Below are 141,421 nucleotides of genomic sequence, written 5' to 3'. Positions count from 1 at the left end.
GGATACAAGATAAATATTCAGAAATCAGTTGGATTTTTATGCACCAATAATGAACTATTGGAAAGAGAAACTAAGAAAACAATCCCATCTTCAATTACATAAAAAAAACCTAGAAATAAATTTAATCAAGGAGGTAAAAGACCTGTACTCAAAAAATTACAACACATTGAAGAAAGAAATCAAAGAAGATACTAATAATTGGAAGCATTACTGTGCTCATAGATAGAAAGCATGAACAAATGTCCATACTACCCAAAGCAATCTATAGATTCAACACAATTCCTATCAAAATACCAATGGCATTTTTCGTAGAACTAGACAAATAGTCCAAAAATTTATATGGAAACACAAAAGACCCCAATAGTGACAACAATCTTTAAAAAGAACAAAGCAGGAGGTATCACACATGATAATAAGCTATACTATAAGGCTACAGTAATCAAAACTGGTACTGGCATAAAAACAGACACATAGATCAATAGAACAGAATAGAAAGCCCAGCCTTAGCCGGTTTGGCTCAGTGGATAGAGCATCAGCCTGTGGACTGAAGGGTCCTGGGTTTGATTCCAGGCAAGGGCATATGTCTGGGGTTGCAGGCTTGATCCCCAGTAGGGGGCATGTAGGAGACAGCCGATCAATGATTCTCTCTCACCATTGTTTCTATCTCTCTCTTCCTCTTCCTTCCTATCTGATATCAATACAAATATATTTTTTAAAAAAGAATAGAAAGCTCAGAAGTAAACCCACACCTATATGGTCAATTAAGCTATGACAAAGGAGGCAAGAACATACAATGGGGTTAAGATAGTCTATTCAAGAAATGGTGTTGGGAAAATTGGACAGATACATGCAAAGAAATGAAACTAGACCACCTTCTTACACCTTCTGCAAGAATAAACTCAAAATGGATTAAAGACTTAAATGTAAGAACCAAAACCATAAAACTTCTAGAAGAAAATATAATCAGTAAAATATCAGACATTTCTCATAGCAATATTTTTTCTAACATACCTCCTCAGTTGAGGGAAACAAAAGAAAAAATAAACTAATGGACTACATCAAATGAAAAAGTTTTTGCACAGCAAGGAAAACCATCAACAAAAGGAAAAGACAGCCTACTAAATGGGAGAACATATTCACCTATGATACATTCGATAGGGGATTAATATCTAAAATTGATAAAGAAATCTGAAAACTCAGCACCAGAAAAACAAACAATCCAATTAAAAAGTGGGCAGAAGACCTGAATAGACACTTCTCCAAAGAGGACATACAGCTTGCCAACGGACATAGGAAAAGATGCTCAATATCACTAATCATAAGAGAAATGCAAATCAAAATCACAATGAGATACCACTCACACCTGTCAGAAAAACTATCACTAATAAATTAACACACCACAGGTGTTGGTGAGGATGTGGAGAAAAGGAAATCCTGGTGCATTGTTGGTGGGAATGGGGAATGGCGACTGGTGCAGCCACTATGGAATAAAGTGTGGAGGTTCCTCAAAAAATTAAAAATAGAACTATCATAGAAATTTTGACTTCTGGGTGTTTATCTGAAAAAAAAAAACCTAAAACAGTAATTCAAAATTATATATATATCCCCATGTTCATTTTAACCTTATTTACAATAGCCAAGATGTGGAGAGAGGAAGGGAGAGAGAAACACAATAAGAGAGCAAAATACCAATTGGCTGCTCCAGCATGCCCCCACAGGGAATCAAGCCCCAAACTCAGGCAAGTACCCCAACTGGGATTTGAACCAGCAACCTTTTGATGACCCAACCAAGTGAGCCAAGATATGGAAACAACCCAAGTGCCCATCAATAGAGGAGTGGATAAAGAAGATGTGGTATATACTATATACAATGGAATATTATTCATCATAAAACAAGAATGAAATCTTACCATTTGCAGCAGCATGAATGGCCAAGTGAAATAAGCCAGAGAAAGACAAACACAATATGATTTCACTTACGTCAACATGAATTCTACGCTTAGATGCTGGCTCGCTTATATGTGGAATACGAAGAACAAAATAAATGGACAAACAAAATAGAAACAGACTTATAGAGAACAAACTGATAGAGCCAGAGGGGAGGCGCTTGGGGAAAGGGTAAAAAAACAAAACGGTGGTAAGATTAAGAAGTACTAATTGGTAGTTACAAAGTAGGCAGGGGATTGTAAGTTAAAGCATAGGGAATACAGTTAACAATATGGTAATAACTATGAATGGTGCCAGGTGGGCACTTGAATTATTTGAGGAAACACTTTGTAACCTACACGATTGTCTACCTGCTGTATTGTACACCTCAAACTAATTCAAAAAAGTGTTGAATGCAAACCGTAATCCAAACATAAAATTAAAAAATAATGTCCACCAGGGGTCAGCATTTTCCTTATGATAATCCACTTGCAGGCCTTTCCTCTCCGCTCCATTGAACCTCCTGCCTGGGTGGTTGAAATGTGGAATTACCACACACACACACACACACACACACACACACACACACACACACACACACCTGGGATAATACATGCCTACCTCTCCCGAACTCAGCACAGGAGCCCCGGGACCACTCCTGCATGGGAAACACACACTTTGTCCTGCTGGCTGTTGGTGGATAGAGCTCACAAAAGACAACAGGTTCATTGGTTGATCTCTTCACAGCCACCCTCCCCGCCTTCCCTCTGAGGTTCAACAGTCTGTTCCACGCTTCTATGTCTCTCGATCTATTTTGTTCATCAGTTTGTTTTGTTCATTAGATTCCACATATGAGTTAGATCATGTGATACTTGTCTTTCTCTGACTGGTTATATGCATAACCCATGGATGCAGACAATGGGATGGTGAGGTCCTGGGGTGGGGGGCGGGGGGGACTGGAAGAAGTCAATGGGGGGAAAGGAGGATTTATGTAATACTTTCAACAATAAAGATAAAAAAAAAAAGTCAAACAAAAAGGCCAAGACACTCAACGCAGTGAGGACTGGATCTAAGGGAACAGCCATGCCTGGCTTTTCCCGTGGAGTCGGAGCAGAGGACGACCTGGATGGCAGTGACCTCAAGCTGCAGTCCCTTGTTATTTCACCTCCCCTCTGAGGGTCTCCCTGTCAGGGGACGGGACTATCCATGTCCAATGTCAGGCACCCTTTCCTGAGCCGTGAGGGGGTCACTCTGGTGCCTTCTCTTTCTGCTTGGCAGTGTTCCTGGTTAGTCGTGAACGTTTCTGTTCCACCTGGCCTGTGGCTGGAGCACAGGAACAGGGCAAAGTCAGCAGGAGCAAACCTGCTGGGCCCAGGGGTGATGGTCGGGTTACAGTCTGTGCGTGGAGCGCGGACAGGCCTCGGACACTGAAGCCTGAACCATTACCGCCCCTGCCCCTCTGCGGAGTGCGTGCTCTCCTCGGCACCACCTTTCCCTACCCAACCTTCAAACTCAGGCTCTTGGGAATTCTTTCCCGTGGAGACGCTGAGACGGTCCCATCCCAGCCCTTAGTGACCCAGCCTGGAAATCTCCACCAGGACCGTGGCCCAGACCCTGGTTTGCATGACACAGTGAGGCCTTCCCAGGGCTTCATATTTGAACCCTTAAGGTAGGGACTAAGCCTTTTGCATTTTGCAACCTCCAGAGCAGCTGGCCACTTACATGAACCTGATTAAAACTCATTCCTGCACATTCTGAAGTATGTTAGCTCATTCCTGCACATTCTGAAGTAGTACATATGTCTCCTTTTTTTTTCCCATTGACCTCCCCCCCTGGCCTCCCCTACCCCCCAGTACATGCCTTTACCTGCTCCCCCCCGCCCCAGGGTCTTGTATTCATTGGTTATGCTTATATGCATGTGTAAGGGTAAAAACTTCGGCTGATCTCTTACAGCCACCCCGCCCCCACCCCCCCTGCCTTCCCACTGTAGTTTGATAGTCTGTTCAATGCTTCTTTGCCTCTGTATCTATTTTTTCCCCCATTTCTTTCCTTTAAAAAATCTTGCCTCTGCAGACTAGGGACGTATTTTTCAACCACACCATCTAAGATAGCATCTACCCCCAAAGCCACCTGGGCCTCCTTTACTTGCTGTCTCTGTATCTTGCTTTATTTTTATCCTCGCAATACTACCTCTGATATGTTATGTATTTGCTTGTTTGCTTATTGACATCTATTACGGCAGGAATGCTCCCCCACATCAGTGCCCATCACTAACTCAGCAGCCTTCCTCATGGAGCACCAGCCCTGTGTCAGGTCCAGCAGTGGAGACAATACACAGAGAGCCCCTGCGCAGCTTAGCCAGGAGTGGCACCTGTTCAAATTCACAGCGTACTTTCTGTTTGTTTGTTTGTTTTTGGTCTTCTTTTTTGTGTGTTGTGGGTTGAATTGGGAAAACGATGATTTCTTCTCCAGGGGTGAACATGGGGGCCCAAGGGAACTAAGGGAGTGTTTCTGTCTCCTTGTCCTGAAAGCCACACACATCTCGTGGGGGGAGGGGGGGTTGTGGAGGACTGAGAGAAAAGGAAAGGAAAGGTTGGTCATAGCAAATACATCACAAGCTCCAATTAGGGCGGAGTAGGAGACTCCACTGCCCTAAACATTGGTGGCCTTGCCACCCACAGGCTGGGTCCCAAGGCCTGGCCTAGTGCCTCATTCTCAGCCCCTCTGTTTCCCTGAAGACCAGCCGCTACTATCCAGCTGCCAGCCCTCGAAACCCACATTTCTGATGTGTCTCCAGGAAGGAACTCCCCTCTCTGACTTCCCTCACCGGGCAGGTCCAGGTCCACCTTTGCAAATGCAAAGGGACAAGGGCCTGTGAGCTTCCGGAGGGAAGAGTTCTCAAGTTCATGGTCTTCCTTAACATCATATTCTTGGGCTCCCCCTGCAAACCAGACCAAACCCCCTGGAAAAAGTACTTTTTTACCCCCGTCTGAGGCACACAGTCAGAGGTATGTGCTGCCCGAAGCAGGGATGACAGGAGTGAGCAGCAGGGACAGCTGCTATCCAGATGGGCCACCTTCGGGTAGAGGGGATGGCATAAAAAAACAATCTCTGGCCCTGACCGGTGTTGTTCAGTGGTTAGAGCATCGGCTCACCCACCAAAGGATCTCGGGTTTGACTCCCAGCCAAAGGCAGGTACCTGGATTGCAGGTTCAATCCCTATCCCCACTTGGGGCACATGTGGGAGGCAACCAATCGATGCGTCTTTCTCACATTGATGTTTCTCTCTCTCTCTCTCTCTCTCTCTCTCTCTCTCTCTCTCTCTCTCTCGCTTGTTCCTACCCTCCCTTCCACTCTCTCTAAAATCAAGGGGAAAATATCCTCGGATGAGGATTAACAACAACAACAACAAAAAACCAAGTCTCTGATTTGAAGTCAGAAAGGCCAGAAATAAGGGCCAGCTCCACCATTAGTAGTTGGATAATTTTTTTATTGCTTGAAGTATTACATATAGTAGTACATATATCTCCTTTTTTCCCCCATTGACCTTTCCCCAGCCTCCCCTACCTCCTGTCTCATGCCCTCATCCCACCCCCCACCCCCCACTCCCCAGTGTCTTGTGTCCATTGGTTGTGCTTATATGCATGCATACAAGTCCTTTGGTTGATCTCTTTCCCCCCCTCCCCAACACTCCCCAGCCTTCCCACTGTAATTTGACAGTCTGTTCAGTGCTTTACTTCCTCTGTATCTATCTTTTTGTTCATCAGGTTATAATGTTCTTTATTTTCCATAAATGAGTGAGATCATGTGGTATTTTTCTTTCATTGCCTGGCTTATTTCACTTAACATAATGCTCTCAAGGTCCATCCATGCTGCTGCAAATGGTAAGAATTCCTTCTTTATCATAGCAGCATAGTATTCCATTATGTAGATGTACCATAGTTTTCTAATCCACTCATCTGCTGATGGGCATTTAGGCTGTTTCCAAATCTTAGCTATGGTGAATTGTGCTGCTATGAACATAGGGATGCATATATCCTTTCTGACTGGTGTTTCTAGTTTCTTGGGATATATTCCTATAAGTGGGATTACTGGGTCAAATGGGAGCTCCATTTTCAGTTTTTTGAGGACACTCCATACTGTTCTCCACAGTGGCTGCAACAGTCTGCATTCCGACCAGCAGTGCATGAGGGTTCCTTTTTCTCCACATCCTCGCCAGCACTTGTCGTTTGTTGATTTGTTAATGATAGCCATTCTAACAGGTGTGAGATGGTACCGCATTGTCGTTTTGATTTGCATCTATCAGATAATTAGTGACTTTGAGCATGTTTTCATGTGTCTCTTGACATTCCTTCTGTCTTCTTTAGAAAAGATTCTATTTAGGTCTGTTGCCCATTTTTTTTATTGGATCATTTATCTTCCTTTTATTAAGTTGTATAAGCTGCCTGTAGATGTTGGAGATTAAACCTTTATCAGTGATGCCATTTGCAAATAAGTTCTCCCATACAGTGGGCTTTCTTGTTCTTTGGTTGATGGTTTCTTTTGCTGTGCAAAAGCTTTTTATTTTGATGTAGATGTAGTCCCATTTGTTTATTTTCTCTTTAGTTTCCATTGCCCTAGGAGTGGTATCGGTGAAGAAAATGCTTCTGCATATGTCTGAGATTTCTCTGCCTGTGGATTCCTCTAGTATTTTTATGGTTTCCCATCTTATGTTTAAGTCCTTTATCCATTTTGAGTTTATTTTTGTGTATGGTGTAAGTTGGTGATCTAGTTTCATTTTTTTTCCCTGTATCTGCCCAATTTTTCCAACACCATTTATTGAAGGGACTGTCTTGACTCCATTGTGTTTTCATGCCTCCTTTGTCAAATATTAATTGCGCATATTGGTTTGGGTCGATATCTGGATTCTCTATTCTATTCCATTGGTCGATATGTCTGTTCTTGTGCCAGTACCAGGCTGTTTTGAGAACAGTGGCTTTGTAATACAGCTTGAAATCTGGTATTGAGATCCCACCTACTTTGTTCTTCTTTCTCAGGATTGCTGTGGCTATTCGGGGTCTTGTTTTATTCCAGATGAATTTTTGGAGAGTTCTTTCTAGGTCTGTGAAATATGCCGTTGGTATTTTAATGGGGGATGCATTGAATCTATAGATTGCTTTGGGTAGTATGGACATTTTAATGATGTTGATTCTACCAATCCATGAACATAGTATGTTCTTCCATTTGCTTATGTTTTCCTCTATCTCTTTTTTCAGTGTCCTGTAGTTTTCCGCGTATAGGTCTTTTACCTCCTTAGTTAAGTTTATTCCTAGGTATCTTAATTTTTTTGGTGCAATGGTAAATGGGATTGCTTTTTTAGTCTCTCTTTCTGTAAGTTCACTAATGGTGTATAGAAATGCCATAGATTTCTTGGCGTTAATTTTGTATCCTGCTACATTGTCAAATTCATTTATTAAGTTTAATAGTTTTTTGATGGATTCTTTAGGGTTTTTTATGTACAATATCATGTCATCTGCAAATAAGGACAGCTTTACTTCTTTTCCAATTTGGATGCCTTTTATTTCTTCTTCTTGTCTAATTGCAATGGCTAACACTTCCAGTACTATGTCAAACAGGAGTGGTGAGAGTGGACATCCCTGTCTTGTTCTTGTTCTTAGAGGAAATGGTTTTAGTTTTTGCCCATTGAGTATGATGTTGGCTGTGGGTTTATCATATATGGCTTTTATGATGTTGAGGTATGATCCTTCAACCTCCTTTCCCACCTTTCTGAGACTTTTTATCAAGAAAGTGTGTTGGATTTTGTCAAATGCTTTTCCTGTATCAATTGATATGACTATGTGATTTTTATCTCTCAATTTGTTTATGTGATGTATCACATTTATTGATTTGCGGATATTGTACCATCCATGCATCTCTGGGATAAATCCTACTTGGTCATGGTGTATGATCTTTCTGATGTACTGCTGGATCCGATTTGCTAGAGTTTTGTTGAGGATTTTGGCATCTATGTTCATAAGGAATATTGGCCTGTAATTCTCTTTCATTGTGTTGTCTTTATCTGGTTTTGGTATTAGGGTGATTCTGGCTTCATAGAATGAGCTTGGAAGCGTTCCTTCCTCTTGAATTTTTTGGAATAGTCTGAGGAGGATAGGTTTTAGTTCTTCCTTGAATGTTTGGTAAAACTCCCCTGTGAAGCTGTCTAGCCCCAGGCTTTTGTTTGCTGGAAGCTTTTTGATGACTGCTTCAATTTCTTCCATAGTTATTGGCCTATGGAGATTTTTTTTTTAAATATATTTTATTGATTTTTTACAGAGAGGAAGGAAGAGGGATAGAGAGTTAGAAACATCGATGAGAGAGAAACATCAATCAGCTGCCTCTTGCACACCTCCTACTGGGGATGTGCCCGCAACCAAGTTACGTGCCCTTGACCGGAATCGAACCTGGGACCTTTCAGTCCGCAGGCTGACGCTCTATCCACTGAGCCAAACCGGTTTTGGCGTATGGAGATGTTTAGATTCTTCCTGATTGAGTTTTGGAAGGTTGCATTTTTCTAGGAATATGTTCATTTCCTCCAGGTTGTCCAGTTTGTTGGAATAGAGTTGTTCATAGTATTTTTTAACAATTCTTTGTATTTTGTTGGGTCTTGTTGTTATTTCTCCTCTTTCATTTCTGATTTTGTTTATTTGGGTCCTCTCTCTTTGCTTCTTGGTGAGCCTAGCTAGAGGTTCATCAATCTTGTTTATCCTTTCAAAGAACCAGCTCTTGGTTTTGTTGATCTTTTGTATTTTTTTTTTTTTTTTTTTTTTTTTTTTGGTTTCTATGTCATTTATCTCTGCTCTGATCTTTATTATTTCCTGCCTTCTGTTTACACTGGGCTTTTCTTGTTGGTCTCTTTCTAACTCTTTGAGTTGTAGGGTTGGGTAATTTATTACCATTGTTTCTTGTTTTTTGCTGTAGGCTTGTAGAGCTATGAACTTCTCTCTCAAGACTGCTTTTGCTGTGTCCCATAGATTTTGGATTGTTGTGTTTTCATTGTCATTTGTTGCCATGATGCTTTTTATTTCTTCTTTGATCTCTCTGGTAACCCAGTCGTTGTTTAATAGTATGCTATTTAGTCTCCATGTGTTTGATTTTTTTTGGATTGTTTTTATTGTAGTTTTATGCCACTGTGATCTGAGAAGGTGCTTGATATGATTTCTATCTTCTTGAATTTGAAGAGAATTTTCCTGTGACCCTATATATGGTCTATCTTTGAAAATGACCCATGTGCACTTGAGAAGAATGTATATTCTGTGGCTTTGGGGTGAAATGTTCTGAAGATGTCAATTAATTCCATCTGGTCTAGTGAGTCATTTAGGATTGAGTCATTTAGGATTGATGTTTCTTTGCTGATTTTTTGTTTAGAGGATTTGTCCAATGGTGGTAGTGGGGTATTAAAGTCTCCTACTATGATCGTATTGCTGTCAATCTCTCCCTTGATATCCTCTAGGAGTTTTTTTATGTATTTGGGTGCTCCTGTATTGGGCATATATGTTTATCAGAGTTATTTCTTCTTGTTGGATTGCTCCCTTTAGTATTATGAAGTGGCCTTCTTATCTCTTTTTATATCCTTCACTTTGAGATCTGATTTTTCAGATATAAGTATTGCTATCCCAGCTTTTTTTTTTCATTTCCATTCTCCTGAAAAACCTTTTTCCATCCCTTCACCCTCAGTCTATGTGCATCTTTTTTTCTAAGGTGGGTTTCTTGTAGACAGCAGATATATGCGTCATGTTTTCTTATCCAATCTGTTACCCTATGTCTTTTGATTTGGGCATTTAATCCATTTACATTTAAAGTTATTATTGATAGGTACTTGTTTGTTGCCATTTTTATTCTTTACCCCTGTGTTCCTTCTTCGCTTCCTATTCTTTTCTTTTCTTTCTTTCTTTCTTTCTTTTTTTTTTTTTTAACAGCAAACCCTTTAGCATTTCTTGCATTGCTGGTTTGGTGGTAATAAACTCCCTTAGTCCTTTTCTGTCTGTGAAGCTCCTGATTTCACCTTCAGTTTTGATTGACAGCCTTGCTGGGTACAGTATTCTTGGATTCAGACCCTTCCTTTGCATGACTTTGTATAATTCATTCCATTCCCTTCTTGCCTGTTGAGAAATCAGTTGCTATTCTGATGGGGGATCCTTTGTAGGTAACTTTCTGTCTCTCTCTGGCCGCTTTTAAGATTCTTAATTTGTTGGTGATGTTTGCCAATTTAATTATGTGCCTTGGTGTCGGTCTTTTGGGGTTCATTTTGCTTGGGACTCTGTGAGCTTCTTGGATTTGTGTGGGTTTTTTCTTCCCTATATCAGGGAAGTTTTCTGTCATTATTTCTTCAAACAGGTTTTCTATTCCTTGCTCAGTTTCCTTTCCTGCTGGAACCCCTATTATGTGGATGTTGTTTTGTTTCGTGTTGTCCCAAAGTTCCCTTAGGCTCTCCTACTGCTTTTTAATTTTTTTTTCTAGAAGCTGATCTACTTGGGCATTTTTTCCTACCTTGTCTTCTAGCTCACTGATGCAGTCCTCTGGTTCTTCTAGTCTACTCTTGATGCTTTCTATTGAGTTCTTTACAGCAGTGATGTCATTTTTCATTTCTTCTTGGTTCTTCTTCATTTCCTCTTGGTTCTTGCTCATATTGTCGAATTTGTCTTCCATTCTTTTCATCCACCTTATGACCATTTCTCTGAATTCTTTCTCTGACAGGTTGCTTGCCTCTATTTTGTTTACTTCCTTTTCTGGTGATGCCTGCTTTTCTTTCATGTGTGGGCTGTTCCTTTGTCTCCCCATTGTCTCTTTTCTCCAGGTTTCTGGTTATGTAGTTCTCTCTCCTGCGTTGATTTAAAGGCACAAAATACAACACAACAAGGTCCAACACACAAGGCACTGAACAGAAATGTATTCATGATATTAATAACCCCAAATAAAGGTGATCACCATAGAAAGGTAAATTAGGGGATAGGAGAGAAAGGAGAAGAGAAAAAAAAAAGGAGTGCAAAAATGAAATTGGGAAAAGGAAAAAAATAAGAGAGAAAAGAGAGAGAATAAGAAAGAAGAGGGGAACAAACTATATATATGGGGAGAAAACTTCAATAGAACAGCCACTAATCCCAACACATGCCAGCAACAAGTACCTGGAGATGAATGCAAACTACAAGCAACAACTAATATCAAGTGAGGTGAGAGAAAACAGAAGCAAAAAACAAACAAAAAAACAAAAAGAAAAAGCAAAACAATCTCACAAACAAGCATTAAAAAATCAATATAATCAACAATCAAGCAAACAACAACAAAAGGACAGAGAGAAGAAAAAAATTTTTTGGATAGTGAAGAAAGAGAAGAGAGAGGTGTGTTTGGACTTGGAGCAGGGGATTGGAAATTAGATACATAGTAGGGTGAAATTTTAATAGGGGTTAAAAAGAAGGAATAGGGAAAATCTAAAGCAGGAGTAGGGTAAGAGAAACAGGACAACAAAAGGGGAAAAGTCGCCAAAACCGGTTTGGCTCAGTGGATAGAGCGTCGGCCTGCGGACTCAAGGGTCCCAGGTTCGATTCCGGTCAAGGGCATGTACCTTGGTTGCGGGCACATCCCCAGTAGGGGGTGTGCAAGAGGCAGCTGATCGATGTTTCTCTCTCATCGATGTTTCTAACTCTCTATCCCTCTCCCTTCCTCTCTGTAAAAAATCAATAAAATATATTTTTTAAAAAAAGGGGGAAAAGTGAGGAAGAGAGTGATGGCATAAAGGTAAATTTGAGATAGAGTGAAATTATGCTAAAGGAAAGATGAAAATAGAATGTAGAACACTAATCCCAAAGTAAAATAAAGAGAAAATAAAATGACATTTTTTTTAAAAAAAGGTAAAATAGTAGTAGTAATAATACGGATTGAAAATAAAAATGTAATAATTAAAAAGGTAAAATCAAGTGAGGAAAAAAGAAAAGAAATTTCTTTTCTTAAGTAAAGATGAAAAAAATAAAAACAAAAATGTGCAGTAGTGAAGTTCATTCACTTCCTCGACTGCTTTGCCTGGCACACCTGTTTCCTAGTCAGGACAGTATTGAAGTTCCCTGTGTTCCACTGCTCCTCAGCGTTGTAAGCCAGTCCTGATTTTTAAGTAGGCAGTACGTCTCTATTTCCTATATCCTTTCTTTGTGTTTACACAAGAGTCAATCTGCGACTCAACCCCTGGGTGGCAGTGTTTCTGGGTCTACAAGTCCTCTCTAGCTAGTGTTCAGATCCTGCCTTTATTGTGGCACTCAATACCGGCTTGGGAGAGTGGGTTGCCCCAGAGCTCGCTCTCTGATGGTTACTCCCCACTCTGATCCCCAGGTTCCAGAAAAAAAACTTTCCCTTGCATTCTCTTAGAGTGTCCCCAATTGGGTGATCCTATGTATTGGGCTTAGTAATCAGAAGCAAGGATTTAAAGAGGAAAAAAAAAAAAGAAAGAGCCAGAGTTAAGTGTGCGAACTCCGGGGCTGCGCACAAATCTGTGCAGTCTTTTTTTCCCCTTGGGTCTAAGCAGTTGGCACACTTTTAAAATTTTTAGGCTGTCCTTTTGCGCCCAGATCAAAATGGGTTGCTTTTTAGAGTTCCCTTCTGCTAGCAGCTCTGTGGACCCCCTTCCACATTCACAGATCATGCCAGCCCCAACAGCCAAGGATTTTTCTAGGCACACACTATCCCCGGTCCTCCAGCTCCCTTGTGCGTGTTTCTCTCTTCTGCAGGGACCACAGACCTCACCTTATCCCAGGCGAAATCTGACCTTTCCATAAGAAAGTGTAGAGCTCCTCTGAATCCACGTGCTTTTGCGCCACTTGGGGACCCATGTTCTCGGGTTTGCAGCTGTTCAGTGGGTGCCATAGTTGTAGATTCAGTGTTGGATAATTTTGAATGAGCTGCTCAAACTTCCTGAAGCTCACTGGGAAAATCAAGATCATTGTACTTGTGGGTTGTTTAGACAGCTAACATGTGACGGTGCTCTGTACACAAGCACTCTATAAAACTGTCTCAGCAATGTTACCTCCCGCTGTCTCCAGGTGCCTCCACCTGCAAAGCAAAGCCTATCACACCATCTGAGTGAGTCTCCTGGTCCTGATGCGATGCCATCCCTACCTGGTATTTGGGGTGACCCGGTGATAGGCCCTCACTCATGTCTGTCAGAACCTTCACCCCAGACCTTCCACCACCTCCCTCCTTTCCTTATTGATCAGTATCTATATCAAGGGTGGTCTCTCCAGATAATCCAGAGCCTCCAGTTCTCAAGGTGCCTAAGTGGGTTCCAAGAAAGGGGAAAAATATCTCCCCAGTTCTGTACCACTAGTATCCCCAAATAGCACTCAATGCTGCCCCCAGACCCCGATTTAGAGAAGCTGTGTGTAGAGATCTGGCCCCTTACCTCCTGTCCATACTGTCAAAACTGCCCAGAGAACTACTCTCCAAAGCCTCTTTTTTGGGACGATGGTTTTTGTTTTGCAAATGCATAATCAAAGGTCACCATTCTGTGCCCAGAACAAGGGACCTACCTGCTTCAGATGCCTTTCCACACAGTATATAGCTTGCTGCTTTGAATTTTCCACTCAACCATCCACACAAGTTTACGATGAGATTAGGACCCAGGGTTAGTCCAGGCTCTGACTTCTAGCCTTGAAGCTGGGCCTTGTCCTCCCGGCCGTCTCTGTGAGAGGGAAGTTTCCCAGGCCCTTCCTAGCCGTGCAGGCTGAGGAGCTGTTTCACCTCCTCCATCCCCATCACACTTCTAACCCTCTTTCTCCAGTTAACTCAGGAGCAAGAGAATAAAATTATATTTATGACCTTCCCACTGGATGGTTTCAGATGCAGCCTGCAGCATTAAAATCAGGCAATAGTTCTTTTTTTATTTCTTTTAACATAAACTCATTTAGTTATCACCATCAAGTTATCACCATCAAATCACGAATGGCCTCATCAGTATCAGAGGGAGTTAGGTTCTGAACCATCAAAAGCCTTTAAAGAATTTTAAGCTAAAAGATGAAAGGATTTGATTAGCACTTTCAATCGAGGTATACACTGAGTGACCAGATTATTATGATCTCTGAACACATAATAATCTGGCCACTCAGTGTATATCCTATATAATAAAAGGCTAATATGCAAATTGTCCCCTCGACCAGGAGTTTGACCAGCAGGCAGGCCGGCCACCACCCATGTCCCCTCCCCCTGGCCAGGTTGGCCGGACCCCACCCATGCACGAATTCATTCATGCACCGGGCCTCTAATATATATATATATATATATATATATATATATATATATATATACACATATATATATATATATATATATATATATATATATATATACACACACACACACACACACACACACACACACACACTGAGTGGCCAGATTATTATGCATTCAGAGATCATAATAATCTGGCCACTCAGTGTAATTCACAAAGAATACCATACATGACTTTTAAATATTCAGCCCATGAGTTCTGGCAAATGCAGACATTTGTGTAGCTACTACCTCACCAAAAATTTGGAATGTTTCCATAACTCCTGAAAATCTGTTATGTCTCTAATCACCCCCCTCCCCAGAGGTAACCACTGCTCTGCTTTCTATCCCCACAGCTTGGCTGTGCCCGCTCTACAACTTCCTGTAGGAGGACTCATTGAGCACATACTCCTTTCATTTGGCTTCTTCCTCTCAATATAATATTGGTGGGAGTCACGCATGTTGTTGTGGGAAGTCAGATTGCTTCTTTCTCTTGTTGAGCAGTGTTCCCATTTCTGAATGTATCATAACCGTATCCGTGGACGTGCGGGTTCTTTCCAGTTTTTGTACATGATAAATAAAGCAGCTCTGAATACATATGCCTTAGGGCAGGTCTGCTCAGGGACATTTATTTCCAATTCTCCCGAGTAAATAGCAAGGAAAGGGACGTCTGAGCTAAATGGTTAGATGTATGGTTAACGTTACAAGAAAGTGCCAAATTACTTTCCCAAGTGGTCACACAGCTTTACATCAGCAAAGTGTAAGAGTTATAGTTGTTCCATTTCCTTGTCAATGTTGGGTCTCTGCAATGTTTGAATTTTAGCCTTCCTATGGCATCGCATTGCTATTTTATTTCGCACTGGTGACATTGAGCATCTGTCACATGCTTACCGGCCATTTGTTTGTATGTTTTTGTAAAGGGTTTGTTCAGATCTTGGGGCCATTATTTTCACTGAATGATTTGTTCTTTTATTTTGATTTCTAGTGGTTGCATACAATTCTGCTCTCAGATATGTGTGTTGTGACTATTTTCTCCAGATCTGGGCTTGCCTATTCATTTCCTAATGGGATATTTTGATGGACATAATTAAAAGTTTTAAATAAAACCCAGTTTATCAGTTGTTTTTATCAAGTTGTATGAAAACTTTGCCTCCCTCAAAGCTGTAAAGATTTCGTTCTGTTTTCTTCTAGGTATTTCATAGTTTTTGTTTATATTTAGGTCAATTTTTAAGTGTGACACAAGGCTTATTTTCTTTTGTAACAGCTTTATTGAGATACTAGTGGCCTGGTGTATAAAATTCGTGCACATAAAAAGGGAATTAATTAGAGGAAATATTTTAATATTGCTATTTGCACTTTATAATAGAAGTGTCAGAGATAAAAGAAAATTAGTAAAATGTATATGAAAATCTTCCTCCTGTCAGAGTCTGGGATGTGCCATGGGACTCAAAGTCAAGTCCCTGCCCACCTGAATGCTCCTCGAAATTGCACCAGACCCAGACCTGGCCGGTCCCACCCCCGTCAAGCCCTGCCAGGTGTGTGTGTGTGTGGGGGGGGGGGCGGTGGTGGTGCGCAGCTTCAGGTCCCCTGGTCCGGCACCAGGCAGGGGGCGCAGCCTTAGGTCCCCTGGCCCAGTGTGGGACAGGGGGCACAGCCTCAGGGCCCCTGTCAAGCCCCCCTGCTGGGTGGGGGGGCGCGCAGCCTCAGGTCCCTGCTGATTGCTCATTAAGTCTCATTACGGGAACTCAGCCTCTGCTTGGTGCAGCCATCTTGTGTTATGAAAACCCCGCCTCTGCTGTGGGAGCAGCCATCTTGTTACAGAAACCCTGCCTCTGCTGTGGATGCCGCCATCTTTGTGATGGTCAATTTGTATATTCCCTCTTTATTAAGTAGGATTAGTCTCATGCCACACAGATCACCCATTTAACGTGTACCAGCCCATGACTTTAGTATTGTGATGGTTAATTTCAAGTGTTACTCAACTGGGCTAAGGGATACCCAGAGAGCTGACAAACACTATTCTGGGTGTGTCTATTAGGGTGTTTCTGAAAGAGCTTACACTTGAACCAGTGACTGAATAAAGCAACCCCCCTCCCCCAATGCGGGTGGGCATTATCCAATCCACAGAGGCTGGAATGGAACCAAAGGGGGAAGAAGGGTAAATTTGCTTCTTTGCTGGAGTCATCAAAGCCATGAAAGGATTTGGGATGTCCACATTCTCCTGCCATTGGCCATCAGCTCCTCTGGTTCTCAGGCCTTTGGACACAGTCTGGAACTTACACCACCAGCCCTTCTGGTTCTCCAGCATGCAGACGCATATCGTGAACCTGTGCCTATAATAAATCTCCTTTTGTATATTTCTCCATATATCCTCTTGGTTCTAATCCTCTGGAGAACCCTGACCAACAGAAGCATATTCATAGAGTTGTGCAACACTAACCACAATCAATTTCATCATTTTTATCACCCAAAAAAGAAACCCCATATCTTTTAGCCATCACTCTCTGTTTCCCCTTTGCCCCAGCCCTAGGCAACCATTTACCTACTTTCTGTCTCTATAGATTTGCCTATTCCAGACAGCCTATATAATAAAAGCCTGATATGCAAATTGTCCCCTTGACCAGGAGTTTTATCACTTGCTATGATGTGCGCTGATTACCAGGGGCAGCATGGAACATGGTGGGCATCAGTAAGCAGGTGCTGGCAGCGAGCAGCAGTGTAGGTGCTGCCAGCCCCAATGGGCTTCCAGGTGAGCCGGGCCACAGCCGCCAGAACCGAAGGGGCTGGTTGGGCTCCCCATGGGTTCGCGCAGGAGCCAGTCTACAAGGCCAGCCGGCAGAGAGTGCGCTGCCCGCCCGGCTTCAGTGTGGCGCTGCTGGGTGGCCCAGAGGCCCACCCTGCTCCCCGGCCTATGGCATCTGGGCACACTCACCGCATCTCCACATGGGGACTTGGGTACCATGACTCAGGCGGAGGGGTGTGCACGGGGACCTGGGGGCCCAGGTACTGCCCAGGGCCCAGAGGTCAGCTGGGACCTGCCCTTTCACGCCAGACACTTGAGCTTCGATCACCTGCCAGGCCTAGGAACCGCACTTGTGCACAAATTTTGTGCACTCAGCCTCTAGTTTTATATAAATGGACACATGCAACATGTGATCTTTTGTGACTGAGTCCTTTCACTTAGCATAATGTTTTTGAAGTTAATCCATATTGTAATATCATCTTGGTATGGTGGAGTAACATTCCATTGTATGGATGTACCACATGTTTATTCATTCACCAAGTAATGAACATTTGGGTTGTATCCATTTTGGGCTATTATGAATAATGCGGCTATGAAAATTCATGTACAAATTTTATGTGGATATGTATTTTTTTTAAAAAAAATATTTTATTGATTATTTACAGAGAGGAAGGGAGAGGAATAGAGAGTTAGAAACATCGATGAGAAACATCGATCAGCGGACTCCTGAACACTGCCTACTGGGTATGTGCACGCAACCAAGGTACATGCCCTTGACTGGAATTGAACCTGGGACCCTTGAGTCTGCAGGCCAATGCTCTATCCACTCAGCCAAACTGGTTAGGGCTGGATATGTATTTTTATTTCTCTTAGGTACACATCGAAAAGTGGACTGCTGGGTCATATACTTTTATGCTTAACCCTTGAGGAACTGCCAAACTGTATTCCAAAGCTGCTAGATAATTTTATAATCCCACCGGCAATGTATGAGGGTTTCAATTTCTCCATACTCTTCCCAACACTTGCTATTATCTTTTTTATTATGGCCAGGCTAAGGCATTTCTCTGATGGCTAATGATGTTGAGTATCTTTTCATATGTTTATTGGTCATTTGTGTCTCTTGTTTGCAGAAATATCTATTAAGATCCTTGGCCCATTTTTACTTGGGTTGTCTTTTGTTATTGCATTGAAACATTTCTTTATATAACTAGATAAAAGTCCCAGGTTCATTTTTTTACCATACAACTTTATAGATGTTCCAGAACCATTCATGGAAAAACTTTCCTTTCTCCACTGAATTACCTTGATACCTTTATCAAAAGATACCAATTGACCATAGATGTGTGAATCGACATTTGGACCCTAATTCTGTTACATTGATCTGTTTACCTATCAGATTGAAGTATTTCCTAATTTTCCCTATGATTTTTTTTGACCCATAGGTTATTTAGAAATGTATTGCTTAATTTCCAAATATCTGTCATTTCTAGATAATATTCTATTGTTGACTTCTAATTTAATTTCATTGTGTCAAGAAGATATGATCTACATGATTTCAACACTAACATTTACTGATGGTTTTCAGTCAGTCTGTATGGATGGTCTTGGTTAATGTTCCATGTGCATTTGAAAAGAATATATATTCTGATAATGAAAGAAGAGGGAGTACTTTCAGCTCATTCCATAAGATCAGCATTACCTTACTTGAAACCAGAAAAAAAGTTACAAAATAAAAGTATAGATACCTCATAAATATAGACGCAAAAATTGTAAACAAAATTTAACAACTTGAATCCAAAAATATATTAAAAGTATATTGTGTCATGACCAACTTGGTGCTGTTTATTCCAAAAATGCAGAGTTGGCTTAATATTTGATAGTCAATCAATATAATTATTTATATTAACAAAGTAAATTATCTCAATAGGGGGGAAATCATTTAACAAAAATCTAACATCCATTACTGATAAAAGCTCTCAACAAACTAAGAAAAGAAAGGATATTTTTCAACCTTATAATGGACATCTATGAAAAACCCCACAGGTAACATACTTGATGGTGAATGATACATTTCACTAAAAGCCGGCAACAAGACAAGACAGGGATCTGCTCTCATTTTATTAAACACTAGAGGCCCATTGCATGACATTTGTGCACTGGCGGGGGAGAGGGGTGTCCCTCAGCCTGGCTTGCATCCTCTCGCAGTCTGGGACCCCTAGGGAGTGGGCCTAAGCCAGCAAGCAGACATCCCCCAAGGGGTCCTTAGCGCTGCCTCAGAGGCAGGAGAGGCTCCTGCCACTGCTGCTGTGCTTGCCAGCTGTGAACCCACCAGCTGTGGCGAGCACAGGGATGGTGGCGGGAGCCTCTCCCGCTTCTGAGGCAGTGCTAAGGAGCAGCAAGCCCAGCTTCTGGCTGAGTGGCGCTCCCCCTGTGAGAGTGCACTGACCACCAGGGGACAACTCCTGTGTTGAGCGTCTGACCCAGGGGTGGGCAAACTTTTTGACTCGAGGGCCACAAAAGCATGGATGGAGTGTTTGTGTGAACTAATATAAATTCAAAGTAAAGGAGCGGAGGGGAGAGCAAGAGAACCAGATAGAACAGCTGGATCCGGCCCGCGGGCCGTAGTTTGCCCACGGCTGGCTCTGACCCCTGGTGGTCAGTGCATGTCATAGTGACTGGTCATTCCACCGTTCGGTCGATTTGCACATTACCCTTTTATTATATAGGATAGCACAGTACTTGAAACTCTGGTCATTGCACTTAGGCAAGAAAAAGTATTAGAAGACAATCAGATTGAAAAAGAAGAAGTGATATATAGATGATACAATTGTCTATGTGGAAAATCCAATGGAATTCACTGAAAAGATACTAGAATTAGGGAATTTAGGAAGGTTAAAGTGAAGCATCCATCTTATATAAAAACTGCTATTTGAAATTTTAACCCTGCTATTTTGGCTTCTGTAAATGCTTGCTTGCTTAAATAATAAGGAAAATAAGACTACTCCCATTCCAGAGAGGCCGTAGACTATGCCCCAGACAGAGATGTCAGTGCTGACACCAGGCCAGGCCTTGAGATATGGTCTCATGGCCCCTTCGCAGCATGTAGGCCTTCTTCCCCAGAAGGCCTGGAAGTCTCATTCCAAATTTGGGAGACAAAAGAGCTAGGAAAAGTATAAATAGAAAAGGTTTCCTCCACGTGGGGGGGCCCAGAATTTGAAAAGCACATTTTTCTCTGGCCTGCCCTTGATAAAATGTAACTCCCTTTCTCTAAGCATGGCTTGGTTTTTTTCCAGTCTTCTGTAATGAAAGGACACAATATCAATATGCAAATGTCATTTGTATGTCTATATGCTAGCAACTAAGAATTGAAAATTTAAACTTAAGCCTGGCCTGAGTGGCTCAGTATTTGAGAGTTGATGTATGAACCAGGAGATCATGGTTTGATTCCCAGTCAAGGCAAATGCCTGGGTTGCAGGCTCAGTCCCCAATGTGGGGTGTGCAGAAGGCAGCCGATCAGTGATTCTCTCTCATCATTGATGTTTCTATCTCACTCTCCCTTCCTCTCTGAGATAAATAAAAATATTTTTTTTTAAAAAAAGAAAATTTAAAAATAAACAGTGCCATTGACAATTGCATAAAAAAATAAACAGTGCCATTGACAATTGCATAAAAAAATAAACAGTGCCATTGACAATTGCATAAAAAAAAAAAACAGTGCCATTGACAATTGCATAAAAATTTGACTGTGTGAAATATGTGAAAAACTCAAACATGATAGCAATAAACATTGTAAAGAGAGATTTAAGAATAAATGAGAGATATACCTTGTTTATGTGTTAAAAGACATAATATTGTCAAAATGTTATTTTTCCCTAAATTGATCAACTTAACCCATCTAAGTCTCAGCACACTTTCTATAGAAACTGGAAAGTTGACTTTAAAATTCACATGGAAATTTGAAATACCTAGTATAGTCAAAACAGCTTAGAAAGATTTTAAAATTAATACAAAACTAAACAAATAAATATAGTATGGTGTTGGTAAATATATCAGTAGAACAGAATAAAGACTTAAGAAATAAACCCACACCTATATAAACCACAGATTTTTGACAGAGCTGTATATTTATATATCTCCAATTATTTCAGCATCATTTGTTGAGAAAGTTATTTATATATCTGAACTTTGAGATGTTCTCCTTAATATATAAAAAAGAATAAGTTCTTTTCACTCACTAGGAAAGAAAGGTGTGGCCAGTGAAAGTATAAATTTTAATAAATATACAGATATGCAAATCTACTCTATAAAAGGTATTTATTGTTATTTTTAAAGTGTCTACTAATAAAATGATCAAAAATAAAAAATATATATATATTTTGCTACTGGTGATGTAATATTCTATAAAGTCTTTTTGGTAAAGATGAGTGACAATGTTTAAATCTTCTACACCCTTATTGATTTTGTATGCACTTGTCATTAATTATGGAGAGAGAGGTGTTAAAATATTCAACTAAGATTGTGAATTTTAATTTCTCCCTTTGGTTCTTTCAATTTCTGCTTGATGTATTTGGAAGTTCTGTTGTTAAATTTATACATATTTAGAAATTTTGTGTCTCTTTAAAAATTGATTTGAGAGAGAGAGAGAGAGAGAGAGAGAGAAACATCCACTTGTTGTTCCAGTTATTTATGCATTTATTGGTTGATTCTTGTAAGTGATCCCTGACCAGGGATCAAACCCACAACCTTGGTGTATCAGGATGACTCTAACCAACCGAGCTATTAGGCCAGGGCAGGAATTTTATGGTTTCTTGATGAACTGATATATTTATTTTATAAAATGAAGCTTTTTATTTCTGGGAATACTCCTCATAATAAAGTCTACTTTGTCCAAAAGTAATGTAACCACAATCAGGCTCACTGTTTACATGGTATATTTTTTCATCATTTTCATCCTGTTTGTTTTTTTATGTTTAAAGTGTATCTCACTCTAACCAGTTTGGCTCAGTGGATAGAGTGTCAGCCTGCAGACTGCAGGATCCCAGGTTCGATTCCGGTCAAGGGCATGTATGTTGGTGTAGGGGGTGTGCAGGAAGCAGCTGATTGATGTTTCTAACTCTCTATCCCTCTCCCTTCCTCTCTGTAAAAAAAAAAAATCAGTAAAATATATTTAAAAAAATAAAGTGTATCTCTTCAAAACATATGGCTGAGTCTTCTTTTCTTAGCCATTTTGAAAAGCTCTGCCTTTTAATTGGCATGTTAACTACTTATAATTTTTCAATTTTTCTATTTGTTCTAAATGTCCTCTCTGGTTTTTTCCCCTTACTTTCCTGATGCCCTCCCAAACCCCCAGTAATTATTTTTATATCTCCCATTAGACAGTAATTATTTTTATATCTCCCATTGGACAGTACTCTGAGCCTCAATGTGCATGCATTTCCCTTCCCTTCCTGTGCTGTGTGCTTTTCTTATCATATATCTTCCTTACACATGTTATAAACCCACAGTACATTATTGTTTTTTATTTAAACTGTCAGTTGACTTTTAAATCATTTAACACAAGAATGAAAGTAGTCCTTTTTTTAAAAAAGGATCTTTATTGTTGAAAGTTATACAGATGTAGTCTTTTTTTCCCCATTGACCCTTTCTAGCCCGCCCCCTCCATCTACCCCAGGCCTTTACTACACTATTGTCTGTGTCCATGGGTTATGCATATAAGTTCTTTGGTTAGTCTCTTCCCACCCATTCACCCCTGCCTTCCCTCTGAGATTCGACAGTCTGTTCCATGCTTCTATGCCTCTGGATCTATTTTTTTCATCAGTTTATTTTGTTCTTTAGATTCCACATTTGAGTGAGATCATATGATACTTGTCTTTCTCTGACTGGCTTATTTTGCTTAGCATAATACTCTGTAGGTCCCTCCATGCTGTCTCAAAGGCTAAGAGATTCTTCTTTTTTACTGCTGCATAGTATTCCATGTTGTAAATGTACTACAGCTTTTTTATCCACTCATCTACCGGTAGGCACTTGGGTTGTTTCCAGATCTTAGCTATTGTAAATAACACTGCTATGAACATAGGGGTGCATGCATTCTTTCTGATTGGTGCTCTGGATTTCTTAGGATATATTCCTAGAAGTGGGATCCCTGGGTCAAATGGCAGTTCCATATTTAATTTTTTGAGGAAACTCCCTACTGTTGTCCACAGTGGCTGTACCACTCTGCATTCCCACTAGCAATGCACTAGCATTTCCTTTTCTCCACATCCTCGCCAGCACTTGTCATTTGTTGATTTGTTGATGGTAGCCATTCTGACAGGTGTGAGGTGATTCAAGACAGTCTTTTATATCAACCCCTATAGTTATTATTTCAAGTTTTCTTTGTTCCTTTCTATAGATTCTAATTTTTATCTTGTATTGTCCCTTCACCCCGAGACATTTCTTCACTTTTCTGGTAGTCTGGGTCTGCTGGTGGCAAAACTCAAGTTTTGTTTTAATTGAAAATGTTCACATTTGGCTTTCCATTTAAAATATGTTTAAAACTGGATACAGAACTATAAATTGATAGCTTTTTTTTTTCTTTTCTGTCAGCACTTCACATAGATGTTGCACTGTCCTCTGGCCTGTGTTGTTTGTGATGAGAAGTTAGCCATCATTCTTATCACTGGGTCCCTGTATGCAGTGTGCACTTTCTCCTCTGTTTTCTTGTAAGAGTTTTCTCTTTATCTCTGTTAAGTCAGGAACTGTGAATGGACCTGAGATTTGATTTCCCTCTGCTAGTAAGTCAGCGAGTTAGCATGTCACAGTTTTTAGTTACTGGCAGAAGATGAGATAGTTTATGACTCATGGCAAAGCAGAGTAACCTGCACATAGGTTCCTGACTCCAATCCCCACAGGGTAATATGACTGGGGCCAGATGTTACCTGCACAGATAGTGAGCCATGTTACAACAGAGGAACCCCAATATTGGGAGGCCCTGATCTTACATAGGAAAATTTAAGAAACTCATCCATCTCCTGTCTGGCAGGAAAAGATTGAGGTATCTCTTCATTCCAGGGTAATAAAGACAGGGGTGAGGGGTCGGGGGGAGAAACAGGTGTGGGCTAGAAAGGGTCAATGGGGGGAAAAAGGGGACATATGTAATACTTTCAACAATGAAGATTAAAATATATATAAAAAATGAAAACAGATATTTGCCTCCCTGGAGCAAATTTATCTATATTCCACTTGTTTGTTTATTTTTAAAATAATGGCGATCATATTTCTGCGACATTCCCTATCTCTTCACCCCATTATGTTCATCTTTTGCTGTAGGTTTTTTAACATCCTTATCATACTTTTCATTTTTAGTTCTTTATCCCCTGATTCCAATGTCTTGTCTACAGGTGTGATATTGTGACATAAGAAATATATATATTTGGTATTTGCCCTCAGTCCTGACACAGAGGTCCTAAAAACCCTTGTAAGTTCCTGAGTTATGGGGTGATGGGAACATCTTTTGTCCTAATGTTTGGGTTTGGCCATATAGTGGACGTGGTGAATAAATACACTGTAGATGCGCTGGGTTCTGTTAGTTCCCTCCGGGGAGTGTCAATATGCTCCAGCCGGAAGTTAAATGACTGGGAGCCCAACCTTGGCTTTGCAGAAGTATCGTTTTAGGTTTGGGATAGACGTCTTTTGGTTTTGTCCCTAAGTCTAGGGACAGCCCTTAATCCTGAGATGTAGTCTTTACTCTTTAAGTGTGGCCTTTCTGAAGTTTCAGCGGACAACCCAAAGAGTTTACCAAGCTCCTCTAAAACGGCAGGATTTGAACCCCAATCTCCCCAGCAACGGGCAATTCACTGATCAAATGCCCGCTCAGCTACTGTTTTCCTTTGGGTTGTTTAGACTCTCATCTGCTGTGTATTCACTCAGGAGGGAGGTGAGGATCCGAGGTCAGTGTGGGTGCAGATGGAGGGCTCCCTCCGCCTGTGGCTCCCTCCTTCCCAGGGTTTTCCCTCAGGGAACCCCTTCACCCTTGGCATCCCACTGCTGCTCACCTCCCTGCCAGGATGCAATCTTTTGGAATATTTGACTCACCCTACCCCACAATGTCCTGTCAGTGCCTCACATGCATACAGTGGGTGCACAATCAATGCTTGTAGAGTGAACAGATGAATTACTAATAAGTAATAGGGTTTCTGACCTAGCACCAGGGCCCCATCGAGCAGCAGAGCTTCACGGTGACAGAGCAAGGCCTCTGAGTACTGACTGTCCGACTGCGCGCTTTGGGGGCGCATGGTGGGGCGCAGGAGGTGTTCCGGAGCGCGCAGGGCGGGGACAGGAGCCCGCCAGGACCAGCCCAGCCCAGGCCAGCCCCGCACCGCTGCGGTCAGACCAGTCCGACGGCTACGCCCCTGGCTGCCCTCCCCGCCCCGCGCCCCGCCCTATCTCAAGTCCTGCCTTCCCCTCCTCTCCCCTCCCCGCCCCCGGCCACCCGCGCCGCTGCGCCCGGGAACCGGTCCCTCCCTCGAGTGCACCCTTGGAGCTGGACCGCCCAGCCCACGAGGCCTCCGCCCGCAGCCCTCGCTGCCTCCGTACTTGGACACCTGGGCACCTGGGCACCTGGGCACCTGGCCATGGGACGCCCGGGCCGGCGGGCGGGCGGAGCAGGAGCCCAGCGGGAAATGGGTAAGGGCCTTGGGGAGGCAGGCTGGGGGTCCCGCCGCCTCCCGATGGGGACTGTGTGCGCTGCGCAGAGCTACAGGCGGGGGCATCTGTTGGGCCGGGCAGGACGCTGAGGGAGGGCATGGGGCCGGAGCAGGAAGACCCGGAAGAGGCTGCAGGAGTGTGGAGAGCGAGTGGGCACCTTCAGAATCTAACCTGGTCGAGTGGCCAAGACAGGGACAGCAAGGGGACACGGCAGAGCGCCACTGGGAAACCCTGCGGGCCTGGGTGCGGCCACTGGCTCCTCCAGCTGGGCCGGGTAAATCAGGCTGAGCAGCAGCCGCCCTGGGCTGCTGTTAGAACTAGGAGACCCTAAGGGCTTTCCTCCATCTCCGTTTCCTCTATTGCCTCTATTCTGCTGTCAGGTGCCTCCATGGCCCCTGGCACACATGACCAGGCCAGCCCTCCCCTCTGAGGCCCCTCCTGGTGGGGGCCTGTCCCTGCAGGCAGCCCCCAGGAGAGCGCTGGGTGGAGGATAAGCCAACTCTCCATTAGCCCTTCTGGATGCATCTGGCCAGAGACAGTGGAGAGATTCCTGGGAAGGTAAACAGCATCTGCTTTGCTGATAAACCCACATCCCCTCTAGGGGCCCTTCCTGGCCCTAGAGCTGAGTCTAGCTGGTCCTTGCAGGAGGACCACGTGGCAGCGACTTGAGTTCCCTGCTGTTTCTCCAGGTGCAAGATGGATTTTGCTGCTCTAGTCAGTGAACTCACCCAGACCCCTGTGCCAGGACCTGCATGTCTAGGTCAAGAGGCTAGTGTCAGCTGCCCTTGAACCTCATTAGCCTGGCTCTTCCCCAGGCCCATAGCTGATTGAATGTAATTAGCAACTAATTGGGTGTCTGTTAGCCCCTCTACATAAGAAACACCAAGATCAAGTGTAGGCAGTGGAGGTGTTGATTCATTCTTTTCTTCCAGACATGGCATTTCTTCTGTGTGGACGGTATAAAGAAGAGCCATTCATTCATTCTACAAATATTGACTGCAAAAATGCAGCTGACCCATGATTTCAGAGTGATAAGTGCTGTAAAAACAAAACAGGATGGTGGTGGGCAGAGAACTTGGCTCTCAGCTGGAAAAGGCAGAAGGCAGACCTGAGCGAGGAGGGAAGACAGCACCGTTTCAGGCCCAAAGCTCTGGGCACAGGGTGGGATGTCCTGGTTACTGTGAGCAGGACTTAGGGGCTTCGTAACGGGCCAGTGAGCGGTGGAAGGTGGATGAGTGGTGACTTGTCCCTCTCTGAGTCCTGAGAGTGCATTTCTTGTTGGGAGATTTAGTCTGAGATTTAAGCTTCCCCAGAAAACATGCTCTGTGTCTCCTTGTTCATTCATTCAACAAGTACTCCTGAAGGCGTGTATGTTCTAGGCACTGTTCCAGGTGTTAAGGATGCAGCAGTGAACTGAACAGCACTTTCCCTCACAGAGCTTATTTTCTGGTGGGAAAATGGCAATAAATAAGAACAGCAATTTTAATGTCAACTCAGATGAATCCTATGAAGAAAAGCAGAGCAGCTTAAGAGTGGCGGGGGCTGCTGTGTTTAATAGAGACACCAGGACCGCCTAGGGGATGAAATTTGAATGGAGACCTGAATGTAGACAAGACACAGTCATGTGATTCTCTGGGGGAAGAACATTCCAGGCAGAGAGAATGGCACATGCTAAGGCCCCTGATGTGTGAAGGAGGTGTGCGCTTGCTGGCATGCTGACCGTTCTGAGGAACAGGACCCAGGCCAGCAGGCCTCTCAGAGCCTTTCCTTCAAGGTCGGGGTGCAGAGGGGTCAGCCTGATGACCAGAGGCACCCAAGAAAGCAGATGTTGTTCCCATACAAACCCAGGGTGAGGCTTGGGACAGGAGGTCACCGGCAATGGAGAGTGTGTATCTGGGCAGGAGGCGGATCACTTGCTTTTCCCACCCCCAGCTTTCATCCAAACATCATGGACCACACGGATAACTAAACTGGGGAGCAGACCGAGTTTTTCAAATCAGTAAAGACTCTGGAAACGAAATGGGGGGTGGGGATGGAGAACTGTTGCCTTCTAGGAAAATTCCAATAACCTTTCATTGTTGAACTAACTAGGTGATCTCATTAGTTGGCTTAAAAGGCAAACAGGAGAGTATATAACAATGGATGTTTATTGAGCATGCACTGTGTGCCAGGCTCTCCTCTGAGCGCCTTGTGTGCAGACACGCATCACCCTCACAGCGAGTCTGTGCAGGGTGTACTCCCACTGCCCCTGTTTCACAGATGAGAAAACTGAGGCCCAGAGAGTAAGGCAGTTGCCCGTTTTGACACAGCTGGTGAGTGTGGAAGTCTGGGTTATGGTCGAGTGGTGCAATTTTAGAGCCCTGTGCTTTGAGAGAGATGTTTGGCTGACCAGATGCTTGTCATAGTGGAGATGCTTGTTTTACCAGCAGGGTGGTTAGCATGTCACACTCGTGGCCCAAGGGCCGCATATGGGCCACACGAATACTTTTGTGGCCTAGCCAATATAACGGTGTGAGTCGTTACTTACAATTATGAAAGGAGATAAGTCTCCTGTCAGATCCAGAATTACTGACACTCACCTTGGGTCAGTTTTGAAAGTAATCACTGCGAACAAAGTTCCCCCAAAGAAGGAAAGATAGTAGCAGAGAAGAGATGCTAAGTGTCAGGAAGAAACCATTAATTTTATCATTGCTCTTGTTCTTTCTTTTTTTTATACTATACTTTTCAAAATAAACCTATGTTTCTATGAAAATTGAAGCTTTTGTTTTTTGTGGCCCACATAAACTTCAACCTTGTTTATTTGGGCCGTGTTAGCCTTTGAGTTTGACATGCTTGGGTTAGAGAGAGACAATATGGTCTATGAGCCTGCTCCACCTCTTTCCTTCTTTTTAAGGCAATGTTTGCATGGGTTAAATTTTCTTTAAAAAATATTTTTAAAGGTAATACTTGCATGTGTTGAAAATATTTTTACAAATGTTAATCCAAACAGCCCTTCAGGTAGCAGTGAAAGGCCTCCCTCCCTCCCTCTCCTGCCCTGATGCCGGTTCTCTTCAGTTTCTTGAGGATACGTCTGGAGAGAGATGTTCTGCTCATGAACAAGCATACGCAGGGTGTGCACACCTCTTCTTTGTCTTTTTTTTACACAAATTGTAATAATCTCAGGTCTGTACTTTTTAAAACTTTAATATACTTACTGTTCTGCGGCAGGACATACAAAGATCCTCCATTGTTGTTGACTGTGTCTCGGAGGGGAGGTCCCACGTGTACCTAGTGGTCTTTTCTGGGTTGTTTTACCTGTTTTTGTTTGTTAGTTTGCAGTGACAGTCATGTATGAACATACTTGTGCCTACATATTTACTCACTTCTGTTTCCGTTTCAGTAGAAGAAATTCCTAAACGTGGACTCACTGGTTGAAAGCCCTGTGTGTTTAGATTTCAGCGATGCTGCCAGCCTGTGAGGCTTAGCTCTGAGACTGTTTCTTTGCAGCTCCATCAGTCGGTGTATTAGCAACTTTCTGTTCTTGATAATTTTACAGGAAAAAAAATGGCATCACGTTGTGGTTTAATAGGGGTTTCCTTGTGAGTTGTGTTGTTAGTCTCTCATATGTTTTAAGCTATTTGTCTTTCTCTTTCTGTGGACTGTTCATGTCCTTGGCCTGTGGTCTAACTTGGATTGTTGTCTTTTTTTTGTTATTGAGTTATAATCGCTCATCTCTAGTTCCACTGGCTGACCTCACCACCTTACCCTACCCTCGAGAGCAGCAGCCCCTGTGATGTATTTATGATATGTTTATCCTTAGATCTGGGTGTATTTTAGAGAAAATACCATGTTGATTTATATGTACATGTATTTTAAACTACATATGCTGTGTTGTGCCACAAATCATGATCTTTTTACTTCTTAAACCTGATACTGTATTTTTAGGAAGATCTCTGACCACCATGTGAACTCGGTGGCTACGGAGTTCCATGATTGGAATTATTGTGGAATCATCATAAGCGCTGATTCTTCTTGGCTGCGTGTAGGAAGGTTGTTTGGAGAAATGGCATTTTGGGCATGTGCCTTGGAAGATAAAGAGGAGTTGATAGATGAGCAGGAGGACGGGGAAGGGAACAGAACTGAGCGAGAGGCAGCATAGGACACGCCGACATGTGAAAGTACTGGGAACATTCAGGGAAGCCCCAAAGGCTACTGGGATGGAGTTCAGAGTGCGGGTGTGTGGCCCCAGGAGAGGCTGGGGGTTTCAAATGCCAGGGCTGGGCTTTCCCTAAAGGCCGCAGGGTAAGGTGGTGGGGTGGGAGTCAGTTGGTAAGATTTTCAAGAGCAGAAGTGATCTCTGGAACCAGAGTGGGCTGTGGACATGGATGTGCGAGGCAGGAGGCTGCAGACAGGAGAGGATCGGGCTCTGTGTGAGGGTGGAGCAGCTGCGGAGGGAGAACCAGAGGCCTGGGCACCGGAGGAGGCATGAGGGGCCTAGGCTGGTGTCAAGGCTGCTCACTTGGGAAGCCAGGAGGATGTGGTGTCACAGGCAGGACCCAGGAGGGATAGGCTGGGCCCAGGGTTCACTCCTGGGCACATGACCTTTTTGACAGCTGTCAGCCACACTGTCAAATTTAAAGGCCTGCTCACCCTGCCGGAGCCTCCCGGTTGGCAATGAGAGCTCCTCCAAGCTGGGGAGGGGTTTGTGACAGCTCAGTGAGTAGGTGGGAGGTGAAGGTGTGGGAGTGGGTGAGGTCGCCAGGGAGAGTGAGGAAGGCAGGAGAGAGCCTGGGGCACGCACGCAGGCAGGCAGGCAGGCAGGCAGGGAGAAGTGGACAGACAGGCCCAGCCAGCCAGGGAGCTGGGTGCAATTTCGAACTCTGTCCTTTGCTGGCCAGACAAGCTTGGGACAGCATCCTCTCAGGAGGGAGCGTGGGCAGGGGTTGGGGGTCGGGGACGGTTATAAACAAGGAGCCCAAGAAGGGGTCCCTGCTCTCCTGGCATCTCTCAGTGGGGCTTTGGAAGGTGCATAGGCGTGCGGAGGCAGACAGGAGGGACTGGGCCCCCAAAGCACAGGTAAGTGTAAGAGGCTTTCTTCCCCAGGAGCTGGGCCTCCCCACCTGTTCAGCCTGTGGGTGACTATAGAGTATAGATATGGATGGGCTCCTGTGGCACAGACAAGACCCTGGGCCCAGGGCTTTGCTGCTACAGGCAGGGTACGTGTGGGCACCCCCCCAGAGGAATACGCAACCCTTCAGGTGACCCAGGAAATGCCCTGCTCTGAGCCCTGTCTTCCTCCTTCGCTGTTGCTGTGTCAGGCAGTGTCCCCGCTCTGTTCCCGTAGCACCTGAGCCTCCCTCGCCTGTGTAGTGCGAGCCTGACGTCCCGCTCTGCACCTCCCGGCAGGTCACGGCTCATGAGCATTATTAGGAAGGCTCCGTTCATCCTCCAAAGGAACAAATGCTTGTCACTGTTTTTGAATACTTTCCCACCCATACTACTTTATGTATTTATTTTTAGAAAAGCAAGCAAGAATTTATTGACCACAGCAAAAATATACTTAGGAGAGTGACACAAGGAAGGGCATAGAAGAAGCAGCAGGAGAGCCCAGGCTGGGCTGTTTTGGCTCAGTGGGAAGTCAGAGAAAAGGGGGCCTTGGAGACAGGTTCAGGGGGTGAGCCTGGGGTGAGCTGCCACTGCCCACTGCTCCCTGGCTGTAACTCTCCTGGGGTCCCTTAGAGGTTAGGGGAGGCATGCCAGGGAGTGGGAGAGGGAATGGCACTGGTGTGCTCCCGGGAGGGAGAGCACCTATATTATTTGATTTAATATTTTTCTTTGAAGAGACAATGTAAAGTAGGTATTACCTACTTTAGCGTGATTCTAAGCAATAACATCTGTGAAATCATAGGTTTGCTGTATCAATTATTTTTAATGCAATTCAGGTAAATGCTTAACGATTTAAAACGTTCATTCTGTGTCCCGCTTATCTACTTATGCAAACCTCGTCTCAGATCTAAGGAGGCGGGAGGAGGTACTCTGTATTACATAGGAGAGGGAAAATACTTCCTCTGCCCTGTTTGATCAGTGACGGGGCCTGATCAAGGACAGATGAACAGTAGAAAAGATTTACTGGCATGTGCACAGGACCAATCAAAGACACAGCTGACTTGTTAAAGTGAAAGGCTTCTACAGTAAACCCTCATTTTGCAGATGATGATTTGATGGACTTCAGATTTAACAGACAGAATTCCCCGTCCATATATCATATGTGAAAATTAACACCCTGTTAATTTTAAAATGCTTTTAACCAAGATTTGCTTATAATTCAATTAACAAGTTATTTTTGTTATTCACTATTATTTTAAACAAATTTTAGCGAATAGGCCATATGTTGGAAAAGACACTGCAGTAATTTCACTGACATAAGTAATTATTACATATCCACAACTATAGCTACATATTTAAATCCCAGAATCACTGCTCCTAAATAGTGTTTGGCGAATGATCAGCACGTGATTCCACTGAGTGCGTGTGACCTGCTGCGCAGGATGTTCCCACGTGCACTGAGCCACGCCCCAGCGCTCCAGTCGCCTGTGCGTGTGTATTCAGGTGATCAGTGAATGCACGCATTTACTAGACCTGTTCAGTATAAATTTAAAACGACAGTAATACATATAGAAAACTTCTCTGTGAAATTAAACTTTTCATCCATACTGAATTTTAACCACACAAACGTGTCTACATAAGTAAAACACAGGCAAACTAATTTGATGACTTTTTAGCCTATGCCTTTGGCAAACCTATTTTATTGGGCTTTCGACTTTAAGGGACACCCGTGGGCTGAATTAGCCCATTACAGCGAGGTTTTACTGTTTACTTAGTAAGGGAAATGGAGGGGAGAGAAGGCTCCTATGGGAAGGCAAATAGGTTGCTGTAGGACACACAACTGGGTGTTAGAACAAATGAAAGGTGAGAAAGTCTGTGGTAAAGTTTGGGTTTAGGAGCTGAGTTGTCTGGCTGTCCTGGGGGCCGAGCTCCTGAAGGAGGAATTATGAAGCCACCGTTTCCTCAGTGGTCAGTAAACTCACTAGTCAACAGAGCCAAATATCAATAGTACAACGATTGAAATTTCTTTTGAGAGCCGAATTTTTTAAACTTAAACTTCTTTTAACGCCACTTCTTCAAAATAGACTCGCCCAGGCCGTGGTATTTTATGGAAGAGCCACAGTCAAGGGGCCAAAGAGCTGCATGTGGCTCGCGAGCCGCGGTTTGCTGACCACTGCCATAGATAAGGGAAGCTCTGAGACGGCTGCTTGCTGCATCTGTCAAATCTCAGATGTCTTTACCTTAAACAATAATCTTCATACCAACTGTGGAGGCCCAGCGGGTCCCACAGCAGCATGAAGGAAGCCCCATGGCAGCCACCTGAGAGGTGGTCACTGCAGATGCAGGCCCTCTTCCTCCCCTGCACCATGGAGCTCAGCCGTGTCACAGGCAAGGACAGAGGTCGGCAAAGAACCTTCCAGCTGTTAAAGTGAACAGAAATATTCAATCATTATGTCACTCAACAAATTTAATTTTCTAATACCTTTATTATTTCTGCTGATGATCAACAGGATACATATTTATTTTAAAAAATTAGATACACACCAAAAAGCATAAAGAACTTAACCATGCATACCATACCACACACGGGCAGATAGCCACCATCTACCGATGTGTTGGCATTTTATTGTCTAAATACACAAACACGTTTTTAAATATTGAGATTATACTGAGTATATAAACAGTTTTCTTACTTGATGATATACTGTGAACATCTTTCCACTTCATTAAATACTCTACAGAAACGAGATAGTCACAGGCTGCTGAGGTTCACCATCTGGCCCGATGGCTTTGCCACCATCTACTTACCAGGCCCTGATTGGGGATGTTGACAGGGGAGCGTTCTTGCCGTATAAGTAACTGCATGCACATGTGCTCCAGCAGATGTTTTGCAAGTGTCTTCTGGGTGCCCAGGGGACTTGGGGACAGAGGTGGGTGACTGTAGAGTCCTAGTCACTGCTACCTGAGGGTAGACCCATGACAAGTGGCCTGGGAGTGAGGCCGGGCCAGGGAGCCCTGGCCTGGGCATCTGTCTGCGGCAGAGGAGGGATAGCCTCGGAAGGTTACTGTGCCCACCAGGGATTGGGCAACCAGGTCCAAGAAATTCAAGTGTGCCAGTCACTTCCGCAATCACTCTCTGCCTGCTCCAGGAAACCCAGGCAACACCAGTGCCTGGTGTGTACTGGGAGGCGGGCAATGGTGTTCCCGCTGGGCTAGCGCCCTTGCCTGACATGTCTCCCTCCCACTTTAAGACCACAGGGATCAGGGGTGCCTGTGACCCAGGCTCAGTCACTGACACCCTCACTTGGCCCTGCCTCCTAGCTCTGCTCCATCCCCAGGGAGCCCACAGTCCATCTGGGCAGTGGGACTGTCACCTCTGACCTGGCAGAGGAATGTTGGGAGGCAGGTGTCTGCCTGTCTGTTCTCCCCGAGGCCAGAGAGCTGGAAGGGATGGGCTTTTTCTGGAGGAAGCAGCGTGTGTCTGCCCTACTCCAAGGCCTCCCACACATTCGGGGACACGGGAGGCCATCGAGGTGCTGCTGGCCTGGCTGTCACCCTGCCCGGGAGCAGTACCCTTTGAAGGATCGAAGTAATCGCTGTCAACTTCGAGTGGGGAGAAGGGAGTTCAGGCTCCGCTGTCAGCAGCTCTGTTGGCTTGGCAAGGCCTGCTCCTCCTCACCTGCAGGCTCAGAGGAGAACGGTGTAGCAGAACATGTATCTGCTGGGTTCGGCAGTCCTGGGTTCCAGTCCAGCCTGCGTAACTGCTCTGACCTCATCTGTCTGTGGCATGGGGGTAATGACACCCACCCCCACCTGTACTCACAGGGGTCGGAGATGCTGCCTGTAAAGGGTGTGGTGCGGGCCACTCAGCACCTAGGGCCCTCGGTGAAGGGCAGGTATAAGCCAGGTGCCCGTTCCCTTCCTTTGCTGCCTCTGGGAGGGCAGAGCTGGTACTGAAATCCCCAGAGCTGCTCACCTGGGGTAGGCTCTGCTCCCTGTGCTCTCAGTTCCGAGTGCCACCTCCCCACCTGTGCTGAGTGGCTTCCTCTGTGGGCAAACAGGAAGTCGCTTACCTTGAGGGAGGCAGGAAGGGCTGGCGGGCAGGGCTGCCTGCCCACAGCTGTGGTCATGTCTGGAGACGGTGTGTCCTCTGGGCCCTGGGGGGCGGGGGGATGGGTAGGGAACCCAGGAGTGCGGGGATTGAAGGGGATGGAAGCTCCATGTTGGCAGGGGCTCTGGGACACACGCCAGTTTCCCCTGCCGTGCCCTCACTGGGGCCACACACCCTCCGTCCTTGCACCAGGGGGTCCCCACCCGAGTTGCCCCCTGAAGTCTTGGGAAGGAGGTGGAAGTCCCGGGACATGGAGCAGAGCTGGTAGCCAGGAGTCTAGGAGTCTCTTCTCAAAGTTTGCTGCATGCAGGAGCACCCACCAGCCGTGCCCCAAGGCCCCAAACACACACCCTCACATATGAGACATGCAGCCTGGAGGAGGAGAGGAGAGTGGACTCACCGTGGGCTTGAGGCCCTGCATAGCCGGGGTGAGCCAGTCAGCCCTGGCACCTGGATGTTCACAGTGAAGGGGAGGAGCTGACCACTGGCCCCTCCTGCTCAGCCCCATTCCAGCCACAGGGAGCTGAGGGCCACCGGGTGGGTGGAGAGGCTGGGGCCGGGGTGGGAGAGGCTGGCCCTGTCCTCCCCTTGTGGTCACCTGGCTCCTATCTCATTGCTTGTACCCTCCTTCCCCGCTGGTCTGTACCCTCCCTGTGGCCCAGTCCGGTGGTCACTTGACTGTGTATCTTCCTAGACTTTGCAGCGGCATTCGCTAGAGCCGACCACTTCCTTTCCTAAAGTCCTATCCTCTCTAGTCCTCTGTGACAGCACGCTCATGCTTTCTCACCTCCTTAACAGTGCAGCCTTCCTGCATGGCCCGGGCCCCCAGCACGGACCCACGTCCTGCTGGTCACACACGCTGCTCTCTCAACTCCCGGTATGTTTTTTTCGGTTGCCTGCTTGAGTTTCTCATAGATCCACAAACCTAATATTTAAAAAAGTCAAATTCTTGGTTTTCTCCCCTCAGCCTCACTGTCCTGATTCTGTGCCTTTTCAGCAGATGCTATTACCACCCATCAAGTTGCTCTCACCAGAAATCCGGGTTACCCTCGACTCCCCTGTCCTCTATGCCTCTCATCTGCTTAAGTGGCAGGTCCTGCCAATCATCCAGGACATACCCTCAGGCCTCTGTGTCCTCTCCTCCTCCACAGCCTTGCCTTCCAAGCTAAGGCCCCACTTCCCCTGGACGGCCACAGAGCCCCCACTGGACCCTGGTTCTCATGGAGCCTCTGACTGTCTTTTCCATTTAGCCGCCGCTTATCTTAAACACTGCACTGAAATGCTCCCTGCCCTGTCATTTCCCTGCTGACCGTGTGTCCTGCTTACCACTGGGGACCCTCAGGACCTGGCCCTGCCACTCTAGCCCCATCTCCCCCTCACCCCTGGCCAAACTGGCCTCTCTCTGGTCCCTTAACTCAGGGAGGCCTTTCTGGCTTCAGGTGAGTCAGTCGATGTGCAGTTCCCTCGGCCTAAAACTCCTGCCCCACGCTCTTCACATGCCGGCTGCTCCCGGGATTTCCTGTCTCCCATCCCGGTGAGCCCACCGATGCTCTCTCATTCCTCCCTGATCCTTCCCTCCCTGGTTCTGGCATTGATTTATTCCTCTGCTGTTTTATTTTTTTTAAAATTTAATTTAATTTTTCCCTTTATAGATTAAGGTATTACAAATGTGTCCTTATTTCCCCATTATCCCCCCATCCCCCCACTCATGCCCTCACTACCCACCCCTCCGGTGTCTGTATCCATTGGTTATGCTTATATGCATATATACAAGTCCTTTGGTTGATCTCTCCCCCTTAGCCCCGCCCTCCCCTGCCTTCTTTCTAAGATTTGAGCATCTGATCGATGCTTCTCTGTCTCCAGATCTATTTTTGTTCATCAGTTTATTTTGTCTCTGGCCTGGAAGCTCCCTGAAGGCAGGGATTATGCTTGCTTCCTGGTGGGTCAGCAGCATCCTGGGTGAGCATGTGGAGGAGGTGCTGGCTGAGCAGTGGCCACAGTGCAGAGGCCCTGGAGGCTGCGGGCCGAGGGCGGGCCTGCATTCGGCCTGGGCCACGAGGGTTCTGGCTTCCATGTGGGCAGTGTTGTAAGAGCACAGGTGCAGGAGGGGGAGCAGCTGGGGCGGGACGGTCAGGAGCCAGGTTTGTGCCACTGAAGTTGAGGTGCTCCTAACATTTCCTTCCCAGAAAGAACCGTGGGGGCCCCACCTGACACAGGGATATGTCTGGGTTATAACTACAGCTGACAAACTGTCACCCAGTGCATCATGTCCTACTTCCCACCTTAACCACGGGTTAGGTCCTCAGCCTCCTGGGAATGTGGCTGTGGAAAGAGAGCCCTGCACAGCCTTCGGCCTGCCACAGCCCCCTTCCCTTCCTGGCTCCCTCCTTGCCCATGGGCCCAGGTCCTGTCTGCACCCCTCAGGTGCAGGGCTATGTGGAGCAGCGAGGCAGTCCCCCATGGGAGGAAGAGGCAGGCAGGCCTGGGAGGCAGAGAATCCAGGCTCCTGGTGCCTGGAGTGTGCTGGAGAAGGTCTGGGAGGCTCTCCCTGTGGACCCTCGCCAGGGGGTGCAGAGGAGGAGGGCTGGAGCTGCCGCCCTGCCTCTGGCCCTGTGGGCTGTGCGGCCTGGGCTGTGCGGCCGGCTGGTCTGAGGCAATAGGCAAGTGGAGGAGTCTCCTGTGCAGTGAGATTTACAAGGACTAGATGGGGTGGCTCCGGTCTCAGGACCCTCCGTTGACAAGTCGTTGGTGGTTGAGGCCAGAGAGGTAGACTGTGCAGGGAGAGACAGGAGTCGTACAGCAGTGCCCTCCCCACCCCCACCTGGCTCACTCGTGGACACCTGTGGCCTGTGTTCCACGGAAGGACATCAGGAATCCAGTGTGGGAATGGACAAGAGTTGGTTCATGTGGTCGGAGGCTGTGAGCTCCCAGCCCAGCTGTGTGACTTCCCAGCTGTGTGACTTCCCAGCTGTGTGACTTCCCAGCTGTGAAGCCTGGGCCGAGGCCTCTCTGGGCCTGCCTCCCCATCTGTATAATGGGGATCGTGAGTAGGTGAGAGGGGTGGCTGAGGCACTCATGGGGAACACTGACCATGAGACAATTGTCATCAGGTGACAAAAGTAGAAATGCCAATTGTTACAAGCAGAAAAGAACAGTTGCCGAACCTGGACCTCCTGTGTCCCCCCAGGTGCCCTGCAGGGCACTGAGCTGGGCAAGATGAGAAGCTGTGACAGACCACAGGCAGGAAGGGGTGGGGCCTTTCACAGTGCAGGGCCTGCACCTTCCCCTTTCTCTCTCCAGGCCTGGGGGCGGGTGAAGAGCGTGATTCTCTCTGGACTGAGGGCGGGCAGGGGGCGGGGGCATGTGGGTAAGGGGCCTTGAGGCGCTGGGCCTGTGAGTGAAGGCTCCTGTCTTGTGGGCAGGAAGTGAGAGGTGCAGAGCAGCTGGGGAGCCCTGGGGAGACTGGGCGGGGGCGTGGGGTGGGGGGTGGGGGCAGAGCGGGAGGGGTGAGAGTGTCTGGGGGTGCGGGGAGCGGAAGTCGGAAGCTCCAGCCACCACATTCGCCACTTGCAGGGCAGACACTCGGCAGCGGGAACTGCTCATTTGGAGGTGAGCGAGGTGGCCTGCTTGGGGTAGGCCTGGGCTGGAGCGGGCCATGAGTGCCCTGGGGCAGTGACTGGGGCAGGTGGGCAGAAGGAGGGCGCTGTGGTCTCTACTGGGCACCTGGCCCAGGCTGTACCCCCACCTTTCACTTCCTTCTCTCCGTCCCACTCCTCTCTTACCCTTCCCCGGCCCATTGGGCCCTTTCTCTGCTTCCTGCCCCAGCCCCGCCAGAGCCCTTTGGGGTCTGCAGCAGTGAATGTGGGGTCTGAGAAAGCTGCTGGGGCGTGGTGACTGCTGTGGCTGGGTGCCCAGTGGGTGCTCTTGGGGCCTGAGGCCTCAAGGAAGCCTGACCCTTGATCTTTGAGGGAGAGAGGCCAGATGGGCTGAGGGTAGTTTGGGGTGTGGTCACTGCAGGAGCTCAGACTCCGCTCTAAGGGGGCTCCCAGCCCCACCCGGAGGAGCTGGTTACAGGCAGGGCCCCAACTTGCCAGTTTGCCAGGTCCCCTGATGGGCGGCAGAAGCCATGCCACTCAGTGTCCCTGTGCGGGCGCTCAGGCCTTCCAGGTGTGGCTGTGTCTTCACGGTGAAGCCAGCCACAGAGGGCCCGCCCCTCACAAGGCCTGGTTCTAGAGCAGCCGTGGGCAAACTACGGCCCGCGGGCTGGATCCGGCTGTTCTATCTGGTTCTCTTGCTCTCCCCTCCACTCCTTTACTTTGAATTTATATTAGTTCACACAAACACTCCATCCATGCTTTTGTTCCGGCCCTCCGGTCCAGTTTAAGAACCCATTGTGGCCCTCGAGTCAAAAAGTTTGCCCACCCCTGTCTAGAGCCTGAGATGCTGAAAGCTGGGCAGGGCCACCTGCCATGGGCCAGGATTAGTCCCCTCAGGGCCTTGGCCAGGTTTGAAGGACGGGCCTGTCGCCCCAACCTCCTGGACTTCTATAAATAAGGAACCACCCATCCCAGGGCTCAGAGCCTGCTGAGCTGTTTGTGGAGTTAGGGGGTGAGTCCCAGAAGGGGTGAGGAGACCAGCCTGGCTCGAGCCCTCCTGGTGCGCCTAGCCCTTCCTGGGCAGCAGCTGCTCTGGGACCTGTTGGTGCTCTGCCCCATCCTCTGCCCCATCATCCCTCCTCTCTGCCTGAGACCTGGCTGACCCTGATCCTGACCCCAACACTGGGTCCTCAGAGCTCCCAGAGCCTCCCTCCTCACCGCTCCCTCCCTGCACATTTGCATGAGGGCTCCTGGTGTGGCAGGAAGTAGGGCCTGCCCTGAACTTGGCATGCTCAGTCTCCAGGTTCAGGCAGGGGCATCAGTCCTGCAGCTCTGGACAGAGGGCTCACCCTCGGCTCCCGCCCTGAGGGACGACATTTCTGACCCGGCTCCTGCACAGGGACAGCACCCGGCACTTCCTCAATCCCTGTACAGGCCAGGAGCCTTTGCTTTTTCCATAGGAAGGAACCAATTTCCACATTAAAAAGAAGGCATGTTTGCTGAGTGGAAGCTTAAAAGGAGAGACACACAGAATCCAGGGGGCGATTCGGGGCTGGCTGGCTCTGGAGGCCGCTGAGAGCAAGGTGCCCAGCAGGCTGCTGTGCTGGAAGGGAGGCTGTTTGTTTGTTTCGCTTCTCTGAGCGGACCCTCAAAGCAGCAGAGTTTAAGGGGCAGGCAGGGCATGGCGCTTTTGAGCACCATCAAGGCCCGAGCTCAGCACTGGAGCAGACCTGCTCCCGTCCTATAACAGACCTTGGAGCAGCTTACTCCCTCTCATCTGTGTTCTGTAGACCAGGAAGCAGGTGGAGTTTCTGACTAGAGTCGGTGGCTGGTCAGCTGCAGTTAGGACGTGAGTCCAGTCTGTGGGCCTCAGGTGTGGGCGCGCAAGACGCCCAGGCTGTCACCTGTCTCAGGGCAGGCTGTCCGCAGCCTCTTGCAGGCAGAGCATCGGCTGTGTGCCCAGCCAGGGGGAAAACAGCAAATGCACTCTCAAAAGCACAGTTCAGCTACCAGACTGGGTTCCCTCCTGTCACAAAGGAGCTGCCTTGAAGCCAGGTGGAGTGGAACCGGCAGTGGGGGCACTGTGTCCTGGTCCCCAGCTCAGCCCATCAGCTGGCACAGGCGCAGCCCCTGCGGACTTCTCCTCCAGAGACCCCTTGAGATGAGGATTGCCTGACGAGAATTTAGCTGATGAAGCCGGGGCCGCAGTGGACCCGTGCCCTCCCCCCTGGTTGTCTTCTGGAGCATCAGCATTTTCTGAATACTTCTCCCAGAACTTCTCCTCGAACGTCTGAGCCCTCATGGAGCTTAGGAAATGAGGGGCCACTTTATCTTAGGGGTGGCAAACCCCCCTTGTGAGACGAGTGGCAGACTGTCTCCCTCCTTTGTTCTGAGGATACCTGAGAGGAGCTGTTTCAAGAGATTTCACTAAATGCCAAGAGCGGAGAAAAAAGTAAACCAAGAAGATTCTAGATGCAGGAGACCAGGCCCGCCTCTGCCTGAGAGGTGCCATCCCTGCCCCCAGAACAGGCTGGTCGCCCACTTGACCCTTGATCCTTAACCCTTGCTGGGTCAGGACAGGTGGGACTGACTGCCTTGGTGGCCATAAGTCACCTCTCTCCTCAGGTCCTTCCACCCCTCCAGGGGGGAGAAATTGAAAAAAAAAAAAAAAAAAGGTGGGGCAGGGAGGAAGATAGAGATAGAGACTCAGACAGAAAGATGATAAATAGATAGATGATAGATAATAGAGAGATAGATAATAGAGAGATAGATTTAATAGTAATAGATAATAGGTAGATATTTCTTAACCCTCAATTGCCTGAAAGGGTCCTCCCATCTCCTCTCATCCAGCTGCTCCTGGGAAAAAGGGACACACATGAGCGTTTTGGCTGCTGGCCCCGCAGTGACGCCTAGGGACAGCTCTGCACCTGGGCTCTCTGGGAGGAAGGTGTAGTTGGCTCAAGGGCAGCCTGGCCCTCAGGTCAGAAGGTCACGTGATGCTGAATCTCTTCTCAGCCCAGGCTCCCAAGGCCCCAGTGAGATTGTTGAGCATCTGTCATCCCTCCCTCCCCATTCTCACAAACACCGCCCACAGCCTTGCTCTGGCAGTGGGAGCAGAGCATGAGTGACTGCTCACAGGGCTTTGTGCCTGCAGGGTTTTGAAGAGAGCAATGGCAAGAGAGCCGCAGACCTGGGTTCAGAGCCCAGCCCCCTTCCCCGCTGAGCTCCCTGCATGTTTCTGGAACTCGGCACCTTAGCGTCTCCATTAGTAGAAAGAGACAGATGTGGCCGCTGTCCAGTTCCTGTAGCTGCCAGGAGCTTGTGGTGAAGCAGGTGCGACGGGTCATGTTGTGGGGCCCACACGTTCCTTGCACCTCCCGGGGTCGGGGAGAGGGGTGGGGAGGGTTGCCGGATGAAACCCAGGATGCCCAGTTATGTTTGTGCTTCAGAGAAACAATGAATACTTTTTTGGTACAAGTATGTCCCAAATATTGGGAATCGGGGGGATGGGTGTCCTATATATTTATTTGCTAAATGTGGCAACTCTGCCACACGCAGCTGTGGCCCCTAAGTGGAATTGCTGACTGGAGCCAAGACCCTTCCCACCAGGCTCTGTAACCCCAAGTCTCACAGGGGGTCCTGGACTTCTTAGTACTAAGGTTGCGTTTCTAACCTGCTTGAACTGAAGAACAACACCCCCCACCCCGAGCTTTATATGTGGGAGAGAGCCTAACATCAGCGATCACGGAAGTGATTCGGTTGCCCAGCTCATCCCTAGTGGGACAGCCCTGGACCGGACCTGCCTTCATGGCACTTAGTCTGGGAAAGGGAGGAAACTAGACATTGCACGCTGGGGTAAGCGGGCTGGGAGGGGTGGGGTGCAGCGGGCTGAGTTTCACCGGCTCAGAGTCATGGCCCCACCAAACTGCATACTTGTCCCCGGCCAACTGCTGTCAGTTTGTCTGTCGGTCTGTTTGTCTCTATGTCCCCCTCCCATGGTCATGGGCTCCCCCATCCCCGGGCTCCCTCCACCTCTCCCAGGCCCTTCGGACGCCTCAGGCCCCTGAGTTCTCTCTTCCTTTTGGTCCTGGGGAAAGCTGCCACAGCTTCTCAGACCTTTCCCCTTTGGCTCTCGGGGACACCTGGCTTCCTCGGGGGGCGGGTGGGGGGGGCGAGCCAGCATCTAAGCGTAGAATTCATGTTGACGTATGTGGCTGCTCTGTGTACAAATGCATATTTACTTATAAGTACACAAGCTTTTCCATGTGGACTCCAGAATGGGGTGGCCAGGGTGTAAATCCTGGGGCTAACATAATTAAATTTGTGACCCTGAATAAGTTACTTAACCTCTCTAAGCCTCAAGTCTCCCTCTGCCAACTTTAGATAATAGTAGCATCTACTTCTAAGGATTGCTTTAACAATCAACTGAGATAATGCAAATCCCCTTGCACAGTGCCTGGCATAAAAAACTCAGAAAATGTTAGCTATTATAAATAGTATGTTTGCAAAGGTGGCTGTGGGACTCCTTCTTGTAAAAACTTGCAGGACAGACACGCTTTCCCTCACCCTGCCCGCCATCTCTGTTCCATTGCTGGCATTTGAACTTTTCCTGTCAAGCGGGTTCTCTTGTGACAGCGGAGGTGTGGCGTCATTGGTGCCTCAGGAAGGCCCCTGAGGCTGGTCACGTGCAGATGCAGGTGTGGGGTTTGGAGGAATGAGGATCCACCGGAGAAGGGTCTGAGGCAAAGGAAAAATAAGAGAAGATGCGATGAGGCCAGGGGCGCCTTTCATCCTGGAACGGCGTGTCATGGGGCCTGTGTTTGACCTCGCACTTCCTGAGAGCCAGTACGAGGTGGAGACAGTCCAGTGACGGGTTTCACAGTGGCCAGGGTGTCCCCTGGCCAAGCTGCACGGCTGTAAACCAGGACCCGCTGGCCAGTCTTGCAAAGGACGAGGCTCCAGAGACAGGAGCCTGAGGGAGTGGGAGTAAGGCTGAGGCCTTCTTTCCTAGGTGCCTGCTTCTCCCGCAAGAGGTTCTGTTCCATTTTCGTCGACTCTGGTCTGTATCTCTCTGGCTGCCACCTGCTTTGGCTTACGTGCTGTTTTTGGCTCACGTGCTGTTTTTGGCTCGCCACTGATTTCACGCTGTTCTGAGGCACTTCCATCTCCTGCTGCTGGCTGCCTCTCCATTCTCCAGTCGAGATCCCTGAGAGGAAGATCTGATTCAGCCAGTCCATCTTTTTGCAGCTAAGCCACCCGGGCCACTTTAGCCCACAGATGGGTGTCTTTGGAGCAGGCTGTTGAGATGGTGGGGTCAGAGGGCATGCATGGAGCACTGCTCCCCCACAGGACTGTGGAGGACAGTGTACCCAGCCAGGGCCATGGGCATTTCAAGGACCCCCAAGTACATCAGACACACTAGACAGGAGCTGGCAGCCCTTTGCTGACCTGCTGTGCTTTGGGCATTTCCAGGGCAGAGTGGATCTCCGTTGCCCCCCTGGCCAGCAGTCCCCCTAATCCACACAATGGGACTGTGACAGTGGACACTGCTGGGGACCCCTGCACACTTGCTCCCTGTGGATGATGGATGACAACACACTCTCTGAACACCTGGAAACCGTGGAATTCCTCAACGTTTATTTGAGAGACAACCTGCAGCCCCACCCAGGAGTACAGCTGAGGGAAACGAGCAGCCGTCCTGACCCGCCCGGACCTGTGCAGGAACTGACCTGGGCGTCTGACCCTTCTGAGTCCCCCGGGAGGCAAGATGCTCCTGCCGGGGGCTCTAGGGCTGAGCCCGAGGGCCTGGGGAGCGGGTCTTCCCAGGGGGGCCCACGGCAGAACCCCAGCTCATCCACACAGGTGGTGTTCTGGGCAGGCATCCTGCAGGCCCAGATGTGCGTCCTGGACCTGGAGGAGGAGCTGGAGAAGACTGAGGGACTGCGGGCCGAGCTGAGGTCCTGCATCCCTACGGCTCCTGTGGACCTCCCCCCGTTCCCCTCCATCCCGGCGGGCCCCCTGGGCCCAGTCCCCCCCGCCAGCTCTCCCTCAGGGGAGGACAGCAGCAGGCCTAAGGGAGAGAGCCAGACCCAGGTGTCCCCTGGGGAGGAGACGCCAGATTCCTCCCCAGAGTGGGGTGCCGAGGAGGAGAGCCTGTTCTTTGACAATCCCCTCTTCCTGGAGAGCCCTTGCTCAGAGACCAGCACTCCCAGAGAACGCTTCTCCTGGGGGCACCCCGACTCCTGTGCTGACAAGGACGACGATGGGAGGCCTGAGAGCCCGCAGACCCTGGAGCCTCCTCTCCTGCTGGGCAGGGTGCCATGGGGGCTGGGCGATGAGCCAGACTCGGGGGACAGCATGGCTGATTCCAGCGGGCACACCACCCCTCCGTTCCCTGTGCCCACCTACAAACCACACTCCTTCTCCTGGGCCGAACCGGACACCACCCAACAGGCTCCTGCAGCACCTCCCGGCTGGGCGGGGAGTGAGGTAAGCCGGGCCTTGGGAACCCATCCAGAGCTGGGCCTGGGACACAGAAGGACAGGCCTTGCTCTGTGGTCGCCCAGCCCAGACACTCTTCAAATGCCAGGGCCTTTGGGGACCCTGGAGAAATACGACAGGAAAGCAGGACCAGTGAGGCCTTTAGAATTATGAGAAAATGGACAGATGCTGCAATGTCCACTGAACGTGCGCACATTACATCCACATCTCCGTCTCGCCAGCTCGGGCGTGTCTGGACACATGGGGTGGGTTAGGTGGGGGGGACTGGCGGCCCCTCCAGGTGCAGCCTGTTCCTGCCCATCCTCAGACTGTACCCTCCCGCCTCTAACACACCCCAACCCCAGCCGTAGCTGCAGGGGTCAGCGGCCAAGGCGCCCTCTGCCCCCAGGAGGTTTCTGTCCGCGTCCTTCCTCTCTTTCCTTAGAGACTGCAGCATTTTGTTACTTTTAGCTCATCATCTCTCATTCCTCCTCCCGCCCAGTGTCAGCGGGTCAGGCCCACAGGACGATGGCAGACGAGCTTGCTATCAGCTAGGACAAGTTCTGGGGACAAGTATGTGAGACAATAGGGGCACAGTTTTCCCAGGGTGGCCTCTGCCGAAGAGATAAGAAAGCTTCACATGGTGGAGCAGGGCCAAGACTCTAATCTCAGAACCCAGAGAGCCGCGGAGGCCTGCTACCCAGAGGGGAACCCCCCATTAGGTTGCCCTCCCCGCCCCCCCTCCCCCGTGTGGGCTGGCCTCTTGGCTCTGGGGCCCTGGGGTCACCCGAGGGGAGCCTGGGGCCCTGTCCTCATCCTTGAGCTTGCAGGGTGCTCCCACTGGGATGGCAGACCCTGCCCATGGCCTGGTGGCTGTCGCCCTCCCTATCACACAGCCCCTCCTTGGGCTGGTGCTGCGGGAGGCAGGGCCCCCTGGGGGACCGTGGAGGGGAGAGGACGGGCCAAGAAAACAAGTCAGTGGACATGGCTTGGGGCTCGGAGGGTATGGGAATGCCCTGGGGATTGCTTCCCCAGGTCAAACGCTCTCCTCTCCATTTCTTCCCTAAGGCTTCTCTGGCAGGAGGTTTTGACCCTGCAGCATCCTCTGTGGACAAGGCACTGACCTGGGAAACAGGGCATGCCAGATCTGACCCCAGCCCTGCCACCCATCCTCATCCTGTGCGTCCTCCGGCAAGTACCTTCTCCTCCCTGTGCCTCCCCTCCCCGCTCTGCGAAGGGCTCAGCACCAGCACTCCTAGCACCCCCCCACACTTCCAGGATCCTTCCCTTGGACGCAGGGCCCCACTGGGCGGACAGCAGGGAGGGGTGTGTAACTGTTAGTCATTCTCCTCCTTCTCTCTCCCCTCTCCCTGCCTGGACTCCTGTTCACCCCTCAGGGCCTCCAGGGCTCATGGATACCCTGTGCCTCTCAACAGGCCGAGCCCAGTCCTGAGGGCTGGCAGACAGAGCAGGGTCCTTCCTGGCCCCAGCTGCCTCTTACCTCCCAGGACAGAGGTGAGACCCAGGAGGGTCCAGGGACATTGGGCGGTGGGAGGCTTTGCCATCTGGACTGGGACAAAGGTCATTCTTGGATCCATGGGTGTCATGAAGGGCCCCGTGGTACCCTGTTAGATAGACCGTGGGGTTAAGTGCTCCCCTCACTGAGGAAATGTACGGGTGACCCAGGTTTCGATGCCTGGCTCCCAGTGGTTTACCTGTCCTGAGCCTGGCTGCCTTGGGGCTGGAGTCCCGGGAGCCCTGTGCCCCTGCACGTGGGAGGACGCTGCCCGGAGGAGGGACTGGACGTGCTGCCCAGCTGCAGGGAGGAGCCCAGGGAGGGTGCCCCGGGAGGAGGCCGAGGGCTGTCTGCTCTGCCAGGCTCCTGGGCCCCCAGCCTGCTGCTTGGCCCCTGCCAGTTCATTCCGCTCTCCCTCAGGTGACAGAGATGCCGGGTGTCCCCAGGAGCCTTCTCCCTGCACCCCTGTCCCGGGCCCCTGGTGGGGCCCAGCCTCTTCGCCAGAGCCCAGCAGCCCTGAGTCTGAGAGCAGAGGCCTCGGGCCCAGGCCCAGCCCCGTGTCCTCCTGGGAAGGCAGCCCGCAGCCCCAGGGCTGCCACCCCAGCAGCGCCTTCCCCACGTGGACACTAGACGCTTCCCGCCTGGCCCTCCTGGAGGCAGATGGGGCACAGCCAAGGTCCTCAGAGAGAGAGGAGGCCCGAGAGGCCCCGGACCCAGGGGAGGAGGTGAAGAGTGAGGGCCCTGCGGGCACTGCCGACGCCAGCGCTGACCAGCCCGATCCTCACCTGGCTTCCACAGGAGGGTAAGTGCGGGGCTGGCAGCGGCTCCTCGTCGGGTGCGTGGGGGAGTCCTGGTCTGGGAGCGCGAGCAGCTGGTACTTCTGGGAGTCCTGGTCTGGGAGCGGGAGCAGGGGTTTAACATTCCTGTCAGTTAAGCCAGGATTATGTGCCTGGCACCAACAGGGTTCTGAGAAAGACGGGGCAGGTTTGAAAGCATCAGAAACCAAAGAGCAGACAGTCATAACATGGGGTGGGATTTGAGTCAGAGCCTGTCCAAGGCTGGACAGCAGGAGGGGTGAGTGTCCAGGAAACCTAGCCAGGCCCATGTGCCCAGAGAGATGGGAGTCGTGCCATGTAGCTGTGGGGCGTGGGAGGTCAGAGCACGTGACGTGGGGTTACACAGGCTTTGACTCTGAGGAGGCATCTGGGAGAAGCTCATGTAGGAGCCTGGGCCCGGGAGCTGGCTCAGATCTCAGAGGAGCTGGAGCACCCTGGCAGGCTTTCCTGGGACCAAGGGGAGGGGTCTGGGGGCCCAGAGCAGGCCCGAGTAACCCTAGAAATGAGGCCAGAGGTGGGAACAAGCCAGCTGGGAAGCCAGCCTCATTCTGCACCTCTGGATACTGGGTGAAGACACCAGCTCCTGGGGTCCCACTGGGAAAGGGCGTGTGCTCTGGCTGGCGAAGGAGAGGTCATGCTGAAGAGGCCAGGAGGAAGCAGTGGCGGTGCAGGTCCTGAACTTAAAGCTGCACTGGCTGCAGGGTCAACCCCACTCCCATCCCAGTGCCCCTGGGTGTGGCTCAGAGCCCATCCTATCAGGATCATGGAGCCTATAATATCAGGATCACAGAGTTCATCCTATCAGGATCACAGAGCCCATCCTAACAGATCACAGAGCCCATCCTATCAGATCACAGAGCCCATCCTATCAGATCATGGAGCCCTCCTCTTCAGGCACCTGGCCACTCCGCTGTCTGTGGAGATGCAGAGGCTGGGCCATCAGCGAGGTCTCAGAATCGAGGGACACTCTACCAAAATTAAAATTACTTCAGCCCAAAATAAAACAAGGAAATCCATCTCAAATGAGACTCATACTTCCGTGGTAAATAATAAAAGGTTTAATTGGGGCTTTTCTTGATAAGTGATACTAAAGATTCCATAAATAAGCGTGTTGTCTTATATTTAACACAATATAAGAGGTTTAATTTTCCTGGCACAAGCTTGCTGGCCCAATAGCTATCTTTCATTCACATTTGACTTTCACAGTGAGATCATAGAGATTTATTTTATTTTATTAACAGCTCTGTTAAGATACAAGTCACTCGTTGAAAGTATACAGTCCATGACAATTTATATTTGCAGAGTGGGTTTTCCCTCCAAAGTGTCTCTTGGTCCAGATATCATTTTAGGAAGGACACCAATTGACAAGGTCATTTTGGTAAAGTATTTTAGGGCTTCGTCAGCTGATCATCCATAGAGTTAGTTGTCTTTATTTTATTTATTTATTTTTAATTTCTTTATTGATTAAGGTATTACATATGTGTCCTTATTCCCCCATTAGAGTTAGTTGTCTTTAGATGGGACAAGTGTGTCTGTTTTATTTCCTGCTCTTCACTGTTCGCTGGACTAACTCTCCTGGCTTCTCTGTCAGTGGCTTTCTGTGTGATTCCTGGCATCTTCCCACATCACTTTCCCCGACTTCATGAAAGCCTGGGAGTTTTTGCCAGATTTGTAACTTTACTTTTCAGTTGGTTTGTATTTTGTTTGCCCTGCCCTGTTGGGTGTGTCTGAGTGTCAGGACCTTGTAAGAAGTTACCAGCAGACACGGAGCCCGTTACTTGGAGAGAGGGCCGTTTATCAGTGAAATTCTCATATTATGATGAGTTCTGCTTCCCTGCACAATCCCTAACTGTGGCAACTCGGATAACGAGCATTCAGATAATGAAGATACCAGGACGGGATTGTGCTGTTGGCAGGGAAACCGAAGCGTCGGTAGGAGGTGGGACTGCTGACCTCTGAGGGTCTGAGTGTCAGACTGAGTTGGTGGGGTGGCCGGCCTGCACTCACTCATGCCAGGCCACCGTCCTGTCCCATCTCCATGGGAAGGCCTTTCTGTACCATGGCACTAGGGAGAGACAGAGCAGGCCGACGCCCCAGCCTTCGCCTTCCCAAAGCCAATCTGGCTTCCTATTCTTGCCTCATCCAAGCTCCTTCCTCGGTCACAGGTCTAGCAGTTGAAGCTGGAGCTGGAGGGTGTGGGAGGAGCAGACATTCTGAGGGCTCCTCCACAACCTGACCCAGAACCCATTTGTGCCCATCCACGTGAGAGTGAGGACACTGATGGCCTTTTGCAGGCTTCCTGAGAGCCTCATGCCCCAAGGGAAGTCCCCAGAGGAGGGCCAGGGGCCACAGGCTGCAGACAAGCTGGCCAACGGCGTCAGGACGGACAAGCGGGCCTGGGATCTGGCTTCCCGCCTCTATCGCCTGGAGGGTTTCCGGAAGTCCGAGGTGGCTGTGCACCTGCGGAAGAAGTAAGGGGCTCAGCCTGAGTGAGGGGCCCTTGGGTGAGGCAGGCAGGCTCGCTCCACCGGCCACCCCTCCCAGCCCTCCAGCCCATTGCTGACCTCTCACCCCATCAACCTGTCCTGGTTATAACCCTCCCGTCTAAGCCTTCCTTTTCCTGTCACACTGGTGTCACCCCTTCTCCATACCCTTGACCCAGCTTAGAGCCATTGGATTGGCCACTTTGCCTCCCTGCCCTGATCACATGTGGCCCTGCCATCCAGCATGAGGTGGAGGCCGGTACAGATCACACCCTGGCTGTCCCTTGCCCTCTCAGGACCCAGGGTCCAGCTGGCTGGGCCTTTGCCTTGCTCGGGGCCCCCAGTCCCAATTCCCAGGCCCTGGGATGTGTGCAGACCCGGGGTTTCCTCTGCGCCTGTGCCACCTGCCCCCTCCTCCACCCAGACATGATCTCCACTTCCCTCCACAGCAATGACTTCAGCAGGGCTGTGGCTCAGGAGTACCTGTCCTTCTTCCAGTTCGGTGGCCAGAGCCTGGACCGGGCCCTTCGGTAACGCCTGGGCCCTCCCGGGGGAGGAGGGGTGGCCGGGCAGACCCTGCCCCAGCTCGGGGCCTGCTGTCCAGCCTGGGCCTGTCCTGATCCGGGCCTCCTCCCAGGAGCTTCCTCCAGGCGCTGGTGCTCAGCGGGGAGACCCAGGAGCGGGAGCGAGTCCTGTTCCAGTTCTCCAGGCGCTTCCACCACTGCAACCCCGGGCTCTTCTCCTCAGTAGGTAGGAGGGCAGGGCCCCGGGTGCCGCGGGCGGAGGGAGCCTGCGCGGGAGTTCCCTGGTGGCAGCTGGTGGGGTGTGCTTGGGGGCTGTGGAGAACCAGAAGCGTTTGGGGGTCCCCTGCCCATTGTGGGCAGAGGGAGAGCCGAGTCCGGTCCCAGCACTTTCTCTCCACTCACCTCTCTGGGACAGATTCCGTGCACACCTTGACCTGCGCCATCATGCTCCTGAACACAGACCTGCACGGCCAGGTGAGCATGTGGGAAGAGCGTCTGTGGGACCTGAGGCCTAGGAGGGGCCAGGAAAGACTGTGGGGAACTGGAGAAGGTTCCAGAGTGGCTGGCCGGGCGTTTCCTCCTGGTGGCGCGTGCCAGCTATCCCACATCTCTCCATGCCACAGAACATTGGGAAGAGCATGAGCTGCCAGGAATTCATAAGCAACCTGAACGGCCTGCAGGATGGCGGGAACTTCCCCAAGGAGCTGCTGAAGGTGCGCTGCCAGGGCTACCCACAGAAGGCTCCCACTCAGGGCCTGAGCCTGGCTCCCGTCCCCAGGGGATGCTGCATTCGGGCCTGGCTCCGCCCAGATATCCTCCAAGGACAGGGCTGGTTTACTGACTGCAGTGTCACCACGGGATTTGTTAGCTTGTGCAAATGCCCAGCCCCGCCCTGGGCCTCCTGGACCAGACTTCTGGGGCTGGAGCCCCCAAAATGGTCACAAAGCTTGATTCTGAGGCCTGTGAAATCAGGGAAGCACTGTTGTTTTTTTCTTCTCTAAGTGAAAAAAGGCAAAACTTCTAAGAGAAAGTTTAGAGCCAGTGCTCCAGCGTTTGAGTTCTTGTCTTGGACAATGTAACCAGTGGCCAACTTGGGTTCCTCCTGGGGTTGAACCACTTAAGTGTTGTCATGACGACATCAAGTGAGTCAGGAGCTCACAGGGTGCCTGGCACAGTGTGCTCTTTATTAGCAATTGCATCATTTGTTCCCGCGTCCTTCAGTGAGCATTTATTGAGCACTTACTATGTGCCAGGCCCCTGTAGGCGTGCCCAGGACTACACAAAGCTGGCAGGATGCATCTATGTGAATACTCTGTTACATCATGTAGAAGCTCGGCACCTCACTCATTCACTCACTCATTCATTCATTCATTCATTCACTGTGGTCATTGGCCCCATCAGTCAGCCGGCCCTGCTCTGTTCTGTCAGCCTCCTCCGTGCAGGATGGTATGTAGATGAGTCCTTTCCCTTGGAGAGAAGAAGTTCAGGCCTCGCTGAGCTCAGGTGGAGACTAGGACAGCACAATGTCCGGCACATGGCAAATGCTCCATGAACGGCTGCATGCGTGTGTGTGTGTGCGCGCGCGCCTGCACAGATGAGCTCCTTCCCACTTGCAGAAGGGGGGCAGCTGTTGGGGTGGAAGAGGCAGGCTGTAGCACCCCCCACAACCTACTCTGCCCGATGGAGTTCGGGCCTCGCAGCCTGAGGCTCCCTGACCACCATGTGCCTCTGTTCCAGGCCCTGTACTGGTCTATCCGGAGTGAGAAGCTGGAGTGGGCCGTGTAAGTGACCTTCCCTCCCCACACTCCTCCCTTATCTCCCGCCATCCTTCCCCTCCCCAGCCCACCTGAGGGCGGGCAACACCTGAGGAGCCAGAGGCAGGGGACTTGGGGAAGACGAGAACAGATGGGTTGGCTTTGAAAGATTTCTTCTGGGGTATCCTGAGATGTGGCTCCCCAGTGAGAGAGAAAGGGTGGAGGGTCCTGTCAGCACCTCAGCCTGCTTCTCTATTCAGGGACGAAGAAGACGCAGCCAGACCTGAGAAGGCCCGATCCTCACCACTCGGCAGCAAGATGAGCAGCCCCTTCCTCCAGCTGGCCCCGGACCCCACGGGGCCCACCTACAAGCAGGGCATCCTGGCTCGGAAGATGCATCACGACGTGGACGGCAAGAAGAGTGGGTGTCTCCTTCCGTGTGGGGCCTCTGTCTGTGTGGGGGTGCGGAGGGCTCTGCTCAGGCACGCGTGCTGACGTGTGCACAGGGTGACAGGCAGCCCACGTAATTGCCTCGATGGTGACTGTGTAAGGCACCACCAGGAGGGTGGGGGGCAGACCCAGGAGGGACCGATATTCCTGCCCCTGAGTCCAGTGCTGAGGCAGAAGCCAGACAACCACATCAGTGTGAGAGCAGTGTAGGAAGGGCCTGATCAAGGATGGGCTGTGGAGGGGGTGAGGCTTGAGGTTTTGTTTTGGGTGGATGTGGGAGACAGGCGCGTTAAGACTCCTGGGAAATGATGAATCTGAGCCGAAGCTCGGAAGGTCTGGGTATCTGAAGGTGGGCAGAGGGTGAGTCCCATGAAGAAGGAGCAGATATAGATTGTTCCAAACATGGGGTGTGTGAAAGGGAACGCTGGGAAACGCACTGGGGGCAGCATCACCCGGGTCTGCATTTGGCCCTGTGCCCAGATGGCTGGAGCCTTAGAGCAGGGCAACAGCATGACCAGAGCAGGAATCCCAGCCAGGGCACCAGCATCCCACAGGCCTGTGCACGGCGGTGACCACAGGGAGCAGGCCCTCTACTGCCCATGGGCCCCGCCCCGTGCCTCACTGGAAGGGCTCAGGAAGTCGAGGTCATCTGCAGGGACCTGAAGGATGTCTGAGCTTGGGCTGTGCTTGTGGTGGGTGTGTCTGGAGAGGAGATTGTCTGTCGAGTTTGTTATCAATAGTTCTCATCTGTTTGGGTTTCCACCTGTGACTGCCTGTGTGTAAGATGTGGCATATGCCTGTTTGTGACTGTGTTTTGTGTGTCTGAATGATTCTGTGTGCTTATGTGCACATGGGGGCTGGAGGGCTGGAGCTGGTGTGATGGGTGAAGAGCAGGGGCCTGGGTGTGTCTGAGGGTATCTGGGTGGGGTGCCCCCACTCACCTGTGCATTCTCTCCTGGGCAGCACCATGGGGCAAGCGTGGCTGGAAGATGCTCCACACCTTGCTCCGAGGGATGGTACTCTACTTCCTGAAGGTGGGAAGGGTGTCCACATTACAATGCGCAGGGGGGAAAACAGGGGAAGGCCCAGAACGGTGGGGGTGGGGGGGAGCACTACTGAAAACCTCTTTTCTGAGCCACTGTGCCCTGTGGCAGGGAGAGGACCACGGCCCCGAGGGGGAGAGTTTGGTGGGGCAGATGGTGGACGAGCCCGTGGGGGTGCACCACTCGCTGGCCACGCCGGCCACCCATTACACCAAGAAGCCACATGTCTTCCAGCTGCGGACTGCCGACTGGCGCCTCTACCTCTTCCAGGCACCGTGAGTCTGGGTGGGAGACCAGCAGAAGGGCACCGCTTCCTGTCCCCTGAGCCCTGCTCCTCTGGGGCTGCCGGCCCTGCCCTGATGGGGCTGCCATCTGGACCAGCAGACCTTAGCAGCCCTGCTGAGGGGCTCTGATGCACACTAAGGCAGGGCTCCTGCAGCCAGGGCCTGCCCACCGCCCGCCCACAGCCCACCTGGCCAGTGAGCGACTCTGCCCTGTAAGCCCAGGTCAGCCTCCCAGTTTTGAACAGAGGAGTCCAGGGTAACGATGACATCACCATTTTGGGGGCATTTGATATAAAATCTCTTGCCGTCCGGATTTTCCTCTTTGATGAAGGGGAAATGCACCCGTGGAGGTCAGCCACTGTGCTAGCCACAGGGCTTCTGGCTTCTTGAGGCTCCAGTCCTGAGATGCTGGAGTGAGAACACAGGAGCTGGGGGCGGGGGTAAGTGACAGGACAGACTCTGAGGCCCTGGGGACCTACCGCCTCTCTGCCTCAGCACTGCCAAGGAGATGAGTTCCTGGATCGCACGCATCAACCTGGCCGCTGCCACGCACTCAGCGCCGCCCTTCCCGGCCGCGGTGGGCTCCCAGCGCAGATTCGTGCGGCCCATCCTGCCTGTGGGTCCTGCCCAGAGCTCCCTGGTACGGCCTGGGGAGAGGCGGGTGGGGCAGGGCGGTGTGGGGGTGGTGCACTCACTGGGAGACTAGAGCAGAGATGGGAGCGCGGGGCTGCACACCTGGCCCAGGAAGGAGGAGGGCTGCTGCACACCTGGACCCGGGAAGGGGGAAGAATCTGCACACCTGGCTCTGGGAACTGAGGGGGTGGGGTGGGCTGCACACCTGGGCCCAGAAGGAGGGGGAGCTCGGGATTGCTTCTCTCAACACCTCCTGCAACTAGGAGGAGCAGCATCGGTCCCACGAGAACTGCCTGGACGCTGCTTCAGACGACCTGCTGGATCTGCAGAGGAACTTACCTGAGCGGCGGGGCCGCAGCCGGGAGCTGGAGGAATACCGCCTGCGGAAGGAGTACCTGGAGCACGAGGTGAGCCGCCGGCCCCCGTCCGCCCCCTCGTGGCCGCCTCCGGCCCTGCAGCCTTCGCTCCCTTGTGGCTCAGGGCAGGCGAGGTGCTGTCTGCGCACCAGTGCTTGCGCAGGGTGTGTCCCCGTGTTCTGGGATCGCGGACCAGCCGCTTATCTGAAACGCTATTAGGGGACATTATTTCTATAACTGTTTTCTCCTAAGAGTATATTTGGCTCTTCCTAAGTTGAAGGAAAAAGTATTTTAGATTATTTCCCCTAATACATACCTAATAATAATAGGCTGTATTTGTGGCGCTTGTATTACTTGCTCGGATTATCTTATTAAATTATCTAACAACTCTGGGGTAGGGACTATGAACCTCATTTTATAGATGAGGAAACTGAGGCATGGAGAGAGCAAATAAGTCATCCAAACCTGATTAATGTACATGCTACTCCAGTCCTTCATGGTCTCAACGAAGGAATGACCTTTATTAGCTCTAAGATCAACCCGAAATGTTTTAACCCCCGGCTCCCACCCCCAATTCTGCTTTGGCCTGATGTTGGTGCACATTACCTAAGCAGCAAGTGTACGTGAGGGGCAATGTGACAACAGATGGGTCAGAGGTGATCCAAAGGCAGAGACCAGAGACGCAATAGTCAGTGTCATCTGCTGGCTGTACCACCCTCACCCTCCTGGTCGTCCCCTCTGGCTTTTTGTTGCACTCGTGGCTGTGAGCGCACCATTTCCCAGAGGCCCCGGGTGTGAGCAACAGGACCCAGGTCTGCCTGCAGAACTCCAGCCCCTCCCACCTCAGACCAGAAGGGCCTTTAGCAGCCGCTAGCCCTCTGGAGCCCTCCTGTCCTTTATAAATAGGGTCATGATGGTGCCCCATCCAACCTCCCAGGCTGGGACAAGGAAACGACCTCATGGGGTGCCCCCCCGGCCCCCAGGGCTGGGATAATGGCCTCATGGGATGGAGGGTGAGAAGCACGGACCAAACTGGAAAGCGTATCTGGAGGTGCTAGTTACAGAGTCCTTAGGAGTGTGAGCAGACGAGGGCTGTTAGCATCATGCTCTCCAGATGCCAATTGTTAACATGCTGCTCAGACTCAGCCAGGTTTCAGCGCAGGCGTGAGCTGTTGTGTGCAGTGCTGCATGGGCCTCAGGCCTGCTGGGTCCTGGCCTTTCAGTGTCTGGGAGATGCTAGTTATAGCGCACACGGTGTTGGCCGTTAGAACAGGGCTGGCTGATCCGTGTTACTATAATACTGTCCAAATAGTGGCAGGGCTCTAACACGCTACTGCTTTGTTCTGCAAAGCCTGGTTACAGGTACAACACTGACGCTAGCTGTCAGTCCAGCCCTCTCTCTGCAGCAGTTTTTATTGCCACAGCTTCATACACTTGTTATCTGTCCATCCCTCACGATTCCAGCCTTCTCGCCACCTGGAGCAGGTGGTGTTTAAGGTGGGGGTGCCTGTGTGTTGCAGAAAACCCGCTATGAGATGTATGTGCAGCTGCTGGTGACCCGTCTGCACTGCCCCTCGGATGACCTGGACCTGTGGGAGGAGCAGCTGGGGAGGGAAGCTGCAGGCCCCCAGGAGCCCAAGCCCAGCCTGAAGAAGTCCCACTCCAGCCCCTCCCTGCACCAGGACGAGGCCCCCACCACCGCCAAGGTGAAGCGCAACATCTCAGAGCGCAGAACCTACCGGAAGATTATCCCCAAGCGGAACCGCCATCAGCTGTGAAGTGTCACTCACAGACCTTGGCCCCTGCGCTGGGGTGGACTTGGGATGAAACCCTGTGGGATGGAGGACAGGCCTCTGCTCTGCTGAAGGACAGCTGTCTCTGAGCTTGCCTGAGTACTGCTCTGCCCTGCCCTGCCCCTGTGGCAGGTCCTCAGCCAGGGTCCCTGGCCACTTCCGAGGAAGGTGGGAGGCCAAAGATTTGGCTCCACTCCCAGAGTTTGTCCCATGTCACTCTTCACTCCTCCAAAATCCAGAATGGCCCCTTTTTCTGGGCCTGGGGCAGCTTAGCACTTGTTGGAGAAGCAGAGCAGATGGTCCCTGCGCTTCCAGGAGAGAGCCTGGGGCAGCCGAGGCCTCTGGGCGGTCAGGCCCTGGGGATAGTCTTGCTCTGGGAATCAGGTGACCTGCTGGGAGAGGCCCGGGAAGACCCCAGCCAGCCTCCTGTCGCCAGGCCCTGCTCAGGGTGGGGCTGCTGTCAGGGGCAGGGCCTCACAGGCAAGCAGGCGGCAGGGCCCTGTGAGGCTGGCTCTGGGGACTGCGCCTTTGTCTCCTCATCCCTGCAGTGGGCCCTGCAGGGCCAATGAGAGCGCCCCACCTCCCATGCCCAATTGCTAATCAACAGAGCAGAGCCAATGGCCCCAAAGTGGTGGGGCTCCAGGGCTCTGGGGAGCCCTGAACAAGAGGCCTTTGTGCCCCACCGCCAGGAAAGAGGCTCAGATCCCTGGGGAGGCTGAGGAGGAGGTGGTGACACAGCCCCTGGGGCACTTCTGGCAGGAGCTGCCACTGTGGAAGGGTTGAGAGTCATGGTGGAGGCCTGGACCCCCTCTCCACATCCCAACCCTTACAGCTCCATTCTCCAGGGCCACCAGGCCCCTCTGGGCACCTGCCCTCCCTGTGTGTCCCCTGGAGCTGCCCTCTGGCTACTTTCAGGGTGGGGTGGGGGGTGGTTCTGGACACCCACAGATCTGAGGCTGTGCCAGTGGGAAGGAGGCTGGGCTGGGGGAGCAGCCACCATTGTCTCTGTTCAGCCAAGTGTGCCCATAGGCTGCCCGCCAAGAGGGGCCTCTGCTGCTTGCCTGCCGCCTGCTGGCTGACACACTGCCTCTCCACCTTCCTGCCAGGCCTCCCCCTCCTGTCCATGCTTGTAACCAGCCCTGTAACCTGGAACACCCCCAAGCTTCCACCAGGGCCAGGGGCTGATCCATGCACCCAATGGGTGTGCAATAAATACAGGCCAGTGAAGAAAGGTGTGCACGACTGTGTGAGCAGGGAGGGTTGGGCAGCTGGGCCACCTGTTCTTTGTCAGGCTGTATCCCCTCTGCCCTGTGGGCATATGCACGTCTATGAGTATGTATGTGTGTCTGCATGTGTGTATGTGTTTATGTATGTCTGTGTGTCTCTGTGTGTCTCTGTGTGTATGCATGCCTGTGCATGTGTGTCTATGTGTCTGCATGTGTATGCCTGTCTTCAGGTGTGTTTGTGTGTCTGTGTGGGTGCATGTCTGTGCGTGTGTGTGTGTATCTGTTCATGTGTATAGAGCATTGTGTGTTTGTGTGCAGGAATCACACATTTACTATCAAACTGGAGGGGACCTCAGAATCATTTATTCACGCACTCGTTCACTTATTCATTTCACAAACAATATTGACACTTTTCATGGGCCAGTGCTAAGGAGCTAAAAATGAATGGACCATGTCCCTGACCTCCCGGAGGTGACAGTGCTGCTCTGGTTCCCAGCTGTCGGCATGGAGACATCTCTGGGAAGACACCATCCCACCTGCGCCCAGGGTTTGGGTCCAGTAGGGTTTGTTCCCGGGCATGGAACTAGCAACCCTTAGGCCCTGGGTCACTCTGATGTACAACACAGGTAACAGCACGCAGAGTCCGATCGTCTCGTGTTATGGAGGTGGAAGCCTGGTTTCAGGTGGACGTGACTTGGCCCAGAGCTAACACTTAAGCCTGATGGCCTTGGATGAGGTATTTGACCTCACTGGACGCGTATCCTTATTCTGAAACAAGAATGAAAGGAGAGATTTGTCTGCCTGTGCGCATGTGTATAACACTTGATGCTTCTTTGCTCATGAAGAGCTGGCACCTCCTTTCACTTGGGCACGTGAGGCCTGTAGAGCCAGGGGCTGGTGCCCAGGTCCTGGCCAGTGTTGCCAGGCTACTCATGCCAGAGGCCTGGCGGGGTGGAGACTGGGCTGTTGGGCTGCAGTTATGGTGGGTGGCCACTGGAGGGCGGGCTTGCATCTTCCTGGCTTCTGGGCCTTCTAGGTGCTTGCTGCAGCGCTGGGCTCACTGATGGCAGGAAGCCAGCCTGTCCTGCCATCTACAGAACCAGGAGTGGCTCAGGCCAGGCCTCCCACATCCAAACACTTCTCCACCACACAAAGGGTAGGGACTTTGACATCGTCCTGCAGATGAGAGGGAAAATCTTTCTGGAGCCTTATGGGGACAGCCTAGAGCAGCGGTTGCCCACTGGTGGTCCACAGGACCACTGGTGGTCTGAGAGGTCCGAAAGGCTGGCGACCGCTGGCCTAGAGCTCCCCACAGAATTGTCCCAGGTGACCTAGGAAAGTGAAAACAAGCCCAGTCCCGGGTGTGGGGCTGGTCAGACCCTCCAGCCTACATTTGACCTTCTCGACCCCCTCTCCCCCCGAGATGAGCGGGGTTCTGCAAGCTGGCAGAGTGTGTCTGCGTCCTCCTTCCCCTCCAGGGGAGCTCAGGCTCCAGGGCCCTGAGCTGTCCTGACCAGGTGGGACTGGACTCTTCCTGCCTCAGCATCGGCGAGGTCTGGCTTTCTGCTGATGACATCCTCCGTCTGTGGTTTGCCAGGCACCACGGAAGAATAAAAGGTCACAAGGCCTCAGCCTGGGTTTTCCTTTGGGGGCTCAGAGTCAGAGGGAGACAGGTGGGGTGCATGGGGGTTGGAAGGAGCTGGGCTGGAGGGTGGGGGAGGCAGGTTGAGGAAGGCACAATGTAAGAGGGGCCCCGAGGCCAGATCCCCAAGAACCTCACGTGAAGCCCAGGAGTGTGGCTTTTCAGCGGAAGAGGGACGTGCAGGGCTTGGAAACAGCCTAGGAGCCTTGCTTTCAGGGGACAAAACGACTTGAGTGAGTAAGGCCAACTGGCAGGGTTCGAACATGGCCTGGAGATGGTCTTGCTATTAGTGCAATTCTTCTGTAAGTCAAAAAAAAGGGGGGGGGAGGGGGGGCAGCGGCCTGGAACCTGGGACCAGGTGGCGACCCCACACCTGGCCCTCCTCCCTTGTTCTCCCCGCCCCCAGGTGCTCCCAGGGGCTTACAGGTGTCTAGAACGCCTGCTCTCTCTCATGGCTCCTCCCACCGCCCCTCTGCCAGCACCTGTGCCTTCCACTCTTCTGGATGCCTCATCCCTCACCATCAACTGTGGCTCACACCTTTACCTGTCCCCTCCTCCTCCGTCTCTGGAGGGAGAGGTACTCTCTGCATTCCTGAGTGGACCCCTCCCCTGAGCCCACACACAGCCCACCGGCTCCTCCCATCACCATGAAATGAGGTCCTGGCTGCTCCTTGGGCCTAATCTCCACCCCCTTCACCATCTTGCCTTGCAAACACCTTCACGTCTCCCCTTCATGAAGAAAAAGATGATCTTCCTAGCCGTTTCCCTCCCTCACCTGGCTCCTAGCTCCCTCCCAGCCACAACTCGCTAATAGGCTTCCACCTGCCCCTCCTCAAACACCATCACCCAAGAGAGCACACGGAGGACCCTCAGACATCAAGTCCAGGGTCTTCTCTACTTTCCTCCTCCTTCCCTCTCAGTGACCTTTGGCCCCTCGGCCATATGACGTGTGACCTGGACAAGGCCATCGTGATGTGGACTTGCAGCAGGCCCTGGAGCCGACTGCCTGGGAGCGAGTCCTAGCTGTCCCGCATGTCCGACCAAGGCCCAGTTACTTAACCTCCTGCGCTCCACCTGCTTCCCTATAAAATGGGATAATAACACCACTTACCTCACAGGTTCTTGGAGGATTAAGTGAGGGATGCGTGTCAGCATCTGAGAACAATGCCTGGCACAGAAGGACATGAGGCAGGTTAGCTATTAGTGCCCAGCCTCGCTGCCTCACTCACACACCTGCCCCTCCTCTGGGCTCAGGCTCAGGCTCTGTTCTCGGACATGTGAGTCCTCCTTGAGGCTAGGCCTTTGCTCACGGCTCTTCCTTCCTGGATGCTGCAAATCATGCATCTCAACTCAGAGGCACTTCAATGGGAAAGGACATGGACTGGCTTCAATAACTGGATGACGTGTGCTCAGGGCAGGTGAGGCTGACTCTATCTCCCTGGCTCCAGCTCCCAGGCGGGGGAGGCAGGAGAAGCCTCCTGGCACCGAAATGCTCAGCAGCATCCCTCTTCTGTGCACATCTAGCACAGACAAGAGCTGCTCCTTGGAGAGTTCCTTTGAGCAGCCTACCCTGGGCCATGGCCCATCTCTGAGCCGATCACTAGGGTCAGGAGCTTTGGGTAATAAGAACCCATCTTCTGAGATGGGAGTGGGGTAGGGTGGAGGCAAACTCCCCAAAGGATGGGACTGGGACCAGTTGTGGAGAAACTGAGTTTATTAGCAGTGGGAAGAGGAGAAGCCACTGTCACCAGTGTCACCTCCTGCAGGAAGCCTCGAGCCCTCCTCCCAGCTATTCTCTGTCATACCGCTCTACAACCCTCATTCCCCCGCTCTGCTCCCAGGAGAGCATGAGCTCCTCTGCCAGCACCCGTGTCTCCCGCTCTTCTGGATGCCTCATCCCTCACCATCAACTGTGGGACAGGCAGCCTGGCATCCCCTGGGCCCCACTGAGGGTGGAAAATGTGAGCCTCAAGTCTGTCCTCCCTCAGGTCTGGCACCCCAGTGCTCCTGGTTCTACCTGCCTGTTTGTCTTCTGTCTCTCCTCCTCCTCCTGTTCCTCCCACCCCTGAAGTCAGCCTTTCCACAAGCCTGGTTGGGGAACGTCTGGGACTCTCCTAATCTCAGCCTTCTGCCCCATCTTTGCTCTGAATGTCAGAGCTGGAGTTCTAACGCCTGCAGGACGTGGCCCCTCAACAAATCCTCCCAGTTGGTCCATTTCTGTGCAGACGTTACTTATCAGACCTAAGTCTGAACTTGGCATTGTCTGCTCCTGACCCCTGTGTATATGATGATTCTGTGATGAGTTGCCCGCTGCTTTGAAAGACAGCACACCAGGATGGCGAGGAGACTGGGCCAGACCAGCTGCTCCTCACCTCAGTGTCGGGCAGAAGCTGCTGGTCTCTGATCTCTGTCCTTTTCTGGTGTGATGGGACAGGGTCGGGAGGGACAGGCACAGAGAAGCAATAACTCCCGCGTCCAGCAGACCAACTGGGTAAGTGACCGGCAGCCCCTTCACTCAGCCACCGAGAGGCTGGAGGCCCAGGCCCAGGTCCGCCGGGCCGCCCTGGCCTCCTGACCACTCCCTGCACGGTTCCTGAGGTCCCCATGCTGTGCTTCTCCTTCGTACTTGACTCACGGCATGCATTTCCTGTGAGCTGTCTCACCCTCTCTGGAACAAGGTGGGGAATACATTAATATTTAAAATAAGACAAACAAAATGGCAGTGTGTGTGTGTCTTAGGGTGGAAATTCCTTAAGGGCAAGGACCATGTCTGTTTATATAGCATCTGGCACTGTGTCAAATTGGGGCTTAACAAATGAATTTTGATGAAGACGAGAAAGGAGCTGCCTGCATGAAGATGCAGAGGCCTAGGCACCCCCGTCCAGCTAAGCTCATCCACCCCTTTAGCCAGGAGCACCCTTTTTCCTGCCACCCCAAACCCTCACCTGTTCCTGAGCCTCCAGGCTGCTTTCCATCCTCCCTGGCCTGTCCACACTGCCCACAACCAACCCTGTCCTCACCCACACTCTGCTCTCTCAGAGACGTGCCCCTTCCTCACACAAACACACTCACTGGGGTCCACCCAGCCCACCTCCCACCTGCTGCCCAGCCCCGCAGGCTTGTCCGGGGCTTGGCAGTATGTCCTGGAAGCAGGAGATGCCAGCAGCCGAGCCGTTGGAGGTGCTGTCCCCAAGCGTGCCTTGGCCCCGTGGGGGCCTCCAGCCAGGCGGGGACCTGGCAGAGGGAGGGAGAGGATAAGCTGCTTCAAAACTCCAGATGCAGCAGTTAAAAAGAGGACAGAGGCAATGATCCTTCAAATTGCCACATCTGTATAATCTGCCTTTTATTTTCTGCTTCATGAAGTTTTATTTCCTATTATTTATTCACCTCCCCGCCCTCCCCTCCCCCAGCTCAGCTCCTCCTTAGCAGGCGACATGCTCAGATAGGCCCTGAGCCTTAGCTGGGATCTGGCCCACCCCCAGCTCCCACCCTGGGCCGGCTGCCGGGGAGGCACCTGCTCCCCTCCGTGTTGCAGCCCCAGGCACTCCCTCCATCCTCCATGTAGAGCTGGAGGAAATGTAGATGGAGGACGGGATCTGGGAGGTGAGGCTTGTCCCCAAGGCCTGCGTCCTATCCCCACCCTGAGCCGGAGCTTATGGGGAGGGAGAGACAAGACCTGAAGCTCACAGCCATTGGAGCCTCAGCCTCCATGTAGGTCTCCCCTCCTGGCCTCTCCCCATTGTCCACCCACGACCCTCTTCCTCCTCTCTTCCCTCCAGCTCCTTGCATCTGAGGTCAAATGGCTGGGCTGGTGGGAGAAGGGGCACCAGCCATGATCACACAGGGAAGGGCAGCTACTGGTCGGTGTCAAGGCCCTGGACACCATCCCTCCTCCCCGCCGGCCGTCGGAGCAGAGAAGCTCTGAGCAAAGCCCAGGCCCTCAGTGCAGGGCCCTGTCTGGGTGCTCGGCCGGGCCGGCCTCCGTGGGAGCAGTGGGCGACAGGGTGCTGGGAAAGGTCATGCACATTTTGTGTCTATCCAGCCACCCTCTCGGCAACACAGAAACACAGGGACAGAAGTCTTCCCCAGGGAGAGTGCCTGACTGCAGGCTCAGGTGTAGGTCTGCCTTGGTTCCTGGTGGCTGCTGTTTGGAGGGGACAGGAGGGGCAGAGGGGCTTTGTGAGTATCACCTGAGCCGGCAGCACTTTATGTCGCTCCTCTGATGCCTGCCACTGCCTCCCCACATCGCTCTCTAGGTGACTTTCACGAAAGTCTCATGTCTCAGCTCCGAGGGGGTTTGTGTTGTTTTGGTTTGCTTTTTTGTGGGGAGTGTCATGCAACTGGATTTATCTTGTTTCCTCCCGCGTGCCCATCACAGGGTCTGGCACACAGTGGGTGGCTTACGGAAGAATTCCGAGATGTGAAGGTGACTTCTCGTGCCAGCCCGTGTGGCTGTGGCCCGTGAGCTCGGTGTCTGCCCCAGCCTGGTGTGGCTCAGCCGGCTGAGGCGGGACCCTCCCCCCACCCCAGAGATTGGATTCCAAATGTGGGAATGTAGTTCCCGCCTCCGGTTTAGCGGAAAGTTACCTGGGGAATTTGGGAGAAAGAGGGTTTCATGCCTGAACTAGTCAGATGAGGCTGCACTGCCTCTCGCTGACCCAGGCGACATCCTGGCCTGAGCCTGGCATTTCACAGCTGAGGAATCATCGGCCCCCCCGCCCCGCCCGCCGCCCCGGGGTGTCAGTGGGGAGGGTGACAGGTCCAGGCCCTGGATCTTTAGCAGGGGGACCTGGAACAATGTGATGACGTATGGCCGGGCTAGTTATGATGACAGTAACTAACAGCCCCAATGGTCCCCACAGCCCAGCCCCTGGATTGGCAGGAGGCCCGCTCCCTTCTTCGCCCTTCCCTTCCCTTGGGTGGGGGGACGAGTTCTCATTCAGAGAAATTCATCCCTCCTGGACACTGTCTGCTCTGCACAGGGAGGCCCCTGGGACCAGGTGGGTAGGTTGGGCCTCTCATCCCTCTCAGGGTACGTGTGGGGGAACCAATGTAGCCTGGAGGCAGGGGCAAGGCGTGGAAAGGCTGCTGGAGGGTGGAGGAACGATAAGTATGCCAGAAGGTGAGCTCCTAGTTCAGGCTCTAGCAAGGCCTGTGTTGTCAGTTAAGCTTGCTACCAATGAATCCCCACCCCCCCACCCCCAAAAAAGCTAACAAACAGGAAACTAACAAACATTTATTTGTAAGTGCACAGGTCTCGCCTCCAGGCTGGCTCCTGGGTTTCAGGGCCTGTGTCTGACTATGAAGCGTGGCCGGCTCTCCGACCCGGGAGGTGCTTGGCTGGGGAGGAGGAGGGGCAGTGGGGGTCTTGGGCACCGTGGGGGTGGGGGTGGTGTTGGCTCCATGCTGGTGCTGCTTTGATTTATCCCTAATGAGTTCTCAGCACATGGCTGCTCCCAGCGCACCCCAGGGGCCAGCACGGCTTCCCGCGGCCCAGCTCGCAGACTCCGCCACAGCCGCTCGCTCAGAAAAGAGCCAATTTCCACACTGCACAGTCCGCTTCACTCGGGGAAATCACATTTCCCTGGGAGAGCCGCAGGCGGCACCTCCCTGCCCAGCCTGGCCAGCTGCCACAGGCACAGATGGAGGCACCGCCCCTGCCCCCTCAGCGCCCCACTTCCCACCCCCGGGAGGCCCCAAATCTCCAGGAGGCCTCTCCTCAGCTGCGGCCTGGCATCACTGCCTGGCAAGAGTCGGAGAAAGGGTGCTGTCCTCGGAGCATGCTGGTCCGAGGGACTAGCCTCCAGGGAGAGGCACTGGCTCTGTCCTAGGGGCTTGGAGAAGGAGGGGGGTGGGGGTGGTAGTGTGGGCCTGTTCAAGGGAGGAAGGAGGGGTCTCTGCCACCAGCAGGAAATGCTTGTGGGGTGTCCCAGTCCCCAGGAGCCAGAGGAAGAGAAGAAGGCCAGGAGGAGTGTAAGAAGTCAGCAAGAGGGTGCAGAGGCTTTCCTGACCAGTCTCGGGCCTCTGAGCCCTTCCCACACCCTCCACACAGAGGTCTCTCAACAGGCTGCGAAAGGAGTCATTGCTGGGACCAGGCAGAAGAGGGACCGGAGAAGGAAACTGAGAGGGGAAAGGAAAGAAAAGGGGAGAGGGAGGAGGTCAGTCGCCTCTGTGGGACAGCGGTTCTTGCTTTCGCCAACACCACAGCCGCAGCTGGCTCGGTTGGTCATGCCTGTTGGAGGTGACGCAGGAGCTGGGGCCTGGGAGCATCACACGTCGTCCTTCAGATGGCGGTACACATGGCCCTGAAGGCTGGGGAGGGGAGGGGGCCAAGGATGCAGGGGAAATGGATCCACCTGGCACTTCTCCTCAGCCTGAAGGCTGACCACTGGGAGCCTGCAACTCTGTCCCTCCCCACACAGCAAAGTGCCGGAAGCCACATCCAGACACTGGATCCCTCCGAGGAGGGTGTAGATTCAGCTGTGGTCTCAGCTCTTCCAAATGACCTTGAAAAGGTCATTTTTCTCTCAGTTTCCCCAAGTGCAAAATGGGGCCAATGTCCAGAATCAGAGAGAAATGGATGCGGACAAGTTTTACAAACAGAAAGACACTACAGCTACGTGAAGTGTTGTCATAACCTCTGAGGGTGAGGGAGGGCGGGGTGAGGGGGCAGTGAAGTGGCAGATGAAGGAGGGCCAGGAGGGAGCCCCCAAGCCGCTGGAGGTCAGCCCGCTCCTCCTGTGCCTACCCCAGGACAGGGACACCAAGAATCGCCTCAGGAAGACGGGTGGGTGTGGGGGAAAGGTGCATGTGTGTGTGGGGGGGGGGGGGCGGGGGGAAGCAGGAGGAGAGGGAGCCTTCGGCGGGCCCATCTGGGCTGCGACACCAACTCCCCTGCCTGAGGTTGTCTGAGGGTTGAGTGTGGCCCTGGTAAGGAGGGGCAGGGAATTCGTGTTCTTTAGTAACAACTTTCAGCAGGAATGTTGGAGAAGCGAGGGTTGGACCTGGCCCAGGGCCTGGCCACGGAGGCAGGACTCCCAGCTGCCCCTTCCCCAGCCTGCAGGACAGAGGGTCTCAGCAGCTCCAGCCACCATAGAAAGATGGGTTCTGCCCCTTGTGGGCCCAGGGAGGGTTTGAACTGCTCTGTCTCCCACCGAGCAGGGGCTGCCTTCCCCACCCGGGGCCTCTGTGGGCTCCAGGCCCGGCCTGGCCCAGCTGGTGCAGGGAGGACGGGGCCCTGAGGAGGGAATGGGGACCATGAAGGACCAGGGCGAGTGGCCTCAAAACAGAGGAGCCTGTCCATAGTGGAGAGGGGCTGCTCCAGTGTGCAGGGGCAGGTGAGGTGGGCCCCACTGCCGTGGGCATGCCTCAGGCCCATGCTGTTCCCCAATTCTCCTGCCAACACGCTGCTACGTCAGGCCCTCGGAGAACCAGGGCCTGACCGTGCCACAGTCAGCCAGCCCCTCCCACAGGCTGCTGTGATGCGCCCTGCCCTCCACACACAGGCCCGATCGGGTGGCTTCCAGCTCCGCCCTGCGCCCCCCCCCCCCGCCCTCCTCACCTTCTCCTCGCACCCTTCTCTACTGCCCTCACGTTCCAGCTTCTCCCAGCAGCACCCCAAGTTGTCTTTCTCCCCCAGGACATTGCTGGCCACACAGTTTGACCACGGAGGGAATATCTGGCCTACACACCTGGCCCCGCCACACTCACCGGCACCTCAGAGCAGTGTCCTGGGCGCCCAGGCAGCCCCAGAAAGAGGAAGGGTGGCTCTGAACCTCAGTCACCATGGCACAAGCACAGCTAAGCCCCTTTGCCACTTGGGGTTGGAGAGGGCCGGCCAGGACACCAGTGATTGGATTGCTCTGCAGGCTCCCTGGGTGCCATGCACCCCACAGGGATTCCTGGGTGGGGGTTCACTGTGGCCCCAGAACCAGGTGGGGGCTGTCTTAGGGCCTCAGGAGCCCAGCATTTCAGGATCACGGGGAGTCTCAGGAAAACAGGGCTCGGTGCCCCCACCAGGCTCATGGCCAGAGGGAAGCCCTGATATTGGGGATGAGCCTCATCGCAATCCTCTGGGAAGAGACAGGAACCAGTTATCCCCATGGGAACGGCCCGCGGCCTGTGGCTTCCTGCTGTCCTCGTCCTCAGTGAGCATCCTGGCCTCTCCTGTCTCCCAGCCCTTGGCCTCCCAGCCCCAAGTCCCTGAATGCTGGGTGTGTGTGCAGGGGGTGGGGGTGGGGGCCGGAAAAGAAGAGGGGTTGGAATCCTCTTCCATCTGACTCAGCCTTGAGTGCTGTCTTTGCAGCCGTCAAATTCACCACACAGCCCTGCCTCTCGTTCCAGGGTCAATTGGAGAGGGTCCCTGTGGACAGCAGACAACCCCTGGGGGGCCAAGCACCCTGCTGGGGACAGAGCCCTTGCAGCCACCATGGTATGTGGCTCCTTGTTCTCTAACATATCATAGAAAGAGGTTGTCCCTGCGGGCTCCCTCCCTACTTGTTGGCACTGCCACCCCGTGCTTCTCCATGGTGCCCGGCATCTAGGTCCCTCCAGCACCAGACAGGGCTCTATGGTGTTGGGTGAAAGTGCTGGCTGGACATTCGGTAAGAGAACTTGACTGAACCCACTGCCTCCACGTTTGATTTCATTTTTTCTGAGCCTCAGTTTGCCCACATGTAAAATGGGGCTAACCTCACCTTCACCTTCACTGATGTGAGGCCTCCACTCTGTGGCTGGCACAGCAGAGCCCAGTAGATGTCTGCTCACTCTCCCTCCCCTCCCCGCCCCCCAATACCACAGGTTCACAGGCTGCTTCTGTGAGCAGCCATTCCCAGGGCAGCCACCAGCCTCCGGCAACACTGGATTCTGTTAACAACAGCAACCATTGTGGAGAGCCTGCCACTGGCCTGGGACGGCGTGTGCTTATTTTATTCTCGCAGGTACTCGGAGCTGGGGAAGTCAAAGCATGGGATGGGTGGTGTGCCTGGCATGAAACATGTTAGGGCAGAGGAAGAACCTCAGTCAGGCCTCCTGGGCACCCCAGACCCCAAAGTGAGTGTCCACTGGGCCTGAGGTTCTCTGGACAAAGCCCCCTGACCCATGCCTCCCAGTCAGCCCCGAAGCCTGGAATGGAGCAATGGTTTATTGAGTCGAGTGGCAATAGTGGCGTCTTTAAAAAAGAAAGAAGCATTGGGGAGAGAAGCCCAACATGGGAGGGAGACACTTCAGAGAGGCCACAATCTGGGTGGACAGAGAGAGCGGCGCCCATTCGAGCTGCATTTACAGTATTTACAGTCAGGCTTTGGGCAGGAGTGGCAGGTGCAGAGGGAGCCTGCGTGGCTAGGTGGGGTGGCAGCAGCCTCCTTGGGTGTGGGGGGCATGGGCCGAGGCAGGGCCGATGGGAGGGACACGGGTCCCCAGCAGCTCTGCTTGCCCTGCGCTGGGCCCTTGGGAAAGTCTGTCTGCAGCTGTCAGAGGCTGGTCTCTGGGATAAGCTGCAGGAGGAGAAGCTGGGGCGCTGGTGCATCACAGAGCAGGCAGAGGAGGGCCCCTTGCCTGCCAGTGGAGCTTTTGGTTGACTGGCCCTGGCTCTCAGGCTCTCAGCCTGTGGCCAAGGGGGAGGTGCAGGTGGAGCCAAGCAGGCTGGGTCGGGGAGGTGGATGGCAGGAACCTCAACTCTGGGGCAGCTCAATGAGTGACCCCAGGGTGGCTGGGGGACAGCCTTCCTACAGCTGCGACTCGTGGGCCGGACGGAACTGCTAACAGCCCAGGACCGACCGACCGCTAGCGCGTGTTGATGGCAGAGCCTCAGAGGCGCCCTGGGCCCCTCAGCCCCCTGTGGGCCGCCTGCCATCCCCTCAAGCTCGCAGCTCTTCTGCTCCCCGCATTCCTCCAGTTTTGAGTGTTTCGGGGTGCGGTGTCCCTCCCTGGGACTCCGCCTCACTGAGGAATCCCGGAGGACAGTCTGGCCTTCTGCAAAGTCATCCTGTCTTTCACGGTTCATTAAATCAACCACACAGGAGTGCGACCTGCGCGCTGGACTTGTGATTATTTTCGTGTAATAAATAAAGATTCCTTTCTGTGACTCTCTGCGGGCACACAGACCCGGGTCCTCCTGCTGCTCCGTCACTCCCACTGTCCCCATGGCGACTACAGGTGGTCAAAGGCCGTGGCGGTGGTGGGCGGCGCGCTCGGCCTCGATGTGGAACTGTAATAATATGGGGAACCTGGACACGTCAGAAAAATAACAACACCGCTGGTTAGAGGGGGAAATTGCACCACAGCCGCCCTGGCATCTGCTAACCTTTAAGACAGCACAGGTTAATCATTCACCCCCTGGCCTATCTGATCATCAAAGATTAACTCCTCTCCGGCCTGTTTCCTCCTTCTCTGACCTCACCTTTGAGTTTCTGGCCAGAAGGAGAAGGTGGCTCCTTGTCCCTCCCCCGCATGATTACTGTGACCTTCAATGCCCTTGTTTCAGGGAGAGAGAGCAACAGAGAGCAGGTACACACACGGGGGGATCATCAGGGTCTCCCCAGCTTTGCCCAAACTGTGCGAGGTCATAGAATCTTCCTCTTCCAAATCAGAGGGATTAAACATTTGACTGGTTGTCCTGGCCAATGTTTCTCAGTGGTTAGAGCGTCGGTCCATGCACCAAAAGGCCGTGGGTTCATGTCCTGGGCAAGGGCACGTGCCTGGGTTGCAGGTTCGATTCCCTGCCCCCGTCACATCAAATTGTCTCTCTCACATCAAAAATCAATGGAGAGAAGATCCTCGATGAGGATTAACAACAACACAACTTCTGACAGGTAATGGGGGCTGTACGTTTTTGGGGACCTCCACGGGGATGCTCTGTGGGAAGGTGACTGACCCTTAGCCCCTCTGGCTAAACTGAGCAGCAAGGTGGTGTGGAGTTGAGTCATCTGGTACCCGCCCCCCCCCCCCCAGTCCCTTCTGGAATGCCAGGAGGTAACTGGAGAAGAGGGGGGTTTTGAGAACAGTAGCCCTGCCAGGCCTGTGATGACACCCATGGGGTCAGCCACGCTCGCACCACTCCTCTCTCTGACCCAGGTTGGTCCGAGGCATCACTCAGGGAGACTGAGTGAGTTTCCTCAAGTTCCCACTTATGGGGCATGGTTTCCTGAAAAGCTTCTCCACGCAGCCCAGGCTTGAGGGCAAGAGGGGTGCCGAGCAGCCCCACAGGTCCTCTCTGGACTGAATTCTAAGGCTCCACATCTCCAGCCAACTTCTGGGACCGGGTGGAACAGAGGACTCCTATGCAGGGCCTGCTGAGCACTGTGAGCCTCCTCGATGCCTAATGTGGGCAACAGTATAGCACTCAGTGCCACCGGCGTGCTCCCCGGCAGGGGCAGCGGGCACTCTGTGTCGCAGCCCACCAGGGTTAGTGCTGCTGGACTGTGAGCCCCCGAAGGCAGGGCATCCACTCTGCGGCTTCTTAATCCACCCTGGCCCTCCCTGAGCCCTGGATCCTCCTCAAAGAAAAGATCTCAGAGACATGGCCTTGGGCAGCAGGAGAGAGATGGGCAGGGAAGTCTCCCCCCGCCCCCCCTTCATCCCCCAACGACCTGGCCACAGCCTGGCACACTGCCTTCCTGCTCGAGTTATGAGTAACACCTGTCTCCCCAGGCCCTGGTCTAACCTGGACCTCCCAGGTTTGAGATGACTTTGGCCCAGCCTTGTACCCCATCTGCCCTGCACTAGAGGGCCTGGGCGGCCCCCCGGGGGACTTACTCAGCAAGCTGGAGTTGGGGAAGCGCCAGGCCTCACTGTAGGAGGAGTAGGGGGTGTGGCTGTAGGCATTGCCCGAGTATTCACTTCCTGTTGGAGACACACAGTGAGAGGTGGGGTGGAGCACCCACATGGGGCTGGGGTTGGGGAGAAGGGTGTGCAGGGTTGGCACTGGGTGAGCCCTGGGATGTGGAACCAGGGCAGGACAGTGGCAGCTCAGCAGGCCCCTCCCTTGGGGGCCCTCACTCAGTGTCATTTGGAGCCGTGTCCTTTCCCCAGACACTGGGGCCCCACCCTGACAAGCTCTCCCTCACAGGAACTGCATAGGCGGTTGTTCTTATTTTGCCCATTTTCCAGGTGAAGAATCAAGACCTAGGATTTGCATATGCTCACACAGCCAGAGGGTTTGGGAGCTGTGGGTGGAGTTTGGGAGCTGTGACTCCTCCGTCCAGCTTCCAGCACTTCTACTAATGCCCAGACCTGTGAGGGGCTTCTCCAGGCAGGTCAATGGGGAGAGGGAGGGAGGGAGGGAGGGAGAAAGGGAAGGAGGAAGGGAAGAAAACAGGGAGGGAGGGAAAATGCACACACAAAAAAAAGAAAACTAAAAAAGTATCTAATCCAACCATCATTTCCCCAATGAAAAAACTACTATGCAGAGAGGGAAAGACATTAGCTCTTGGCCACATGTGCAATGAAGGCCTGCACCAGAACCAGCCCCAGCATCTACTCCAGCTCTTTCTAGCACCCCACAATGTGAACTCTCTGTTTACTGCTGCTGTAGCCGAGACCCCCCTGGGTTCACTGCACCCAGCGAGGAGGCCGATTCAACCCTGGCTACACAGCAAGGGCCCTGTGCCTCTACTTCACCCTACCCAGTGCCAACACTGGTGGCGCAAAGGGACAAGGAAGAGAAGTGGAAAATGCAATGTGCTTGCCCTCTCTTCTTGTCACTTACTCATGCATCCACACTCACACACGCATGCACTCACTAAACTCATGTCTGCCGAGTACCCATCTGCTTCAGTTCCTGCTGCAGTAGGGACGGGCCTTGGAAGGTGGTGCAGTGTCCTCCCTCTGCCAGATCTGTCAATGTCCCTGCACCCATGAAAGGCCAGCCATCCTCTTGGCTCTGCATCCCTCCCCACTCATCATTGCAAGGACTTGATCCCTACAATGGATCCCTTTTCCTTTCTGCTTTCATTGTTTCTCCCTTTCTAATTCATCACCCCCTCCAGCCAGCAAACGTGCTCTGTTATCGTTTCTTTAAAAATCCTCTTCCTACTCCACATCCCTCTCCAGCTCCCAGCCTCTCCCCTGCTCCCTGGTCTTTGCCTTCACCGCTGCATTCCCCTCCAATCAGGGTGACCACTCATATCCTCACTGCCTCTACCTGATCATACCAGTGGTCACTTCTGTCTACCACTCCTTAACTCTCAGCCGACTTGGACTCATCCACCAACCCCTCTCTCATGGTGTGTGTCCTGACCCACTGGCCTCTCCACCACAGTCTCCTTCCGGTTCCTTCTCTGTGAGAAGGCTAAATGTTGAAGAGCCCCAGGGCATGACGTGTGAACCTTCTGTGAATTTCCATCCACCTTCTCTTTCTTGTGATCTTGTCTTATCCTTGGCATTAAATTACAGCTCTGAGCAATGGCTGAAATGTATGCCCTTGTCAGGATGGTTTGCTGACTTCAGACATATATTGCACCTACTGATTTACTAAACTGGTACCTAGGTGGTGTCTCAATCCTAATCTGGCCCAACAGAACTCTTGATTTCCACCTGCCACATGCTCTACCTCTTCCTCTCCTAGTCTCCCCCATGCATATGTGCCACCACCATCCATGAAGTTTCCCAAGCCCCAAGCCTAGGGGTATTTGAACCCCTCCAACCAATTCACCAGCAAGTGTTGCTGGCTCTGCCACAGCATATGTCTTGAGTATCTCTATTCTCTTCCTTCACTGCTGTCTCCCCAACCCAAGGCCGCTGCATGAACTACAATTGCCCCTGGTCTCTGTGCTGCCTTTTTTGAATGCTCACACCAGTTTCCCAGCAGCCTTAGTACTTTTAAAATTTCACCCAAGCCACTGCCAGCATCTCATGGTGGAGTCCTTTCCCGCTCACTCACACCCGCTGTCTGTGTGCAACCACAGTTCCTGCCTTGGGGCCTTTGCACTTTGAACACCTCAGAGAGGCTTTCCTGATCTCCCCATCTAAAGTAGTATATACTTTCCTGTGGCTTTGTATCACATCATCCCATTTTGTTCTCTTTACAGCACTTACTGTCTATTCATTTGTTGGCTTGTTTTCCGTGCTTTTTTCTTCACTAGGTTGTAAACTCCATAAATAGAGAGACTGGTCTTATTCACTGCTATATCCCCAGCATCCTATGCCATAGATCCTCAACCAGTATTTGTTCAGTGAAAAAGTAGTGGATGGACGTATGGTTGAAAGGGTGGATGATAGAAGAATAATAGATAATGGAAAGATGGATAGATGAAAGGATGAATGTATGGAAGAATGACTGAAAGAATGGAAGGATGGAGGGATAAAAGCATGGATGAATGGATAGATGGATGGATGGATGGATGGATGGATGAATAAATAAATGGAAAGATGAAAGGGTAGATGGATAGAAGAATGAAAGAATAGATGGATGAATAGATGGATGGATGGAAGGAAGAATGGATAGGAAGACAGAAGAATGAATGAGAAGATGCGTGTATGTATGGGAAAATGTGTGTAAAGGTGAATGAAAGGAAAGATGGATGGATGGATGGATGGATGGATGGATGGACGGATGAATCAAACTATCTCTGGAGCTGTTGGTTCAGCTCCAGAACTGGTGTGAGCATCGTTAACTGTGTTAATGGGGCAGGGTCAACAACAACAATTAGGAGGCAAAATAAGAGAAGGTTGAGTCCTGTCCTGTTCCGATGTTGCTCTCTGACATGGTGTCATGATTTCTAGGATGGTGGGAGGCAGTGTGGTGTGGCTGACAGAGCCCTAGGTTTGAAATAAAAATACGTTTTTGAACAACTCTGCCGCATAGTATGGTTATAACCCTGAGCACACCACTTTGCTTCTCTAAGCTTGTTTCCTTATCTTTATAAAACTAGCACAATACCAGCTTCCCAGGCTTATCGTAAGGATAAATGAGAAATAAAGATATCTATGAATGGCCAGGCACACAGAAGTACAGAATAAGTGATCTCTTCCTTTCTTCCACAACTGACTGAAGACTCTCATTAACATGCTTGAAGCATTTATTGTTTATGAAGCACATAGTAGGTGCTTAATGAAGGTTTATTGATTTTAATGGAAGGAATCCTCATTGAACTTGGGAGATTGTGGCCATTGGTAAGAGATGAACAAGTAATTTTCCTACAAAAGATTTCACCACAGAGTTTCTAGGAACCAGGTGAAACAATTAAATAGCACTGCATTTTCTGAAAATCAGATTTGCACGTAACTTATTGGAAGCCAATCCACCTTTCACTGCACAAGGCAAGGCCCCTCCCTTCCACTTCACTTGCAGTGGATGCTGTGGTTGTGCTATTTTTTTGTCCACAACACCCACGCAGGATGAGGTCTTTCTGGAAACAACCTGGAGCCTTTGATGAGAGGCCCAAGCTTTCCAACTACCTCCCAGGTCAGACTCTGGGCCCCAGGAGCCCCTTGCCCTGGGCATGGCCCCGGGATGATTCATAATTAAGAGAAAAGCCTGGGCTTTATGTTTCTTCCTCTAAGCAGGCGGCCGGAGAAGGTGGAGAGGTTGGATGGGGGTTGGGGGAGCTGACTGGAGCCTGGGATTTTGATTGAGAGGCCCCATTATCCACACTCTTAAAAAAATAACCGAATCTTTTCCTTTTTTATCTTGACCAATCTCATTTCACGCTCCAGAAGAGGAAGGGAGGGAGGGAGGGAGTCCGGGGCCAGGAGGGAGAGAGGAGTGAGTATTCTGTATTTTCAACGCTGCATTAAGCACATCGCCACGGTAACCAGGCAGCAACAAGTGCCAGCTCAGCAGGTTCCCAGGGAGCATAGAGCCTGCTTCCCTCCCTCACTTCTCCCTCTGTTCCCTCTGCCCAGGAGAGCCCAGCCCCCTGCCTCAGGGCACCAGAGTGGGTGCTGGCAAAGACAACTCTGCCAGGGGGCAGGAAAGCAGGCCTGGGTGAAGGCACTGTCTCTGGGGTCAGTCCAGGGCATCTGGCCCAGGGGTGGCATGGGGGTCACAGAGACCTTGATTCAGCCCCTTCCAGAAGCTCCAGGTCCTCAAGCCTCTGGGCAGTGGAAACGTTCTATTCTCTCCTTCCCATCCTTCCTTTATGGTCCCTAAGAGAGATGCCTGCCAAAAGAGACTCCTTGTCCTCCTCACGTGTCCCGGCCTTGACACCCTGGGTCATCGTTGGGTGACCATCGCGCTGGTAGACAAAGAAACCAAATGACTGGCAGGCAGGATTCCAGGACCATTCAAATGACCATGGAAAAATGCTTCCAACTCATCTCACACTCTGCAGTACCTTCCAATATCTAGAACTCGGGTCCCGCCCATACAGCCTTGAGTGGGTCTGATGTATGAAGATGGCTATATTTCAACCATCATCACCTACACCACTCATATTCAGATGTTACAGAATGGTAAACTGAGGTTCACCAGTTAAATCACTGGGAGACCAGGGGTTACTTGAAGGCTAGGCTTATGTTTAGCTGCCAGTGGTTTGCAGCCCCACCTGGGCTTCCTGAATGGAAGAACCAAGTGGTAGAGCTCCGATTGGAACACCTGTCTGCCTCAGCCCCTTCCTTTTCATCACCATGGGTGACATAGGAGCATCTGGGAAGGAGGAGGCAGAGTTGGGGACCCGTAAGAAGCCAGGACTGCACTGAAGTCTCTCCTCCAGACTTTCAAAAGATGCACCCTTCGGTCCCTCCTCCAGTGCCCTTCGAGGAGTCTATGGGACACACCCTTCCTCTTGCTCCATCTTTGGCCAACACTTCCTCTTGGCAATGCTCCCCCTCCTGTGCGGCGTCCCCTTACCTGCCACCATGCCTGCGATGGCAGAGGAAGCATAGCTGCCCTGTCCACTGGTGGGGATATGGGGTGGGTATCCGGGCAGCGTGGGCCCCACCATCTCTCGTCCTGGAAAAACACAGGAAGGAGTCCTCAGTTGGGCCACAGGAGGCCACTGTACTTACCATCTTGCTTCCTAGAGGATCAGTGAGGCTTCCCTCCTGCCATGCCCACTTGTTCTCAGGCCATTCTCCAATCCACTTCCTCCCTCTTCTGTCCTCTGCAGACCCCAGGCTCCACCAGGAAGGTGCACTGCTGTGGCTGTCCTGCATCATTCCCTGCTCTCCAGGGATTTTGTTTCAGTGAATCTCATTCATCGCTAACTGTCATGTATTGGAGGGAGGCTGGGGCTGTCTTCTGGGCCCTGGTTTCCCCTACCGCATCCAGCACAGCTGGCCTAAATGAATGCGTTAAAGGTCACTGGACTCAGAGCTCACACCCTTTCAGCCCCAGTTCTGAGCACAACCAAGAACAAGGCCCTACCTAGGGTGGCATAAGTGTGGCCTGCTGGCTCATTACTATCCTTTTTTGGACCCATGCAGACATTACTAATCAATCACTGCAATCTTTTTCCAGTGGGCCAGAGGGAGGTCCTCCTCCTCTTCCTGCCTGACAGATGGACAAAGCCTATCAGAGTTACAAGGGACAGGAAACCTACTGGCTATCCCCAACCCACAAAGGGGACGTGGGCTGAGATGTATTAAACATTTACACATGACCACCAACCCCACATCTGTCAATCCCATTTCTGAAAAAACATTTTCAGCAAAACAGACACCCATCTCTTTGTTAGTCTATATTTGTGGGTAGTGCCCCTGCCCTGTTGACACTGAGACAGCTCAACCCTGATTTCCCTGGCTCCCGCTGTCCTGTGCATCAGGAAGTCAAACCTCCCCTTTTGGGGGAACCCGCCTGACCTCTGAGTTTCTTTTCATCTGTACCTGTGCCCATAGCCGCATGCCCCTCCACCCATCACCCTTTTTTATGACCTGCAGGCCCAGATCAGACCCCATCAGGGATTCCTGGCAAGGTGACAATACATGCTGGCTTGCCCAGTTAGGACCAATGTCCCAGCATACTTATTAGTAATGCCCATCTCACTTTCAAAATGCTCAGCTTGAAGGATGAATTACTTGGTCATTGGGGCTCTTGCTGATGCTTCGGGGTTCTTCAACCTCAGCATTGCTGACATCTGGGATTGGTTAATTTTTTTGTGGGGCTGTCCTCTGCCTTATAGGATATCCGGGGCCATCCCAGGCCTTTACCCAGTGGATGCCAGTAGCAGTTCCCTCCCAGTGTGACAACCAGAAATGTCTCCAAACATTGTCATATATCCCCTGGTTGCAAAATTGCCTCTGGCTGAGAGTCACTGTGTTAGACTGTGACCATTTTACCCAATGCCTCTGCCTCTTCACACGGAGGCAGATTTTTCCCCTAGGACTTATGTGGCCCCTGTGAGGCCCCGTCAACCAACTTACTAAGTCATACCCTCTACGACACTGCCCATCCAACTTCCCTCCCGTCGGTCCCTGTAGGACCTTCATACCTCAGCCCTTCAGGGGGTGCCTGGTAGTGATGGAAGGAAGATACATCCACGGAACTCTACAAATTGTTAAAACCACAGTGACTAACTCCTCCTCACCTCTCTTTCTGGAGAGTCCCTGAAGGCAAGTTTTTTATTCAACAAATACTTATGGATGAGTCTGATGGGCTAGGCAGCTTTCTGACTACTCGAGGATACAGCAGAAAACAAGAATGCTCAATTAGCAAGGCCAAGATGGGGCATGGACTAGGATGGGCACCAGGAGCCAAACCTAAGGGGTCAACAAACAGTACCAGGCCTACTGGATGTCAGGAGTCCGAGGACCTCGCTTTTTATCCTGCTTCAGTGGCTCATATTCCAAGTGACCTTAGGCCAGCCGCCCATGTGCCCAAGCCTCAGTTCCTTCACATGCTAAACGGGAGGGAAAGAAGAGAAGCTTTATGGACCTCATCACTATCACCATCTTATCACTATTGCTATGATGTTATCCGTGTAATCCAGAGCCAGGGTCTCGTGCAATAGGCAGACACTGGTTAGTGCAATGAACACATTCTACAAATTGTTACATGTCAAAGGAACCTGAGTAGAATAAATCCCATTTGAAATGAGTTATCGGTGAGACCGTCAATGTGTTGTTAAAAATAAGCACTGCCGCCCTAACTGGTTTGGCTCAGTGGATAGAGCATCGGCCTGCGGACTGAAAGGTCCCAGGTTTGATTCCAGTCAAGGGCATGTACCTTGGTTGTGGGCACATCCCCAGTAGGGGGTGTGCAGGAGGCGGCTAATCGATGTTTCTCTCTCATCAATGTTTCTACCTCTCTATCCCTCTCCCTTCCTCTCTGTAAAAAATCAATAAAATATATTAAAAAAATAAGCACTGCCCCTAATTTGTTTGACCTTTAGTACAATGTCCGGCTGTGATTGGTGCTGGGCCAGAGTGGAACCCACTGGGATTCCACAGATGGGTCCAGTGCACTTGACTCAGGGTCTGAACAAATGAGGGGTTGGAAATGTTGGTGAGGAAAAAGGAATTTTAGCACATTTACAGGTAGCAGGAGAAGGATGCAGAAGCTATATGGAGGCATAGTCTTATCTTTCTTCAAAGACTGCAATATGGTCAGACTCAGCCCTCAGCCCTGGGACCAAGCGCCTGGCCAGGAACCCAGGAGAGAGAAGGAGAGATGTGCCATCTGTAAGGGCAGGAGGAGTACAGAGGGTGGCAGGTGGCCTGAGTGAGAGTGATGGAAGAGTGGTGGCTGGTTCAGACCTGATGCCTTCTCTCTTCCTATTTCCCTTACTTCCTCCTGTCAAGGGGGGAGGGAACGGGGTCTAGGTCTAGGCCAGGTGTGGCTGAAGAGCACATTACTTAATTTCTCTGAACTGTATCTTCTCGTCTGTCTCATGAGGAGCTGTGTTGGATGAGAGATGGTGAAGTGGATTCGCCTCACTTCTTGATTGACTGCCTGGGGCTTCCTGGTGCAATGTGTTGAGAAGGATTCTGAGGATTCTCAGTCTTGGCTCTCAGGCCATCTATTTGCAGGGCTGGCCTAGGTACTCTCCAGGGATGCTCCTTCCTCCTGCCCTTGTCCTGTCCCTTCTATCTCTCAGCCCTGCTCCTTCTTGAGCAGCTCTGTGAGCAGAGCACCAGGGCACATACTCCTCTTAAGCCACAACGTAATTCACTCATAATTGCTCCCTGCATCCCATCCATCCCATGAGAACTAGCCCCCAAATTGCTCTTGGAAACTGAATTCATAAGTTTTGAGATTTTAATCTTTGTTGCTCCTTAGTCACCTAATTTCCTCCCAGCGGGGCAGAGATTTCTGCACCAAATGTTGGAGCAAATCCCGATGGCCTCCTCCCATGACCTGGACCTCCTGGACAGACCAGTAAGACTCTCTTTGGAGCGACCCTCTCCAAGACTGTGGTTCCATAAACTTTTCTAGCAGTCCCACAAAACTCTTTGCTTTAATTCCTTAAACTCATGGTTTCTTCCCCCAAAGCCAAGAACCTTGCAACCTTCTTAGAGATGAAACCGGGGAAGCCCTGAGGAGAGGCCCTCCATCACAACCTCACCACACCCTTTCATCCACTATTTACTTTTAAGGCTCTTCACCATAAGTTTATCTTTGGTTTGTAATTTTATCTCCTCTGCACTCACACATCCTTCCAATGTGGTCTTATTTTTAAGAAGTTGGCTTAGGCACGGGCCCACATTGACTTGCTGTGAAGTGGGTGGGGTTCTATAAGAAAACACCAGCACCCCAGATATATTGGTGAATATTGTAAATATGGGTAGGATCAGGATCCCGTCATCCAGGGAAGGACAACGTTGTGGCTTAAGAGGAGTATGTGCCCTGGTGCTCTGCTCACAGAGCTGCTCAGAACCATGGTGTGGAGGAATTCAGAGAGCAGAGGCAGTTTCAGACAATTTTATTTGCCCCTTTGATGTCTGCCCTCTACGTGACCCTTTTAGTTCCTTATCTTGTTCTGATAGCAAGGAGAATTTATGGCGATCCAGAAATCTCTCTGGCAGGACTAAATATAATTTTGTACAAAAGGATGGAGGCGGGTAATGGACTCTTTGATGATAAAACCAAACTCAGACCCTTCTGACCAGCGGAGCTGGAGTGAGCGAGCCCTGGAGCAGGCAGGAGCAGGAGCCTTCACACCAGTCCTGGCGAGTGTGCCGGGACCCCAGCTGGGGCATCTGAGGGCACTGGGGGAGTAAGGGGCAATCCTATGTCCCCCAAACCCTGATGCTGCTTCGTTCTTGGCTGGGTTAGGGAGAAGCTGAGAGCCAGAAGGACAGCGAGAGCCTCTGGGCTGGGTAGGGAGTGACCTGGGGAGACTGTGAAGCAGGCAAAGGCTGCAGGAGGCAGCAGGGGGTCCTCAGGAAGCCTCAGAGGGGGAGGGCCCATGTGGGTGGGAGCTGAGCCTCCCTCCTGGCCCCTTGGTCCTGCCTCCTTTTCTTCCTTTAAAATCCACCTCTTCTTCCCTTGAATAGGTTTCTAGTCTCCCCACCCTCAAGATCCTTCTGCTGACCTCCTACCCTTCCTCTCTCTGTGTGGCCTCCTAGTCTGTTCACCATGATTCAGCCACATGGTAGATGTTTAGGTTCAATCTGGACCAGGGGCCACATGTGGACATTCTCTCAGGAGCTCCAACACCCTGGGTCCAGCATGGACACCAGCCATCAAAGGCCTTGTGCCCAGGCCACAGGGCTGGCCCAGCTCTGTGAGCTCCCTACTCTTGACAGCCTGCCTGGACCCAGTCCTTTGAGCTTGGGCACTACCTGTTCTTCTCCAAGCTCCTGGATGGGTGGGCTGGGCCCTTCAGTCAGCCATCAGCCTTCCCAGGGATCACACCCTGCACCCCAGCAACACCTGGCCCTGGCCCGGGGCCACCAGCCTGAAGGACACATTGAAGCTGTGCATTGGCTGCCTGAATGGACCCAGGTCTCTGCCACTAGCTGCTCCACCCCGGGTGCATGTCCCACAGCTGGTCTGGGAGCGGGCATGTCGCTAAACTAAGAGCTGAAAGAAGTTGGAAGGTCCCTGATTTGATTGTGTGTTGACAGGGGTGCTTGAAGCCCCGACAGGGTGACAGGAAGGGGAGAAAGTGTGGGGCTATGGGGCACGGAGTTTCCCTGGGCTGTCCAGCTACGCTCTGTACCAACACCCGCTGTGCTCTGAGACATCTGTCCTTCCCTCGCTTGCTGGTCCTGCTTTCCATCCTCACAGGCCTTGTCCACACCCTCAATCCTCACCGGCCTCACTGGCTCCTAGCCCTGGCCTGCTGTTCACATGAGACGGGGCAGGCTAGAAAGGGAGCCTCTTCTACTCCCCCTCTCTCCTCCCTCCCACCCCATTTTCTCCGGCTGACATCATTCCACCCAGCTCACGATTTTTCTCCTTTCATCACTTTGGTCAAAACAAATGACCCATCTCCGCTGACTTCACCCTCTTTTGAAATTCTGAAGTCTGAGTCAACATTTTCTCCCTTGCTTCCCACGCACTGGCTTCCTTTATTAACCCTTCACCTCTGTGCCCACCTCCTCTGAGATGACCTCCCACCTCAGAGGTGCTGGGGGAAAACTCCCCATGCCCCACGCAGAGGGGAGAGTCCTTAGAAGGGAGGGTGGAGGCCTGCTCTTCTCCTCCGGAGCAGAGGTTCCCAAGTCCAAGGGCGCTCGGGGCAGAGCTGGGCTGCAAGCAGGGCCACTCTGCAGTGGTCTGGCTGGGAGCTGACTTCCGGAGAAGCTTTCATTTCCAGAGAGAGTTGTGAGGCCCCCAGCATGTTTGGAAACCGCTGGTCAGAAGGGCTGCCCCTGTCTGCTCCCCCATGCGCTCTGGTTCAATGCCTGGGCCCACACCTAGGACAGCCGTTGGCTGTGGTCGCCCTTCGGTGTCTGAGCACTGTTACGGGATCTGCCATCTTCACTCCACCACAGGCCTCCTCTGCCCAAGCCAACTGCCTCGCTCTCCCCGCGCCCTGGCCGGCCGCTGGTGGCCTTCTGCCAGGGAGACCCCGCCCTGCGGGCGTCTGAGCAGGGGCACACGAGGGAGAGCCCTCACCTGCCAGCACCACGCTCCTATTCAGGGCCCCCACCCGCCTTCTCTGGGCCTGCCTCCCTCAGTGTCAGGACCGCTCCAGCCACCCCGGCCCCGGTGCTCTGACTTCGAGGAGAGGAGACTCGGGTGTGAGTCCTCCAATGGCGATACTGTGAGGCACGCATGACAGGAGCTCCACCGCGGAGCCCCGACTGTGACTGGTCCTTTGTCTTTAGAAATTTGAACTGGAAATTGGCTCCAAAATCCAATGACTTTTTTCCTTTGAAGTTTTATCAATTTTTTCCTTCCTTTTTTTTTTTTTTTTTTTAACCCAGACCAAGTGTTCAGCAGAGCACCTGGTTCCTGGCCTCGGGGTCTCTGCTCTTCCTCGGGGCCTCAGGGCGAGGTTCTGGAAAGCTGCCAAGCACCCTCTTCCAGGCACCCGCAGAGTGCCCCCCTCCCATGGCCTGACTGCTGCGTGGAGACCCACATACTGGTACCTCCAGCAGTTGCCAGAGGAATTCGGAAAGAGGTTGATGGCGGACAGGACTGAGGACCAGAGAGGGGACTGGACCCCTTGGAACCAGGGGACTGGCCCTGGGACCCCTCCCGCCCCCACGAAGGCTGCAGGCCCGGCCCTCCCTGTCCTACCTGAGAGGAGGGCCTGGCCCGCGAGCTGCCCGTACACTGAGGCAGCGTGGGGAAAGGCATTGAAGGGCGGGACCGAGGCTCCCGCGGGGACCCCAGAGCCGACTTGTTGCAGGTCCAAAAAGGCGGAGCTAGATAAAGAGGAAGGGGTGGAGCTAGAACTGGACACCTCAGGGCTTTCCTGCTTTATGGCGAAGGGTGAGTGAGGATCTGCCAGGGAGGGAGACAAGGAGAGAGGGTGAGATGATGGTGGGAGCATGCACAACAAGCCATGAAATGGGGGTGCGGGCTCGGGGTGGCTGGGCTGGTGCTCCTGTGGCTGAGAGGCGGGAGCAGCTCTGCTCTGCTGTGCCCCGCCAGTGTGCCGAGGGCTGGAGTGCCCGCCTCTCCACAGTGTGCAGCAGGCAGAGGAGGGGCTGAGCAGAGAGGGTAAGACCCTCTTGACCCACCAGGAGGCCCAGCCAGCAGAGCCCCTCTCCTCTCCACGTCTAGGGCCCTAACACCTTCCTCCTCACACCAGCCTTGCCCTGCTTTCGCCTGCCCTCCAGCCCAACCTGACAGCCAGGGCCACATGGCTCAGGAGATTCTGGGCATCCTACCTGTCACCACGGGGTAGGTCTGGTGAGTCGAGAGGTTGCGCCCCAAGGGTGTGTTGGAAGGGGTCAGGGTGGCCTTCCCTTCGTCCAGGGCGCTGTTGAGCAGGGGCAGCGGGTAGAGGCCCTGGGGAACAAAGAAGAGTCTGCATAGAGGCCCCTGGGGCAAGCCTTACCTGCAGCTGTCTCTGCTCCTTGACTCCACGGAGCACGTTTAATGGCTTCTTATTCCTGACGCACAGCCCTGCTGTTCTCTTACTCCCGGGTTCCCAGCTCCCCCTCAGCAGTGGCTCATGACCTGTGAGCAGGCACAGGATGGAGCGTCTCCTTCCCCAGGACCTCCCCCAGGCCGGCGGGTCCCTCTCCTTGCCGGCTCACAGGATGTGAACCCACCAAGGACAAGATGCGAGGTGGAGCTTCAGCCCACAGGACCGTGTAGGACCATTTATTTCTCCCAGAGAGGAAACGCAGTGCGAAAGGTGAGGAAGCCTGTCACTCTCCCACAGGGGGCAGAGCCAGGATTAAACCCAAGGGGCCGGGCTGCCGTGCCATGCCCCCAGCCACTGCCCTGAACTGGTTAACAGCATCGCCACATCTTACATCTGCCAAGAGCTTTGCCGCTGTTATCCGGATCCATTCCCTTGGCAGCCCTGTGACGTGAGCAAGCAACACTGGGCCTGCTTTCTATGTGCCCGGAGGCCCTTAGGAAACAGGGACCATGGCCCCGACCCAGGTACTCTCTCCTGCAGTCACTGGGCAGCCGTGGTCCCCACCAGAACAGGTGTGTCTCCTTTCTCCTCTCCATATCCAGGCAAATAGAAATGTTCGGGTTCAGCCTGAAGATGATTGTGGGGTTCATTTTGTTTAAAAAACTCTTTATCAGTACCTGGGTTTTCTTTAGTAAGAGCTCAGGTTAGACTCCTCCCAGACTGCACAAGCAGGGCCATCTCCTAAGGCACTCCCTCCAGAAAGAAGTTGTTCAATTCAAGGCTGCACATGCCGCCTCCACTGTGACCCCTCCCACCAGAGGCCGAGGCAGCACACACAATGCACACCTGTTCCCCACACACATCACAAGCACGCTATGCAAAGCTGAGCTCAAGCTCTGGCTGGTGTGGCTGTTGGTTGGGTGTTGCCCCATGCACCAAAGGGTTGCTGGTTCGATTCCAGGTCTGGACACACGCACAGGTTGTGGGCTTGACCCATAATAGGGAGCGTGTGGGAGGCAGCTGATCCATGTTCGGCTCTCACATCTACGTTTCTCTCTCACCCTCTCCTTTTCTCTCTCTCACTTCCTCTCCCTGAAAAAAAAATCCATTTAAAAATCTTTATTAAAAAATGATAATCTTAAAAAGATAGAACTCAAGGATTACTTCTGGTTACATACTAGTCCACTGAGGCAGTCACTTCCAATGACTTCCATGGAGCTGGCTCTCCCAGGAGCTGTAGCACTTTCCGGCTGCGTGTTGGGCTCCTCTGGAGGCCACGAGGGCACCGTCACCGTGCAGAGCAATTACTGACTCAGGGGTGCTCTGGCGCCAACCTCCGAGGGGGGCCCATGCCTCTGAGGGTGGAGATGCTTACTGCACAGCTTAGCAAAACTGAACAAAATACCTAATTTCTAGAGAGGGTGAGGCAAGTTTAAAATGCCTTTGAATGTATTAGTTCCATACCAAAATACCTATTGAAATCTATAGCAGCTCTAAAATCCAGGAAATTTAGTGGGGAAAAAACCCACAAAACCAAGAAACAAAAAACGAAACCCAAACCTATCTAGCCAGCTACTTCGGTGCTGTCGCACAGGATGGCTTACACATCCCAGCGATGACTGGCTTTCTCACGCGGACTGAACTTGGACTGGGGTGCAGAGTGGCACGATGCTTTAGTACGTGGTGAGCCCTGCTTCTGCACCGCCAGGCAGCTGTCGTGTCCTGGCCTTTTGGAGCCTTGATTTGTATCACCTGTGCGGCAGGGGCAGCGGGATCTGAGGCTGGTGTCAGGATCGAGGTGTTACAGACACAGATGGAGCACTTAGCGAAAGTGTCTGGGGACAGTACGTGCTCTGTGCAGACTTGTCACGGGCCGTGTTATTCCAGTTATTTGAGAGTGGGAGCTGCCAAGTTCTTGGTCCCTGTCATCCCACCATTCCCTTCTGTTGATAGGTTCTCAGTGCACTTGGAAAACAGAGGAACAAGGGCCACAGAGACCCCTAACCAGGCCTGGCACCGAAGCACTACGCTTCTGCCCAACACTCTCCCCCATCTTGCTTTTACAGAAAAGACAGCGTGTTTGCCCCACCCTGAGGCCAGGTGTGAGGACCTGGTTGCTATCGGCTGCCCAGACCGTGCCAGGTGAGAGAACAGGGCTGCTCCTCTGGCAGCACCCATCAGTCATCAAGGGCAGGAAAGGCCCCTCACCAGGCTGGGCTCGCCCTGCCCCAGCAGAACCGGGTGAATGAGAACCAGCCGCCAACTGGCTGGGGAAGGGAGGAGTCACTGGTGAACATGCTGGGCCTCAGCCTCCTTGTGTGGAGGATGGGGGTTGGAGCAGCTCCATGGCTTTCCAACTCTATTGTCCAGTCTTCAAATAAGAGCCTCCCTAGAAGCAGGGCCTCTAAGTAGGTTCTTATTTGGGCTAATCTGAGTGGCACTAGGGCCTCAGTCCTGGGCTCCACAGCTGCTTGCTCCCCAGGCCCTTTCTACTGTCCCTGGCCCTGGCTCGTCTCCGCCCAAATGAAGACACTGGGCTCTGTGGTCCCAAGGGCCCTCTGGCTCTGACTCTCCCAGCCCACAATTCCCTATGCAGATGCCAGCCTGGTGCAGAGACTTGGACTCCTGTGACCAAGCAGGGTTCCTTGGGGGGCTCAGGAATGGAGCCTGGGGGTGGGGGCGGTTCTGCAGCCCAGCGACAGGGCTCTTTCCCTCTGCCGGGATGGCTGCTGCACCCCACTCCCTCCAGAGCTGTGTGCTGGCTGGATGAGCACTCAGCCCTGTCCCCAGGTCTGCTGACTGCCAGCTTTCTCTGCACCCCTCGTGGCTACCATGGCCCAGGCTGATAGAATCGCTGACTGAGATTGCCTGCCCAGCTGCAGGTGCTGGCACGGGCTCACCTGCCCAGACTGCCACTGGCAATGGTTCAGCTGATGGGTGGCATCCTCACCATTGTCCTGCTCAGATCTTAAAGGTATAAGCGTTTGCTTCACTTCTAGACAATGATAGCATGAGCAAAGAGGGGGAGCAGACATCACTCTGAAACCCCTCAGCTGGCTAACTACCTGGGTGGCGGGGAGACATGGACTGTTGACAGACAGAAGCAGTCAGAGGCAGCGCCTGGAAGCTGTGTCAGAGTGTGGAACGTTGCTGGCCCTGGGAGACTGGGCTGTGGCTGCCACCCTCACAGAAGCCAGCCCACTATAAACTGCCCCCTTCCTGAGCACTGGGAATGAGATGCCCTTGGTGCTTGCAGTCAGTTGTCTGCATTTCTCAACTCGTTCACTCAACCTGCCTTTACTGAGCATCTGTTATAATAAGGGCACACGCTCGGTGTGGAGATTTTATAAGGTGCTCCAAGATGCTGCCCACTGTGTCCTTACACCTCTGTCCACTGGACAACTCTGACCCTGCATGAGAAGTGATGAGGAGGTGAGGTGCAGAAGCCCAGGAGGGAGAGAGGACACACACCGTGGGGAGGGGAGGACTCATGGGCATACTGATGCTTGAGCTGAGTCTTAATGGCGGGCGGTATTTTTCCAGGCAAAGATGTGGGAGGAAAGGCATTCGCAGGGAGGCACAGGGTGTACCAGAGCAGAGAGGTGTGAATGAGAGTGCATGCTCGGGGGCGTGAGTAATGTAGGGTCATGGGATGTGCAGGCGTGAGTGGCCGGAGGTGGGAATGGAAGCGCTGGTTGAGGTCATAGTGGGAAGGCTTCGGGCTGCAGCCGTAGAGCTGTGGGACCTGACCCTGTGGTCTGGGGGCACTGCGGGCAGGGGGGTGGCTCCCTGGGAGAGGGCTGAGCTCAGTGTGAATCAGAGAAGAAGGCAAGAGGGCTGGGAGGAGGAGGAGAAAGTGCCAGCATTGGTGAAACAGCAGATGTTTGGGGCTTGGAGCTGCATGAAGCTCCTGCCCCAAGCAATCAAAGCAACTTCTGGCTGCTCTGGTGGCAGGACTGCAGGCAGATCACGGGTCTTCAGAGACACACCCTGCTGGGCCCAGCCCACCCCAAGCTCCTCCACATCCCCATCTAACCTGCTCGCCTTTGGTGTGGCCGGGGGAGGCGTAGGCCTCGGGGTAGTGCTGCCGCTCAAAGGGACACTCAAGGGGCTCGAGGTGGTGCTGGCTGAAGGCGTCCGTGCGGAGGTGCTTGCGGGGCCCGCTGCTGCTGCTCTGGGAGTCGATGCTCAGCCGGCAGCTGTCTTGGTCACCTGGGGTCCCCGGGCAGGAAGAAAGCTCTCAGGGGACCCATCTACCCACCCCAGGCCAGAGTGGAGGAGCAGACTGAGCTGCAGTGGGGGGAAGGACCCAGGTCCCTGGCCTCTGGGCCTTAGGGCTGTGGCCACTCAGAGACAGGCCACATGCTACAGGCCAGTAATTGCCAAGACAACACATTCCTGGGCCAAGGGGGCTTCTGGCTCATCAGAGCCTGAGCCCTCCTGCACCCTGACCTGCCCTCCGTGTCCCCCACACTCACTGTCATCCATCTTCCTCTTGCTGTCACTGCCGGGCTGGGCGATCCCCAGCAGCCCATTGATGGAGTAGGTAGAGCCCAGAGAGTCGGACTGGGGTGACTCCGGGGGCGTCACGGCCGAGCTGGGGACTACAGGGCATGAGAAGGACAGGGTCAGGATGGGGGAGGACACCCCTGAGAGCCCCTGCCCCACCGTGGAGTCAGGCCTCATGCTGTGCTTCCTAAATATCTCCTGGTTGGTTCCTGGGAGCCCACAAGGCTTTGTCCCCTGGAAGGGCACATGGAGCATGTGAGCCGTGTGTACACAGATGGACATGTGTGTGCAGGGGAGTATGCCTGCCAGCCCCTCCACACTCACTCAGCGTGTGTCCTGGGCTCAGGGACTTGGTGGCCACGCAGCTGTCCATGGGGAGGTTGAATGGTTGCTGCACTTTGGTCCGGATGATTCTGTAAGGAAGGGAAGAAAGACCGGTAGAGAGAAGAGGAGGAAACTTGACCAGCAGCTGCCCCAGGTCCAGTTGCCTTTCTGAAATCCCACTGGGTGACTTAAAAGCACCTCACATGCAACCTGTCCACATCAAACCCACGACCGTACTACTCCTCACACTTGGTCCTTCCCGGTGTCCCCATTTTATGGATAGTGCTCAGTCACTCAATAAGTACAGATGGGGTGTAGCCCCGCTCCCCCCTCCCTCTGCTATCACGCCGTCCTCAGGTCTGTGGTCTGACCTGGGAACTGCCCTGCCTTGGTCCCTCTCTGTACCTCACAGCCAATGTCTCAGTGTGCACCACACCCATGCGCTCCCACCACCCATTCCCTGGCCACCCCTCCACTCTTGACCTTTCTAGTCTCTTCTCCCTATTGCAGGCAGGCTGAAGTTTCTGAAATGCAAGTCCGCCTGCTGCTTAACACTGCCAAGGGCTCCTCGTTCATTGCTCAAGGGTCAGAGGCAAGAACACGGAGCCTGGCCCCTACCCTCTAAAAGGCAGCCTTTGCTGAACAGCTCCCCCTCAGCCTGCTTCCTGCTCCCCTCCTATCTACTGGCTTTCTTTCAGCTTCTTGTATAAGATTCTGCTAGCCACAGGGCCTTTGCATGTGCTTTTGCAGAGCCCTGCTGGCTCCATTTCTTAGCTAGTTAACTCGTATTCATTGCTTCTTACTCAGGGGCATCTTCTCATAACCTTCCTAAACCAAGTCACCCCCGCGATAGCTCACAGACCCCCATGTTAGAGCTGCACTTATACAATTGTTCCTGTGGGTACTTGAATAGTGGGTGTCTTCCCACTAGACTATAAGCTCTACCAGGACAAGGATTTTGTGCCCCCAGGGCCTAGAACATAACAATGAGTTATGTGTGTATGAATGAATCAATGAGTGAGTGAGCCAATGATTGATTAAGGTAGTGAGTGAATAACTAACTGAATGGCTAAACAAATGAGTGAATATCTGAATGAGGGCCAAGTTAGGGTTCTTGTGGCTTAAGAAAGGATCAATTCAAGAAGATTGTTTTATTCAATAAAAAAATGAGGTGGTATGTAAGGAAGGAAACTGCAGGAAGTACAGCCAGGAAGGGAATGGGATGCCTGTGGCCCTGAGGAGGTGAGGAGGTGAGGTGCCAGCCTGTGCCTGGGGCTTCCTCTCTGGCTCCAGGCTCCCTCCCAGCTCTGCTCCACAAGCCAGGGCCTTCCTCAGGTCTCTCCCATGACCCCCAAGACCCCTGACTGCTGTCTGCCTCTCACCTGTTGATGGAGCTGACACTGGGCACAGTGTCGTTGTCACAGACGCCCTCAGCCAGGAGTCGATCTCGGATCTCCCAGGCAAACATGGTGGGGTTCTGTCGCTTGTAGTCCCCGATCTTCTCCACCACCTTGGGGGTAGCCACCTTGGGCTTGGAGCCACCTATCACCCCAGGCCGGATGCTGCCAGTCTCGTAGTACCTACTCCAATAGACAACCCAAAGATTACCCAGTAGGCAGGTGAGTCTCTGGACTTAACCAGAGACCCTTGTCCCCTCTGAGGCTTCTGGGGAGGGGCCCAGGGTCGCATGTGCCCCAAGGCTGGCTTCAAAGTCTACCTCCCCACCCCCAGTGCTGTTTCCCTTGCATGGGCAGGTTTGTGCTGGCCACTCTGCTGAGGACCCCACCCCTGGACCCCTGGCTCCTCCCTTGCCTTTCCCTCTGGCTGGTATGAGTGCCTGCTGGGCCACCCTGAGGCCTACAGATTCCTTTCTAAGAACAGGAACGCTGGCTCAGTAGGTTCCCTGTGAGTCACAGCTCACAGTGGCGCGTCCTCGTCCGGCTCTGCTGGCAGCAGCATGACTCACTCTTCCCCCTGTCCACCCTGGTTTGGCCCTCCCCAAGAGGCCAGCTGGGTCACTGAGTCCTCTGCCCCATCTGCTGGTACATCTTTGTTCCCATCCCACCCCCCCCACCCCCACCCCTCTTTAGGCACTGTTTTCTACCAGGTTTCAGGGGTCAGGTAGAAGCCACTCCTCACAATCTCTAGAATCCCAGCCTTGCCTGGATGTCTGGCCATGTCCCCTCCTTACACTGAGCCTGCGCCCCTCTCCTCCTCTCCCTTTACCCCCAACCAGCTGCTTTGGCAGGTCAATGGCCTATGTCAGGATACCATCGCCTCCTTGTTCTGGAAACTCTCTGGTCTCCTCTGCCATGAAATAACATCTGCCCTTTAAACTCTGTCTGTTGCCACCATCCAGGCACCACCTCCTCTCTGGGGTGCTTGGCCCATCCTGGGTTCCCCTCTCCTGACCCTGAAGGGGCCACCGTCTTCCCTGACAACATCAGCCGGGAGGCCAGAGCTTCCGCCGTTTGGTGACAGGTCCTTTGCCTCTAAACCAGAGCTCCTCCGGAGTCTACTTGTGGGTCAGGGAAGGGAGGCAGCTCCCCGCTGACTGGAAGCTCCCACCCTCTGCCTCAGGCACTTGGACAGGAGTGGCCCTCCAGGCAGAGTCAGCCTGATTCAGAGCTTTGCTGTCCTGGCTCCACCTGAACCTCTGGGCGGTGATTTCAACTCAGGCTTTAGATCATGTGAGGGCTCGGAATAATTCCAAACCTGGGCCCTACCCCTAAAATTCTGCCCTAACAGGCGTGGGCTGGGCCTAGGCCTTGAATACTTTTTAAATTAAAGGTTCCCCAGGCAGGTCACCTGGTCATCTCATAAAGCTCACAGCATCCAGGCCTGGCTTCCAGAGAGGGTGGAGGCCCAGGGGTTTGACCGTGGAAGGCACCTCTGAGGGCGTGCCCCTTCCCTCGCGGCTCTATCTCCTTGGGTCTCAGTGGGCAAAGCCCTTTGGGAAGAGCCTCCTGCTGTAGGAGTGAGAAGCCTTTGGAAAATGAGACACAGAGCAAGGAGAAAAGGGGAGCGTGTAGCCCTGGTCCCTGGGAGGAAGGTGGCTGCGAGCCTGGCGGGTGCAGAGGCCACCCTGCCGGAGGGTGGTGGGTGGTGAATTTCGTGCTTACCTGCCAAGAATCTTGCTGACACAACCATGGCTGACACGAAGCTGGCGGGAGATGTCACAGGGCCTCACGCCCTGATGGGCCAGGTCTACTATGCGCTGACGCACCACTTCGGGCAGGGGTCTGCCGTTCACAAAGGCCCCTCCCAGCTGGTTCAGCCCTCCGTGGCCTGGGAAGACAATAAATAGTCCCAACGCAGTTGTCAGGACCAAGCGGCAGCCCAGTTCACTCCGAGCCTACCTCCCCCGCCAGCCCACCATTCAAACACATGGACTGCATGCCCATGACGTGGTGGGCACTGTACCAGGACCCAGAATGCCAGGGGGAATGAGGCAGATGTGGCCTCTGCTCTTGCCTCACGAGGCTTATTAAAGTGGGGCCGAGACTGCCCACGGCCCGTCAACATACCTCATGACCACTGCTGGGGCCAGGGACATGCAGAAGGTATGGGGGGATCAACCTCAGGCTCAGGGCACCAAGAAGGGCTCCCAGAGAAGTCTAAGCTGTGCGTGGAGGTGCAAAGAGAGAAAGGAGAAAGCCATTCCGGGCGGTGGGACTCCAGGTGAAGCTGAGAGATGAGAAGGGGCTCGTCCTTGGACTGATCAGCTGCCTAGAGCTGCGCGGGCTAATTTCAGGGCTGAGAGCTCCCTTATTCTGATGAGGACATGGGGGCTTGGGGAGTTCTAGTGGCTTGACTCACAGGACGTTTGTGACTCAGCTTCTATGAGAGGGAGTCAGGACACGACCCAGGGTAAGGTTCCATGCAGCGTCCTGCGTGGGCCCTGCTTCCTTCCACGGCCCAGAACCGACCCCAGGAGTTGGGCATTGGCCCTGAGTCCTGTGCTGAGGGGCCACGGCCTGGGCGTGAGGCATCTTTTCTCACGGGGCAGTGTGTGCTGACCAGCTGTTTTGGTGGAGCCTGGGGCTGGAGGTTGTCGGGGGACTAGGCAGCGAGGAGGAAGAGCAGAGCCAGGCTTCTGCGTGAGCCCATGAAGGACTGCTTATGGCCGAGGTGGGAAGTGCCTCTGCGAGGCACATCGTGCCCATTCCTGCCCACCGACTTAGCACATTCAGAACTGCTATGTCTCCTCGGGGCCCAAGCTGTTTTCAGCACGACCGTCAATTTCTCTTAAAAAAAAAAAAAAAGAAGAAGAAGAAGACCAAAAGCCTCAGGCCAGGGCACTAAGTCAGGAGGAAAAGCCCGCTGGCCAAACACCAGCAGGAGGGACACAGTGACCCATCTTCCCGGTGAGCTTGGGCACAACTTCCCACCTTCCAGTTCTCGGCAGCCTGTCCCTCGAGTGCTTTTCCACCAGGGCTGGGAAGAAGCCTGGAGGGCATCAGGGCCACCAGAAGGCAAGGAGTGGCCTGTGTCCACTTCTGGGCTCATTCCATTGGCTCCTGATGGGCCACAGCCATTGGACCCTCATTCCCTCCTGGCTGCCTTTTGGCTCTTTGAGGTCCAGACACTGAACACCAGGGGGCGCCAGACAGCCACTCAAACCCAGGCAAGCCCTGAGGGGGGGGGGGGGTTGGGGGGGGGGGTCCAGCTTTGTCCCCATTTCCCAGAACTTGGGCTCCAGGTCACCCTCTCCACGCACCGCCCCCACCCCCCCAGGCTTAGGTGTTGTCACCACGACCTCTGTATCTGGCAGCCAGCAGGCTTCCTAAGGGTGGGGTTGTTCATCCCTGGCAGGCAGAAGATTTAAAACACCAAACGCCATTTTTGAGTGGCACGAATTGGGTCCTTTGACTGAAAAAAAAAAAAAATCTACCCTGTTTCCCCATCGAAGCTGTGTGGGTAATTGTCCTCAGTCATCCTGAAAGGCTGACCTTGGAGACCTGAGGCGCCCAGGACCCTCCTGAAGGTTCATACTCCATCAGCCAGTATGGCTGAGAAGGGGAAGATAAGTTCAACCTCCGAATCTGAATTCTCTGGTGCTTAATTTTATTGTACTGGCTTCTGAGTGACTGTGTGTTGCTACGCAGAGCATTGGGTCAGATTCCTGCACTGACTTTGCCTGCTTTAATTTTATCATTTGAGAAAGTTGGGTTTTGTTTCAACCTTAGTGTTTTCATCCATCAAATGGAGTTAAATAGCACCTCGTACTGCATCTGCTGCTGACCTGTAAGAGCTACTGTAAGAAGATGGGAGGGGGAGGTGGGTAGTGAGAGGGGAGAAGTGTTTGGCTAGTTGAAAATCTTGATTTTAAGTGTCAAGTTTTTCTGATTTTTAATATTTACATGTTATGGCCCAGGTGTGGTCCTGAGACTGGGGCAGTGGTTCTCAAACTTGAGGTGCATCAGAATCACTTTGGGGATTTGTTAAAACACAGGCTCCTAAAAAATGAAAAAAATAAAACAGAGAGAAAAGAAACAAAAACCATAAAACAAAACAAAACAAAACAAAAAAACCCAAAACACAGGCTTCTGAGCCCAGGGCCCCGAATTTCTGCATTAGCAGGTCAGGGATGGAACCAAGAACCCAAGTTTCTAAGAAGTTCCCAGGTGGGGGTGCTTGCTGGCCTGGGGCTACATGTTGAGAGCCATTGAGCAATGGCTGGTAAAGAAAATGTAAGAGATTAACTAACTACTTGTGCACCTCCTACCCCTCCCCACCTTATTCTAGAATTGTATTTCCTATTGTTTGTATATTACAGTTTTCATTTATTTTTTTCTCAACATGTATATACTGAGAGCCCACCATGAATCAGGTACAATGCCCTGGTGGTGCTGCCTTGAACAAGATGAGAAACCAGGCCCTTGAAGACCTGAAAATCTTTGGGGGGATGCAATTGTTCAGGAAGAAGTGTTTTGAGAGAGGTAAGCCCAGATGCTAGGGGGCCCATAAGTGGTCGGAAGGAAGTTGTAGGGAGGGATGACCAAGAGGTCACCAGGTGAAGAAGTTTCCATGGGAAAAAAGACCTTGCACAAGGTCATGGTGCTCTCAAGACATGAAAGACTTGTGGCAACTGTGGGACGGCAGGAAGGAGGGCCAGGAGAGGCCTGCTGGCTGCAGAGAGAGATGGCCCCTCTGGTTTGAGGTTTGGAGCTGAGTCCCTGTAATGGAAGGACGTTTGTCCTTCCTGTGTCCGGTGTGGGGGAGTGGACTCCTTTGGATGAGTCACACCAAATGCCCAGAGGTGGGTGCAGCCTTCCTGCACTGAGGGCCGACACCCACTGTGCTGACCACCTTTCCATGTGGCTGTGGACAGGAGGACTTTGAGGCTGGAAGCCAGAAACGAGTGGGAGCCCCTGATTGGACTGGGGGGAAGGTGTGGACCAGGAAGAGGCTTAGAGCTTCCTAAACAAAGGCGCTTTGCATGGTCTGGAGGGTCGTGGGTGCAGAATGGCGGGTGTGGAGGAGGAAGACAAGATGACTGGCCGGACACAGCAGGTTCTGGGTGCTAACTTTCTGGGGCCAGAGAGGATTTACCCTACAAGCGAGAGCATTTGCAAGTCTGCAAAGCCCTAGAGGGAAGCCTGCTGTTCAGAAACGTAAACTTTGGAAAAGTGACCATCTGGGTGGGTCTTAGGACTTTCTTCTTTTTTTCTTTTTCTTTCTTTTTTTATCTTTATTGTTGAAGTATTACAGATGTCCCCTTTTTTCCCATTACCCCTTTTAGTCTCCCCTACCCCCTTAGGCCTTCACCCCACTATTGTCTGTGTCTATGGGTTATGCATACAAGTTCTTTGGTTAATCTCTTCCCACCCACCCCCGCCTTCCCGCTGAGATTTGACAGCCTGTTCCATGATTCTGTCTTTTTAAAAATTTTTCAATGACCGTTTACATTCAATATTATTCTGTATTAGTTTCAGGTGTACAGCATAGTGCCCTACATAGTGGCCCCTGATATTTTAAGTACCCACTTGGCCCCATACATAGTTATTACAATATTACTGACTATATTCTTTATGCTGTAGTTTACATCTCTGTGACTATTCTGTAACCACCAATATGGAGATTAAGAAGTACACCTTGGGACTCTCTTTGATAATTTCCTCACCCCTTATAGGCTCTGAGGTCTAGGGATGGTAGAAGGACCAGAGAGGCTCATTGCCCCAAATTCGCATACAGTCACCAACACCCAAGCTCTGAAGATGTGGGGATGGTTTCTTGGGCCCCACAGTTCTTTGCACACATCCCTGTCATGGCAATGATGGCATGCCTGTTCACATTGCTTTACGTGTCTCCTCTTACATACCTACACCTCTCACAAAAGTTTAGCTAACACTCCAGTAAAATATATGTGATAGACAAATGCTTCGCAGATGCGTGGGGTGCTGGGATGGTTGTCGAGTCGATTCTCCACCCTGGATCCCTGAATCCCAAACTCAGGTACTTTCTTCTTGTACCTGCTGGTTTCTCACACCTCTGCCTAGTCCTGAAACGACAATGGTACAATATCTTGTTCTGTGGCAATTTCCGTTTAACTACCTTGGGATTTTTGCTTTTGGCCCCCAAAGAGTTTTATGGCAAGAGTTTGAGGCTTGGCAGGACTATAATGGGAGGTGGGATGTTCTTTATTTCTTATTTTTTTAAAAAAATATGTTTTTCTTTATTTTAGACAGAAAGGAAGGGAGAGGGAGAGAGATAGAAATATCAATGATGAGAGAGAAACATCGATCGGCTGCCTCCTGCACACCACCCACTGGGGATTGAGCCCACAACCTGGGCATGTGCCCTGACCAAGGAACGAACCAGCACATGGGTTGATGCTCAACCACCAAGCCACACCGGCCGGGTGGGGTTGTTCTTTAAATCAGGCTGTGCTCACACCCCTCCAAAAAGGCGTGGTCCTGTCAGTCTGACCCAACTCTGGAGTCTTAGCCTGGTGGTGGTGGTGGTGGTCTCTCCAGCACACTCACTCGCAGGCTGCGATCTGCCACTGTGGCCTGCCAGCTGCTCCCCTTGGCCTGGTGCCTTTCTGGAACACACCCAGTGTTCCAACCTCTTGTTCCACGTTCCGTCCCGAGTCTGCACCCTGGATCACTCCCACATCCCTGAGGTGTGGGCTACCAGGACACACAGGCCTGGGATGGACCAGTACCCAGGGCTGGGCACCTGCATCAGCTTCATCCCCAGCTGGCCAGGTGGCCCTCGGCGTCTCTGTGCTTGTCCTCCTCCGAAGGGGACAGACAGGAGACAGCAGCCATTTCCCGCTGAGGCTTCTGAACAGATGTTTTTGGAGTGCCCACCACTGTTCTTGAGTGGCATCATTCCCATTCTCATTTTATGTTTATTTGCATGATCGTAGTACGGGTACTTCTTCTCCCACCACACCGAAAGCTCCGTGAGGGCAGGACCACGTCTGCTTTGTTCATCACTAATTAGATTAGGTGTTCAGTAAGTATCTGCCACATGAACTAACTGCCTTTAGCCTCCATCCTCCCCATGCGGTGTACTCACCAAAACATGGCACTTTTACCTCCTAAATAGCTACCTAACCAGCGCTGTCCAGCCATCCCCAGCAGCATGCGTTCGCTTATCCACTCGACACATGGTTACAGAACATCTACCACTTGCCAAGCTCTTTACTAGAACCGATGACATGGAGCTGATGCTGCCTTGTGAAGCTTCCAGGGTAGGAATCGTGAAACACACAAGTAGATGTACAATTACTGCTTGGAGAGGTGCTAAGACGCACATGGCAGAGTGCAATGTTAAAGAATGAGGTGGGGGAGGGCAAGGCATGGAGTTTGTTCCAGGAGACCAAAGAAAATCGAAGTGATGTGGGACAGAGGTGAGCAGGGTTACCCAGTCACCTGGACTCACTGGTCTCTGCGCCCAGCCTTGTACATGCCACCCTTAGCTGAGGAGCGGGACATCTAAAACCCTAGCCTGACTATGTCATGCCCACGTTTAAGAAAACTTGTGGGGCCTGGCTCCAGCACCTGCATGGTGAAGTCTAGGCTATGAATCTGGAGGACTGTGCCCAAGGAGGGACCCTGGCTTACCTCGTTTCCTACCTGTCTGAGAACTGAATCTGATGCCCTAGCCACAGGCTGACTCACTGCTCTTCTTCCGTAGCATCAGAAACCTCCCGGTCCTTGTCTATGCTGTCCTCTGCAGGAGGGCCCCATCCTTACCTTCTGCTGATCAATTCACACTCAAACCTGAAGTAGTTCAGGGAGCTGCCACCTACAGGTAACTACTGCCTGCTTTTTGATCTGGTCCTTTCTTTAATTTTTTAATTTAAAAAATGTTTTTATTGATTTTAGAGAGAGAGGAAGGGAGAGGGAGATAGAGGAACATGGATGTGAGAGAGAAACATCAATCAGTTGCTTCCTGTACGCACCCCAATCGGGGATCAAACCTGCAACCTGGATATGTGTCCTGACCGGGAATCCAACCGGTGACCACACGGTGCATGGGACAACACACAACCAACTGAGCCACACAGTCCAGGGCTCTGGTCCTTTCTTTTAAACATGCCAGGCCATCATCTCTATCACTACATGTACAGAATATACACTGAGTGGCCAGATTATTATAATCTCTGAATGCATAATAATCTGGCCACTCAGTGTATATCCTATATAATAAAAGGCTAATATGCAAATTGTCCCCTCTACCAGGAGTTTGACCAGCAGGCAGGCCGGCCAACCGCCCATGTCCCCTCCCCCTGGCCAGGCTGGCCAGACCCCACCCATGCACGAATTCATGCACTGGGCCTACACACACTGAGTGGCCAGATTATTATGCGTTCAGAGATCATAATAATCTGGCCACTCAGTGTAAGTGTGTATTTATGCTGGCCATGTTCTGCTGTGTACACTGCATGCCCCTTGAGGGGTGACGTGGCTGCTTTATCTGTGAAACCCTAATGTCCAGTATAATGCACAGTAGGTACCCAGGAATGCTGACTAAGTTCATTATTGGAGTGACGGAAGGAGGGAGGGAGAACGGAGGGAAGAAAGCATGGCCACACAAGCTCAGTGAGCCCACACATTACTTGCCCCAAGAGACATGAGTTGTGCAGAGAGCGGGGGCAGATGTCACCCAGGGGCAGAGAGGGTTGCCCTCTGCAGGAGCCTGGGGACGACTTGGAGGCCTTCCTGCTGGCTCCTCCATCAAGCCTCGACGACGTCAACATTAGAGGAGCCAGGCTCAGGCCGTTGTGAGGAGCCTCCCAGTTCATGTTTACCCGGCTGGTTCCTCGGGCAGGGCCTCTGTGCACTTCAGTGCTGCTCAAGAGGTCCCCGGTGGTGAGGCCAGGAGGACCAGCTCTGGCTCACACCCACCCACACTCTGCTGTCCTGGCCTATGGGAGAATCCCCCCACCCCCCCGGCCCTGGGAACAATAAGATAAGAAGTCTGGCTCCTTGGATGCTCTTTCTTAAGCCCACCCAGGGGGTGGGCAGTTAGTACTGTCCTTCCCCAGCAGGAGAGAGAGAGAGCTGGAGCGGGGCAGAGGCAGGCAGACACAGGTGCACAGAGATGCTCCCTGGATTAGCCTCTAGCTGGGAAAGAACCAAACTCTGCCGGCATTTTACCAGCCTTGGGCTTAATAGAAGAGGAAAGAGGGGAAGGAGGAAGGAGCAAGGTGATTGTCGGTATTCAGCCCCCTTCCCCATGAGTCAGTGCTTAGTGTAACACCTGTAGCCAGGTGGCCGGAGGGCCGATTCTGCAGCCCGGTGAGCACCATAAACACATCTTTCCCTCTACTTCTCATAACAGCCCTTAAAGAGGCAGCACGTTATCCCACTTTACAGATGAGGAGATGAGAAGCAGAGACGGTCCACAACCCTCCGAAAGCTGCTTCTCGACCAAGGGGCAGGGCAGACTGCCACTGCAGCCAGGCCGCCCCCTGCAGGCTCCCGGGGCTCTGGCTAGTCCAGGACAGCCGGCCCCTCTAGGAGCACATGTGGCTTCCTGTCACCACCAAGCACGGGGTGCTTTCCAAAAGCCACTGCAAAATCCCCGCCAGGTTTTCATTTCGTGGGGACCTAATTTTCCCTTTTTACAATTTTCTTTAGCTAGAGAACAGACCTAATTCTGTTATATTTCTCCCCCTATTCCATGTCTGTGTATTCCCCTCCACTCTTTATTCCCATCCACGGCCCCCAGCCATCCCCTCCCCTCCACACACAGCTTATGCTCTGGGTTTTATTCCTCTGCCCTCAGTCTCCTCCAGTTGCTTTGCTTTTATTTCCATCCCTGCTGATCCTGCTCCTCCCTCTCCTTATCCCCTCCCAGCCCCTTCCCTGCCCCAGTCCTATCTGGTCAAACAGGGCACCCCCCACCACCATGTCTCCCACCATGTCTCCCACCCTTTCACCCCGAGATTTCCCTTCTCTCTGCCAGGGCTCCTTTGGCCTGGCCCCCTCCCTGCATCGTCTTCATTGCCTGCATGACTGCTCAGGTTCCTTATCCCATCTTCCCCTCAAAGGCATTCACAGCTCGCTGTTATTCTTGTATTAGCATCGAACCCATTAAAGCTAATTTGTTTGCCCTAATCTCCATTTATTTTTCCCTAGTTGATATTAGATTTCCCTTTCTATTGCTCCAGCATGATTTTCTCTTTGTCTTCCTAATGGTCTACCCCCTCTCTCTTCCTCTATTAATCTGGTTGGCTTCACTACATGGTTTCAAGGCCTTTCCTCCCTCCCCCAGCCCTTAGATTAACCCTGTCACCTCCCTCTCAGGATGCCCCATGCCCAGTGGATTTCTGGGGATGGAGCTGCTGCAAATGGCAATAGACCTGTAAGCTCCCTGGAATAAAGCGACTGGGGGAGAGGCCCTGCCTTGTGCGGGGCCTCGGGAACACAGGGCTGGGCAGCTCGACTCAAATGGGGCACACGTGGGCCGCTCTGAGCCCTGAGGTACCGAGGTCAAGGGTCCTTTGAGTAGGTTCCCACTGGAGGCTGTCCCAAGGCTCTGGAGGCCCGGCCAGCTTTTCCAGGTCCTATGCATTTTGTCAGTAGGCCCAGCGGAGATGGGCACTTTCTCCCTATGACCAAGATTAGACACAATTTCTCCTGTTTCCCAAACTGAAGACACACTCCCTCTTCTTCCTGAAGAGGGCAGGTGTCCCCTCTGGATGTGGCTTTGCAGGTGGCTATTCTTCACCCTGCACTCTGGCCTGCATGTTCACAGAACAGAAGCTGGGGCCCTGCATTTGTGAGAACGGAGAGGTTAGCGAGGCAGGTGGGCCAGCCCCGCTACAAACGCACTAGGAGCCAGGAGCCTGCGAACTCCCTGCCTCTGGGGTCAGGGGCCTGTGGCTAGTAACACTGTTTCCTAAAAAAACATTAAAGCAATTTTCAGTTCATTAGATTTCAATTCAGTGAGCACACACTCTGTGTCTACTAATATTCCAGGCTGTGCAGGGAGGTGGCTCTGAGCAGAAGACATAGTCCTTGCCCTTGAGAAACATACATGTTAATAAACCTGATGCACGTGTTGTAGAACCTGAGTGTCTAATCCACTCATGAGCCCTCTCCTGCAGTTTTTCCACAACCTGGGGGTACCTGCCGTGTGCGTGTATGAGTGTGTGACTTTCTGTATGTGCCTATGTGCTCATGTCTGTGAGTGTGTGTCTCTGTGAGTGTCTGTGTGTGTCTGTGAGTGCACGTGTCTGGGTGTCTGTGTGTATCTGTGCATGTCTGTGTGTGTCTAAGTATGTGTCTGTGTGCATGTGGATGTCTGTGTGTGTATGTGTCTGTGTATATCTATTTTTGTGTGTTTGTGTCTATGAGTGTGTGTATCTTTCTGTGTGTGTTTGTGTGTATCTGTGTGTGAGTGTGCATATCTGTGTGCGTGTGAATGTCTCTGAGTGTGTGTGTCCGTGTGTCTGTGTGTGTCTGTGTGGGTGTGTGGGGTGCAGAGCCCTAGGACAGGGGCGGGGCGGGCTGTCTTAGGAGTGGAACCATGAGGGACAAATGAAGAAGAACTGCTGTTTCAAGCCTGACATAATGAGCAAAATCTGTGACAAAACTGCATATCTGTGCTTTCCACACCTGTCGACAGAATCCCTGAGCCGCAACAAAGTGGATTATCCTCTCTACAGCCCCTCGCCACGCCTAAGGAAACCGGAGGGGCAGGGGAACAGACAGCCTCGGGTTGTGGTCCCAGGAGAGGAAACTGGGGTTGAGAACCAGGAGGCAGGTTCCGCCCACGCTGACCTCCCCTGTCTGTGTGTCAGTTTCCACATCTGGCTTACAGGGCATCTGATCGTGACTGTCCTCCAGTCCTAACATCTACAACACCAGGATGGCCTTCGGGCTTGAACAGACGGGGTGCAGAGAGCTCTGTTGGGAGGATCTCAGCAATTCTCCACACAGACACCTGACAGGAGTGGCCGTAGAAGATAAGGGAGAGCAGCACACAGTGGGCCCGTGGGCGGCGTGTGAGATGCTCTGGTTAGCACAATGCGGAGGCAGACACGCACCAGCGTGGTGGGCACATTTGGGGGCGTCTGTGGCCAGGGAGGCAGACGGCCCTTCTAATGTCACAAATCACGTCATGGCAGAGCCAGGACAGCACTCATGCTCTCTGACCTAAGTCCCTGTTCACTCCACGTCCCGGGCACCCTTTGGGTCCCTGGTGCCCTCTCCGCTGGGGCCACCTGGGCAGACAGTGAAAGAGGAAGGTGCTGGGGGTTGGGCAGGATGGGTTTGAGACCACAGCACGCCCTGCATTTTCTGGCCCACTTATCGCCTTGTTTGCTTGCCATTTTTATATTCTTCGGTGGTAAACCCAGACATGAGGCTCCTCTTGTGCATCCTGGGTTCCTCTGTGGAAACCCTGGGGTGGGTGCAGCAGGAAAGGCTCCAGAGAATGGGTCTCAGCTTCTCCTCTCTCTGTCGTTTCCAAACGGGGGCTTCTGTAGCTAGTGTCACTCGGACCCAACCGTGCTCGCTGATTCTGGCTCAGGGCTGGGTGGTAGGCAGAGCCAGACCCAGAACATGCAAAACTCACACTTCTGGAGGTTGTACTGTGCCCCCCAAATCTCTTGTGTTGAAATCCTAGCCCCCAGGACATCAGAACGGGACCTCGTTTGAAAATAGGGTCCTTGCAGATGATCAGGTTAAGCTGAGATTACCGGGGTGGGCCCTAATCCCATGTGACTGTGGCCTTCTAAAAAGGTGACCTTGGGATGAAAGAGAGAGAGAGAGAGGATGTAAAGTGAAGGTTGGAGTTATGCTGCCACGAGTCAAGGGTCACCAGCAATGCCAGCAAACCACCAGATGACACGGGAGCGGGCGAGAGATTCTCCCCGCAGCCCCGGAGGAACCATCCCTGCCTCACCTCCGTCTCAGACTTCCAGCCTCCAGAACCCTGAGATAATACATTTCTGGTGTTTACACCCTCAATGTGTGATATTTTGTCTGGCAGCCCTAGGACACGAATGTGAAGATAAGCAGGGTCTAACTCTGACCTGGGCACAGCAGGTGCGGGGAGCCCTGGGGCCCTCTCCTGGGGTGTCTGGCTGCCCCTCTCAGTGACTTTTCAGCATAAGGCAGGCTCAGGCAGTCAGGCCGAACGCAAATCTTTCTAACCTATGACCCTCTGTAGGTGCCTGCGTCTCTGCCACCACCATCCACCCGCAGAGCCGCCCTCTGGTCTCCGCTCGGGCTCCTCCATCCCTTGCAGGTGCAAGAGCATCAACCTATCAGCACAAATTCGGCCTTCCACCCGCCCCGGCTCCCCCGCCACCAGGCTTCTCCTCCCTCTAGGAGGTTTTCGGAAGCCCAGCCTAAAGTTGTCCCTGAACTCCCCTGGTATCTGCAGAACCCTTTCAAAGGGCTGCCAGGTAAGCGATTCCTAAATTTAAATCAATTCAACAAATATCGACTGGGCCTTGGCTTTCACACTGTGTACGACATGGGGCTGGCACTTTAAGCCCCAATTTATATGTGAAGACGGCAATTTGATGGTTAAACGGCCAGTTTGGAGCAGACCTGAGGCTGGGTCTGCGTCTGATCCACTCCTGGAAATCCCCAAGAGGCGGGCACCCTGCAGGGAGAAGGCTCTCTCCCCAGCGGGTGGCCTGAGAGTGCCACACAGGAAACATCTCTGCTCAGCCTGGAGGGTCCAACTTAGGTCTGAGGTTCTCAAGTGCTGGCCCACAGCAGACTCGCCGGGAGCTTGTGTAGGTGCTGATTCCAGGCCCCCGTTTGCTAACAGAGCCCCAGGAGGGTCTGACGCTGGTCTAGAGACCACCCTGAGAAACACCAGGCTGAACAAATATTTAATAAGCACCTGCTATCTGTCTACTCTGTGCCAGATATTACTTGGGAAGTTTTATTCCCAACCTGCTGGTCCTCACATATGCTCTGCCCTAAATCTGACTGGCCACCCTGTCAAGCCGGGGCCCAATGTCCCCCAGAAAGATCTCATGTTGGGTCAGACCTGCCCAGGACTGCCCATGTCAGAGGTCACTGCTGCCTGGCCTCACCACCCTGCATCTGAGCCCAGCCAGCACGATGTCCATCCCCAGGACCAGGAGGGACTCCGGGGGCAGCTTGGACCTCGATGGTGGCAGCAAGTTCCCCTAAAAGGGAACTTCGCTTCCTCAGTCCCATAGTAGCCATTTAGGGAGAAAACAGAGGAGTCATGACAGCAACATCGTGTGAAAGAACCAGTGCGCCTCATGTTAGGACACTTCATGAGCAAAACTTGAACGTACAAGGTAGGGCAACTAGCGAAACAATCAAATAGCTATTGTAGAATTGTGTGAAAACTACCAGCGCAGACATCTGGGGAGCCCTCACTGCATTAGGATCTGTGTAAAGTGCTAGGGACAGAGCGAGAACCGCCGTTCCTACTCTGCCTGCCTCCCAGGTGGGCTCCATGGTGTGAGAAGGTAAGCCACGCCAGTGGGTCCCTGGACCTGAGTGCCCGGTGAGGGGCAGAGAGGTGCAGAGGGAAGTCGGATGACAGCCATGGCAGGTGAGGGTACCAGAGAGGGCTCTGGTTAAGGAGGTGGTACTTGGCCGAGCATTGCCAGGGTGGGAGTGCCGATGGTATTCCGGGCGGCTGCCATTGAATGGGCAAAGGCCGGAGGTGGGAGCGTACACGGTGTGTTTAGGAAACAAAGACTAGTTGGCTGGATCAGGAGTTTGCATGCAGAAATAGTGGGAAATAGAGTCAGAAAGTAGGAAGGGATCTTCTTGGATTATCCACCAGGGGTTTGCCCGCAAGTGCTAGTTAATGATTGGATTGACAGGAAGTGCAAGCAGGACTCCAAGATAATTTTGGAAAGGCACCAGGCTGAGAGTCTCTGGAATGGGGCTGGAAAAGGAAAGAACCAAGAACATGTTTGTAATGCCAACCCTCCAACTCCCACAGATTGCTCCCCGCTGGCCCACTTAATACAGAAGACAGGGCCCAAGGACAGAGGAGACTGGTGTGTGGCCCTGGCATGAGAGCTGAAAGGGGCATGGAAATGGACGCCTCGAGTGTGCAGCAGGCCCAGGCGAGGACGGCGGTTCAGCACCCAGTGCTCGTGACCCAGGCTTCTCCATGGCAGGTCAGAATTAATCCCTGCACCCTCTCTCATCAAAGCTCATGGTTTGTCTGAACCACACATGTCTTTCCACTGCTGTCCCCTGCACCTGAGCTGACTCAGGTCCCTGAACTGAATACTCTCTCGGGTCTCCACGTCCCTGTTCCTGCTGGTCCCTCCTTAGGGCACCTGGTGGAGACCTGCCCCTGACTCAGGAGGCTCCCTCCCGGACCCCAGCCCAGCGCATGCCCTCTCCTGCTCACTCAGCATCCATGTCCATCTGCACCAAAGCCTCCCTGCTCTCTCTAGAACGTCAGTGCGAAGGCCAAGGCATGCCTAACTTCACGCCTGCCATTCCCAAGGACTTGGTAGATATTTACATACTGAACTCAGTATTACTGTAATAATGCCCTCTGAAGTGATTTGGAGTTAGAACCCAAGGCCTGTGTGGCCAGGGGTGCCTGGCTGGGTGAGAACGTGTCCTAAGACCTGGGCACCTGAAAGCTGGTGCCGGGAGCGATGGCACAGAGCCCTGGGGCAGTGCAGGTGTGCTGGGACTCAGAGGCAGAGACGGGGACACCAGGTGCCTCTTTAGGAACTGCAGTGAAGCCCGAGGTGGTCCAGGCGTAGGTGCACACTGAGCACCCCTCAGGGAGAAACAGGCAGGAGGAGAGGAGAGGGGGTTGCCATACCACATAGAGAGCTGGGAATACAAGTGTCTCTGGATAGTGGGCCAAGAAGAATAAAAATAAGTCATCATTTCTGTGGGTGGTGCTATGGACTGAATGTGCGTGTCTCCCCCAAATTCACATGTTAAAGCCCTTAACCTCCAACATAAATGGTGTTTGAAGGTGGAGCCTTTGGGAGGTAATTAGAGTTAGGTGGGGTCATGAGGGTTAGATGCAGTCACGAGGGTGGGGTCCCGTGATGGGATTAGTGCCCTTACAAGAGAAGGAAGAGTCAGTAATACTCTCTCTCTCTGCCCACATGCACTGAGGAAATACCCAGTGAGGAGGTGACTGTCTGCGAATCAGAGATCCTGATCACACTGGTACCCTGATCTTGGACTTCCAGCTTCCAGAACTGTGAGAAGCAAATGTCTGTGAGTAAGCCACCCAGTATGTGGTGTTCTGTAGTGACATACGGAGCTAAGATAGGTGGCTGGAAAGGGGACATCAGGGTGACAGGATCCCCAGAGTAAATCTTGGAGGTGTCATGCTCCAGGTTTGTACCAGGAAAGCTGAAACTGGGACAGAGGAGTGACTCACATGAGGTGTGATGGGTAAGGGACAATGGATAACAGGATACCCGGGTCCAGCAGCCCACCCTTCCTGTGTGTCCTTTTAATGCCACAAAGCCACTGGGCTCCTTAAGGGACCCACGCACGTGCTATGTACCTGAAAAGGAGGGTTTTTCAGTAAAAAGACAGGTGAGAGGAAGGTCCAGGGACAGGACTCCTCCTTGGATGGTGGCGTGTCAATTCTCCACGATGGAAATGCTCGGCTGCCTCTGGCACAAGCATGTGGACCTAATCATTTCACAGCACTGGGCACTGCGGCCACTACGGCAAAGAGCACCAAGAACACTACGGCGGGCACTACCCCGTGCTGCTCCTTCAGATCTGAGGCCCTGAGGAATATATGAGGCTGCGGCCATTAATTATACAGAATTATACTTTAGCGCGAAAGTGTTTATCCACAAATGTTCTTTTTCCTGCCCCCATTGTTCAGTGTCATTACTTCGGCCAGCACCTGTGCCCCCTCTGCGGGAAGCGCTATTTGATAGTCGCTGACTAGTGCAACGTATACAAAGACTTGTTGATCAAATGTCCAAAGCATCATGAGGACGCCATGGTGTGGAATAATCAGGTCATTTTGGTGCTTCAACCGCATAGCCTGTGCGTCCCTGAGACAGGCCCACACTCGCCCTTCCAGAGGGATTTAGGAACATGTCCGCTGTGGGAGCCTTCTCAGTAGCGCGGACTCAACCTGGACTCATCCACTGCTCCGTGACTTCACGGCCTCGCCTCTCAGGGTCTCTGAGAGCAAGGGCTTGTCTGGCCTTCATTTTCTTCACCCACAGACCTAGGACAGCATCTGCAATTCCTATTTTTGTCAAAGCTTCTTCATCCTGTGTTCCTGAATGAGGGGTGAGTACTGCATGTGTGTGAGTGTGCGTATGTCATACCCAGGGGCCTAGGGGGAGGACAGCAGACACCCAGGGCACAAAATGTAAGGAGGCCTTGCTCTCAGGCCAGCCCTGCCCTTGCTTGAGTTGGTGAGTGAGAGCCTCCTCCATTTTGCAGCCTGGGTTCCTTCGTGCCTCCCTCTAGCCCCAGCCTTGGCTGTGTGTGTGTGTTTGTACAGTTGTGTGTGTGAGAATGTGTTGTGTCTATGTGTACATACATGAGTATGTGTGTGTCTTTGTGTTTTGTGTGCATGTTATTCATACGTATGTGTGCGTGTGCATGTGTATGTGCGTGTGTACAGCTCACCAGTCCACATCATCAGAGGCCCCTTTCCATTCCCCTGGGTGGGTGCCCACTAGGAACAGGTTGCCCTCAGTGCTCAGGCTCGGGTCAGCCCTCACTCCACCCTGTGCGCACTCTGAAAGGCAGTGCTGCTCAGGAGAAGCCCTAGCTCTCAGCGTGGAGGCTCTGCTCTGCCTCGACACTTGTGGGGTCTGGACAGGCACGCCTCTCTAGGCCTCTGTTGCCTTGTCTTGGATCCCCTTCTAGCTTGGACCAACTGTGGGTCCAGGTGGACCATGGGGGTAACCAGAGTCCATGAAACGCCTGGGAGGTGTGAGGTACATCCTCCCAGGCACTCAGGTAGCTCAAGTGCACAAAGTGAGAGCCACAGAGGTAAACATCGCTACACCAGCAGAGGGCAAAAGGGTCATAACAATGAAGGGCTGGGGTCTTGGGGAGTGGGAGGAGGAAAGGGTTTGCAGGGGCCTCAGCTCTGAGGATGTGGGGAGCCCGTGACTCAGTGTTTTATAAACATGAGCTGTTTAGTCCTTGGCAGTCGCAGAGGTCGGAGCCACGAGTCTCCTTTCCTGGCGAGGTCATGCAGTGGAAGTGGTGGAAGGGGAAGCAAAAGCAGGTGTGTCCAACTCCCCAATCCGAAGGCCCAGACAGCAAGGGGGACAGACAGGCTCCCTCCCCTCAAGACAGGCACCATTGGCGTGGGGACATGGTGGACACGCACACACAATAGGAGGCTGTATACAATTGTATCTACACTGAGGTACAGACAGTGACTTCCAGGAGGCGGGACGGACAGCAGTGTGGGCAGGGGCACGGTGTGCTCCTGGCCTCAGGTCTCTCAGCGAGATGGACTCCTTCCAACCAACAGGCCCTGAGGACAGCGAACGAGCTGCTGTCAGCAGGACTCCTGAGAGCCAGGCCCACTGCTAAAGGGTGCGCCTGAGGCCCAGGTAGGGACACCTGTCCAGAAGGCTCTGTGGCAGCAGAGGGGGGCCATGGGATCCTCCTTGTATATATTATTGTATATAATATATATTCTGGATTATTATTACACAGTGTCATGTCATCACAGAATATGAGGACTGGAAGGGCCCAGGCCTTGTCACCCTGTCAAGGAGACGGGAGGCCCAAGGGGCGTCCTGACATCTGCAAACCTCCAAAGGCACCGGGGTTTGGCATCGGAGTGTCCAGCAAGCGTTTGATTTGGCAGAAGTGGGCCTGTCTCCATGGCAAGAGCCAGGGGAGACCGTGGCGGAGCCTGCTGATCCTACAGGCTTGTGCCTGCCTTCCTGCAATGGGGAGCACCAGGATGCAGCAGGCTCCAGGCGGGATGAGGTTTACCTGGTATGGGCAATGGTGTGGTTGTACTGGCTGATCATTCAGACAAATGACTTTGGTGCGCCCACCAACCAGGGTCTTAGTTCCCAGCCCTTGTTCCCCCACTGATATGTTTGGTCTGATTCCTCCCCTCTTGCTGGTGGTCTGTCCACGTGAGGGAACCACAAGCCTCCAGCTCCCGGCCTGAAGGAGCTGCTCACCCTCCTTGGCACCTGCACACAGCAGCGGCCTGTTACACTGAGTTGAGCCCCCGGCCCTCAGATCCCAGCGGCCACCAGCTTGAGTCTGTACCTCTCCTGCTCAGACACTCTCCCTCGCAGCCTCTTTCCTCCTCCTGGTTCCCGCCTCAAAGCCTCCACCTAGGAGCCGTCTGGCGGTTACCCCATTCCTGCCATCTCCATGTTGACAGCGATCTCGGTGCTGGAGAGCAACACGGAGCTGGGGCCAGTGACCTGGTGCTCAGCTAGTCACAGCTTTGAAATGTCACCCAGGGTTTGCTGTTGTGCCAAAGCTGGGTTATTATTACACCAAGTAGAGCAATATTAGACAGCGGCAGGGGAGGTGGAGGGGAGAGAAGAGAGAAGATTAGTAAATGCTCATTTAAAAAGAAACGTATGGCCCTGTGTCAGTGAAGAACCGGTCTTCCTGTGGTGCTGTCTTAGCTGCACAGAGAGCTGCACACACCTCCACCCCCCTCAGCTCATCCTTCCTCCAAGACCAATGCTACTAAAGCCCTAGAATACTCTGGATTCCAACCTAAAGTCCACTGACAGCTCGTTCTATCACCAGCCCGGAGCTTCCCCTACAACTGTGTCTTCTGCTAAAACGAAACAAGAAGTGCTTTTCTAGACTGGGCTGCACAGACGCTGATCACAGCCACAGCTCCGAACCAGTCCTTTCCACATACATAGCCTTTCATTCAGTCCAAAACCCCTGGGCTGGTTTGGAGCGTCGGTCTGTGGACTAGGGGGTCCCAGGTTCGATTCCAGTCAAGAGCACATCCCGGGGTTGTGGGCTCAATCCCCAGTGGGGTGTGTGCAGGAGGCAGCCGATCAATGATTCTCTCTCACTGATGTTTCTATCTCTCTCTCCCTTCTCCCTTCCTCTCTGAAATCAATAAAAATGTATTAAAAAAAAAAGAGAGAGAGAGAGAAGGTCTGTCCTAAAATTGAACTGCAATGAAGTTGCAGTGGGTCGACACTGGGTTTCAAGTTATTCAGGGAGTTTCACAGAAAATATTCAGAAAATGTAGAGTTTGGGCATCTGCCCTGGAGGGTTGTTGGAGACTCCTCCCTGGTGACCGCTGTACAGAGAAGGGAGCGTGTATGAGTAGCTGCTGTGTGCCAGGTGAGGATCTGGTCTACCTTTCACTACTTCCTGGAAGCCCGAACCATCCTCCTAATTTATACAGATGAGAAAATTCAAGGCCAGAGAGACAGTTGACTTGCCTCAGGTCACACAGGGAGAAAGCAGCAAGGGCAGGTCAAGGTCAAAGCTGCCCAGGCCAGCCCCTGCAGAGATGTGGAGGCTGCCACAGGGCCTGCTCTACAGTGACTTCCAAAGTTTACTTGTGACACCTCACACCCCGCATTTACTCTGGAATAATGGTTCTGCTGTCCTCCCAGAGAAGCCAAAAATCAAAACACACAGAAAGTCCTGGGTTTGTGCAAATGCACAGTTCCCATGATGACAGCAGATTAAGCTGCTTCTCTCTGGGACCCGTCACCCAGCCAGCTCCCTGACCTCTCTGCTGTGCTGGTCTGACAGTGACAATATGTCCCAGGGGACTAATCAGCACTAAGCACTCAGGTCGCTCCAAGGCCACTTAGGAGAACCGTGCAAAAGACAACGCTGATGCGCCTGTAGCTGAAGGTGGGAGAAAAAACAGGGTGAAAATAAGGGAGGAAAGGAATTGTTTGAACTACAGAAGGGTTTTCATCTGAGAAATGCTCCCGGCCCACTCCACATAGCAAAAAATTGAACATTAAAATGAAACCTCTTTCCTGTCAGTGTTCCACGAGGCTCCGCAGGAGCTCTGGCCTGGGTTTTGGACCCAAGTGGAGGGACCCTGAGGAAGCAGCAGAGGGGCTGAGCCTGAACTTGGAGAACTGGGATCCAGCACTTCGAGTGCCACCACTCGCTGCCTGGGGGCCTGGTGGTGAGCCGGGACTTCATGGATGGGTCTCTCAGTAACTCTGAAGCTGATTTCATCACACCCACTGGACCATTAATTTGTGAAATGGACCCAAAAGGCAGCCTAAGTGTGGCTTGAAGACGCCCCGGGAGTATGGCCTGTGATTTATTAAGGTGCTTGTAGGTAGTTGTTTTTTTGTTTTGTTTTGTTTTGTTCTGTTTTTGGTGCAGGTGGGAACATAGCACCCTGGGAGGATGTATTCAAAGAAAGCCCCTCTCGCCCTAGTCAGTTTGGCTCAGTGACTAGAGCGTCGACCTATGGACTGAAGGGTCCCGGGATCAATTCTGGTCAAGGGCACATGCTTGGGTTGTGAGCTCGATCCTCAGTAGGGGGCAGGCAGGAGGCAGCCGATCAATGATTCTCATCATTGATGTTTCCATCTCTCTCTCCCTCTCCCTTCCTCTCTGAAATCAATAAAAATATATTTTAAAAGAAAGAAAGTCCCTCTCTCTGCCTTTCCTTCTGGTTGATCCTGTCCTTCCTCCTCATAGGGATCTCCAGGAGTGATGCCCAGATAGAGATCACTTCTCTTATTTTGCAGATAGGAAGACTGAGAACGAAACTGAAAAGGGGGCTATTTTAGTTGAGCTGGAAAGTTGGGGACATTGACGAGGAAAACAAGCTGAGAGACCAAAGGCCCTGCCTGTCACCACTGCTGCCATACAGGCCCTTGTGCCATCTCACCAAGGGCTGTGGCCAGAGTTCCCAGTGGAGTTGCAGGTGCAAACCATCTGGTAGCACAGGGAGTTGTGACAAGCTGGGCTTTGGGAGGGGGCAATGAGCAGCAACTGCCTCCTCTTCTGTGCAAGCGACAGTAACACCTCCTGCCTGGGAGAGTTCAGAGAATGAGAGGAGCCCTGGTCACACCTCTCCAGCAGAATCCCATACCCACTTGCATTTGCTGAGTGCTCACTGGTGCCCGGGCACACTGAGCTCTTCCTGTAGGTATACAAGTGGTGCTGGCAGAGCTGGAGCGGTAGGGGCTGGCTGTGCTGAGCCCTCGCCATTCCTGGCATCCTATGTGGGGTTCCTGGCAATGGGAGGATGCTCAAGAATCAACACAGACACAGGACCCAAATATGCCTGGGGGACCGCCTCAGGAAGGAGATGCCTGGAGGGGGCCCCACGGACACTGTGAAGCCAGACTCAGCGAAGCGAGTTGTGCATGTAAAACAGAAACTGCCCCAGGAAGGCTGCTCTGGTGCGTGGCCGGTGTAAGAGACAGTTGCTCATCATGTTCCCCGCTGGCTGGGGAAGGAGCTTTCGAAATCCAAATAGGCTTGTGGCCCCCCAGTCTGGCCGTGAGGAAATAATTACAAACCCTCAATGATCTCCTTAAAGGTGCCCTGGCCACAGACACATAAAAAAGGGTGCTGCCTCTGCCCAACCCTGACCAGACATGCCACCCAGGGTCATAAGCATGGGCTGGATGAGCAGGGACTGGCCCGGGAGAGTGTTCAGGAATGGAAACCCTTGGATTTTGGTTCTCTGTACCCTTTCCTGCAAAGAGAACCCCAGCCCCTCTGCTGAAAAGAGTCACTGCGCATCCCCAGGCAGAATGTCCTCAGCTCCCTGTCCTGTGAACCTGGGCCACGTGTGGGTGCATTCTCCTCTCTTTAGAGGGTGTTTTGCATCCTCAAGTTCTATCTCTGAAGGGAGTGGAGGCTGGGCTACTCAGCCTTTCCCCAAGTCTCAACAAAAGCAGAGTGAAGTCTTGAGTGGGGGCGCATTCCCCTGCCCCCTCCTTTTTAAATCACCTTTTTCTCCGTAAACGAAATTGTTTCTTTTATCCTTTGCCTCCTTGTGTATTCAGAAGCACAGAGCTCAAAGCTTCCTCTGCGCTACTGGGAGTTTGGTACCTCTTGGACCGATAAATACAGCAGCTTTAAATACTTAGAACTGAAGACAGGCCAACTGTGGCGAGAGGAAACACATCCCTCACAGTCAAGCCCAGCAAGCTCCTCCTGAGATTACAAAGGGCACTTGCTGCCCGAGCTGGGAGGAGGCTGGTGCAGGCTGGGGGTGGGGCGCTTGCGGAGCAGCCCTCTGCCTCAGGTAGGTGTGCCCCAGAGCAGATAAGCCACCTAGGGCAAGTCTGGATGTCTCTAAGCATAGTAGACTCTACCAGTATGTCCCCCACTGGTGCCACTCGGAAATGTCCCAAGATAAGAGGGGTGGCTTTATTCTTCTCCTCTAAAGGGGACTCCTCTCCTTACCCCTACATTCCTTGTGTGCAGGTGAAAGTCACCAGTGAGAGAACCAGGACATTTTGCAAAATAGAATGTGATCACTACATAATTTGATATGAACATTTGAAAAACGTTTCTTATGAAAAAATGATACTTTAAATGCACCCGCAACCACACACACATACATTGTTTTTATGAGAACCAATTAATAAATGCTAATTCATTCAGGCATATCTACACTGAATTACTGTTTCATTTCATTGCAGGGGAATTTTCCATTAGTAAACTCTCCCTTGCTGATTTTTTTGGGGGCATTATTTATATATTTTTCAGTTTCACTAATAGTGAGGTTGGTATGTGATATTATCTGCTGTTTGTATGTCTTAAATTTCTTTTTCATCTAAAATGTTTCCTCATTCTTGCAGCTCCACGTAATCCAGGAGAAACGGCATTAAAAGCAGACAAGACTTTACACATAAATGATTGAAAAAGGCATGGGCTGCAATTAGCCTGACCGGGGTGGAGGGGGGCACCTTGTCTGATTGTACCGCTCTCAGTCCAGGCGTGTGCTCTGGGCTAATGTGGAAATACCCTCCTATGTTAGCGAGTCACAAGTCTATCCACGAAAAGATTGTGGGTACACAACTAGGAAAGAAGACTGAAGGGGCTTTAATAATAAAATAAACACGCAAATCTGTTTATAAGTCCCCCCGCCCCCAGCTCAGTGCCCAGCTCCTGCTCCCTTTTCAAGGACACAAATCAGGATTCTGACATCTAGACACCAGAGATCCAGACCAGCTGGCTCCCAAAGATGCTGCCTCTTTTTATGCCCAGAAGGTGGGGGGTTCCAGTGGTGGTTGGGGTTACTTAGGGGCGCGGCAGTAGGAATCCTATTCAAAAGGATGTGCTCTGAGGTAGCATTTCGATTTTCTTATATTGGAATGGCCAAGCTTCCTCGCACCTGGCTACCTTCGCTTCTCAAATAAGTTCTTTCATTTTTATTTTCCAGCCACCTTCTCCCGCGCCCCCTCCCCCTGCCTCCTTTCAGCGTCTTTCTTTCTTTTTCTAATTCTTTCCCTTTCACAGTAACATATTCTGGAGGATGTGAATGATTAAGCTGTTTGCTCCGAGGTTTGGATATGAAAAGGCATGTCACACCGTAAGTAAAGTTTCACCTTTATACTCAACTCTATCAATAATTACAGAACAAGGAGAACTATTGGTAAATCCTTTTTACAGTTTGCTCTTACAAAAATAATGCCATTTATTCAAAGCATCCTGAGTTCTGTTGATTTTACTTTTTATAAAAATTAGTTACAAAGCAGAGTAACTGCCACCATGAAGTCAGCATATAAAGGGATCGTGAGGACTGCATATCCACAGGAAACATAACCCCGTAAAACGTGCACCCATTAAAACTGGAGATTGGAGACTCTAATACAAAGTTCTGACACACTATTATATTAGCAGATGCTCTCCTTTGAACAGAAATAGCTCTTCATAATTAAAATTCCATGAGATTGACTTTTGTGCTGTGTTCCTTCCCTTCCTTTGTCCTCTTTAGCAAAATCGGGCAGAGTCCTTTTGGGTACAGACCGATAAAATTAATTAACTTTCCTCCCACCCCCAAAAAGGTCCCAAATAAATGCTTCCAATAGACATCAAAAAGTGTCAATTAGAAATAATTACTTCTTATCAATCAGTGGGGCAATTAAAGTGACAAAGCTTGAAAAGATACTTATCTTAAAACTAATTCACAAGGTAGCTAAATTATCTCCTAATTAACTTACATTGAGGAGGGTGGAAGGATGGACCGCCTTGAAACAAAGATGAATTGGGGAACCCCAGTACCTCTTTATGCTCTTCCAGACAGCGTCAATCCCTGGAAGGCCTTATTTTCATCCCAGGCTAGAAACCTAGGAAGAAAACAGACACTCCCCAAATGCATTTCACTCCTTTCCTCCTTTCTAAAACCCCTGTCTCCCATCTCAGATCTGGGGGGTTAGAGGCATGCTCCACCACCATCTGAAGTCTCATTTCATCGCTTGAATATCCCATTTTCAGGAGCCGGGGACACAAGGTTGCGGGAGTTGTTCCACTTAACTTTTAATGACGGCCTGCTTGCTAAACTCTCTTCTTCAAAGATACAGTATTGTTTGCCTTTTAATATTTATGTGGCATTTATCATTTCGCACGCGTCTTGAATATTTAAAAAATATTTTTGCTTGAGAGGATCTTTGGTCCCCGATGCTACAAAATCCCCACTGGGTTTTAGGGAGGGTTCAGCCCATTGCTAACCAGTGCACACCAGAATAATTCGCTATCGCTCTCCACATCCTTTCAGAATAAAGCTGTAGAAAACATGTACATATATATTAACACAAAGTAAGATCAGCCCAGAGGAAGCCGAGGGTGGGTTGGTGGACCAGCGCAGAGGCGCGCAGTATACTCAGGAACCAGCGCGCGCGACTGGTGTCGCTGGAAAGCTGAGCCCGCCAGGCTCCCAGCTCCAGGGGCGGCCGAGCGGCCTGAGCTCCGTTTTCCCCTGGGGAAACTTAGGTGGGAGTCTCCAGGTAAAGCCACTCAGAAATGGAAGCGCAGGGAGAAAGAAGCCGCTGAACACCGAAGCGATAAATGGGCGTACAAAACCAGGAAGGTCAGAGTATGAATTGAGTGAGCTCCACAGACAGGACAACAGCGTCAAGTAAACTGATCGGAAAGTCAGGATCCTCGATGCTAAACAGACAGAGGATTTAGAAGAGAAGCAGGGGTAGCCCAGACCCTCTGAGCCGCATTTTAGGCAGTTCTCTTCTGTTGTGTTACTACTGCATTAAACGGAAGGGAAAAGTCTCTTTCTCCCTTCCGCACAGCTTTATTTCTTTGTTTTTCCTACTGCCGCTTCCCTCTTGCCCCCCCCCCCCCGCCCCAGACGCAAAACACCTGACCCTCCCCGCTGGTGCTCCGCTCCCTCCCCAGACCAAGGGCGAGTTGCTTCTAAGCTCTGGAGAATCCGCGCAGCATCTGGGCTCCTTGATGATTTACAATGAAAACAAATTGTGTCTTTTTTTCTTCCTTTTATTCCCATTTACTGTAATGAGTGCTTCTAGAATGGAAATAAGTAGCGAAAACAAAATCAAGCCAGCCCAGAGAATTGCAACATTGCCTTATTTCCCAAAGGGTCTGGTCTGGCGCAGTAAATTCGGGGTCTGAGAGCACCCAGTCCTCCCGCCTCCAGAAAGGTCGGGACGAAGTGGGATGGGTTGGGTGCGGTTGGAGACCGACTCCGAGCGGAGCGGAAGCAGCCGGACCAACCTGGCTTGAGATTCCGCACCCTGCGCGCTGGGCCTGGGAGACGGTTCTGCTCCCGCGGGGCGACGCCCAGTATTGTACCCGGTTTGGCTAAAGACTAAAGGGCCAAACACCTCTCTGACCTCCAAAAGTGGCCCAAGAGCGCGCGTGGCGCCCGGGAGCCGCTGGGCAAGCGGTGCTGGGTAGACCCACTGGGACCCGGGCTCCCGGAAGGGTCGCGAGGTTTCGGACCTGCGTTCCAGGACTGACGGCAGTGTGGGGGTGGGGTCCTGCTGACTCGGTCTCCGCCAGGCAGCCAACCAGAATAAGAAACATGCCGCCCCCACCCCCGGGTCTCCCCGCGCCCCACACCGGGGAGCCTGGGCCGGCGGATCCGAGGCTGCGCGCATAGCTGGACCCCCGCGCTCTGGCTAAATAGAGATCTCAGCCGCGCGCCGCGCGGATCCGACCTCCTTATTATAACAAATGTCCCGTTTGCCGAGCGGACTTCATATTCGCCGAGAATTCATCTGAAATATTGATTTCCTCTCACTTCGCCGGCCCAAATCGATAGCGCTGCGCCCTGGCCCCATAAATCGCCTTCCCCGGGGGCCAACCCGGCTCCATCCATCACCGCGGCCGGACCAGGCCGCTGCCCACACTTGCTGCGCGCCCGGCGGCAGTGCCCAGTGAGCCCACCAGCCCGATTCTAGGGCACCTTCCCAACAGAGATCCTCATCCCCCACTCCGCCCGGCCTAGCTTGGCAGGAGAAGGAGAGAGCAGGTGCGGAGGCTAGAGACCCCAACACGTTTGAAGGCCCTAGGCCCGGCGCTGGTGGGGAAGAGGTTCCGCTCAGCGGGAGCTCAGTCCTAGAAGCCCAGATGCCCCGCGCGCCCGCTGCTCCTCTCCTGCCCCGTACTCGGCCAGGAGGAGTCCGAACCCCGAGCTCACTCAGGGCTCCCAGGCCCCGAAACACAGGCTCCTTTCCGAAGGGCTGGAGAGGTGTGCGGGCTCACAGTCGCGCCCGGGGATTCAGGAGAGCTGAGCGTATCCGGACAAGCGCTTGGTGGTCGGGGCAAGGTAACTGCAAGTCCAGCAGCGCGCGGCCCACCCTCACCCGCCATGCCAGCCAGGGTGGGTGCGAGGGACACCTCTCTGACCCCGCGGTGAGCTCTTCACCCCTCCGTGTGGTCCGCAGAAACCAAGGCCTGCATTGGCAGCCCCGCTGGGCGAGAGAACCTCAGAGCTGGAGAGAGAGCGGCGAGGCAGCTGCAGCGGAGAGCCAGGCCCCAAGGCACCCCTTCCGCGTCCTCACGAAGGGAGGTCCCGCGAGTCCGGCGCACACGCCCCCAGCCCCGCTGCCCCAAGCGCACCCAGGGACGCATGGCGATCCAGGGCTAGGGTCCGGCCACGCGCGTCCTTACCGGATCTGATGGAGTTGTGAGGCATCCTGAGGATCACTCGTGGCCCGCGCGAGGCTCAGGGAGTCCTCACGCAGGTCCCTGCCGCATCCGCCGCGCCGCTGCCCTGCAGGCCCAAGGGAAAGGGCATGAGAGCGCGTCTGCTGCCTTAGTCCTTCGCCCAGGCCCTGTCCCCCTGGCTTTCGCTTCGTGGCAAGAGTCGGAGGGTTTAGGCAAAGTGTGGCCAAGCTCAGCCTGGCCTAGCAAGCACATGTGGGACGCGAGGGTCCAGGATTGGGGGTCTGCCAACAAAGTCCCAACTCCAGCCCAGGTGCCCTCTTCCTCTGCCGCCCCGACCTCATCCAGTTTAAGTTGGGAGGAAAAACGCTTCTTGGGACCCTCTCCCTTCTCCAATCATCCTTCTCCCCCAGGAAGCTTTCGGCCAGGCTGTGCAGCTTACCTGGCCTGCGGCCTCTGGCCCTCAGTGCCCGGGTCCGCTGCGAGGGTGCCCTGGGCCCGCGTCTCTCCTTGGTCCCAAGTTTGTTCCCATCCACCAGGCATCGCTACTGGTTTTATCCCGCCAGGGCCCTGAGACAAGGGTCTGGAGAGGCTCGCAGCCCGCGGATTGGCTGGCTGGGTGCAGGGGGGTGCGGGAAGGGGAGGATTTTGCAAGGGGGACATGGCTGAGTGGACTCAGGAGTTAGAAACATTCTCTGGAGCTTCTGTTTCCAGCAGAGAGGAGAGGGAGGCAGCTGAGCCCTAACTCAGCAGGCCTGGAGACATTCAAGGAGTGCGATGGAGACCTCAGGCCTGGAGATGAGGGTCTCTGGGTCCTCCCAGGTCACTGGCCACCAGAAGTGAGAGACACAGCTGCTGGGCAATACCCTCTTGCTCCTGGTCTGCTAATGGGCAAGCAGGCTTTTCCTGTGTTAGGAGGAACTGTTTATATGCCGGCTTCTTTGGGTAGAAGCTACGCACCTTCTCAGCACTGGTGTGGGCCTCTTCAGGACAGAACCCTGAATAGCCCCTGAGCCCACGCCCTCCTCACCACCAGACAGGGTCCACACCCTCACACTACTAGGTTAATGACAATGGTCACAAAACCCATTTCACAGGCTCCCTCTCTCCCCCAAAACACACACACACACACACACACACACACACACACACACACACACCTGGCGGTGAGAGCCTAGATCTCACCTCACCGTGGGAGGGTGTTAGAAAGGGACAGGACAGAGCAGACCTCTGCTCTTGTCTGCAGAGGTCAGCAGCCTTGGGGAGTGAGGGCCTGGGTGTGGATAAGATCCCGTGTGAAACTGAAGAGCCTTCATGTGCCAAAAGTGGGGTACAGGCAACACTGTGGGGGGTGGGGCAAGGCCTGGATGCTCCTTCAATCTCAGGTCAGGCTCTGGGACTCAGTGTTACAGCCCAGAGGACAGCGTGCTCCCTGTTCCCCCGGGGCTGTGCTGCCTGGTGAGGCTCTGGAACAGAGGGTGGAGCTGCTGGGTGAGAGAGCAGTGAAGGGGCAGAGGAGACAGCGTATTCAGGGGTGTATGTGTATGAGGGACAGAAAGGGAGAGAGAGAATTCACAATATTTTTCTTAATTAAAGAAACTTTCTATCTTTCAGGCTAACCCACTTCCTCCTGACTTCTCAGTTCTCAGTTTATAAAAAATTAATCATTTTGTGAAAGGAGAAAGAATATGTACGACCCCAAACGGATCCTCCACATTTCTTAATGTCTCTAAACAAAAACAATAGGTGCTTTATGGTTTTAAAATTTCCTCTAAAATTGTAGTTTACAGCTGCTCTGTGGTTTCCAGATGTCTGGACTCTCCACTTCTCTGCTCAGAGCCCAGAGAGACGCTCGAAGGGTGTTGAGATGGAAGTGGGCCTCAGCATAGGCCCCACCACCGCTGGCAATTCCCTCCCCTCCCCCCCCCCAGCTTCTAGGGGAGCCTGAAAGCCACCAAGAGGCTCCCCTCCCACCCGTGAGGCTGTGCTCCAGGGCGAGCCTGACAAGCCCTCATCCCAACAGCTGTGCAGACCTCAGAGGGGCCACCCAACTGCAGGGCTGAGAGGTACCAGCGGCCATAGAACTCAGGCACCGGCCTACGCTGTTCTCTGGCTCAACAAAACAAGCCCCGCACAGCACCCCCCACTTCTGACAAAAGTTGTCAAAGGACAAAAACCACTGGTAAGTCATCAAAACGTCCTTGTCTCATCTGTGAGGGGACAGGAGGCCACTCTGCAGAGAAGTTCTGGAGCCAACAGGCCGCAGGCAGGAGGGACTGAGCCTGCCTCCTGCTCTGGCCCTGCTTTCTGGTACCCGTGGGAAGCAGGCCAGGGGCCTTGCCATTTCCCACTTCTCTGCAGCCAAGGCCAAGGAAATGGTTTAATAGCATCCGGACTCATTGAGGCCAGGCTCTTTCTCTGCAAAATGAAGAGGTTGAAATACATACATATTTTTAAAATGCCTTTTATCACAGTTTTTTTTCTCAGACTTCTAAAAATCCACGATTCTCTTAGTTAAGAATGAACATCCCAAACTTTCCTTCAATGGTACTTCAAATTTCTAACTAATTTTAGCATCATGAGTGAGAGACTCTCGGATCAATGGGAAATTCAGAACCAACACCTTCTTCTCCAGCACTTCTTTTCAGATTCGATGCCCGCGGCAACCTGGCAACCTGTGGTTTAAGCCTTGTTACAATTTTTTTTTAACCCAGTGTTTTTCCCAAGAAAGATGATTTAGTTGCCAATCTGAAAATAAATAGAGGAGAGAAAATAACTCTGGCTTGTATTTACGGTTTTGACAGATCTGGCCACAGGCCTGAGTGTTTCATTGTGGAAATGAAGATTCTTTCAGGTTTAACATTCAAAGAGTTTACTATCCACCCCAGGCAACTGCCTAAGTCCAGGTCCAGTGAGTATTCTGTGGTTTTTAAAGTTTAGGTTGATCTGCAGAGCCTTCCCAAGACGGTCTTTTTTCCGCGGGACCCAGCTGAAATCCACTGAGCTTGGCATGGCTTGGCAGGGCGCTTGTTCCCTGGATGTGGGATTTGGGTGCTAAACCACTGTCCCAGGCAAACCAGGATGAGGCGGACATCTAGCTGATGGAGCCGGGAAGCAGGTGGTTTGGGGGCCGGTTCATTGTGCAGCTGGAATTCTACCTCCTGGCTCAGGCTGCATGGCCCTGGAACGCCCCATAGTCCCTGGGCCTCTCCCTCTGCCCCATGGACCCCGGAAAAGGCCAGCCTTGGGGGAAGGTTTTTGCCGCCCAAGAACCCTCCTTGGTTACCTGCCCTCCACTATGTGATAAACACCTCCTAGGGCTAATGTGCACCCTTTGTTTCGAGTTAGGAGGTGAGCGGTTCTGCCCTGGCTCCCTGGGATGGGCCCTTTCCTTTCTCTGAGCCTCGGTTTCCTCTTCTTTGGGGCGTGGGTGCAGGTGGGGAACGGGCGGAGGCCCTGTCCTGGCTTTGTTGTGAGGTGAATAGAGTTATGGATGTGAATGCCCTTTGAAAGCCGCAGCTCTGCACAGAGTTAATTATTATTAGACAACAAAGGCAGGGCAGCACTTCCAGAGGGCAGAGTGAAAACTGCTCTAAAATTTTGCTGTAGAAGTCGGTTCCTTTAATCCTTTCCCCAAAGCACTGTGAGTTTCAAACAGCCACCTGAGCCCGGAGGTGATGGACAGGTGATTTCCTGTTGGCAGGAAAGGGCCAGGGAGTGCGCTGTGGGTGGAGGTGGCTGTGGGCTGCATGGGGGCTGGGGTGTCCGTGAGGGGACCCGGAAGGAGGGAGCACAGCCAAAGGCAGAGGGGGCCTCAGGTGAGCAGAGCCTCCAGCCTGGATGACTCCACCGTTTGCAGAGGGCAGCAGTGCTCAGGGTCCCTTCTCCCCTCAGACTTGCCCAGGGGTGCCATGCCACACAGGAGGGCTACCCTGTCCCCACACCTTGGGAAATGGCCACAGCAGGCCCTGAGGCCTCCCGGTGGTTGTGCCAGACAATCAATCATTAATTGTCTTGTGCTCCTCCCCTCCTCCCCTCAGGCTTTCAAAACCCAGAAATAGAAATACAGGTCCTGGCAGGAGAAAGGAAAGGGCCACCGGTTGTGGAAAGCACTTTGGAAAAAGCCACTGGTGGCAGAGGTCCAGTGGGTTTCAGGTTGGAAAGGCGTTCTGGGCACATCTCTCTGGGGCTCCTTGCCCACTGGCAGCCCCCGGGTGGCTGCCACCTGGGCTGCTGGGGGAGATGGCTGTCTGCAGGCTGTGGAGGAGCCTCACCAGGAGCAGAGAGGAAAGGGCCAATGTAGAGAGGGGATAACACGGGTCAGTTTTTTTCTGGTAATAGTCGTTTTTTAAAAAGTTAAAAATACCCAGCCTCGTGTCTAAGTTGGTTGGAGCCAGCAAATGGTTGCGGGTTCAATTTCTGGTCAGGGCACAAACCTAAGTTGTGGGTTCGATCCCCAGTCTGGGTTCGCAGAGGAGGCAACCCACTTAATGTTTCCTTCTCTCTTCCTCTCGCTCTAAAAATCAATAAACATATCCTCAGATGAGGATCTTTAAAAATTATAAACAATGAGCGAGGCCCTTTTGCGACCTGTTTTACAGATGGGAAGACAGAGCCCCAGGAAAGTAAGCGCTGTGTCCCAGGTTTTTAGCGGTCATGGATGACGCAAGGTCCAGGGAGAACTGATGGCCCAGGCCTTCCCTTACATGATGGGAATTCTGCTCTCCCAGCCTAATTACTCCCCCCCTACCCCCCGCCAGCACCCACATGCCTCCCTTCAGGAGGAAGGTTCTGGAACCCAGGGAGTGGCCGGGGTGAGGTGAGGTCCGACCGGGTGGCTAGAAAACTTTCCTGTGCCAGGAGAGGGTGCAGCTCACTCTGCAGGAATGCCCTCTCCTCAGCCAGGCCCCTGCCTCCAGCCAGAGCAGCCCAAGTCAGGCCACAGGAATCCTCCCAGGCCAACGCTGGGCACCTGAGTGGGGGCTTTCCTGGCACTGTTCGCGAGGAGGTGCCATGGAAAAAACCCAGGCGCGGGGCCTTCGTCTGACTCATGGCAGGCTTTGTTCTCCGTGGCCTTGGAATGCCAGAGGCTCCTGCTCTTGGCACCAACCACAGAATAAAGCTTGCCCTCCCCTGTCCCTCGGTAGTGCTCAGGGGCCTGAGGAAAGGACCAGGCCTCTGGTGGCTGGGAGGTGGGACGGCTCCTGCCCTGGAAGGAAAGAAGGAAGGAAGGAGGAAAGGAAGGAAGGAAGGAAGGAAGGAAGGAAGGAAGGAAGGAAGGAAGGAAGGAAGGAAAAAAGGAAGGCGGGCGTACATGGGAGCACAGCAATCCTGGGCCTGGGCTCTCTTCCCAGTCAGGCGGCTTGCATCTGCTGCAGACCCAGGGCCCTACCTCCCAGCAGCCCTGAGGAGTTAGGGCTTTGTGCCCGCTTTGGTCTCCAGGCCCAGTGCCCAGCGAGAAGGCCATCCTTGGTGCTGCATGGCCCACACATGAGGATGGACACACCCTCACCTTGAGGGAACTCAGGGCATGGTGCTGGCTTCCTTCTATAATAGCAGCCACCTCTACTATTACTTACTGGTATCACTAAATGCGAGTACTGTGGCATGCCTTACCTACAACCCATTTATTTTCCATGACACCCAGTGAAGCTGAGTTTGGAGACAACTGGGACATAGAGGTTGCTGTGGGTCATTCCAGTGCCGCAGAGCCAGGATCTGAACTCAGGCTCATCTGAACCCCAAGCCAGCATTCTCTCTACCACCCAGGCTGCCAGGGCATAGACGCAATAAATGCTCCAAGAAAACCATCGGAACAAACTGGAAAGCAAACTAGAAAAAGTCTTCTCCGTTAGTTTCAGGGATCGCCTTGGCCTGTTGGAGGAAGCTTGATCCTTGGTGAGGAGACTTAGGTTTCCCAGGGCATAAGAGAGGACAGATGGATGGAAGGACAGAATTGAGACCACTTACCCCAATTGAATTTCAGCACACTTGGCAAAGATAAGACACTGGGCACCCTGGTGGCAAGAATGAGTGAATTGTATACCTATACATTTCCTTTTTCCTTTCTTTTCTACTCCTCCTTCTCCTCTTTCCTCCTCTCCTCCTCCTCCTCCTCCTCCTCCTTCTCCTCCTCCTCCTCCTCCTCCTCCTCCTCCTCCTCCTCCTCCTCCTCCTCCTCCTCTTCTTCTTGCTTCCCAGCTTTACTGAGGTAAAATTGATTAGATTGTAGGATATTTAAAGTGCACAGCATGGTGACTTGAGATGTGTACACTGTGGAAGGGTTCCCCTTTAGTTCATTGACACCTCTGTCACCTCATTTTTTTAAATCATTTTTAATGGTGAGAGCATTTAAGTTTTAATTTCCTGGCAAATTTTAATGATATAAAAGTCTTACCAAAGGTGGGCACCATGTTTTACATTAGCTCCTCAGACCTTAAACCAGGGGGTGAAATCATTTGGTCTGGCGCTGCCAAAGCATGAGGGGTGAGTTAATCAAATGTTTGACCCAATATAGTAGGCTACTTTTTAATTTGATAATTTTGTATGGCCCGAAAATGATGTTATAAATATCTGAATGGCCCTTGGCAGAAATAAGGTTCCCTACCCCTGCCTATACATTTTTCTAAACTTTGTTTTAGAACTCTTCATCTTTAGGCATATAGTCTGTGCAGGAGAATTTCCTTATTTTTTGTCCAAAATTCACCTCCCTGAGCCTCTTGGGTGTGTTGTGCCCTGATGGCTTCTGTGTGCTTCATCCACGTTCCCAGTCACTTGGTGGACTTCGATCCCATGGGCTCCGTGACTTCTGTTTTCTTGCAGAGTCACTTCCCTTGGGCTCACTCCTGTGGAGGGTGGAGGGGCCCAGAGTCCGGGAGAGGGGTCTTTTCCCACCTGAGTCCTGGCACACCTGTCCTTCCATAATGCAGAGACAGTGCAGGAGTCACAACTGATAACTACTGACTGAGGGGCTGGGAATCTGGCACCAAAGCTGGAATCCTGGCACAGTCCCTCCCTGCTGTGTGACCTTGTGCAATTGCCTGCTTTGTCTGAAACCAAGCAGTGAGACTAACTGGGATGATTAATCAGACAAAATGCTTGGAGCACATGGGTGCTCAGTAAATGTTAGTGACTGACGGTTAAACCCCGATAAAGAGGACAGAGTGTGGCTCATAGACCTAAGGTGGTGTCACTGTCATCATACTCAGGACACTAGGGGACAGGGGGCAGAGGAGGAGGAGAACTGAACTTGCAGGTTGCTCCAACAGCAGAGCACAGGGTCCCAGGCCTGGGAGCTGCATCCTCATTCCACCCTCAGCTCTGGGTGTGCACTCCCTTGGCCCAGCTCTGGGTGTGCACTCTCCTGGTCTCAGCTCTGGGTGTGCACTTCCCTGGTCTCAGCTCTGGGTGTGCACTCCCCTGGTCTCAGCTCTGGGTGTGCACTCTCCTGGTCTCAGCTCTGGGTGTGCACTCTCCTGGTCTCAGCTCTGGGTGTGCACTCTCCTGGTCTCAGCTCTGGGTGTGCACTCCCCTGGCCCAGCTCTGGGTGTGCACTCCCCTGGCCCAGCTCTGGGTGTGCACTCCCCTGGCCCAGCTCTGGGTGTGTACTCACCCAGTGGTCCACTGTATGCCCAAGACTGCACTGTGGAGCAGAACCTGTTCTCTACTCAGAGGGACCACCAAGGTCTTCAGCCTCAGATCTCTCCTCCTGGACAGTGTTCCTGTGGCTCCAGAGGTGGGGTCAGAATGCAACATCCTTCCTGGGAGGGCAGGGGTGGGCAGGCTCCTGGTGGCAGATGTCTGACCTTACTGACACCTTCTGATTCATTGAGAAGCCAGTCTTCTCCAGTTTTCTTCCTGTTTTTATTTCTTTATTGTTAGCTTATGCACATAATATATCATAAATAATTCACACAGTGGTGATAAATGTCTCCCTTCCCCAGCCTTAGCCTGAGGTAGCCCTGTTATTGTTTGTATTTGTCCTTGCAGACCTCTCCCGTTCATATCTTATGTCTGTGCCCCTGGAAATGAGGACTTTGTTTTCGGGGTGTGCGTTTGGCATGCACAGTAGCAAACTGCATGGAAGTCTGGCTCTGCTGGGTGCATTTACTCCCTTAGCCAATGTCCGGAACATCTTTCCACATCACAACATATAGCTGCCTTGTTCTTTCCAACTTCTCCATCAGAGTACCAAAGGTGGATGTAATGTGTTCTCAGTAACTGTCCCCCTTCCCATGGGTATTTCTCTCATCTTTTTCTTAAAAAAATATTCTGCAATGAGCTCTTTGTGCACATGCGTGAGTATTTTCCTGGAGAACTTGGAAATGAGAAAGAAATGGGATTGTGGGAGCACAGGGTGGGTGCCTTTAAAATAGGATGAAGCCTCGTCTCCCTTCCCTTTCTGTTGGTCTGGAATATCCCTTTGGAGATTGAAGGTGAGCAGGCTGGGCTGGTAAGAAGAGGGAGCTGGTGAGGTTCCCTACTACTCCAGGCAGTGACCTGGTGCACATGCTGAGGGCAGATGACATGGCAGGGAATGCCCTTCCCCCCAGATCATCCTTGACTGCCCTGAGCTAGCCAGGGAATGAGGGGTGACCTCAGCCTCCGGGATCCCAAAACAAAGCCACCCCCACAGGTCAATTTGGGTGACTGAGTTCAGCATTATAGTCTCTCCTTGAAGATTCAGGAAAGAGAGCCAGAACCCCATGCTTGGGGCTCAGTCTCTCTATTCCAGAACCTGAGAAGCCATGAACTCAAAGTCAGAGAGACCAGGCTGTGGCACAGCCCTACCCTGCCTCAAGCCCTGGGTCCTGGGGAAAGTCACTCACCTGCTCTGATTCCCAGGTTTCTCAGATTTTAAAAAAGGGCATATATTATTCACATCCTCTCAGCAGGGTGATGTGAATGTGATTTGTAAACTGGTAAGAAATGTGAGAGATGATGAATTTGGAGCCATTATGACTATGAATATAATGCCAGAGGAGTCCTTTCTCTTTCCTCTCTCTTTCCTCCTCACTCCCTCTCTCCTTCCCTCCCTTCTTTTCCATGGGTATCATTGTACAAACATTTATTGAACATTTGTAGGACCTCTGTTAGGACCTCGGAACACGGTGACCAAAACAAGAGTCATGTCGTCATGGAACAAACAGACAAGTACTTGCAGGGGGTGTGCTATATGGGGTGATGGGGTGCAAGTGGACAGCAGGAGTGTTCCCCAACTCAAAGAGCAGGCACCTTACACAGGGCTGTTCAGATAGATTCAAAGCAGAGACCAGAGGGGAGAGGTGGAACCCACCGGGCAAGTAGAGGCTGGGAGTGAGTGAAGATAGAACATTGTGGTATGGAAAGAAAACAAAGCACGTGTGAGGGTCCAGGGGCCAGGGGCATCAGGCACATTTAGGGAATGAATTCACTGTAGTGCAGTTACAGGGTGTGTGTGTGAGTATATGTGTGTGTGTATGTGTGTGTGTGTGTGCGCACGCACATGTGCAGGTATATTGTAATACAATATACATATATTATATCGTGTATTAAATTATTCCATATGATAAGGTATGGTGGGATTGGAGAGATGGACCGGGTAAGTATGCAAGCTTAGCTCCTGAGTCCTTGTAAGCAAGTTAAGGAATGTGGACTTTACCCTGAAAAGCAAAGGGGAGTGTGTAAAGGGTTTTTATCAGAGGGGAAGGAAGGGGCAGCCTTAGTTTTAGACAGTTTTCCTGACTGCAGTGTGGGAGGCCGTGTTCCCATAATCCCCTGAGGGCCGATGGGCCCGTTGGGGGTGGGAAAGCCATGATGGCCTTGGGGTGGTGGAAATGTTAGAGTCAATGATGGCCTTTACTGTCCCCCGGGGTCTGGTATTGAAGGATGCAGCACTGTGAAGACCAGGCTCAGTTTAAGCGCTGGCCCTGCCTGGCTTCCTGTCCTCTGGAGACAGAGCACGGTCCCCCAAAGTGGTAGCCACTGCGGGCAGCGATCTGCTCTTCTTCTAGTGGCCAGGAAAGCTTCTGTCTGATTGCAGTCAGACCAGGCAAAAGAGGAGGCAGGTGTTGGCCCAGGACTGAGTGCACAGGTGGGCTGACAGGATGGGAGGAGGTTGGGCCTAACCTTGCCCCAGGTTTGGATTTCAAATTCTACCCTATCTAAGCCCTGACAGAGCAAGGCTGGCAGGAGGAAGGAAGGTGAAAAGTCACACAGGACATGTCTGCCCCTGTGTCTGTACAGGGCCCTTACAGAGTCCTGGCTGGGAGTCAGGAGGTTAGGGTCTAGGGCCCTGAGGAGGTGACTCACCTGCCTGTGCCTGGGTGTCTGGTCTCTATGAGGACGAGTGAGTGGGAGGTGGATGGTGTCCTGGCTCTTAGGTCACAGTGCAGAGGAGCAGTTCCCAGAGCTGTGCCCTGAGCAAAACCCAAGCTCTCCACTCGTGTTTTCTAATTTTCCATACAAAGTGCTCAGGATCCCATCCTCCTCATCCCCTGGGGCAGGCTCTCCTGAACTCCTGTGTGCGGAAGCACTTGGAAAACCCATAGGTTGTGCTAATGCTGCGGACTGATACATCCCGCTCTTCCCAGCAAACACATGCCATCAAATCCATTATCTCATGAATGCACTGCCAGCGCTGGTGTATGTTCCTACGTATTGCTATTGTGTCTTCTATATAATAATGTAGGATACTGTATGGAAGACATTACCGCATATATTAGAGCAGGCATGACATTCTAATATACTCTATTATCTTCCAGGGCCCATCCAGGCTTCCTCGCACTCAGACAGCATGACAAGTTCTTGCACTGCCTTCAAGTCCTGCTCCGCTGCACACCCCGCTCACTGCCCTCTTAGTCTCCTCCCCTCTCCCCTCTAATACGCTCCGGCCACGCTGGCCTCTGCTGTCCTCACGTCCACCAGGCTGGCTCCCACTCCGGACCTTCATGCTGCAGCTCCCTCCCTGTTAGCTTGGCACTCGCCCCTCACCTCCAAGTGTTGCTCACCTCACCTTTTCAGTGACCCTCCAGTCCCACTGTGGCAACTCTTTCCCCACCTATTCCTCCCGATCATCTGGCATGTCATATATGTCACTTCCTGTGCATCCCTGTCTCCCCCGCCAGGCAGGTGAGGGCTGTGCTCACTTCTGTCCTCTGTGCCTAGAGCAGTGCCTGGGACAAAGAAGGTGCTCTATAAACCTTTGTGCTGGCCTGATTGATGTCTCATGGAAGGAATGTGAATGGCGGGGACAACTTGATGACCTCACTGTGGCAGTGTGCAGCCAGGTGCCAGGCACACAGCAGTTCACAAGACAAACACTGGGCCAAAGTCTCACCCAGGCATGCCTGCATTGGCTTTTGGCAGCTGGTGGTTGAAGCAGAAACTCAGTAGCCTTAACATTTATCCAAGGACAGTGTCTGCTTATCTCTTCTTCGCTCTGGGCAGCTGAGGGTCCCCTGAGTAGATTCTGGGTGGGAGGTGGGCTCAGATCCTGACCAGAGTCAGGAAGAGATGCAGAAGGAGGGCTCCCCAGATCCCAGGGCAGTGGGAGACAGCCAGACCACCCTCGTCCTCGCTGGCACTCAGTCCTGTACCGAAGGCTCCAGAACTCTAGGCAAAGGTCACAGCACCTGCTGCCAGGGGAGCATGTGACCATCTTAGCACTGCTGAGTTGGAACAAGCCACACAATCAGGTCATTGTGCTAAACATGCAGGTCCCCTGGCCAAGCCACGCCCCATTCCATCACTGCCAGACCTTCCTGGAACCCTGATGTACAGGGGCCCCGAACTGGGGAGGGTGTTGTCGCATGGCCCTGGGGGAGGGGTCTGGCCTGAGGCCCCAGGGGAGGTAGATGAGAGCAGGAGGCCAGAGCCGGCTTGGCTTCAGGCCCATGAAGAGTGGCAGACACTGATGAGACCACCATGTTGGACTCTGGTGGCACGTGGACAAGAAGCACTGTCCCCCAGAACGTGCCTGGGTTGGTGAAGACTGTGGTTCGCTGATTTTTTTGGGTATCCAAAGTTTTCCTCCTTGATGACCGAGTCCAGGAATTCACACTCAGTCCACTCCGGGAAGGAGATGTTCCTCCGCAGCACGGAGCCTCCACAGCCACTGGGCAAGGATTTGGCTGCTGGACTCCGGGTGACCCTTCCCATCTCAGAGAGCACAGAAATGGGGGTGGGGGTCAGACTGAGCTCCCAGGGAGAGGGCCCCACCTTTTCACCTTATCTCCCTGTGCCTTTGTGTCCTCATCTATAAAATGGGGATGACGATGTGTGTCACACCTGATGGCAGATGGTGGCACATGAAATAGGGTCCTGTATGACATGAGTGTGCTTGTCACTGTCCTTTCGGGAGTGAAGAGTCACCCGGGGCTTTGCACCCTGCAGACCCTCAGGCAAAGCTCCCTGGGGGTTTCGCTCCATAGGCCACTCACGGAGACCGCCCTGCTTGGGTTGCTTAGTTTTGTCATCACACACAGGTGACTCTAATAGAAATGCACAAGGAGGTGGCATTCTGCTTACTGGACACAGCAATCTTGACACCAACAGGCAGGTGAGGAAGGACTAGTCCTTTGCTGGATACTGCAAGGTTCTCGAGTGCCTGGTGTGTGGTGAATGCAAAAAAGAGGAGCACCTGAATCACGGAGCTTGAGGCCAAGCAGGACCCCCGGGCCCTGGGGACGTGTGAGGACTCAGAGACCCTGGCTCTGCTTCACCATCATCCTCAGTTACCTTCCCACCAAGAGAGGGACACAGCAAGCAGCACTCACCCTTCTCACCTCGCCTACAGGAAGGAAGTTGATCCAGATGCCAGGACCAGACACCAACATGCTCTTGCCTGTGAGCCTGGCCCTTGGGGCCCAACAGGTGATTTCTGTGCCCCATGTTTTATCTTTCCAGAGTTATCCTCCAGTGGGACCCCCTACCACCACCCCGTGAAGGGAAGTATGGGAGAGAGGGGGGCATGACAGTTATTGAGCACCTGTAACACGTGCTATCCAAGGGCTGTGTGTATGCCATTTCCACCACGCACCTCCCCAGGTGCTCTTATCCCTGAAGAAAGGCCCCGCCGAGACCTTGAACTTTGGAGTTGGATGGCCTTGGAGGCTCCGCTCTGCTCTTCCTGTGGGTCCTGCACAAGGACTGGGCCTGGGAGTCTCAGTTGCCTCACCCGAGAGATGGGGATAATTTCATGGGCTGCACCAGGACTAAATGAGATGAGGTAATTAAATCAAAGGGCCCAGGGCTTGTTACGGGCTCTACGAATTTTAGGGATGATGATAAGATGAAGTGGCTTGGGCTCTAAAAGCCTCCCTAGATGTTACGCTGGGCCTCACTGCTGCTTGGGACTCAGGTGGCTTCTGGACCAACTTCCTCCCTGCAGATGAAGTGGAGAAAGGTGAGCCTGCCTCTGTTTCTCACTTGTTCTGTCACTTTGGGGTCTGATCACTTCCACCAGACAGTTTTAATTCTGGAGTCTGAGAATTGGGTCCCTGGGCACTGGGCCATTCTGCCGCATCAGAGCTATTCCAAAACACAGAGGGCCCTCCCTTTTTCTGGTGCCATCTTTGCCCCCAACGCAGAGGGTGGGCAGCCCCCTCCTGTGTGGGCTGGAGGGGTTTTGTCCAGGCAGGGCCCTGAGGAAAGGGGGACCCTGTGGCCCAGCCGCTTCCCCTCCATCCCACCCCACAAGGCAGTGCGGTGTGACGTGCTCCAGTTCTCCCCTCACACTGCTCATCTCCCGACCCCTCCCTTAAATTAGAAGCATTTAGCCTTCATTTGCAAGTACCTTTTTTTTTAATTTAAAATTTTATTTTATTTATTTTTTTAATTTCCTTATTGATTAAGGTATCACATATTTGTCCTCATCCCCCCATTCCCATCCCAAACCCCTCCCCACGCATGCCCCCACCCCCCTGTTGTCTGTGACCACTGGTTAGGCTTATATGCATGCATCCAAGTCCTTTGGTTGATCTCTCCCCCTTACCCCCACCCTCCCCTACCTTCCCTCCGAGGCCCGACAGTCTGATCGATGCTTCCCTGTCTCCGGGTCTGTTTTTGTTCATCAGTTTATGTTGTTCATTATTTCCCCCAGATGAGTGAGATCATGTGATACCAGAAATACACTTATAAGAACCGAATGAAGCCTCAGCTCTTCAAGCTTCCACCCTGCCTCTAGGCCTGGCACTGAGGTGTCATTCTTGGCATTTTAGATGAGACCGTGATCCATTCTCAGAGGAGATCCTCCCAGCAGCTGGTCTGGGGACAACAGGGATATCCTCCCCTCCCCCACCCCCAGTCCAGCCGATGCTTCCTTCTGCTGTGGCTGACATTTGGCGGAGACGAGGGTCACCCTGGGGGCGAGGCCACAGGGCCTTTCTGGAGACAAGCCAGGCAGAATGGCAGTGGTGGCGCAGCCGCAGCCGCTGAGGTTGGTGAGACTCACCTTTCAAACTCAAAGGAAAAGACAGTCCCTGCATTTCATACCTGTGTGTGCAGGGGGTGGTCCTTCCGTTCAGTCTTCAAAGAAGTGGAGACCAGAACTAGTGCTGGTCAAGTTTCACAGGTTTTGCTTGTTACTTTTCCCCTAGTTCCTATACTTTTTACAGGAAAGGGAGCTGGGGGTGGGGGGAAGGGAGGGGGCAACAAATGTCCCAAATCCCTGAGGACTCAGTCAAAGAAAAATAACAAGTCCTGAGAAGCTGATCTGGGCCTGTGAAGGAGGTGTGGGACCCCAGGCAGTGTCCCTGGCTTCTTTGTATTGGCTGGACTCTGCCTGTAATTCAGGTAGGTGCCACCTGGGGGAGACATGTCTGCCTTGCACTCATGCCAATTTCCATGGGTGTGGATAACTGAGAAGATAGGATTTCACCCTCAGGTTTACACTGTTCCTAAACTCACACACACACACACACACACACACACACACACACACACCACAAAATACTAACTATTGAGAAATAACTCCACTAGCCAGCGTTGTAAATTTATGGAAGTTGCTCATCCCCAATTCCTCAGCAGGCCTCTGTTGCCTCACCTTTATAGTAAAGGGGTGGAGACAGTGACTTCCAGGATCCAGCTCTGAAATTATTGGATTAAAGGCCCATCCCAATGACTGCATCCTAACCATAACCTCTGTAAATGCCTTATTTCCAAACAAGGTCACATTCACGCATAGCAGGCATTAGGACTTCAACATGTCTTTTTGGGGATATAATTTAGCCCCTACCGCCACCTAAATGTTCTTACCACTAGCTCATTCCTCGTCTTCTTGTCATCTGGTCTCTTTCCACACCGCCCTGCTCACATGGTTCCCTGAAGGTCACCAATGCCACATTCAGTGGCTTTTCTCAGTCTCTGTCCTGTGACTGCCCTGCAGGATTTGTCTTGGTCACCTCTTCCCTCCTTCTAGGCCTCTGCGAACCTAACATCCAATTACACCGCGGCTGTGCCTTCCAGGTGTGCCTTCTTCTCTGACTTCCCTTCCCTCCCCATCGCCAATTTAAGGTGCATTTGAATCCTGGGGACTTGCTCATGTTTTCGTCTTTCAACACTCTCTCCTCTGGCCAGCTCCCAACCTGCATGCTTCAGCGCTCTCTCTGAGAAGATAACAAATATCTCTTTCTGGCCTGACTGTCTCCCCAGCTCAAAGCAAGCGTTGCTGCTGGAAATCCTGAAGAGCCTCGAAGGTAACACATCCCAAGCGTGACATATCCTCCACACACACACACACACACACACACACACACACACACACCCTGATCAAAGAAACAACTCGCGTCTCCTCCTGGCTTCCCTATTACCAGCACAAACACCACCACCCTCCCTTTCTTGATTTTTCAGGCATCTATGTAAGTCTTTGTGACATTGTTCTGAGATGCCCAGAAATACGGTGGCACTTGGAACGTGGATAGGCACCCATAAAAGTGGGTGGAGCCAATCAACAGCCATTATTGTGAACCCACCTTTAGACACAGGATGTGGGGCCAGGGAAGTCTGGGCTCCTCCTGCCTCTGTGGCTGAGACTCAGAGCAACAACACAAAGGCATACGTAGCAAACCATTTAGTTTCAGACCCAATGAGGCCCAGGGATCCTCTCTCACATGCCATTTGATTTGCAATATAAGATTTCCACTGTAATTCTGCATTTCTTTCTGAACCTCTAGTAGGGTGCTCACACAGAGCTGGCTTCCTACAAATGTGGGGTCTGATGCAATTTGCCGGGTGCTTATCTCAGCCATAAAGCCCAGCACACTTGCACTCATGGATCTGTAAATAAGCAGAGATGCCGCTGCTCTGCACTCCGCTCCCAGAGCCTCAGCCCTGCACAGCCAGAGACATAACCATGGCGATGCTTACGATGCAGGCTGGGCTGGATGTAGATGACCCGCTTCCACTCTTCATTTCATCAATCAGGACGCAGCCATTGAGACATCAGGAGACTTCTCCAGGGCCCCCTGTGTGGTCCCCTTGCATGCCATCGGCCTTTACTTACCTTCTCTTTAGAAAGGATAGCCTCGGCCTCAGGTGGCCATTCCTGGGAAAGCAGAGGGGGCCTCTAGGAGCTCACAGCCTCCGTATGTCAGAGGAGCAGTCCCGTCACACATTTCATCCCCTGATATCCACCCACAGCCCTGACATCCACCCACAGTCCCGACGTCCACCCACAGCCCCAACGTCCACCCACATCCCCGACGTCCACCCACATCCCCGACATCCACCCACAGCCCCGACATCCACCCATAGCCCGTGGAAATGCTGCCTGACAGCAAAGCATCTTGGGGAACCTCTACGGATATTGCCCTGGGTGGACCCCTGGGTCTGGAGGGCTCAGCAGTGGGAGGAGGGAAGACAAGGAGTGTTTAGAGTTGCCAAGTATATGTTCTGTTCTCAAGGACTCTGTTGGGATCTTATGGCCTCTTCCAATGAAGGAAGCCATGTTGGGCAGGAAATCAGTGTGTCACATACAGGGGAGGGCAAAAGTGGTTTTACAGTTGTAATACAAATAAATAATACAATAATTAATAAATAATAATACAAAAATAAACTTTCACGTACTCACAACTGTAAACCACTTTTGCCCACCCTTGTATTTATGCGACTCTAGCAGGCCTGTACTCTGCCTTGTCTTGATGGTTACATCAGTTTATAGGCAGCAAGCCAGACCAGGATCACAGGTTTTATTTTATCTTACATTTAATCAAATTTATTTTATTCCTGTGTGTGTGTGTGTGTGTGTGTGCACGCGCGCGTGTGAGTGATGGGTGCCCCGGGGCCCAAGGTCCAGGCACAGGGACATGACGGCTTTTGGAGATGCCACTCGCATGCCTTTGGAATCTGTGCTATTTGCTCAGGGAGCCCACAAGCAGGGGTCCAGGCTGCAGGTGGGGTCAGGGCAAGTGAGAGGCAGGTGGCAGGCATCGAAAAGGGACGAGATCCCCATCTCCCCAATATTCAGGTTCCCCTGTTACATGACATCTCTGGGGCCCAGTGCCTTGTTTTCTGACACTGGATACTCACTGCATCTGGTCTCACTGGGCCATTGTCACACAGGCTCTGGCATCAGGAGGACATAAGGATACAATAGGAGGAAACAGAGGTTTGGCAAGATGGACTCATGGAAACGAAGTCCTACGTGGGCCTGGAACACTTACTGGACTGAGCCCTGTCCCCAGGGGCACGTCACCCTGTGACTTCGGTACCCATGGGTCAGGGGCTGAAGGGATGGAGCACCTGTCCCTGCTCACAACGCAGCAGGAGGCACACCAGGCTCCCCATGTCCACGTCCGCCTGTGGCCGCCTTGGCATTGCCCTTTGCCTGCTCCCCATCTTCTTCCTGTCAAGGCTGCGGGGCCCAGCTCTGGAGAGGAAGGAAGCTGTGTAGCATTGGTGTGCGCCTCTTAGGAGCAGGCATTTGCAGGAACTCCTCTGGTCCTCTCAGTAGTCTTGGGAGTCAGGTGGTGATTTCTTAGTGTGCAGTTCAGGAATTTTCACTTGGAGAGTTACAAAGTGCCCTTGAGTCACCCAGACCCTCACTGCACTGCCAGGGAAACTAAGACTGGGACTCTCACCCCCCGGGCCTCCTTGGCAGTCCCTCCACCCGGCGCTTACCTGGCCAGGACAGGAGACTGCGGCTGGAGAGTGAGGCGTGCAGAGCCTCGCTGCCTGCCTGACAGGCAGAAGATAAACAGCTTCCCGTTAAATCTCGCTTAATGCTGATATTTATAAATTTATTCAGCTGTGTTTACTGAGTCGCGAGAATGCCTAATAGCATAGCGTGCTTCGTCTCACATGCTCCTACTAATGAGAATGCAAGTGTTGCTTAATTTTTTTTTAACATTTCATTTGCTTTCCTCTCCCTTCCACTCCTCCCATTGTTGTTGGCTTGGATTTTAATCTGTTACCAAATTCTGGAAACTTTGGCCGTTTGGGGCATTAGTAAAGAGGGGGCCAAAGCAGGCCTGGAGCACTCACTGGATTGAGCCCCATCCCCACAAGCACTTCACTCTGTGACTCTGGTACCCATGGGGTCCGGGTGCTGAAGAGACAGAGCACGCTGTTGGAGAACAAAGGCTTCTTCTATTTTCTGCTGCAGTTTGCAGAAGCTGCATGGTTTGGGTCAGAATTGTAGTATTGTGGGTTTCTAGAAACAGGGAATCTAGGGCAGAGGGCAGGGAGCTGATGTTCTTGGCTTTGAAGAGACAAGGAGGATGGTGTGTGTGTGTGTGTGTGTGTGTGTGTGTGTGTGTGAATGTATTTGTCTGTGATAGAGATAGAGATAAAGATAGAGACAGAAGGAGATAAAGAGATGGAGAGAGGGAGGGAGAGTGAGAGGGTAGACTGTACTTTTACCTTAGTTTGATCTGCTTTGCTATGAGTTTGTTAAGATAAAGGTCTTGCAGGGAACAGACTGACATATCTTAGAGGGGAAGCAGGTGGAGGGAGTGGAAAGAGATTAACCAAAGAACATACATGCATACATGCATAGCCCATGGACGCAGACAACAGTGTTATGAAGCCCTGGGGTGGGGTGCAGGTTGGGTGGAGAGGAGCAAGGGACATCTGTAATACTGTCAACAATAAAAAAGAAGGAACAGTTTTTACAAAAAGGTCTCCCTGGCTATTTATCCCACTAAGGTCAACTGTGCTGACCGCTAACTCACGGGCAGCCTTCAGCAGGCCCGGAGGAGCCCAGGACCAGGCAAAGAGAGATGGCAAAGATCAGCAGAGCTCAGGAGGCTACTAGGAAGGCACTGAGGGGTGAGGATGGGGAGGGCTGGGGTGGTCTGTGCTGGGCTTTCGTGGGTGGGGTGGGTGGGAGCTGATGGCAAGCTGCCAGGCCTCCGGAACACACCAGACAGAAGTCTGGAATCAGGAGCTGGGGAGGAGGAGGGCTAGAGAGACATGCCCGGTGGGCAGAACCAGGAGGGGTGGTGGTGGGGCACATAGTCAGGAGCACCGAGGGAAGGGGAACAGGATGTGGGATGAGGACCTGGGAAAGGAGATGGGACAGTGCAGGCCTTCTGGGCCCTTCCTCCCCAGCCCCAAAGGGTTGCTCTTTGCTCTCCTCCAGCTCCTGTGGAATCCTCACACTTAGGCGTTTTCTATTTCTTCTCTCCTCCAACCAACCTGTCATGGAACTGAAACTTCTTTTTAAATTTTAAAAGATGTATAACCTTAAATGTAAGAGTCGAGTGGAATAATTTATACCTCCCTGTCAAACCCCCCACATATGCAAACGTATAGGGAGCTGTAAGCATTATCTTATCATTCAGTGGTTGCCCTGCCTGTCCCTGTGTTGGCCAGAGGAGAGGCCTTGAGAAGGAGACCAGTGTCTGGCCCTGACCCCTCTGACCTTGGACGAGCCACGGCCTCTTTGGGTCTCATGACCCAGAGTTCTCCACCTTCCTGTTCGTGTAAGTTCTGGTCCGGATAACTTTTGCTAGGCGGGCAGAGCTGGAGGCCGGTCTGGCCAGGTGGCGGCTGCCCTGGGAACGGCACTTGCTTTTCTCTCCCCTGGTCTGGCACCTCACGGGGCCTTGCCTTTTGGCATTATTCAGGAAGTCGGGACCCCCGGGGGAACCCCGGAGATTGGGGAAGCCTGGGCAAGGGTGGAGACTCCGGCTGAATGTCAGAGGCCCAGTGTCTGCTCAGGGCAGGGAGTGGACAACCAGCAGGTTCCAGGTCTGCCCATCCCTGGACTGTGCCCTGTGCCGAGTCCTCTACCAGTCTGGGCACCAGTGTCCCTGCCCAATTAAAGGCAGGTTGTCATTAGATGACCAATGAAACTTCTCTAGCCCTGGCTATGGCCTGGGCAGCCCTAACCATGGTGTCCTCACGTGTACTACCCAGACCTGTGGGTAACCTGGGCAGTGCAGGGAGGGGGCGGCCTTCCCCACCAGGGCCAGCACATACTGAGGGACAGGGGACAGGCAGGTGGCATGGATACCAGGGGTCTTAAGTAGCTATTTGAGGAATTTGAGGAGTGAATAGAGAAGCCTCAGGCCCAGCCTGTGCCACCTCCTCCTGCTTTCTCCCCAAAACTCAGTCCTCTCCGTGTATGCAGCCGGGGTCCTGTCGCCCTACACACCTCTGAGCCCGTCGGATGGTCAGCCATTCCTGCTCCTCTCTGTTCTGCAGCAGCAGCAGGAACTTCCTCCTGACACCCCCTCTGGGCCCAGCTATGTTTGGGGTTCCCCTAGGGGGGAGGGGGAGGGGCAAAGGGGCTCATCCCTCTCCTTTGTGCTGCCTCTCCCTCCCACTTCCGCTGCTTGCACTGCTCCGGGTGACCTTTCACCCCTCCCTTGGATGTCCTTCAAAGGCAGCTCCTGGGGTTAATAACTTTGGCTGGCAGCCCCACACAAAGCCAGAGCCGGAAACTATTGTCCGGAGGACAATGGCTGCGCAGCCCAATAATGAGGCCTCCGCAGTGTTGTCTGACGTCCTAGGTTGCCCTGGCGAAGAAGGAGGGGCGCGGGGCTGCCCTGCCCTCGCCTCCGGAGATGAATTATTCTCCGGGCCCATGGTGGGTCCTCCTGACGAGGCACCAGGCTCCTGCACCCTCCAATCAGCGCGTTTTCATGCAGGTGGACGTCACGGGGGGGGGGGGGGGAGGGGACACCCGCTGTGCACACACCCCTCTCCAGCTCATTCTTCTGCTCCCCTGTTCTGGGTTGGAGCACCTCACAGTTTAGCACCTGGTTGCTTCTGGAAAAGCAACAAGGTTGGGGAGATCTCAGCCTGCCACCTGATGCCAGCTAAGCATGTGGCACTTTCTGGAGCCAGGCCTCCCTCCCCCCTCCTCGCTGTGGGACCTGGAGGAGCTGGGTACCTCACTGAGTCTCTGCTTATGCAGGGGCGGGTGGGAACCAAGAGGAGGCTCTCCCCTGGCCACTCGGTGGGGGAGGAGGAGTCCTCCAGCTGTGGGGGTAGCCCATCCTCAATTATAATTTACCTTTTTTTAAAAAAAAAAAATATATATATATTTTGCCGAAACCGGTTTGGCTCAGTGGATAGAGCGTCGGCCTGCGGACTGAAGGGTCCCAGGTTCGATTCCGGTCAAGGGCATGTACCTTGGTTGCGGGCACATCCCCAGTGGGGGGTGTGCAGGAGGCAGCTGATCGATGTTTCTCTCTCATCGATGTTTCTGGCTCTCTATCCTTCTCCCTTCCTCTCTGTAAAAAATCAATAAAATATATTTAAAAAATATATATATTTTTTATTGACTTTTTTTACAGAGAGGAAGGGAGAGAGATAGAGTGTTAGAAACATCGATGAGAGAGAAGCCCTTGGCCGGAATCGAACCTGGGACCCTTGAGTCCACAGGCCAATACTCTATCCACTGAGCCAAACTGGCTAGGGCAATTTAACTTCTTTTTATGCAAGCTACTGCCTGGTTTCCAAAATCTGACTGTAAGTTACTCAGGACATACTGTGCCACATGCTGTTCCTCCCCTCTGCCCTCTGCCCTCTGCCCTCTGCCCTCTGCACGTGCTGGGCACCCGGATCCTGACAAAGCCATGGGAAGTGGTTGCTGAGGCACCAGAGTGTCCTCAGTCCTGCTGTCTGCTGGAGAGGCTGAAAAATCCCAGAAACGGTGACTAATCGGTATGGACTGTGGTGCTGGGACTGTGTGGGAGACAGGGAATATTTTAACACTCAGGGAAAGAAACCCTGATTTGCGCCCAGAGAACACATGCCACCTCTCATTTATGCCTGAGCACAGCCTTTCTCCGGGGGCAGCCACAGACTAGGAAGTCAGACATTCCTGATGCCCTTGAATATTGTTCTTCTTTCCTACAGCTTTACTCAAAGGAATGGTTTAGGGTTGGGGTAATTTTCGTTTTAAATCAACTTTATTGAGGTAAATATACACATACTATAATGCATGAGTTTTAACAGATATCTCCATCTCTATAACTACTGTTCCAATCGAGGTACAGACTCAGCTGTCACCCCAGAAAGGCCCTGTGAACACCAGAGTTCCAAGTCTCCAGGGTTTGTGACCCCCTGGCTCACAGTCTCAGCGCTGGAGTCACAGGCAGGCTGTCCAGGACTAGCCCCTCACTCCTCTGCATGAGCAGTGCCACCTGGGGACCTGCTGAAAGCTGGTTCAGCCCCAGGGGCCTGGGACTCTGTATTTCTAGCCAGCTTGGCCACGCTTTGAGGCTCCGAGTCTCTCAGCTGCAGATGAGGGGACTGAAGCTCAGAACTTGGATGTGCTCAGCTTGCAAACGCTGGTCCTGAGCACCTGGCCAAATGACCATTGTGCCCCCCTGCCCTCCAATCCTTCTTTTTTTGGTCTCTGCCCAAACTCTAAACCCCACAAGAGGTAGGAGCATGTTAACCTCTCGCCTCTTTCCCTATGAATGTTGTCTGTCCCTTCCTGCCCACTCCACCTGCCCTGTACCCACATGAGCCACTCTCCTGGAGATGTCTAGATTAGGGAAGAGAAGGTGTTTGTTCCTCTGCCTGCTTCTGAATGAGCTGCCCTTCCCATCAGCATGCACTTTTGTGGTCCACCTGGTCCTCACTGTGCACCCATTCGACCGGATGGCCAAGGGCTTATTAAACAAGCGCTTGGTGGGGTGGATCTCATCATCCAGGAGAAAGGTAAAGCAGAAGCTGCGATGAAGTTAATCAGATGCAATTACATAATAGGATATGCAGGCGGGGGCTGCCCAGTTCAGGCCCCTTGTTTTACAGATAGTGTTGAGGATCAGCCTCCCCCCTCACCTCTCTATCTTTATCTCTATCACAGCAGGGGTTTGAGAAGGGCTCTGAAAAAACTGTAGG

General features: G+C 52.3%; 2 protein-coding genes across 10 annotated transcripts; one reads left to right on the top strand and one right to left on the bottom strand.

Moving 5' to 3' along the window:
• Positions 1–38,416: 38,416 nt before the first annotated feature.
• PSD4 (pleckstrin and Sec7 domain containing 4) lies at positions 38,417–57,808 on the top strand. The gene is made up of 17 exons (XM_080683715.1): positions 38,417–38,444; positions 43,904–44,920; positions 45,980–46,090; positions 46,309–46,426; positions 46,848–47,229; positions 49,558–49,734; positions 50,196–50,276; positions 50,384–50,496; positions 50,686–50,744; positions 50,894–50,983; positions 52,008–52,051; positions 52,285–52,445; positions 53,438–53,508; positions 53,629–53,792; positions 54,297–54,441; positions 54,698–54,841; positions 56,311–57,808. The coding sequence occupies exons 2-17, from the start codon at positions 44,012–44,014 to the stop codon at positions 56,566–56,568; spliced, it is 3,027 nt and encodes a 1,008-aa protein (XP_080539841.1). The 5' UTR covers positions 38,417–38,444; positions 43,904–44,011; the 3' UTR covers positions 56,569–57,808.
• Positions 57,809–58,450: 642 nt separating this feature from the next.
• On the bottom strand, positions 58,451–118,705 carry PAX8 (paired box 8). Of its 9 annotated transcripts, none has more exons than XM_080683707.1 (12): positions 118,584–118,705; positions 118,148–118,250; positions 91,775–91,940; positions 90,035–90,232; positions 88,653–88,741; positions 88,298–88,423; positions 87,856–88,031; positions 83,617–83,737; positions 83,021–83,227; positions 76,241–76,342; positions 71,206–71,292; positions 68,349–69,677 (listed from the first exon to the last, which is right to left on the bottom strand). In XM_080683707.1, the coding sequence occupies exons 2-12, from the start codon at positions 118,170–118,172 to the stop codon at positions 69,601–69,603; spliced, it is 1,374 nt and encodes a 457-aa protein (XP_080539833.1). In that variant the 5' UTR covers positions 118,173–118,250; positions 118,584–118,705; the 3' UTR covers positions 68,349–69,600. The 9 variants fall into 9 exon arrangements, with proteins under 9 accessions (XP_080539838.1, XP_080539833.1, XP_080539832.1 ...); XM_080683706.1 differs by having other exon boundaries at positions 68,355–69,677; positions 90,035–90,235; XM_080683710.1 differs by having other exon boundaries at positions 68,355–69,677; positions 83,021–83,148; positions 90,035–90,235.
• Between the last annotated feature and the right edge of the window lie 22,716 nt (positions 118,706–141,421).

This window comes from Plecotus auritus (genome assembly GCF_963455305.1).
Source record: "Plecotus auritus genome assembly, chromosome: 8".
In the NCBI taxonomy this organism is placed as follows: domain Eukaryota; kingdom Metazoa; phylum Chordata; class Mammalia; order Chiroptera; family Vespertilionidae; genus Plecotus; species Plecotus auritus.
The sequence above is the reverse complement of the archived record's forward strand: the minus strand, read 5'-3'. Positions and strand labels throughout refer to the sequence as shown.

What these genes read in the sequence shown, in the direction of transcription:
- PAX8 (XM_080683706.1), bottom strand. Translation starts at nt 118,172, where the DNA reads ATGCCTCACAACTCCATCAGATCCG. An exon ending in GTCAGCAAGATTCTTGGCAG is followed by an intron (nt 90,236 to 91,774) that starts GTAAGCACGAAA and finishes TGTCTATTGGAG; the next exon opens with TAGGTACTACGAGACTGGCA. An exon ending in GAGCCCAGGACACACGCTGA is followed by an intron (nt 88,424 to 88,652) that starts GTGAGTGTGGAG and finishes CATGCCCTGTAG; the next exon opens with TCCCCAGCTCGGCCGTGACG.
- PSD4 (XM_080683715.1), top strand. Translation starts at nt 44,012, where the DNA reads ATGATGGATGACAACACACTCTCTGAACACCTGGAAACCGTGGAATTC. An exon ending in CCGGCTGGGCGGGGAGTGAG is followed by an intron (nt 44,921 to 45,979) that starts GTAAGCCGGGCC and finishes TTCTTCCCTAAG; the next exon opens with GCTTCTCTGGCAGGAGGTTT. An exon ending in GCTGTGCACCTGCGGAAGAA is followed by an intron (nt 49,735 to 50,195) that starts GTAAGGGGCTCA and finishes TTCCCTCCACAG; the next exon opens with CAATGACTTCAGCAGGGCTG.